Consider the following 121,713-nt stretch of genomic DNA (forward strand, 5'->3'; position numbering starts at 1 on the left):
CCTTTCAACCATTTCAGTAGCTTTACTGATTCTGCAAAAACATGCCGTTCTTTCTGCTTATTGAGCAGAAAGATACCAGCTCAGATATTTTTGTACACTGGCAGCCTCCTACTAATTGCTAGAAAAGCCTTGGTAAGACATGTTGCAGCTTTTCAGGCTACTGTATATCCATAGAGCAAAGGACAGGGCAGTCATTGCTCATTGGCTCCTGTTGTGGTAGTACTGTCCCCTTCTTCAGGCAGTAACTATCACAAAAGTCTAAGAAAGATTTCTCTATGCTTTGCCAAACATGCACCAAGTGTTTACAGTACTTTGTAATTGTTTTACACTCTTTGTATGATGCTTTACTTTATAGTTTTTAACTTTGCTGCACTGTGCTATGATTTATTGGTATTCTCCATGAACATTTTTAAGGGCAATGTTGGACTTCAGAAGAGAACAATCTGTCATTGCTCCATCAATGATGATGATGTTGCCAGCACCACACTGTCTTCCGATAGAACAAAACACCTTGACATGGGTTCCAAACGCCAGCAGCATGAACTCAGCATTGCTCAAATTCATTTCCATCTTGACAGGTCGTCCAAGACCAGGTAAAGAAAAAGCAGACCTGCCACCCAATATTTAATTTAATAAACCTGAGACCAGCTGAACAAACATTAGAAAAATGATGAAAGGAAAGAAAAGGGAGCAGAGCACACCTCTGATTCCCACATTCTTCTTCAGACAAGGAGACGTGAGTTATTTCTTCCCTGGTCTTGATGAAAGGGGGGTAGCAGTCTGGTTCCCCGCTTCTAAATTGAACATCTTTGAAAATTGAACATTCTTACTTTCAAGAGTACCTGAGTATTTGAGGTTGATTCATATGAATTTCTTTAACTTACTGAAAGGTTCTGACACAGAGTTAATATTTTGTTTTGTTGATACAGTCAGATAAGGTCAGTGTATTTGCAAGAATAATTTTGCCAAAATCAGTACAGTATATTGATTGCTTGCCCAGGATTTCATAGAGTACAACACAATTTGTGATGCTAACCTTAAAACGTGTTTCAAGTAAACAAACATTTCTACAGGGTCCCTACAGTTCGTTAAAAGGTCTAATAGTTTTATTTGTGTGCAAAAGTTAACAATTCAATTTTGGGGGCTTTGAGACATTCTCTTTTTACACTCACCCTCCACAAAACCGAGACCAGGAGTGCTTTAATGACGCTATCCTAACATGTGGCTATGTAATCACACTGTAAAGAAAAAACAAGGGCTGTATCTTACTTACATTCTGACTGCACAGTATTCTACTCCTGAGAGGTTTATCTTATTGCTGGTACTGGGGGGTGAAACATTTTGCTCAACTCTTCTTCCATACCTGTTTCTCCATGCAAAAACAAAGCTGTAGACTGTCATGTACTGTAATCCTACTACAAGTTCTTTTAAGGAATCCCTATGCTAAACCTGTTTTTGCTTTTAATGTATTGTGAAGGTACTGTACACAACCCTTCCAAAATAATAGTTTAATTGTATGCTACATACTGTAGGATGGAGTTAATCCTGTCAGGAGCAGTTGGAGTTGCCCAGCATGAAGTTGTTTCACTATTTCAAAGGACTGTAAAGTAATAGCTGTCATGACTGTCTTCTCACTGTGCTGATCTGTAGGGAAGAACACCGATGAAATTGCCTTCACAAAGGACATTTCTGTGCATATGTCTGGTGTATCATGCAAGGCAGGAACACATCTGTCTGATGATTTAACTGATCATTTTAACATGATTTCAATAACAATTTACGAGTTTCTTCAATTAAGAGGAGCCAAATATATTTTCCTATGTAGAATGCGCCTTGTTTGCGAGACTGCGCTACAAGGTGAGGAATGGGTTAAAATGAAGTGGGTTTTCTCAGAGCCAGGCTTCATTCAAGCGAAGTGACGTCGATCCTCGGGGCTGTTTGAGGGAGTTTTGGAAACTTCGTCCGGCACTGCGCACCATGTGAGGCTGACTGTAACCCGAAGCAACTCGGAAATCGACTCATGTCTCACAATAACAGAGCAGGCGTTCGCTGCTCAGAAAGTAAACAGAGCTGAAGGACTGCACCATGCCGTCTCCGGGAGTCTGGCAGGCATCACTGCGCACAGCGAGACGCAGGCTTGGGGTAACCGCGCCAGTCTCTCTTCTCTTCCTCGCTATCCAGGTGTCGGCTTTACCGTATGGTAAGAGTATTCATTTATTGCAGTCATTAATATATTTATATTCATTCATTTATTTGTGACACTCATGTTAGTATCTGCGGCACGCTTCTCCAAAAACACGTCACTAAGATGTCAACTCAGAAATAACACTGTAAACACTTCACAACAATATTAGTACTTCAAATACCGTCTCCAGTCCTGTATTAAACCATGTTCATGCTTGTGTTTAAACAAAGCCAGTGAACACAAAGTTAATTAAAAATATTATGAAAAAGGTACATTGTTTTTTTTGTGTCAATATCGGTCAGGTGCAGCACTAACTTACAACTCACGGTACTGACAGGGCTATACAGAAATAAGATTGTCTAGCATTCTTTAAAATCAATCTTATCATGTAATATAATTTCTAAAAAATATTGAAAGTTGCAGTTAATAAGCTCTAATAAAAGATAAAAATTGCACAATGCTATTATGGAAAGCCTGGGTACCCACTGTGAAACAAAGGAGATAATATGCCAGTGTCCGAAGCCTGGTAAAGAAATCCCACCCTTATTGTTTTTAAATGTCTTGTGAGACCTTGGAACTTCTCTGGAACGCTCTGAACTTCAAGCAACACTGCTCTCTCGTCATATGTGCTTTAGTAAACTACTCTATAGTGCACATTCAGACTCTCTCAACTCAACATGTTTCAAATTCTTAAAGAACACTGGATTTAAATCCTTTGGCTGATTATTTATTTTGCTGAAGAGGGATGTGTTTTTTGGGGTGGCACAGTGGCATAGTGGTTAGCTTTGCTGCCTTGGCGTTCTGGAGACCTGGGGTGCTGTTTGCGTGGAGTATGTCTGTTCTCCCCACATTTATATGCGTTTTCTTGGGGTGCTTTTGGTTTCGCGCCGTCCAAAGAGATTCCTGGTAGGTTAATTGGCTTGTGGGAAAATTGCCCCCGGTGTGAGTGTGTGCATATCTGTGTTTGTGTGTGCCCTGCAATAGACTGGCACCCCTCTAGGGTGTACCCCACCCCGTCTCTGCCACTTGCCTGGATAGGCTCGTCAACCCGACCCTGAATTGGATGAAGTGGTTAGAAAATGGATGGATGTGTTTTTCAAACTAACTCTTTGACTCTCTGCTCTACAACATACAGTATATTGCAATTCCTGCCTTGTGATGATGAACTGTAAAATATGCTGTATACTTTATATTATGTTTGCAAACTGAGGTCAGAGATGGGTGTTTTGCTGGTATTTTTAGCTTGGAAACATGCTTTGTCTGCACTTCGAGGTGCATTGCAAGCTTGCCAATATCACTCTAATGAGCTCAGCTGGTAGCTTTGAAATGATGAATAGTCTCAGAAGACGGCATTCCAGTTAACAGTGAGCTTCCAGAGTACAGGAGCCTCTGGGACAATGGGCTCAGAACTCTCAGTGCAGTTATTTAGTATGCAGTAAGGTAATAAATGTTAACAAGGAACTGAGTCTGGAAAATTAGTTTGCGTCAGCATATTTTGAAAATCTGGGCCAAAACCTTTCCAGAGAGCTGTTGGAGAGCCCAGAATAAGGTGTACTAGAACATACTGTAAATACACAAAACAAAGATTGCAAATAAGAGAGAGGAGGCCTTGAGGACTGGTAGCTGGTTTCAGCTAAATGATTCAAGGATCTCATGCAGCTGTTTCTTGAAAGAAACCAGGGCATCAGATGTATGTACAGTATAGTAGGGTACCTTGTTCCAGACTCCTACAAACTTTTGTATAAAAAAAACATCTCCTTTTCATAGTTTTACAGTAAATGCCCTTCCCAAACATTTCCACTTTTGTCCTCTGGTGCGTGTTTCACTCTTGATTATGAAGAAGCATATGGGGTTCAGCTTTGCCAATGGTCTTGAAGATTCTGACTGCTTGAAATAGATCCCCTCCAAGTTTTCTGTGTTCAAGACTAACTAAAAAGCTTGAGCTCTTTCAGCCTGTCAGTGTAGGGGGTTCCCTTACTTCCAGGGAGGTAGCCAGTTGCTCTTCTCTGAGCTCATTCCAGAACTGTAAGGAAGAGCTGCTGCTCATGTTCTGCAAATTTCTTGGAGTCTTCTTTACCTAGAATGTTCCCGACAGTACTGATCAGCTGTATTTAAATATGAATTTAAACTAAGAAAAATGTTGTGTTTTTTACTTTCAGTGTTCTTTCTCATTCTTATGTTTAGGTAAAATTATAATTAATAGTATGATTAACATTACATTATCACAATTACCCCTTTCAATTCTAACCTCAGACTAACAACATTTTTAGCTTGTTACCTCAGTTGTTGAAGCACAGTGTCTAAGTCTTAAATACTCAGTACAGCTGTTCTTTTGGAGCATCATCATTGAACACAGCTCATTTAAAAAGATGATAAAATCAGAACAATGAATCTTCTGTAAACATTGTAATTCCGATATTACAGTCCAGCTGTAAGTGTAACTAAGTTCATTGAACTATAACTGAGAGGTCTAGAGATGTGTCTTTGAATCTAAGTTTTGTGGTGTTCTGTGTTTGCAATTCACCTTTAATATAAATTATTGTGAAGTAAATCTTGTTTATGTTAAAGGGAAGATGTCCTTATCAACCTGGAGTTATCAACGTCCTTAATGTAGAGGACTGATCCCTGCATCAGGTTCATCCTGTACAGTACATACTTTTTTGTTCTCGAAACAATATTTGTCCATGTTCCACACAACTGGGTTCTTCATTGCTTTATTTAGTAAATAAAATAATGAAAGCACAGTAGCAAACTGCTGGTGTCAAAAATTGTCCATTTTATTCGATGAAGAGAAAATAATCTTCTGCTAGATGCTAACATGAGTCAGAATGTTGCCATGAATGCTCTTTGTGCTATAAACTCAGAGGTTTTATAGCAAGAAAATGAGTGTTTGACCATAATACTGTAAACCAGCTGCGGAGGCTTCCATTTTGATCCAGATCTCATTTTATTGAGTAAATTATTGGCTTAAGTCATTTTTCTTAGCCATTGATTAAAGCCTTAAAAGCTGAATGTTTAGACACCAGTTCTGTAAACTACACCACAAACCAAACTAAGTGCTGGAGTTAGAGCACAGAACTGTAGCATAAACTTCACTGAAAGACAACAAGATTGGGTATTATACAGATCTCTGTTATTGTGTGTTCATTCAGACAAGGCTGGCCATTGCAAAATGTTTGACTCATACACTTACACAGCACTTTTGTCTGAAAAATAAACAGACAAAGCCATAAAGTGGATATACTGTATGGAACACAGTAGAAAACAGATGTGGGTTTTGTGGGGTGTATTCCAGTTTATGCTGTCTTACATGTTGCATGCATGTCTCCCTTACCCTCAGTTGATTTAAAGACTTGTGCCATTTCATTCCTGCAACAATAAACAATCTTTGTGGTGAAAAATAACGCTAAGATTTATACACACGTCTTTGGGTAGTACAAATAAAAGTAACTTAAGAGGAATGATAGAGGAGGGCAATGCCCTGAATACTTACAGTACTACCCAATAGCTGTTATTACAGAGTACCAGTGAAGATTAGCCATAAAGGTAAAAGTAAATGACAAAGGAAAATACTGGAAAAGCCATGAAGGAGTACATGTATGAATACTGTATGTATACAGTATTGGTGTAATGGAATGTCCCTGATGGTTTTAGTGACCTGAATGTCACATTTCCTTCAGGGCTTGCTTAGAGTTCAAACCCAGAAGCAGTCAAATTAAGCACTGCAGAAATGTATTGTACTGTAATTATATTCAGAGGTATTCTGCTTACTTGGTTTTCTGTATCAAGTCTGCAGTGTGTTTACCTGTAAGTAGATTTGTTTCTTCCCTCTTTCAGAGTGGTACAATGCCTTCTGAAAGTATTAGTAGTCTGAAAGTATCTGGGATTTGTTTTATATAATTTAAAAGAAGACATTGAAATGTCTTGATTTGATAAGTATTAAACTCCTTTTTTGTTACACTCCACATTGAGCCCAGGTGTATCTAATTACCTTCTGAGATCACTTTAAATTTGAATGGAGTCCACTTATGGTCGGTTTTGTTGGTTGACATGATTTCAGAAGAAATACAGCTGTCTATAATACAAGGTCTCCATGTTGATGGTGCATGTTAGAGCAGAAACTCTACTGTGAAGCGCAAGCTGCTGTCTATACAACTGTGACAGACTTGAGAGGAGGCACAGGTATGGGGAGGGGTATTTAAACATATCTAGACTGTTGAAAGTTCTTAGAAGCACAATCTTTTAACCTTTGCTAAGAGCAGAATTGGACTCAACATTCTAGAACTGGTTCATCTGAACTTGGACTGTTTGCCAGCAGAGGTTTGTTTCTGGGTTCTGTCCTGTAAGCCTGCAGAGTTCTCATAGTCAGCCGCTTCAGTCCTCCAGCAGACAAAGCTATTGGGTTGACCTTTGGGCTTACGGCACTAAAAGGAATCAGATGCATAGCGGCAGTGCATACTGTATTGAAGGGGCCATGGGCAATGGAAATTCTCCCATGTTGGCGCAAAGTTGCAGGTGTCATCGATGCTGATTAATGATTTGAAATTCCAAAAACGTATTTGATATTTCCAAATTAATGGAAATGGAAACGATATACATTTTTCTTCAATCAATTTAGCCTTGCAGTTTGGGGATTCTCAGCTTGCCACATTTCTGTGTGTGCTGTAGACGGGAGGCAATAGTTGTGACCGAGCCACTTGACTCATCTAAGGAGGTGCCGAGTGAGGTACTGAGTTCAAGCAACAGCTCTTCAAGCCCTAAGTCATTGTCATTCCACCACCAATTCATCAGTCGGCACTGAAACCCTTTGAGAAGGTCAGCTACTAATAACATACAGTAGGTTATTCAGAGTGTGTCCTAGATTCTACCACTACGGCATTGTTTTAAGCTTGGCTGTCCCAAGTACAGAAAGCAATAAAACAGGAGTAGCTTGACTCTCATAATCATACATAGCAGATGGCTATTTTCTTACACAATAAACCAGAGAGCAAAGCAGCTATAAACAGACCACAAAAAATCAACAGAGCTCAACATGGATTGTCTGCCTCTGTGTAATGCATGTAATTGTAAAAGTCTAATTCATTATAATGTGAAGATTTAAGAGGAGAACCTGGCTCACTGAGAAATGTAAGTACATACTGATCAATGAACAGGTCTCAAGAGTCCAGTGACTGAACTGAAATTATCTTTGGTTTGGACCTAAGCCGAATAACAACATCAGGACTGTGGGCTTGAATAATCATCTGGAAATTTTCTTGACTTGAACTGTGGTCTGGGTTGACGTGGAGGTTAGTTACTTGAGAATCCTCTGTGAGTTTCCCTGGAATACTGTGACAATCTTCAAAGATGTGTGCTGTACTGCATGACAGCAGTGGCCTTGTGAGAACCACAAATGTTTAATTTAAATAAAATACACAATTTGTTTGGTCCACTTTAACCACTGAATTTCATGAACCACAGACTGTCCTAGTGAAACTGGAAAATAATTTTATAATTAAAACGTAATCTTAAAAGAAATGATAAAATTAACAATTACTTACAATAATGTGCAAAACACTAAAAATATTTGCAGTCATTTTGTAAATGAAAGAGTAAGGTAAGATTCCAATTTTGCCCTCTCTATAAGCCTTACAATGATATTTATACATTTTGTTGCCAGTGTGACAGTATTTTGCCACTTAAGTAGAGAGATAATTGTGTGTTTTAGGAATAACACTGCTGAGCACATTCAGGATAATGCAAAAGCATTCAGACCCATGCACAGTTTTCACATTTTCATGTCCACACAATTAGTTGAGTGACTTCTGTCTGTGTGGTTTATCTTAAATAGTGGTTTACATTACTTTAGAATAAATACACTTACTGTACATCTGTAAGGTATCTCATTCTGGTTTATGAATTTGAAGCAAAGATTAAGACCATGGAGCTTTCATAACATCTTGGAGATCAATTTGTCTAAAAATACAGATCAGAAGAAGTGGATAAAAACATTTTAAAGACCATTATATCTCTTTGAGCAGAGTGCAGTTCATTATTCAGAACTGGAAGGCACCCAGACACTGTCTAGATCAGGTTGAGCTTCTGGGCAAGGAGGAAGTTTATCATGGTTGCTAACATGGAGGCCAACTGTGACTTTGAAAAAGTTATTGGTTCAGCGGTTTAGAGTTCAGTGGCTGAGATGTGAAAAAATGTCTATTGGTCAACAATATCCTGGATACACAAGGAGCTTTTACAGAGCTGGAAAAAAAAAACATCTCACACACCACATGGGATTTGCAACAAAGTAAATAAGTGATACTGTAAATATGTAACAAAATGTTGTGTGGTCAGGCAAGATAATACAAAGAGTTACACCTAACGCAAATCCAGCATAGTGCATCACTCAGTTAACACCATTCCTGCTGTCAAGCATGGCGGTGGCAGCATTATGTTATTCAGCTGTTTCTCATCAGCAGAGACTGGGAAACTTGTCAAGACCAATGTGAATATAGATGGAGCAAAACTCTGGCAAATATTAGAGGAAAACCTGCTTCAGACTATAAAACTGGGGCAAAAATGCAATCAACATATTCCACTTTTTTCTCTTTAGGTTTTGCCGACATTAACTGTAACTTCGTTTTTTTTGTTATTTTGTAATTTCATAAAAGGTATTACATACGTTTGCAAAGCATTGTACAGTATATTCTGTATATTACAATTACAATTTGAAAACAGGAATTTATCTAAATGATTTGCCTAAATATGTATCTATATTAGCAAAAGTACAATACCCTTAGATTTTAGATGAAAGATAAAACCATGACATGTTTGAGTGATGAAGAATGCCTGGTTGCTGTCAGCATGATTGAAGGAGTGAAGTTACGTGGAGAATGAAAGGAGTTCTGCTTCAACTATCAACAGACTAGGAAACCAGGGAAACAAGGAAGTCTGCCCTGTGAGAGACAGCACAGTGACCCAGGACTGTCAGGACATCCATCTAACGCATCTGCATAATCATTTTCAGACTGTGTGGTTAAAGAATAAATTCCAGGAAGCAATAACCCAACATCAGCAGAATGACTGTAGTTTTGTCTCTGCATGAAAATTGCCTGCATTGCTAAGAGGCAATTTCAGAGATCATTCTGACAAATGAGACATGAAATTAACTTCTTCTGTAAGCCAGAGGACATCCAAAGCAGAGGTAGAGATGATTGGTGGATTGTTTTATTCACAAGACAAAGGAGAAGAGACGGTATCATTGTGAGTGTTATGCGGACCCTTGTGTTCAAGCCAGCTGGTGTAGTGCTGGAAATCTGATGATGTGGGGTGCAGTCTCCTTTAACACAAACATGCTTTTGGTTCCAATTGACGGTAGTCAGCTAATAGGCGGTACATTGACAAACCCTGAGCCAACAAGTTTGTTAATTCCTGGAGACTGGTCGGCAAATGTTTGATTACAATGGCACAGCTTCAAGAATACAATACCTGGTCTTGTTGTGGTCATGTTTTTCTCAAGACCTGATTCCAGAGGAAAAAGATTGGAACCAGCATCTTAAAGCCATCAACAGGAGACAGCTGCAACTAGAGTTGTCTACGCTTGTGTTAAAGTACACGGAGGTTATACTCAGTTCTAACTTTAATTAAAGTGTTTCAAGTTTTTGTTTAAAACTCTTTAAATATTTGATTAAATCCATTTGTTCGACATCTTCCTGTCAAATGTGATGCAATAGGATTCCAGGTCTCATTCTGGAATTAAGCCCTAGAGCACATGACATGCTGTAAGTCTCCCACTTCCAAGATGGCTCTGTTTTAGCTGGTGTGTCAGTTTGCTTCGAGGGTCACTGGGAGAGTGGCGGACCGGCTGCTTCTCAGAGCCTGTACACCGACATGTTAGACACATTGCAGATTATTTAGGATGGAAAGACAAACACCTTACAAATGTTACAAACACAGAGTCCATAGACATTTCCAACATTGCTCTGTCCCGCATGTCCGACAGGAAAAGAAAACGTTTTACAGCCTGTCTGGCGCAACTAGCTTTAAATTACTGTATTTCCAAATAATTCAAATGAACCATAGTATACAGGGAGTGCCTGACTCAGGATGAAAATATTCTATTGTGTGTTCTCATATTGCAGACTCTCATAGGACACCTTTATACAAGAGCAGGTTATACAGTACAAATGTAGTTTGCAATTACAAATGCTATTCAGACAATTAAAAAAAACATTCTACAAATGTAGCACTGTATACTTGAGTATAGTTAAGGTGCATTCAAAAAAGGGAAACAGCAGCTTGTGCATTATGTGTATGTTTATACTGTATATACAGTACAGTATGTATTGAAATGTAATGAATATAAATATCAGTGATCATTATACTACTTTGAAATCATGAAGCTCCTGCACACACACATTATTCTTAAAATGGTCTTTGAAAGGCTTTGACTTATTAATATTGCCAAAAGCCAGTTGAAAAATTGACAAATTGTTTATAGAGCCTTGGAAAACCCACCTGTTTATGTCATTAAGGCCAACTGGTCTCTTTTCACTTGTTAAAAATGTCTGTCCTTTGTCATTTATAACCCTTTTTAACCTTTATCTCTAAAATCACTGAAAGGCTTGTTATGGTTTCTGAAATCTTAATGGTAGAAGAGAACATAAAGGAGCAGCAATGGGCATAATTCCAGTTACCTACTTTGCATACTGTACATCCAGTAAAGACAACTGTCTGCTTGGCTCATATGCCGTCAAACAACATGTCAAAACACAATACATTATATACTGTACAGTATATTGGAATGTCATTTTGTAATTAAGCATACATTTCTCAGGGCTATGCGAGTAAGGCACCATCCCAACTAATTCGCGTTAGTAATAAACCTCCTAACATTCTTTGCTTCATTGCACACACAAGGCAACAAAATTATTGCAGGTACCAGGAAAACAGCTGCAATACGAGTTGTGTATCTTACAGCTGGAGAGGTTGAAGGTGTCCTCATAAATCGAGGCTCTCACTAGAATCCTCAGAAAGACTGAATTCCACTGGCCAATCCAGGAGCTTCAATTGGCAATCCGTTATCTAATTAAAACCAACCACATTGCACTCCGGGGACTGCAGTCCCCACGGTTGAGACAGGGCCTCCCATTCACAGGAGAAATGAAGTGCTTCATTTTTGTAGAACCTATTGACCACAATTTAAAAGAAACAAAAAGCAAAACCATCCATTTTTAAACCACATTACAGTAAAGAAAAAAAAACAATGCTTTACATTGGGGCACCTTTGCTAGGTGTTGTGCACCCTTGCTAGGATTGTAAAAATAATGTGGTTCCATTGCAAATTGTGACAGATACTGTCTCAAACCTCTGCATTTCTCCAGTTTTAAAAGTTGTAACTGGATTATATACAGGACTTGACCCAGGAGCAGCTTTTTTGGCACTCAGCCATATCACTGTCAGTTCCTTGCAACGGACTCAACAGAGAATCACTTAGTCTTCAGAAATTTCACTGCCACATTCATTAAAGACTCTTGACTCATGAACTCATGTCGAGAAACATTTTACATTTAAGTCATGGAACTCAACTGTTTCTTTGCAGTATGGTAACTATCATACTAATTGACAAGGAATGCTGTTCAGAGTGTAGAACAGTTCATCCTTTGTAAATGGCTGTAATTGACTCCCCAACAGTTTTGTCTAGTTTTGTCCACAACTAAGTGTGCGGACATTTAGCTTTCTTTACAAGTAAACGATGCTTGTTTTGATGCATCCACTGTGTACATTTCTGTGGCTCTCACAGTTATGTAGTGCCATTATTTCCCATGGAGGAAAGGAGGGAGAAACAGACCTCAGTTGATGTCTCAGAAATAAAAGAGAAATCTACACACAAATCTGGAAGGTATATCTGTGACTATAAAGAACCTGTAAGCAGCTACTGGAAGCTCCATTTTAGAGAGAACTCTGGTACACAGAAGAGAAGCTGATTAAGAGTGTCAAATATTTTATTTTGAAAACCAAATAGGAGCTCATTAGTTATTCTTTTTAAATGACTATGTTAGAGCAGATGCATAAACAGTACCTTTTCTTCCTTTTCCATACTGACATGATTTACCAGGAGTTACTATACACTGCCAACTGTGAACATACTGTATAAGGTGTTTTACCAATAGAAGTTATGTTCCTGCACACAAAGTTTTATTGTGATGAAATATTTTGCATCATAATCTCAGTGGAATTTCTTCGCAATAGTCTAAATATTTAATTCCCTTTCAAACCATCATCTGTTCCACCCATTTCCACTATGTCCAATCAATGTGTTTTTTAATCAAATCGATCAGATGAACCCTAAGTAGAAGAATAGAGTTTAAATATTGCTAATGTTACTATGGAAAAACAGGGGCCAAGTTAAAAAACGGTGGAAAGTCCCACTGCAGAGTATTCCAAGACCACATTTGAAAATATGTGTTTCAGGAATTTCAGCAGAGGGCTTAAAGAAAACAAAAGCTTCCTACTCATATTTAAATCACATTAAAGCACATTGAAGAGTTCAGTGTCATATGGAATCAATGACACTTTTAAAAGGAGTTTGTGAGTAGCAGTGATGAGATAAAAACATAAAAACGTACAAAGCTGAAGACTTTGTGAAATTCTTGTGCAAAGTTATTCCAAAGAGCATACAGTATGTCTTGTTGCATTTGACAGACTGTTCCACAACCATGTGAATTCTCTACATTTCTTAGAGAATGTACAGAGTATTGTGATTGATGTAGCTGTGTACTAATATTTTGTGTCTTTAATCATTTATCAATGTCTCAAATTCTAAGAATTGCAAATAGGAATACAGTGTTTAAAGTAGTTTTGTGATTTTATTTGAAGTGCCGACACTCCTGTAATCACAAAGCCTGAAATGGATAAAACTTTCAAACCTCTAAAAGTAATGCGCTGTCGACAAACATTCCTGTTGAAAACGCAAATGAATGCAAGCCAGTGAACTTGTCATAAAGAATTCTGTGGTGTACAACTTCTGAAAAGATGTTGCTTACTGGGCAATGAAACAGGCAGACTGAGATATGAGACGAAAATAAGGCTATGTAAGGACAAACAACTGACCTCAGTCAAAATACTCCCCCTCTGTGCTAGACAAAGCTTACTTCATATTTCTATTGTGCATGCTGTGTTTCAAACAGCGGCCATTGCCCCTTGAAAAGTTCATCCTGTTGAACTTCTGGGAAGATGTGTAATTTTATAAACTTCCTAATACTCTAAGACACTCAGCTTTGTTTTGCCATTTATGTTTAAACTGTGAAGCTTAAAAGCTAGGAGCAGATGTGAAAATTATTGCTGACATCTCAAGTGGTTCTCTTTGTAAAAATACCACTCAATAGACTGTACAGTAGCTTTAGATATTCTTTTTTTTTTTTTTTTTTTTTGCTTGTAGCCTGTGTGCTAAGACTTGATTGTTTGGGGTTTCAGAATACAAGTTCATCAATGACAACTGCCCGGGCGCCGAGTGGAACATCATGTGCCGGGGCTGCTGTGAGTATGACCAGATCCGCTGCAAGTGCCCCAGCCAGGGGGAGGTAGTGGGCTACGCCGTGCCGTGCTGCAGGAACGAGGACAACGAATGTGATCCCTGCATATTCCACCCAGGTAAAAGACTCAGCTGACCCTGTGAGTCCCTGTAAACCATTTTTATTCATCAAGTTACTGCACAAATGGCTTACTGGTCACTGTATGATTCAGTGAAATAGATGCATAGTAAAATATAGACAGGAGTCATGTCACAAAACTGTACAATGCAGTTCAAACCTAATGCAGTGGGTAACACAGTGAGGCACGTTACTATAGTGGCCACAACTGTTAAATAGTGAACAGTTCAGGATAAGTGCCAATGTTGAGCTGTATAATATTATGATCTATACTGATTTTTGCTCATTTTCCTAAGAGATCAAGTAGTTAATGCCTTTTAAAAAAGTCTCAGCAGACTTTTTTCCTGATATCTCATACACTTTATAAGAATCTATCCTGATAAATATGTTGAAATGTTTGGATTTTTTTCTGATGTATAGGCATTTATTTTAGTGTCAGATATTAAAATTTGAATGGAAATGTAAATGTGTTTATTTTTAAAAATACTTTTGACATGAATTCTAGTATTTGTGTTTTATATTTCAAAATAATGTTTGAAATTCTTTTTCTTTAGTGTCGAGGTAACATTAAGGAAGTATCATTGTTCAACTTTTGTAAACATGTAAACAGATGTCAGTGAGCTCTGAGCATTTAAGGTAGCATCGCTACCTCACAGTGCAACAGTACATGTACGTTCTTGTGTTCAATGGGTTTCCTCCAGGTGCTCTGGTTTCCTCCCACAGTTCAAAGACATACTGGTAGGCTAATTGGTTTTCGGGAAAATCGACCTTGGTGTGAGTATGTGTGTGTGTGTCTCTGTGTGCCCTGTGAAGGACTGACATCCCATCCAGGGTGTACCCTGGCTTGCCTGCTTGTCGGGTCGGGCTCTGGCACCCCCACAGCCCAGTATTGGATGAAGCGGTTAGAAAATGGGTGGGTGGAATTTGCTTTACCATGAATCCTAATGAGTGAACTAGAGGTCTTCAGCATCCATGCTTAGGAGTGAGCCTCAGACCTGAGAGCACACTGCCTTACAGTATTTCTGCAAACACAGCAAGCTCAGGGCTGACATACTACATCATTTAGCTCCTTACACCTTTCCAGAACGCCTGTTACTCTCCTCCCTTCTCTTCTCCAGGCTGCAGTATTTTTGAGAATTGTAAACGCTGCCACAATGGGACCTGGGGGGTGAGAGATGACTTCTTCATCAAAGGAAAGTACTGCACTGAGTGCCGGAGGGGCTGGTCTGGAGGCGATTGCATGAGTGAGTGTCTCTCACTCTGTTCAGACCCGGGAATATGCCCTGTATCTTCATCTTCAGTATCTTCCCAACTGAGAAATCTGAAAACTGAGAAATGATGTTATAGTAACTGCCAGTTTGTTATAAACATGACACTTTGATTCAAAAATGCTAATTTTTAAAGACAAAAGCTTTGTCAATTATAAAAAAATATATATTTCAGAGAAATAAATGACACAAACTGATATTAAGTGTCATAGCAAATCAAATCAACGTGTGTAAATAGTCTACTGAAATTCAGCACTTTGGACAGTTCTTAATACAAAAGCACAATGCCAGATTTTTTGTTTTTGTTTTGGCAATACATTTGCCTATTCGTTATGTTTTACATTGCAATTAAAAGAATAAGTTAGGATACAAAAATAATGCTAATTTATATTACCAAATGATTATTACTAATATTAGGGATATTAGCACTGTGTGACATATTGTCCACAAGATGTGGAGACTAATGCAACACATTAGAATTGCTGTTCCACCGCAGTAAAATAATTTAACTTTTGTTCGACCCTCAAAGTTTCTGTTGTATCTTGAACATAGAAACTGTTTTAAAGCTCTGTTCCTCTCCCTTCTCCTCTCGCAGAATGTGGAGGAGTTATCAATTTGCCAAGAGGTCACATCACCTTAGAAGGTTACCCCAACAATGCACACTGTGAGTGGACAATACAAGTCAGCCCGGACTTTAACATTGAATTAAGGTAAGCTTCAACTGTATCAGATTCCAGATTCCTGTAAGCATTATTTGAAAGGCAAAAGATGATTCATCAGTTTTAAGAACTTCTTAAAAGCTATAAATGAGAGCAGGCCATTTGATAAATCTAGCTGACATTGTTTCTGATAGATGATTGTTCAGGGGTCTGTCCAGCCTTCTCTCGATATATCCAGAGCAACAATCTTTTTGTAACCTGGTGCTCAAAATTGTATATACTATTCCTGGAAATAAGGAATATTTGTGCATTATTCATTTGAACGTATCATCTCTCTGTTTAGATTCTTCAATTCTAATTATGTATTCTAATACTCTGTTTAAACTTTTTATTGTTTCCCCACAGTGTCTGGGAAATTAAATTGATTAGTGTCTCTATAAACTCATCTTATTTCTAAGGTACAGCGTGTATAGAAATATCTATATTCCTATCAGTCCTGACAAGCTTCCCAGTCTCTTCTAATGAGAAGCGTTAAGACTGCAAACTTTAAAGCAACAAAATGTGAAAATTGTGCAAGGGTCTTGTTTAAATTGACTATCCCCTAGATTCCTATTCCCATAAAATTATTCATCCAGTTTGACTCTTAAATAGAATTTCCACAACGTTTCATTGGATAAGACTTTAATTATTGTAAGACTTGCTGGCCTTAAATTACTTGTTTCAGCTTTGTCCCATTTTATATATGAAGTGCTCCATTAACAATTTTCCAGTCAATATTGTATGCCTTTCTTGAGTGAGTGCTGGAAGAGATTAGTTAATGGACTGGAATAACAGTCCATGGGCAGAATACAAGCACACTCAGGCCCTGGTGTTTGGTTTCTATTTTTCTTAAGTGCTTCTTGACCCATAAAACATTGGTCTTCTCTGTGCTAATATTAATTAAAATAGCACTTAACACTGAAATGTTATGACAGCCTGAACGATGTTTCTTGTTTCTTCTTTGGTAAACTCCTGAATGAAATATTTTTAAATACATCAGTATCAGTCTTCTTCTAAACACTTCCCATTCATAATTCTGGGATACTATACTTAATTTTTTATTGTTTATCATTGTAGTACTGAACAATATTTGTTTTTTATCACACCCACACCCTGGATTAGGTTCCTTGAATTGTTATGTAACCCAAATCTTCCGTAAATCAGAAGCAAGCCATTCTTAGATGTTTCATGAATACATACAGTATAGAACATTGCCATTCATGAGAGTGCAGAGATCCTCGATTATTTTCCCTCGAGTGAGAAAGGAGTGACGGAAGGGCAGAACTGCAGGCCCACCAGGGTTTAATGTCCTTTAATGGTCAACAGGTGTGTGTGTTAATCTCTGAAGGAGGTAGACAGAAAGGGAGAGAAAGCACTGTAGCAGCAGCTCAGTGCATGATGTAGAGAGAAAACAAACGTTTTCTGATTATATACTGTACTGGAGGGGAGAGAAATTAAGTAACAAAAAGATGAAAGAAATGTTTTTAAATCCCTACGATTTAAAAATATTCAGTACAGTAAATACATTAGAATTACTTTTTGACAAATGAATAAAATACTGTATATTTCATTACCCTACACTGCACTGTTCAGTAATTAAAAACAAAATTAACTGGACAGTAAATGATAAAAATAAAAAAAAGTATGTTCTTCCTTGGCATGATTAAGATATGGTTTACTTGAGTTTTTCAATGATAAAGCTCAAGTGAATATGCAAAAGGTGCTGATTTCAATCAGCTGGTAGACCGCTGATTGTTTGGTTTGTGTGTTGAATTTCTAAAGCAGACCAACCTGTTTTCAATTTAAATCTCGGATCCAAAAAAACAAATACCTGTCATTTTTGTAGAGGGGGAAAAAAACTGTGCGGCTCTTTCTCTAGAGCTTATACACGTTGCCATCGTGGAAGCAGTTCACACCAGACCTGCCTCATGTGTTCTCCAGATTTATCACTGATGATCAGTATGCTAACTTTTAAGCAGAAAGTATGTCAATAAAGGGAAACAATTACAATCTCAACAATATGCTCTTAAACATATAAAATAAAAACCAGCAACTATTGCTTGGCTGCATGGTCAATTGGACTAAATTAACTAAACCTGAATGACAGTGGTTTTCACAAATTCCCCCTCTCACCCTTCTGCAGTTTCTGCGTCTTGGCATTGTTTTGCTTCATTATATTCTTCCAATTGGGTAAGTATGATACTTCCAGTGATTGACCAGTATTTCACAACAGGAGGAGAAAATTTAGTCCTGGAATAGAAAATACAACATGAAGCCTAGACAAAAGGCTTCAACCTTCACTCGCAAAAAAAAAACTGCTTATTTTTCTTGGTGCCAATTAGAAGATAACTTGTGGTGAAGGAGACTGTTCTTGAATGTGTCTCCTTTTGTGGTTTGTCTGGAATCTGCTATGGCTCATTTCTATGGCACGGAAGTCCTAGAGGCGCTAGTAGCTAATTCAATTCAGTTGCACATGTCTGAATGTGATTTCACATGTCTAAAGTACAGTAATAAGAGAGGCCATGGACAAGGCATGTCATACTGAAATAATTTCTGATAGGATCATATCAGGTACCTTAAGAAAAGCTGCCACTGAAATGGATATTTTTTTCAAGAACCTTTAATCTGGGCCAACAACCATAGGACTACAGTATGAACCACTTAAGACACTTATTGCTTAAGATAAGAGCTTTTACTACAAATCCCATTTGTAAGAGTTGGCAGGAAAAAAACTTTATTCCGGATTTGGTAGTAAATCGTGACAGGCTAGAATGCTATCTTTGGCGAAATGTCTGCTACCTGCAATGCTGCTTTGAGCTGAACTGTCTTTTTAACTTTTATGTGAAAAGTTTGATTGTAATGTGCACCAAATGCCTATAAACATGAGGATCATTCCCACTGACACATGGGCATCATACTGTATTTCACTCATTCAGCAGAATTAATATGCAGGTGTTTTATTCTTTCTCCTTAAAGTTTGCTGTTTGACCTTTTGATTATTGAAATCTAGTAAGTGCATTTTTTTTACTGAAGTTCAAATAAAATTATGGTTTTGAAACATTTTTTTTGCTTTGCTTTCACTTAGCCAAGGGAATGTTATGAATGTTGGTTATTATTTATGTTCAGCATTTTTTCCTGTCACTATTGGCAGCTTTTCCAAGCAAAAAAAGTCAACTGCAGATGCTGAGAGCTAATCCTAACCCCCAGTGCCAAACACTAACCCAGACGAAGCATTTGAGTAAAAAGAGACTTCTGTCTTATACTGCAATATGTACAAAGAATTCAAGAAGTAAAACTCTTTTACTTTATGTTCTACCATGGTTAGACAGAATATAAAGAATTTATAAAACTGTATTTTTAAGCCAAATTGTGCACTTTATATATTCCTGTAAAACCTCTGGAAAAATCTTTCTTTTAAAAATAGAAGTATTTTATTGTACATGCATTGTATCTAAAACAACTAAAAGCATTTACTAATGACATATTCTGGATGATACATGCTGTTTTCATCCTATCTCCAGGATCAATTTTGGTTTTTTGCTAAATAAAGAGGAAAAGAACAGTTAATTATAGCCCAACAGGGCCAATTTTTAGCTATTTTGCCACAGATTCAAGGGGTAGGGTTCCAAAATAGATTTTGTAATCCCATTTATTAGCTGAATATGTGTTTATTTAATTAGTAGCAGAGGTTTGTTTTCAGTTTCACTCAATCTAATTGCGCAGTACACTTGTAGGCATGTAACTAATTGTTTCAGTTGCTTGTTTGTTATTTAATTCTGTGTATCCAACTAGTACCCAGCACTCACGCATAACTGAAAAACAAAAAGGAGCTTGTATGAAATCAGCACTGTTCTAGTAGTTAGATGAAGTACATTTCACAAGGAACATGTTTTTTATTTCTAGATAAGTATCCAGACATTGCATACATCATAATTGTTATAGTTAAGCCAATGTTCTACATATTTAACTTACTGTATATGGAACATGGTCATGGAATATAGACCTGTTTTTGAAAAAATAGCCCATACTGATATAAAAAGCCAATAATATGCTTAATTGTGAAACACAAGAGGTGAAAAATATGACCATTGAACCTTACTTTTGTGAGATTTACAATAAGAATAACAGATATTAACATGAAAGTTTACAAGCAATAGGAGTGGAGAGCATTCATGCCAAACAGTATGAGAAAGAATCTCAGGCTAGCGAGTTCTTCTAGGGCACCGAAAGACCTGAAGACTACAGTACCTACAGATCCTAGAGAACAGGTGAGCGCCTTTAGTTGAATAAATATGTTTGGCAAAGCGTATGGTGTTTCCAAGGACTGCGATACCTGAGAACAGTGAAGGAGGAGAAAACCACTCATTTTCCTTATTGTGCTCTACTATGGGGAGGGTGATACAGTAAGTAACCTCAAGAGAGAAATGGTGGTGTACTGTACACACCCCTGCTGCCTCACTGAAGACGACAGCAGGACTTGATAACGTTTAGATCCCAGGAGCTCACAGTCCCCAGAGCACATGCAGGATGTTTCAGAGAACTCACCTCTTGTAACTTTCACTGCGACTCATACTGTGTCTCCTGGAGAGGTGGAGCAACTAGAATTGGATGAATGGTTCAATATCTTCATGAAGATTTTTGTTTTATTCTTGAAAATACAACAGCGGAAGAGAATTTCAGTGCAGCAATACCACCTTCCCGCAGGGCAGGACAGCAACCTTGTTTATAAATAAAAGTCAAGGAGAAGGAAGTTATATTTTCCCTATGCATTGTTAGTTAGGTAAAATGTCCTTTATCATTTCACATGTGCAGAACATTTCCTCATTAAAACTAATGAGTGCCATCTGTTCCTGTTTTTTTCACAGTATATGTGTATATCATTTCATAAAATGTATTTCAGCTGAGCTCAGATCTGCCTTATGTGCAATTATGGTATTTGTTTCACACAAACAACTGTAGCTTTGAGTGACTCTTGTGTGCTGGAAATGGTCATGATCTCACTGGAAACACTTACAGACTTAATGACATGAAATTCTACATTAATCGTTTTTGCAGGGAGCTGCAGATTTTGAAAGCTGATGATGGGGTTTAAAAACAAGCAGCCTAAGTACAGGAATCAAATATTTATAAGCATTTTGTTCCCACAAAAAGGAGGAAATTAAAATAAATGCTTCACACTTTTTTAATCAATAAATGAGTCATGAATTGTTATTTTTATTTTGAGATTATTGAACCAACTGTCTGGCTTAGTTAACATGAAAACAATACATCGCTGTAATAAATCATATTTATCACGACAAAGTGCTGAAGTTACTTAGCATTGGTTGCTAATTGGCAGAGTTAATAATCTTCTTTTGTGTTTCTTGATTTGTTTTTAAGGGGAATATTTAATGCTCTGTTGCCAGATCACTACAATATATTTTGAATGTTAGTAAATAGTACATGGATGTTGTTTGGATTTGTCTGAAATTTTATTTTTAACGGAAAAATGTTACTGTATCCAAAGAGTTACACATTTTTTTATTCTCTTTTTTGTTGTTTTTCTCAGCACACAATACAAACTTTTCTTTTGTGCTTCCTTAATGACACTGAAGTTATTGTTCTATGTTAAGTTATGATTTAAGAGTTAAGAGTGGAGCTCAGTAAAACCACCTACCCAAACGTTTTGTGTTGTGAAAGTTGCAATTTTCAGTTGTCAGCTAGGGGTTTTGCAACCTCCTGGCATGTGAACAACACAGATAAAACAACATGTATGAATCCTCCAAAATCTTACACAGTACACAGAAACAACCTCGTAGATCTTTGTGCCATTGCTACAGTTTTATGTTAAAATGACTACTTTTAAACATTTCCAAACTGTGAACTGGTTATCTTAATACAATACTGGATTCAGGTTGATCTCATGTATATAAAAACAGATACTGTTTTAATCTTTTCTTTGAGGAAGAACTCTAATGTTTTGGCCTATGTGCTTTGTCTGTGCAGGGATCTCTAAGTGAAAAAGGGTATAGTACATACTGCACCAGTGCACAGGGGCTCTTCAACATCAAGCTCATCCTGGGTACTATAGCATCTAGCAGACTGAGAGTAGAGAACTGCTCCTAGCAATGCCGGTCCCCACTATACAGCTAGGAGAACTGCAGAACTGGGGTAAAATACCTCACTCAGGAGTAGTGTCAGCAGGTGGGACCCGAACAGCATACCCACTACTCTATGATGTTCCCTGCTTTTAAGTGAACCACAATATAACAGTATAATATAACAGTTTAATAATGTATCACAATATAACACAATATATACATTTTCCAATATCTGAATTGCTTGATATAATATTCTTTTTCCTCTTCTAAAAGGACATCTGTTCTCTACAATTTAAGAAATTGTAGAAATGACCTTTTGTAACTTATGAATTCCACCAGCATATTTTGGATAGGGAATAGGCTTTCAGAGTAAATGCTGTGGTAACCCTAAGCATAACAGTGATGAAGAACAGCAGTTCTGAAGACAATTGTTAGAGAATGCCTTTCCAAGACCTATGCAGTTTTAAGGTATTTGCTTGCAGTAGCTCTTACAATCAATCTGTAGTGCTAATATTCTAGTGGTTTAAAATCTTAATTTCGTTTATCATAGTTATAGTTTCTACTGTGCAAAGCTCAGTCTTACTCTCCTTCCCTCAGGTTTCTAATGCTCAGCCTGGAGTTCGACTACAGCTGTCGCTATGACTATGTGGAAGTGCGGGATGGCGACAGTGTGGACTCGCGTGTGATTGGGCGGTTCTGTGGGAACGAGAGACCTGCTCCCATCAGGAGCTCTGGCAGCTCCCTTCACATTCTCTTCGTCTCAGATGGCTACAAAAGCTTTGATGGGTTTTTTGCCACTTTTGAAGAGAGCTCAGGTAACTGTAACAGGATTTTATATCAGTTTTAACCTGTGATCTTTCTGCGTCTTGTACTGTACTTCATCTTAGTCACCTGTCTTTTGGAAGAACAAATAATTCTACAATATTCCTGCTTTATTTATATTTTAAATTTACCCAAGATTCAGTTCAAGAGACTGCATTTTACAACAACAAAGAAGAGACAGGGCCTGTGATATTTCCCTTATTTTTGCACAGCTGTTTAATTTTACTTATTAAGAAGAATACTTTAGTTGTTTATATAATGTTAAATGTACAGTAAATAATACAGTAGATGGCAATAATTTTAGTCAGTATCTCAACAAACCTTTAATACTCTTCAACTGCTTTTATTCTCTAAAGTAATCTGTTAGTCCAGATCAGACCCAGTCCAGTCCTAACAGCCTTGACGTTCTCTGCAAGCCAGTCTTCCCAGTCCCAACCATCTTCCTATTTCCCATTTCCATCTGCAGCCTGCAGCTCCTCCCCTTGTCTCCATGATGGCACCTGCCTCCTGGACACAACTGACTCGTATCGATGTGCCTGTTTGGGTGGCTACACTGGCAGACACTGTGAAAACAGTGAGTGATACTCCTACCTTTTCTCATGTCTGCTTGTTACTGAATGAGAATATGAGCAGAACAACCCTTTCCCTCACCCACATGGAGTCTGTCTGTTCGACTCTGGGTGCTGTCTAGGCAGCTGGTCACACAGAAATGGAACAGGATTGCATAAACCATTGGTACTGTGCTATTCCTGCAAATTAGTTTTGGTAAAAAAAGTTTAAATTCTCAGGAGGCCTCTTAAAAGCACCTCTCAGCTTTTAAATGAATAGTTTCTTATATTTAAAATAAAACAATGGCAAAAAAGTTAAATTTTCCATCCCCTGTTCGGTTTTAACTAGTGGCCAACAAAGGACTCTTTGATTTATAGTTTTAGCCCCATGAATCTGCATCTGGTTACTGTCTGGTGTGTGTACCTCTCTACTGGAAGGATACACTTACCTGGATTTGGCAGGAGACAGCAGAGGAGGCTGTAACTGGATCCTGCTGGCTCTTACAATGACCCTTGTATACTGTACTTTATTCTCCATGTGGCAAGTGACAGCAAGTTATATGCATCATCTTTTAAAAGAATGAACAATACAGGTAGTTATTTAAACAGTTAAGTCTGTAATTATGGCCATTAGTGGAATAGAGTCACACTGTAGTGGTTATTTAATATGCTAAGGTTTAACATGGCTGGTCTGACACTTAATATACAGTTGTAGGATGTAAGAATTCCAAATTGGCTCCCTACCCAATTAGATTACCATAGTATATTTGTAGAAATTATATCTTTCCCATTGAGTTATGTTTTGCAATCATTTGGATTATACTGTATGAAACAAAGTAAATGTTTGATTCCTTCAAAAAGTATTAACCTCTGCCAATAATATCACATTTTGATTAATTAAATGTAAGGTGAATCTTTTTTTAAATGAACATTTCCATTCAAAACTGTAAGCATCAAACACTGAACACTGTTACAGTATATGTGAAGGCTGTTTAAGGTTCTCAAAACCTGAAAAGAAGAGATACCAAGTTACTGATTGCATAGGTACTAAGCCCCTTAGGTCAATACTGTTTAATGTGGTAACCCTTGGGGCTATGGTCTACTAAATCTCTTTATGAAGTTAAGTCTTACTTACCTTTCAGGCCTGTTATGAACATTACTGCCATAACAGTCTAGGGAATGCACAAGTTGTTTAAATGTGGTACCCACCAGTGACTTTTACCAGCACCTTTAAAGACACCAAAGCTGAGAAGCAGATGTCTTTCTGAGTGATGCCAGACTTGTTGCACTGTGGTGGGGTATCAATTCAGACCTGTGTCATTAGAAAGATTTTTAATAGGCTCTATGTTTTATTTCTCTTAATGAAGTGCTAAAACTCATTACATCTCTGTTTCCAAGCCCTGTCTGCCTCTCAAGCTCTCAAGAAATAAACTGTTTATTCTTTCCCTTTAACAAATACTTATCTGTAAAAGGTGAACCAAAATCTGTATGATATAAGCTGGTCTGTTCATAAATGCTGCATAACTGCAAAATAATTTACTGGCAATTTGGAAAGAGATTTTGCTGCTATTTGATTAATTCTAACTCTGTTAATGCTTCTAACTGTCCTCAAGCTCAAGTACTGAGCTAAGTTCCTGTGTGACTCATCATATATAATTCTGCACTTTCTTGTATGGATGTGTCCTGTATTCTTGAGATTGTTGGATTAAAACACCATTAAGCTACAGGTAATAATGTGTCAGAACCTCCCAGGGTGCAGTGCTTAATTGGCACAGTGAATTATTGGTGTTATCTGTTCTCTTTGAATTATGGGCTTGCAGTGCAACAGTCAGCTATGGACATCTACCCCAAATATGTCCATTCGTCGTGGTACCTTGCATCAAATCCATGAAGCACCAGAAACCTTTACTGTTCCTTACCAGTGAACCAGTGTTCAACTTGGCAAAGATAAATAAGTGAACCTATAGTTTAATAAGTTTTAATAAGCACCGCTTAGTAAACATCATTAGTTGCTTCATAAGCACAAGAACAGGATTGTTAAATGGATAAATCCATAAACAAGTCAGGCCAACTCACAGTCACTCACTAGATTTCCCTTTAGCTTCTACTTAAGCCCTGAACCAGGCCTATAGCAGGTCTATACTTCCCAAGATATTGCAAACATTTTAAGGGCACATCACTGCAGGTGGAAATTGTCCCTGGGTTCTGAGAAAACAAATATTGATCTTAGTTGGATTTAGGGGTTAAGTAAAATTCTGGGTACAAATCATTTCTAGCTGCTCTTAAAGAGAGGGAAAATATGGGTCTGTATCATTGCTTCACATGCAGTGGGCTGATTTACTTTCCTGGTTTTGTCACTTCACACACTGTTCTTCTCTCTGGGAAAGCTTCACCTTCGGTATTGCCTTAACAGCGCTGGGAGCACTACTGATTTTTACTAGCTCATTAAGTCTATTACCGGTCAGGGTGGCTGGAGAACCTCAACTAAGGTTGAGGCCACAATCACCTTGTAAAAACAGTTTTCTTCACCACAGGCAGTCACTTGTCTGTGATGTCACATTATTTCAAGTTACAAGATTTACATCATTGTGTGCAAAGAAAACAGCCTGTCTTACTGTGCCAGATTTGCCTTGCATCCATTTTTCTCACAGCTAAAACCTCATTCTCAATAATTAGAGACATATTGCAATCTCCTTGTGGCCATTTACTGTACCCTCAAACCTGAGAAGGTGATGTTTTATTCATATTTGACCATTATGGAAAACCTGTTTCAAGTGGCCTCTAGTGGAGCCTCTATGTTATAAAACCCTTCAAGGTCAAGTTCGCTACAGTACAAGTGGATTTGATACAATTTATTCAAAACTAAAAGTACAGCCACCTTGCACTGTAGACCTGTCAGAATCATATTGTGCAGTGATGCTGGTCTTGTGTGAGTAATAAAGTGGATTTTTTTGGAATATCTGAACTGTCAGTGGTGATGTGCAGGAGCCCCCTGGTGCCAGTCCATGGAGCGAGGGAGGGCGATGACCTTCGGTTTGGTGCGCACGTCACCTTTCGCTGTGACCCTGGCTTCACTTTAAAAGGCCCCCGCAAGGTCACCTGCCAGCTGGATGGCACCTGGAGTGCCCCCTCACCTCAGTGTGGTAAGAACAAGAGGCTGTTCAGAGAGGCGAGAGGAGAGCTTCAGGCTCAGGTAGAGCTCTGGAGCCCCAGTCTGGAGGATCTTCTGTCCAGGGGGGCTCTTAGAAGCTCAGGCTCACTTAGCCCTTAACTGGGATGTTTTATTCATTTAATTCTTCCAGTTTGGTGTTCGAGAATTTTTCAATGTCAACAACTGGATTTATGACTCATATAAAAGAGCTTATAAATAACCCACCAGTTAATTACAACTCTATTTTAAAACTGGGGTATTCATGACTCTTACAGATACCGTTACTTATTAAACACTAAAGGGGTGGCATTTATATTAAAAGAAGGTTTTGCAGCAAAATGTATTTTTTCTACAGTTCACCTGATTTATGCGTCTATAACTCAAGGAGAGGGAGCCTGACAGCAGTAGGAAGTAGTGTCAAGCAGCTGTCAGTAAAACGTCAGTAAAAGCATTCTTTTCTGATGCTACTGTAAAGGTGAAGAAGAGATATCTCTCAGTATTGGCTGGGCATATCTTTTTAATGATTCGTCAAAGATCTTTGAGATTCTGTGCATCATTTTAGTAGTCTTTTTTGAAAAAAAGTTTCATTCATACAGTATTGTTGCCAAGATGTACGAAATGATATTTAGTCTATCTACACAATATTTAATACATTTTCGCTCTTTATGAGATGTCTAAACAAATGTAATGTGCTACCAGTTAATGACATACAGACAGAAGTGGAAATATTCTCTTTCACACAATACCAATGTTCACATTCTTGGTTCTGGCATGAGCTTAGCTGCCTACATTCCACACAGAAATAATACACCTCAATTTGGGCTTCACTGAAATCCATTTCTTGGTAGTGGATTGATGTTCATTTCTAGTCTTGTCTAATTTCCTTATATACTGAAGACAATTAAAAGGGCTTTAGGAAACGAATAGTCAAAAAAGGGCTTCAGTTACCCTGAGTAATTAAAGCTCAGATAGAATGAAACCCGGAAGTCAAAGGGTGTCCCCAGGAGAATGACTGAGAAAAGTTTGATTCATAGAGAGAGACTGAAATTAATGCAAATAGCTGCTGGCACTAGTTTCCATCCTCTTGCAGGGAAGCTTGCACAGCTGGCAGCTTCCTGAAATTTACCACAGTTTATTAGAATGAACAGAAGCCAAAGTTCCCTGGAACAGGACTTTCTAAGAGTGCCTCTTAGCTTCTGTTGGTAAGCTTTTCTCATGATTTTCCAGGAACTACTCATGATCTCATGTTTGGCATTAACTGTTTTGCTGGAAGTTCCCAAGTAGATTTGTTACTGAGGCTGAGAGATCTTATTATCAATGGAATTCCAAATTGCTGTCTGTTTGATGTTTTTCACCCAGACAGCAGAATATGAGACGTTTGTGCTACACAGTGAACTCAAAGTTTCTCCACAACTTGTCTTCATTCCAGTGCCTGAGGAGAAGCAGTGTGCCGAACCAGGGAAGCCCTCAAATGGCAATTATCTGCTGGTCTACGGCCCAGGAGATGTGCTAATAGCTGTGCAATATTTCTGCAACAGTCGCTACACTCTGAGTGGCAACCCTCAACAAACATGCCAGCCAAATGGCACATGGAGTGGCACACAGCCCAAGTGTGTCAAAGGTAGGGTCTCTAGTGGCAGTACTGTATTATTACAGTGATAGTTATACAGCATATACTGTATGTGTGGTAAGAGTCTGTAAGCAATATCAAACCTTTGATGTACATGCTGTTCTATAACCAGGTGAGAACAGCACTAGAGGTACTAGTATATACCTAGTATGCAGTAGGCATGTAGTATAGGAGCAGTTAACTAGACACACAGGTACCCAGCAGGTGTGGCGGTGACTACCCCAGTAGAAACCCAGGCTACTGTATATTTTGGGTCTCCTTGAATTTCCAGTTTCCAGGAGTAAGGAACACTTTAAGTTTTACATTGGCAGAAATAGGGAGAATGGGGAACTTTGGAATGAAAGTATGAACACTCCTGCAGCCATCCTTGTCAAATACAAACCTGGTTGAATTTTATATGACACCTTTAACCCAAAGGAAACCCTCCACCACATACTTGGCTTGGAATCCGCATGACAGCTAACTTATTGATTTAGTGAAGGTCTTGGATAGAATAACGTCCACGGGACAAAAATACAGTTTAAACAATGAATTCATCCTTGTACAGTCTCTAGTGGAAATTAGGAGTCCTTGCATCTATCAGGACCAAGAACCAAGAACCAAGAACCAACATAAGATATTGATACAAAGGCCTTTTGCGAGTTTAGAACATCTAGAAGTAGGTGATTGTACAGCCCTTATTGCCTGTAAACACATTTAACCTATGCCACCTATCCATATTTTCCTTGGTAGGTTTGAACATTCTTTTGGCTATTTACAGGATTGGGACATCTTTCAAGGCTTTACCTAATTCAATTTCCATGGTCTTCTCTGTACAAATTTATAGTGACTTTGCCATGAAAGGTCTACTAATTAAAGTTCTTTTAATTAATTTTATTTTGTCTGCCTGCCTCTTTGTACTCAGTGCCTGAGAAGATACAGTGTGCTGAACCAGGAAGGCTCTACAATGGCTACTACATCCTAACATCAGGCTCAGGGGACACCCCTGACACTGTCAAGTTTTTCTGTAACAACTCCTATGCCTTGAGTGGTAGTGCCCAGCGGACTTGTCAGCCAGATGGCACATGGAGTGGCAAGCAGCCCCAGTGTGTCAAAGGTACAGTATCCCTCTGGTAGCTGATTAATGGTCAGATTTTCTACTCATTTGATTAGAACATGTTCCTGCAGTATGTTCATAAGAACACTCTTAAAAACTTTGGCCAGTGAAAATACATTCATAGATTTGGGCTGACTTGATGGTATAAAGAGTGTCCCTTATTAACTTATTAATGGTCTAAAGCCAATATAGCAGCTCACATTGGTATAGAGAGTAATGCCTCTGTTCATTAGTATGATGGAGGTTGGACTAAGTCAGTCACTGTCGCTCACTGACTGGAAGTTCACAATGAACAGTTCCTAACCTGCTCAGATTTGACAGCCAGTCACAGTCTGACAACATCTGTGAGACCTTGAGACACAATACTTCGTCAAAATACACTAAATAGGGAGAGATGGTCTGGGCAGGAGGGCAGGTGTGTGGCTGGCGATGTACTGACATCCTGCCCAGCGTGTCTCCTGCATTGCGCCTGTCGCTTGGAGGGACAGGACCTGACTCCCCCATGACGCTATGCTGGATAAAGCAGTTGGAAAATGGATGGGTGGATAAATAAAATTTTAAATAAACATTAGATTAAAAATAAATACACATACAGGAAAAAATGAGCAAAGTGTGTGTATTACATAGTAAGTATTAATTAAGGAACGTTGACCGTTTCTATGTGTCTTGTGTTCACAGCCTGTCGGGAGCCCAAGGTGTCTGACTTGGTGAGACAGAAGGTTCTGCCTCCTGCAACTCAATCCAGGTAAGTGTCACACCCTGTCTGTCAGTATCCCATTCAAGGTATCATGTTTCACAGGGCTAGACCTTTGATTAAATTGGGTTAATCTGAGGTTGTGATCAGAGTAATGGTGTGCAGGTTTGATCAGCATGTTCCACTGTTGCCCCTGGTTTTCAGTAGGGGATTGAACTGGCCAGTGAAGATTAAGTCTGTCCTATAATGCTAATTTCAGTCATTACCCACCACTGATTGAGGCCGTTCACTTCCTAGTTTTTTACCCATTGAATGATTATCAATCAAACTAGTCTTGAAGTGTATCTTTCAATAAAATCAAATCACTCAATTTGTTTTAAAGAAACATTTTTTTAGTTACTGCCATGATTATTTTAAAGACTAAGAAGACTAAGACTAAGAAGTGTGCTTAAACATAGTGCTATGCATCACTATGTTCTACTACAAGTATTTGACTATAGAACCTGTCCTTTTTATTGTTCATTAATCTGACATTTTTCACTCGGATGTAAACCATGCACACCTAAAGTAACATATTGCATTTCTGCATGACTTTGTCCTTGAGGCTGCTATTGGCATGATATAACTACAGAGGCACCCTTCTCCAAATCTCAGTACAATGTCAGAGCAGCTTAACATTTTTCAGCTGGGAGTGATGATCACTGCTGCACGAATACAGGATGACATTTTGAAAGAAATTGCATTGGATTTTAATTTTAATAAGATAAAACAAAAAGTTTTTGCAAACCCCTACATACTGTAAACAAGTCTTTCTTCTGTTCTCAGGACGACTCCAGTACACAGGCTATACTACTCTTCCTCTGCACTGGGGAAGCTCTACAATGTGGTCTCCCCCACCAAGCCCCCTCCTGCCCCTGTGGAGCTGCCCCCTGGCTATCACCACCTGCATTCCCAGTTGCAGTACGAGTGTGCCTCCCCATTCTACCAGCACACTGGCAGCGCCCGTCGCACATGTCTGAAGACTGGCAAGTGGAGTGGGCGCCACGTGACCTGCCTGCCAGGTAAGGACAGCATGCTGTCATGCTGTGAGTTTATTCAACGTTCATTAGACATGCTCATACACCAGAGAGAATCCGCTGTAGAAAATGGCCAGAAGTCAGTTCATTGCCTTTTTTATTTATCCATTCACCCATCTGCGGAGGAGCTGGAGCCTATCCCACCAAGCAACAGGTACAAGGCCGGATATGGCCTGGATGGGATGCCTGTCCATTACAGCAGATTGCACAAAAACACACACTCACACCAGGGCCAAGTGTGCACCAGAAGCCAGTGAACCTGCCAGGATGTCTTTGGACTGCGGAATGAAACAGGAGCACCTGGAGGAAAGGCACGTGAACACAGGGCAAATATACAGAAAGAACCACAGGACTTGAACCCAGAGCCCAGTGCTGCGAGGCAGCAATGCTAACCACTGTGCATGTTATTATCTTTAGCTGGGACCACAAAAATACAAATAAAGCTTAAATCATATCATACCCAGAGCCAAGTTAAGCATCTCAGAGAAATCCTACAAATATGCTTCAACCAATTTGTTTTAGAGGCACTTAAAGCACCATCAGAGCAAGTACACACAGTTATCCATTTGCGATGTTTACTAGATATATATATCACTTGTGAGCACTTTTATTTCTTCATACAATACAGTAATCTAACAGAAAGATTTTATGGACATCATAAAGTTGTGTATTCTGTAAGGTCTTTGCAAGTTTAACTGTATTTGTGTGTGTTTTTTCTAAGTGCACTGCTTTAATCCCACCTCCTTACAACATGTTGGCTATGAGCCATGGTCATTGGTGTGCCTGGACAGTCCCTGTGTGCGGTAGCATGCCCAACGATGGACTGGCATCCTGCCAAGGGTACAGTCCTCCCCTGTGTCCAGTGCTTCTGGAATAGGCTCCGGCTTGCCAAGCTGCCTACCAGGAATGAGTGTTTTTTTAATAAGAGATGGATAGGATCTGCTGGATCACTGGGTACATTGATACAGTCCTACAGTGATTAAAATCCAGTATATTGTAAACACAGATCAACTAAAAACCTACATTTTGAGTTAATAAAACATTAATATCAGTATCGTCTTAATGTCAGGATCTGTACACCCCAGCTCAGCCCTCTCTTCTCCCCTGCAGTTTGTGGCAAACTCCCGGCCTTCAATGAGAAGAAGCTCTCTGAAACGCGCTGGCCCTGGCATGTGGCTATTTACCGGCGCACCGACGAGGCCTCGAAGATCAAGCCAGAGAGCGAGGGCGCCTGGCAGCTCATCTGCAGCGGGGCGCTGGTTAACCAGCGCAGTGTGGTTGTGGCCGCACACTGTGTGACCGACCTGGGCAAAGTGCATGTGCTGAAGGCCGCCGACATCAAGGTGGTAGTGGGCAAACACTACCGCAATGATGCCAAAGAGCCGAAGAGCCAGCAGCACCTGAGAGTAAGTCTAACCGTTCCATAGTTACAGAGACAAGGCAAGTCGGTGTGTATTTGAGACCATCTCAGTTGCCTTTGGATTTACGTTTGTATCGCAAACCAATTGTCTCACAGCTTGCGGAGGCCAGATTCCCTTACATCTTAATCTTGGCAGGGATGCCACTATACTAGTAGGACAGTTCTAGAATTTCTTAGACATTTTATAGCCATTCCCCAGCTGGTGGAGCTCAGTGACTTTTTAACCTGATCTTTGACTTTACCCATGATGAAGAAGCTACTCCTGAATGTCTCCTTGTACCAACTCCATCAGAGGCCTCCATATTGATCCAAAAGGTTCCACTGCGTAGAAAGTTATTATAGATGCTTTTGTAGACTTTTATTATAAAGAACACTTAGAGGTGTAAATAAATATGACCTCTTTTTCCAGAATTCAGTTAACAATTAATGACAAATATGACTTTGCTCTGTGCAATGCTACAATGTAACATACTGTATTTACAATTTTTAGAAGAAATTATCCAGTCCAACTCATTGTGTAATATGTTTTATCTTTTTCTTCCATTATGAGTATGAATACATTTAATAGATACAGTAAATCTATAATTTTTTCATTTTATTTTTTGTTACCTCGACTTCCAGGTCTCTGCTATTCTTGTTCATCCCAATTACGATCCACTGGTCCTGGACTCAGACATGGCCATGCTCAAGCTGCTGGACAAGGCCCAGATCAACGAGAGGGTGCTGCCCATCTGCCTGCCCAGTGCCCAGGGAGGAGAGATCACAGCTCTGCAGGGCTACGTGATGGGCTGGCCCATCCTTCCTGAGCCCGGCACCCGTGACAACGAGACCACGCGTGTGGGGACCATGGAGCTGGCCGATGTGGTGTTGTGTGAAAGTCAGTACGCCCAAAATGGGCTGCTGGTCAGCATCACCGACAACATGTTCTGTGCTAGGGAGCACCCCCAGGGCTTCTCCAACATTTGCCCCTCTGAAACAGGTGGCATTGCAGTATTGCCTTCTTCCTCTTCCGGCCTTGAAGGCCAAGGGGACTTCAGGGTGGTGTGGCGCCTTCTGGGGCTGGTGAGCTGGGGCTACGACCAAGCCTGCAGCCCCAGTCTCTACACAGTCTACACTCGAGCAGCCAACTTCAAAGACTGGATAGAGAGGAACATGAAGTAGGTCTTTTCTTTGGGTTTCGGCAAAAAGAAAACACTGGATATCTGCCTCCATAGATCTTCAAGACCAGCAAGTTCTCTTGTTGGGTAGAAAGCCTGTCTGAAGACTTCCAATATGTTGTATATTTCCTGCTTTTATTTGAGTCAAAAGACTTCTTGTGTTATAACTGGGGAATGGGGGTTGGGTACCACAGCGAAAATCCCACTGTGTTGGACTGACAAACACTTCTGGGAAATTACATGTCAGTTTCAGGGAATTTTGTCTTCACTCTGTTCCTCTGTTTTACAAAAAATAAGAAATGAGAAAACATAAACAAACTGAATGCCTGTAAATTAAAACTGCATCCGGTACATTTTCAGAGGAAAATATTAGCTCTGGAAAGCTTCCACTAAAGTCTTGCTTAAGACTTCCACACACAGCGTAAGGGATCATTTTTAAGGATATAACCAGTCTAAGACTAATGACAAATGTGTTAGACTCCTCAGAGGGAGGGAAAGGACTCCCCAGGTTATGGATCTCTAGAGGGTAGTGGCTTCACTAAGGTTTAGCAAGAAAATAGTTACAAGGCCAAGGGTACGCATGCAATCTTACAAAAAAAGAGTTTCTTTGCAGTTTAATTGTCAGTGAATGTTGACACGGATACTCCTTTGTATGTTCCTTGATCTGTATCATCCCCGTAGGAGGGTGAATGCTTTCAACATTGGGTAACCTTAAGACAACAATGCCAATTAGATCACTTCTAAACACATTGTTTTCCACCAATATTTCATATTCAACTCAATTCTGTAAAATGTGCTGTAGTGTCATTGTTTTATGATTAAATACCTACTTGTACTATGTTAAGGGTTTTTACTTGGAAATTGTAAATACATTGTGATGTATTATTGTAATAAAATATCACTGATGTGCTACACTGTACAAAAAGCAGTCATTTATAAAATTTACTATTTGTCATTTATAAATATTACTATTTGAGGAACAGAAGGTCAACTCCATGTTGAAAAGTGAAAAGAAAGAAGCTTTGTTTCTGTTAAGAAGCCTCTTCATGTGTGCAGGGAAATGAGGTCACACTGGGGTGTGTGAAAACTGGTACCAGATTTGGAGCTCCAGTACGAGAGGCAGATTCTGGGTTAAATGTGGACACCAGCTTGAGCAGATTGTGTTCTGATCTGTTTGCTATCCCTTTGCTTGTTCCCTGGCATCTTCTCTTATTTGAGACTTATTTTGCTTGTATAACTCTCCATTACAAATCTCTGCCTACCACAACTCAGGAAAGTTTCTTCTGGTTCACATGGTCACGTTTCTAAATGTTCTTACAGTGTTTTTTGTCTTCCTTGCCGTCAGCTTCAGAAAAAACAAACATGACTTTGAACAAAACAAAATTAACTGGGAGCGCTATACTATAGAAATATTGCTGTAAGCCACGCAAATCGCCACTAGGCGTCAGCAGTGTATTGCTGAAACCCTTGAAAGACGTTGATGATATGTGTATGTGGTTTTTTAAAAGCTTAAAAACATTTTTTGAAAAAGAAATCGTGCTGACCTCAAATCTATCTGGGAACTCTGATAGGAAGATCTGAACAACATTATGTGTAACTAATCTGCGATATGACCTGGAATAAGAAGTTACTCGGTCAACTACAAAAAATAAAATCGGGAGCTGTGAAGCTCTTAGATCGACAATTACGACAAACCAAGAGCCCGTTTGACTGCAGCAACGCACAAAGACCACATCCATTCTTGCAGCCAATTAAACTAGACATTTCTACTGTGAGTCACGCTGTAAGTACAGTAATCCATTTTTGCATTCAAAAAGCAGTTTTGAGCTGCAAGAAAACCAAGATGAACAGGCTGTTTATTCCCTGTTCAATTTTATTTTTTCATTCCTGCTGCAAGAATACAAAATTGTTTTGAAGAGTGTATTGTATTTTTTTTCTTTAAAACCTCCTTATTGTAACTCGCGCTTTTAAACAATGCCAAAACCAAAGCGTACTGTAATACACCTAACGTCAATGAAACGTACGCAACTGCAGCAAATTCAAAAGCTTTTTTCACGAAATTCACATGGTTGTGTTTCAAGTGCATCGATATTTTGTTGAATAGACATGTCACAGGTACTGTGCATTTATCTGGTTGATGTTTTTAATCAGAAGACCAAAGGAAATTTGTACTTCTGTACGCAGTCATGCGGGAGGGTGTATACTGTATTTGTAAGTGTAACCTCGAGCACACATCAGCAGTACTTCACTCACACTTTGGGCTAACAATTCAGAGACTCCTTACCATGTCTCCACAATGCTGCAAACCAAAGCATTATGTTGATTAAAATCAGTGATCACAAGAGGGTTTACAATGACAACCATAGACTAATAGTGTGTACAGCTACCATTGGCAAAGCATTCGTAAGTATCCACTGAGCCTCTCTGATAAGTTTGTGTGGGAATATCTATGAATAGATCTGGATCATATGGGGCTGAGAACAGGTTATTACTATCCATCAGTCTACTAACCAGGTTTTCTAGTTCAGATTCATGGGGGAGCTGGAGCCTCTTACCAGCAAGCGACAGGTGCAATAGATGAGATCAGATCACTTTATTGGTCATATACAATATTTTGTATTGGGAATTTGTCTTTTTGCATACCCCAACTTGCTCTCCATGAGACACACAGACAGGGAGAGAAGCTGGGGGTCAGAGTGCAGGGTCAGCCATTTATACAGCACCCTTGGAGCAGCTGGGGTTAAGGGCCTTACTCAGGGGCCCAACGGAGTAGGATTCCTCTGCCGGCAGCAGGATACAAACCTTCCAGCCACAGGCGCAGATCCTTAGGCACGAAGCCACCACACCGCCCCAGGGTGCCCCAATAGCGGGGTACATTCTGGCAGACATACAGTATTGACACAAATACAGGCCCACACACACTCGCAGCTAGGCACAATTTTCCCAGAAGCTGAATTGTGGGAGAAAACTGGAGCACCCCGAGGAAACGCACATATAATCTGGGAGAACATACAGTACAAACTCCACAAGGTAGCAGTGCTAACCACCATGCTGCTTGAGGTGATATCAAAAGGGTAAAATTGAATGCACTAACATTTCATCTATGATGTTAACAGGGAACATACAGTATGTTCTTCCCGAGGTGTTTTTAGGGTCACTCATTAGGGATGCTCGTTTTCACTTCTTTGTTTGCCTTGTGTTTGCAACCTACAGTTCAGCTTGTTCATCATTGTGCTGCTTCTATACTGTACGTACTCTTGTCAGTAATGGTCAATATTATTATAACATTGTTTTATGCACATGATAGAGTATATTGTACTAGAAAATATTTCTCACTCTTCGCCTCATCTGCTAACTACTGTATGTTCAAAGTTTTTGGTGCTTTATCAAGATATAAAATGAATTGGTCTGTACTGCTGTCATTAAACTCTTCAGGAGAGAACATTTACCTGCTTGTAATCAAACACTTCAAATACTTTGTTTCAGAGATTTACCATCGCAGTACACAACTTCAAACAGGTGGATAAGGATTTGAGCAAATTGACTAATTTTCTTTTATTCTCTTCAGACTCACATCTCCTTAATAAAAATGAATGTTCTCCCTTGCTTAAGTATTTTTGATTTATGATTCCCCGTAGGCTACTGGGATAGATCAACAGACTGCATGCAGTGCTTTGAAATTCATATGGAAAACAAAGCGACCGCTTAATGAATTCCCCTCTTTACGACATGAAAGATTGGAAAGACATCTGGCTTAGACAAATATTCAGTTTTATTTGTATGCTATTTTGTGTGGTTGAACCCTGACATTCTTGTATCTTGGTGTCTACTTAATGAAAGTCTTGTCTCACTGATTTGCACTGGGGAGTTTCTTAAATATTATAATCTGCATTTTCTGCTATAATTACATTAATAAAATTTAGCATTCAGTAGAAAGACTCACTAGATCACAGATGACATGGCATGTCCGTTCTCCCATTTTTCACAATAACTAACAGCTTGTAGGCAGTTCTGCTTTCTCTTTTTAGCACTGCAGTAAGAGACAATTGTACATTTTTATAGATAATTTTACTGAGGATAGTCTTTGCTCATTCCAAGACAAGACAAGCACACCTAACAAGATTCCTAGATCTTCATTCATTTATATTTCCGTTCATCTTCATCCTTCGATGTGTGCCTGTGGCGCCCTCTTGGGGTTGATGTTGTGTGTATGCAACGCATTGTCCAATAAATAATCTGTTACAGATTCATGTAAACCATCAGTTGAAATAGGCACTTCAGTATGGCCGATTCGGCCATACTGTAGACAATATTTAGGATAGTAGTTCAGGTGGGTAGCTACGTCAGCATGCGTAGGCTGCAAAGGAACAAGTAATAGGTTTATTCCATGCTGAAAAAAAAGAAAAGAGAAAACAACGTTTCGGCCGTGGAGCCTTCTTCAGGTGTGAGAGAGACAGGGCAGTAGGCAAAGGTAAAGTAGCGGGAGAACAAAGGCTGGGAGGGAGGAGGAGTGAGAGGTGGGAGCAGGGGACAGAAAGAGAGGCCAGTCAAGAGGTGTGAAGTCAGAATGGGTGCAGAGAGGTGTGAAATGAAACTTCCAATGAATATTTAGGATAGTACACAGCTTCCATAAATGCTAACCATTAAATAATCCATGTAATTTTCCTTCAGAAAGTGTAGTTTAGCCCTTCTAGATATTATCTTCAAACACTAAATGTAACAGCTTCAGTACCATCAGGGGTGAGAGTGCAAAGTTCAGACAAGCACAATTTTGTATTTCACTGACTTTCCTTTGCCCGCAGTGCTGCTTGTATCTAACTGGGGCTTTCTCTGAGGTCATCTGCAATCATGCTGTCCCTTCTTAATAAGAAACAAATAATGACTGATGTCAAGATGTTCCTCACATGGCTGTTCACCATGTGATGTAAATTATAACCAGCAATAACCTTTTCTACCAGTGGGAAAACGCTGGGTAATGCTAGCCCTGGAGCACTGCAGAGTTAATTGGTTAGTATACCACAATACTGCTCATTGCACCAGCATCTTTCTAAGGTGAAGACAATGGTTTTCCAGTTTTGAGATAAGTAACAACTTACTGTATACAGATCAATGAAGTCTGAAACACTGCTCCCCTCCAGGACTAGATATCAAATCTAAAACAGAAGTGAACATGATTCAAAGCCTTGATTATTTTCAGCATGAGGTTGGAATACAGATTTAAAACTTTAATTCCAAGATGTTTTGTATTTGCAGCATTCACTTTGTCAAAGGTTAAACACATCATTTACAGAAAATCCACACTAAATTGACTCTTTGTTTTCAATTCAGGGACAGCTGCAAAAACCAAAATATTGCTCCTGACACAACAGGCAGTACTTCTCTTGTTATAAACTTTGCCATTTTTCAGTTTTTCACTCAAGACCATACCGTTTAGCCAATCCTTTGTCTCACTTAGGGACTTTGGAGTAGACAACCTCTGTCATGTGTAGACCTCTTTTAATAGAGAAAAATGAGCTTGCAGACTGTTGAATCCAATTTTTCTTATTACTTTGCAAGCTTACTCTGCCAGCTCTAATAGCCTGACCCAGTATTAACACTCCCAATCCTGCTACACCATTACACTGTGCCATGGTGGATATCCTATCACTGTGAATCACTTTGCACTGCGTAATAAAGAAGGTACAGGTACTGTATCTCTTTACGGCCTTATGGGTTTTACTAGCACCAAACTAGCGCAAATTGTGTAATTTCCACCTGTGTCTGGACATCATTAACTCCTATTAGGAGTGTTTTGGGCAGTCACAGGAAGCCAGCAATTTTGTAATTGGAATGAAGACAGATAAAACCATTTTGTTTTGATAGATTTCTTACCAATAATCTAAATTAGGGTATATTTGACACCAAAAAAGCAGACAACACAAAACATTTGTTTATTGAGAAGTTCAGTTATGGGTTCAACAATCTCACTATATAAAAATTGAAAATTGCATATAAAAACGGAGAGACACAGGGTTCCTCCAGGATGAGGTCAAATGGAACTGCTTCAGAGAGAATTTCCATGGACTTTCTAGAACTCTTGTTACTTTGACCTCAGATGTGTGTGGCTCCGGAGCTGCTGAACTCCTGTGGTTAACACACATGTGGACTGCTCCCTGACATGACCCACAGCAGGGGAACTAAACCTTGTCCTGAATTACTCCCACATGTATCCTGCACACTGCACATCAGGCCCTCCCAGCAGTGGTTCTGCTTTAGTGGCTATCAGATATGTCAGCAATCACTTTTCTGGAGGTAAAATTACACGTCTTTTCACACCACAGGTTTAAATTCTTATTATGTTGTAGTTAATTAATATTTTACTTCTAGGATAGTAGAATAGTACCTGTGTCTAGATTATTTTTTTGCAGTAGTCTCCCATAAAATGCTTAGCTGTAGTGCTTTAGTTTAAGGTTTATAAATGACATTTCATAAATGCTTAACAAAGAACATATACAGTTAGCATGCAACTGAGACTCTAAAAAATTTGTGTGTCTGAATAACATGAAATTTACCTCCGGCCAACCAAAAGGCTGTAAATAATAAATTGTAGCACCTTGTTGAAGTTCAGTTAATGGCATCAGTTTCAGAGATACTGTAAGTTTACAAAAAAACTAAATCGACTCCATGTTTTCCATTCAGGCACAACTGCAAGAACTTGTCCAGAGACACATTGCTATGCTATTATACAGTATATTTATATATAGACTACTAAGGACTGATAATTGCTGTGTGTACTAATAAAACTCCAGTTGGCGTTCCATACTGGTACTACTGTTAAACAATTTAATCTAAACTATGTGAAGTACATTACTATACATACTGTAACACTCACTAAAAAACAATATTAGACTCTCTCAATGTAATTTAATTTTAATAACACTCATCCTGAAGAGCACGCTACAAAATACAGTAAGTGCTTCACGTTTTTGTTCGCTTTGATTTTCCTTTCACTCTTTCCATTGCTCCATTCACACCTTTCCCCAGAGAACATCTCTCTGAAACATCTCAATGAATCCGCCCACCACATGACATGCAAAGCTATTCACAGCTATTCCTGACTACCTCCCTGTTCTGCAGAATGTTTAATGATCAGTTTGTGACATTCAGCTCATTGCTCACTTCTTCAGTTTTAGGCCTGTACAGGTACAGTATACAAAATCAGACATGCATCACTATTTCAGACAAAGTAGAAATGAATCCTGTGTATCAGTAAACCGATAAATTGGTGACCTTTAGATGATTTTGATCCACTGATTAACCATGATTTGATGCTGATCTGAGAAATATGAGATGAAAAAAGATTACAGATCAATCTTTGTCTCAATCACTAGAGTAAAAAGTTTGGTGTGCATTGCACACTATGAGATAATGCACACTGTTCGTATTCTGACAATACAGAGGGACGATACAGCTGTGAGCAACATTCCTGTGTAAAGCTTAAATTTCACAATAGCCTTGCTTAAAGTCGTTTAGTATACTGTGCACAGAAAATAAAGAAGACTGATTTGTGGTTTCAAGGAATTATCATAAACACACAGGTTTTTTTCTTCAGTAGAACAGGTTTTCTGACAACTTTTGATCTGATTCAGGTTTGGAATTGTAATTCCATGTAAATGGGGTTAAAGCTCTTCAAAGATCTAAGATTCAGACGAGATTTGATAAAGGTATGTAAAATCCCAAGGGGTGTAGTCAGAGTTAATTCATGGGACTATTTCATACTGCTGACACAAGGACACAAGGTCACACCTGGAAACTCAAAAGGAACTCATTTATAGCAAACACTTTTTTCTACAAAGATTTGTAGGTATCTTGAGCAGGCTTCCCAGACAGGTGTTTGAGGCCCAAACTCTTGGCCCTCTGAAGAAGGAACATGGGCCAAATAACTTCCTATCATTTGCAGCTTATATTTTTATTTTCTTATCTGGTCTCTGAAATACCTTCTGCAAAAATAGGGGTCACATCATGATTAATGTCATGTTTTTCAGAAACATTGCCAAATATATGTATTATATACCACTGTCAATCTGCCTGTCAGGTTAGTTCCATTCTGTTCCCTAACCCTTGTGATTGCTAAGTTTATCCGTATGTTTACATTTCACTGTCAGCTTTGACCCGATGTACTGTATGATGGTATTGCCCAGGAAAGCTGAGTATCATGCTACCGACTTGCAAAGTGAACAATTTAGTGTACAAATTGATTAAAACAATGAAGACTAAATGTTCTCAGTCTGGTACAGATGTAACCTTTGCATAACTTCTGAACATACTGTACTATGTGTAATTGGAAAGACATTGTTAGATTTCCACACGCTATAGACTATTCTTTCAGCCTACTGTACCATGTTATCACAGCCAATCCCTTGGTTTGTCTCATGAAATGGCTGGATGACACTCTTGGATAAATCAGCTGCTTAGTACGAAACTGACTAGAGGGGCTGAATGGCATCGCCTTGTTTGGAAGCTTTCCTATGTTCTTATTAAACTGGTCTATACTGTAAGTATATGTCTTAATCGTTCATTCATTTTCATTTGGCAAAAGGGTTTCATTATAATTTCTTTTGCCTGCACAAATTGGTTTATTTTTATTTGTCTTGCTTGTTTTTAAGTCACACCCGATACTACACATTCATTTACTGATTTATAACCCTGGAGAAGTTGACTCAAATTTAAAGACACATTATTCTATTGAGGATGATATGTTGGTAATGTCAGCGTCTTTCAGCTCAGTACAATTCACCAGTACTGGTGACAGGCTCATAGACAGTATGGTGGAGTTTTAAGGAAACATGTCTGCTTTAGTTCCTTCTTCAACTGCCTAGTTGCCTGACCCAAAAGCATTTGACTGTAGCCAGAGCATTCCAGAAGTCTGCATCCACGTCTTTCTAATTTCAGTCAAACGTATATCTGCCCTCATGGAAGCTGCGAATTTCCCAATATTTCTGGTTTGGCTGAGTTCTAGCATTAGAACAGTCATCCAGAATGCAAACTAATAAAAAACATGCACACTCCCAAGTCCTGGCTGAAAGACATTAGGATTCCAAACATACAATATGCAATGGAAAAGACACAGATAAATGTGCTTTTGCCTGTTAGTTTCCCCTTTTTTTGTATAAACAAATGTACAGTAACTGCTGAAGATTTCTGACTATAACAAAATAAAAAAAGGATTGGTTTCTGATATAAACATTTCATTTCCCGCTTAAATTCTTGACTCAGTGAAAAATAATAACCAATAATTATGTATATTGGATGTGTCATTTTAAAAAACTGCATGGAGTGTCTCAGTTATCATTATCCCCTTGCAGTGCTGGGGCACTAGTTTCAATTACTCTGGTGCGCTCTCTTAGCAGATTGTACATCCTTCCCTTGTTCACATGGGTTTCCTCTGGGTGCATCAGTAGGTTAATTGGCTTCTGGGAAAACTGGCCCTGATGAGTGTGTTTTTTTCTGTGTGTGTGCCCTGCTACAGACTAGCATTCCACCCAGAGTGTGTCCTGCCAGCGACCCTGTACTGGATAAAGCATGTAGAAAATGGATAGATGGATTTGAGAAAGGTATGAAGAGACATGAAAATAACAGAAATGAGCGCTGCAACTGTTCCAGCAAGTGGAATCATAAATTCTATTACCTTTGCTATTCTCATTTTAGTGCACCAGTAGATAGAAATTAGGACACGGTGTTGGGTAGGAGTAAAGTGTTGAAGCGAGAGAGAGGGAGTATCCCATAACCAAAAGCCAGATTGTAAGGCAGGTCCATAGTCAGAAGGAGGGCAAAGATCCGTTCTCCTAGAGTTCGAGAGATGCTGAGTAAACAAGCGACGAGAAGAGTAGAGCTCGGAGAGTGAACCTCAGTAGTGAGCATGGAGAGGTGTGGTTGAAAGACTTAAGAAGGGAGAAAAGAGGAAAGTGGTTGGATAATAGATTAATTGCGGTGAACAGTGCACAGTAGAATGTGGTGGCGAGTGCGTGGTTGCGTGGTGACTCTGACATATTCAAGGCCTTATTCAGACAGGTCTCATCTGAGGCGTTAGCCTACAGTAGCAGAGGTGGACTGAGCGACTGGTAAACAAGAATAGTTAATTAACGTCTTGTCAAATCATTAAATTTGAACACAGAAGCACAACATAAAAAGACAGAAAAGGACAAAGAGTAAAATGAAGAAGGTAAGAAGACAAAAGAAGACAAGATAGACAGAGAAGTTTAAATTCCATCACCCCCCTCTTCCTCAAAACCTGAGCCATGAGAAACAACCTTATTTTCAAGGTCTCCAAGATAGGAGAAGTCAGATTTGGGTTACGTTATTTGAACCTTGTTATACAGAACTTGCTGTCCTATTCATTTGAGAAAATTCTGACAGTCTTTATTGTGGAATCCTCAGGCTAAAAACTTTCTCTTCTGTTTTGGTGAAGCATGTCTAAAATAGAGAAATAAATTCCTATTTGCTTTTGGGCATCCACATTCAAGGAAGCGAATTTTAGTTTTGGGTTGTGTTATTTTATTTAGGCATGCAGGATATTTCTCTTCTTAGCTTGCCAAGCTATTGCATAATGTTTTGGGTTATATGGCTAGAATTATATGTCTTTTTCTCTGCAGGACATAGGCCTCAGAAATGCATACTGTATGTCATGACATTATATAACACATATATTTGTTTTATATATATATATAATGTTTTGTGTCATTTTATGTTATTTTATTGTTAAAAATATGTTAGTCTATCAAATTTTGACTGATTTTATTACTCTTCTGTCAGTTCTGTGTCAAGAATATAACATAATAATAACATAATATAATACTGTATGTCATTTTTACATGCCTCAAGTTGTTACCTAGTGCTCAAGAACATTTTTAAATTAGATTTCTGCTTTGTAGTTTTATTCCATTAAAGCTTGCAATAACTTTAGAAAACCTATTTGCTTCATCAAACTTTTTTTTTTAAATAGTACATAAAACATTGGCTGGGGAATAGAACACAGCCATAAAACCATTTGCCCACTGGGCCCAAGATGCAACCTAGCACTAAAATAATTTAGAGTTTGATCGAGTGTAATTTCCACCTGTGTCTGGGTGTTTTGGGCAGCTAACAATTTTGTAAACAGAATGAACACAGATAACCTAATCTGTATACTTCAGTTATTTCCAATAGTAAAGTATAAATTTGGGAACACGTGACATCAAATAATAACAGCACAAAACATTGGTTTGCTAAAAAGTTCCATTATTTGTTGTTGTAAAGAAATTAGGAATTACAGTAAGTATAAACACCAAGAGAACCAACAGACACAGGGTTCCTCCAGGATGAGGTCAAATGGAACTGCTTCAGAGAGAATTTCCATGGACTTTCTAGAACTCTTGTTACTTTGACCTCAGATGTGTGTGGCTCCGGAGCTGCTGAACTCCTGTGGTTAACACACATGTGGACTGCTCCCTGACATGACCCACAGCAGGGGAACTAAACCTTGTCCTGAATTACTCCCACATGTATCCTGCACACTGCACATCAGGCCCTCCCAGCAGTGGTTCTGCTTCAATGGCTATCAGGTGTATGACCCATTACTCCCCTAGAGGCAAAATTACAAATCTTTTCGCACCACAGGTTAGATGTATTGCTTTATTATGGTTATATATTACAGTATGTGTCTAGAATACTTTTGCTATAGTCTCCTTTATGTTGATTCAAATTATTATATTCAACAACAATAATAATAATGATGGTGATGATGATGATATTATTGTAAATGACTGAATGACTGCAAATGTTTTGATAACTATTATTGCTTTGGCAACATTTTAATTAAATGGTCATACTTTTAATCCTTAATTTCAATATGAGTATCAAAAGCTGCAGTTCAGAGAACCTGCAGAACACACATTTTAGCGTAAGGAAATATTTTATACTATACATTACAGTATGTTCTTTCTTTCCCAAATTCTTAAGCAAATCTCAAGTTTATTTGACTATAGCATTCTTGTTGTCTTATTTGGACTCCCAGAAGCACATCTGATTCAATTAAATACTAGACAAACATATTGTGTGTCACTTAGAGGTGACTGGCTAACTCCAGATGCTTTTAGCTGAAAACTATGATATGTAATATGTGAAGCACGTTTGGAGTGTAAAAGAATCAAATTAAATGCCAAAATCTGGATCTGGCATTGAACAGGGTAGGATTGTCTTGCATCTGTTCTTTGGTCTGCTTTGGAGCCTCAGCACTCAACCAGAAAAAGAACCACAAAAATTTAAGAATACTTGATTTCTTGCAAGGAGTGATTTGCAAGATCTCTTATTCTAACTGTCAAAAGGATACATCATGGGAAGACTAAAAATGTAAACATTTACAGAACTCCAGGCTAAAATTAGTTAAGTCAAACGAAATTGTAAATTGTGCACAGTCTCATCCCACCCTCTTCCCTTTTTAATTTGGTTTACTTTCAATTTAGGATATTTTTGTGCTTAGTTATTACACAAGCTCTTGAGGATAATGACTCATTGTCAACACTCTATCTCCTAAAGCCAAGTCTAAAAAAGTCCTAAAGCAGCTTCTTCTCCTGTTGGTCCCAGATGCAGACCCTACACTTCCTTGAGATGATTCCTAAGGGAAGAATGCTGTCTTTCTGATGCACAGCTCCTCTCACTGAGAGACTTCATTTTTTACCGGCTCAGGGACCCTGTCAAGACTGACCACTTAACTAACATAAAGGCTGTCTGCAGACAGCAGTAACAGACTCTCAGTAGAAGCTGAGAGGAAAGGAAAGAATGTCCTCCAGTTCTGTTTGGACAAAGGGGAGGACAGAACCTGCCAATCCAATCTACGTGTTGTTGATCTCCCAGAAGACATTGAAGGGGATTACCCTATGACCTAATATAGGGGAGGGTCATTAGGAGATTACCAACTTTTTGGAAACATTTCTACCAAAATTGCTGCTCCTGGCCATTGAAGATTTGAGAGGGTTATTTGATTTATTATAGCCCTTTGCTCCTTCATTATACTGACCGATAGACTGACCTTCCAGTCAAATGGGAAAATCAAGACATCCAAAAAGAAAAAGCAGGGTGCTGCTGTATGTGATGTTGAATTTCAGACCAATGTACCAATACTTGACCTTGTAGATGCTTTTCAGCAGGAGGGTCTGGGGCACTTGTCAGGACAGAGAAAACAGTGGGTGAAACCAAATACAAGCAAAACCTTGTATGGTCACTTACAAAACTGTAATGAGGGAATTGTGTTAAAGGGGACTGCATCTATTCATTCATATCTCCCTCAAAACAACATAAACAGTGTTATCTTTCCTTATACCTTATTTATAATTCCTTATTCTTAATGCATGAAAAAATAATATGAGTTTCTAAGCTTTGTTTGTAACCACTTAAAAACAACTGCAGAGCCACCCATAAACAGTAACATTTGTGGTCGATCGGATATGGTTCATAACTTGTTTTATATTATAAAATACAAAATGATGAATTTGAGTTCAATATCTTAACTGCTGGCGTACTGTACAATTAAGTCACAGTCGTTTTTTTTGTGAAGAATCAACGTCCATCAAATGTACCTACTCCCGTCCATTAATAAATAAGCTAAATTTGTGATAGGAAGACAATATTTTTTAAATCTTGCCTTTCTAATCCATAAATAGCGAAAGTGTTATTTTTCTGCACTGAAACATATAATACATATAGGAACTACTGTACGCATATTTGCAGAAATATTTATAGCTATTGATATATAATTGATATACTGGATTACTATTAAATAGTAACTTGAATTATTATATATGTGTATCTTTCACATTGTATCGCTAAAATAAAAAAGTTGTTCCAAGTAACAAAACTTCAATCTACAGTATATCCACTACTCTGTTCGGGCTCTTGAATGTGTTTACTTTGAGATGCATTTCGGTGCAGGCGGAGCAAATCGACGTTGCAGTCTTTCAGCACGACTTGTGTTATTTTTCTCTTAATTCACTTTCGAAGTAGTAGAATTCATTTCCTGCAAAGTGTCGACAGGTTGATATCTAACGGAGCTGCATTATCTGTGAAAATATGGTCAGTATGATATACTGTAGCCTACACTGTGGCCACAGGCTGTCTCTTCAGATGGGACTTAAAAGGGCACTTAACGGCCAGGTGATGTCACCGTGCTGGAAATAGCGAGAGTAAGAGCCTCTTAATCTTGCCTTTACCTTCGAGCTCCAACACGTGGAAAGTTCAGATTCATACAGTACCTGAACCCCAAACCAGCATCTAGCGAGTACGAGTGCGTAGTGTTCATGCGTGTGAATGTGACAGAAAAGCAGAGAGCATTGGGGACAGTGTCAAAAAATACAATTGAAAGAAAAAAAACCCAATGAGCAGATATGAATAAGGTCGAGGGAGGGCTTGAATTTCATCATTGACTGCAGTTGGGGAGGCATTCCTGAGCACGAGAGAGAGAGAGAGAAGGGGAGAGAGAGCACGAGCGAGAGAGGGAATTCGCTCAACGGGATCGCGTCGCGCGGAGCTGTGTGGATTATACAGAACACCCAGTATCGGTTTCTGCTTTATTTTGCTTTGGTTTTCAGTTGGACACATTGAAGGATCGCGGTTTCTGTGCAGAAGATCTTGTCTTCAGCTACAAGACACCACGGAACTTCGAGCAGAGAGGATCAGAAACTTTTGGTTTTCTCCCGAGAAATTTAAATGTGAGTGTTCGCACAGCACACAAAAAAAATGTTTATGTGTACCTTGGTCTTTAAATATTGAGAGGCCTCACGAAATGCTAATTTAAGTGTTAGAACGGTCTCATACGGAAACTTTCTAGGTGTAATATTTACATTTTCTTGTGACTTTAAGTGCAAGTTTTCTTATTAGGTGGCATTAGAGGTTGCTATACACATCTTAATTTAGTTATCCCTTCTAACTAAATATAAAACCTTGCATCTCTATATAATGTGGTGTATTTTATATGTTAATATATAAGATTGCTGGCGATCTGGTCGGGTGGTTACAACCTATGCTTGTTTTCATTAATATTAAAAGATCATGCCCAGTTATTAACTTAACGTATGCCGTGGTCGAATTTCAATTAAACGTCGGAAAAGGGTTACATCAATGGGAAATCAAATAGATCTAACCTCTTTACTTATAAGTAAAACACAAGATGGAACGGATTGTCGTTTTTTTTTATTTCGGATTAAATAAAGTGTTGAAGGTGGCGCACAAGATCTGTCTAGGAATGAGCACCGGGCAGGATTGTGCGATGCTTGATTCCCCGCCGTGATTTGGTTCGTCTGTAAACCTGCGGTAATCCTTATTATATCATACAGTATGTTCACCCCACTGACTCGCAGCAATTTGCGAGCTGCCGATGGGGTGGCCGGCGCGAGGGGAGCGGGCGACGCGACAGCACACGGCAGTCCCCCCAGACCGAGTCAGATGGCTAAATGATCTCCGTCCAGGAGATGCTCCTGCATCTCATCGTTGGTTAAATACCTTGCACGCTCGCAACAGCCCTCATAAAATCGACCAATGTTCTGTAGGAACCCATAAGCCATTAATGAAAACAGCAACGACAAAATGACTATAACGAATAAACAACAACAGGTCTGCAGGTAGTATCAATAATTTAAGATCATATAACTGTGATCCTAGAGGTAGTCCTGACGGATTTTAAACTATTTTACGACTTAATCCAATTTATCCATATACCAGTCCGTTCCTCCACGGCCGAAACGTTGTGTTTTCTTCTCTTTTCAGCATGGCATACTGTACACCTATTACTTGTTCCCTTACCAGACTGTGTTATACCACTAATTTATCCATCCTAAATAACACAGTCGGGTTTCCAATTGGAATTTCCTCTTCTGTACTGTTGTTCTGAGCTGTTTTAAATTTATGAAATTCAAAATGATCAGTTTAAATCGATATGAAACCATCTACCTATTTGGATTTCGTATGTAGGTCAAGCTCGTTATTTTTTGTGGGGGTGAGCTAGAGGGGCATTGAGAAACAAAGAGGCTGGAGTTTCCTTTCAGCGGCTGTAATAGTATACAGTAGGTGTTAACTGCAGGTTACAATGTATTAACACGGCCAGCAGGGCTATTCACAAAAAACACACAAGTCGATTCGAATCAGATCACTCCACATAATGGTTGTCGAGCGAATTCATGTATTTTATTACATATGTGGCAAGAGGACTGCAAAAAGAAAGCTACCTCTCGGCAATGTATCCTGACATTATATGTTTCTGCCACCGAGAAATTTACATTAATCTGCATCCGTGCTTTGGGGGGGAGATGCTTCTGTGAAAATAAAAATGGGCCACGACATCGATTTTTTTAAAAAAACCTGAAGCACCTAAACTGATTAATCTCACCCATGTGGTCCCACTCTTTCAAGGTGATGACAATCATTCATCAGTTTTTGATGTCTAATTTCTTGGACCGCACAAAGAGCATGAATGTGCTTTGAGAATTCGGAGGTGCGTGTGTCCAATGTCCCCGCCTGGAGGTGGAGTTCCCACACATGAGACAGATTCAAGACGTACACTATCAAAGGTCTTCTCTGATTCGCTTCAGCAGCTCCCGCTGGTCTGCTACACGGCCACTGGCTCGTCTTTATCATGCTGGGAGGCTTATGGTCAGGAAATATTACTGATACACTGTATTTTGAAATGAAAAACGAAGAGAAATTGCTCTACATCGACATGCGCTGATACTGTCCGTTTGATCGCCCAAGGGTGTAATTTGTTCACAACGGAAGCGTTTGAGGTGCATATTGTGTTTAGGAGACAAGACTCGGTTTCTGTTCAGAAGGTTAGATGGAGTTGTATTGCTGTTTTCAACAAATAATAATTGTGATTTTGTTTACTCTGTGACCGAGCCGGTCCAAACATCCGTTCTCCCTCCTTCTCTTGCATATTCGTTGTCAAAGTTATCGCCATTTCTGTTGTCCGGGGTTTCACCTATCAAAACCGCGGTATAAACACGAGTCCCACTATATATATTGACATATTTACGTAATGGTTTTACACTCGAGATCCAGATTTTACTCCAGATGTAAGAGGAGCGGTGCAGATTGCAGTATCCTCTGTAATAAGTACAGAACACGAACGATGTTCTTGGGTTTCCACCATTCTTTTGATCTAATGTGTCAAATACAATACCTCTTCCTCTTGACTGGGCGATGACCACGTCCCAACTTTGCAAAAAAAAAAAAACCCGTTGGGTGAGTCACAGCAAACTGGGATTTTAGAGCTGTAAGGAAATACGATCGCGCGTGCGGACTAGCTGACCCCGGAGATGTGGAGACTGACCGCTGCGCAGGGAGATGGAAGGGCTTGGTTCAAGCCACAGGCATCTTTCCCAACGAGTTCGGTGAAGGCTTTCATAACGCTCTGGGTTCATCACTGCGCTCTGAGCACAACTATTGTCAAGCATTCATGGTTGCCAGGATCATTACGAGACGTTCATCGTGGTTTAGTACACTCATCAGCAATGCCTTGGTAAATGGGCTTCCACCAGCAGCTGCGCTTTCTGTTCTCTAGGGCGTAATAGAACAATAATAGACTTCATATGATTGGTTGAAAATTTTACAAAATCCGACAGTGAAGGTTTTTACAGGAATGATTTATCACGTTATATTCTAATGAAGGAAAAAAATCGAATTCCTCACCGTATGTTTTCTGAGAACATGCTGTTATTTTTGCCCCAGCAATAGTATTAACACTGTTATGGCATAAAGCACGATTTGTAAACTCATCAACATGGGTTCATAATTCCCATCGGTTTCGGAAAGCCTTTCCGCAGCCGTTTTCTGCTGTAACTCTGGAGGACTGAATCTTGACAGATTAGGGTTCGTGTGAGTTTTTCTAATAGCTTTTTTGAGAGGAACTTAATTAAAAAGCAGAAATTTTCTTTTCTACAGCAGGGTGCTTTTCAGACAACTGAATTGAATCGTGGAGTTTGTTTCCAGCTAGATATGAAAACTGAGGGCAATTGCATTAAATTATTAAGAACACATTTCAGACACTGATATTAAAATAATCTGTTTTGCGCATCTGAGAGGTGCCTTTGGTGTATACAACAGTCTCAGGCCTACAGCTATAGGTATGCGATGTAATTTGAAGAGTAAAAAGAATATTATATAATTAATAATAAGAAAATTCTATAATGCATTCATTTCTGACTTAGTTATATACAGTACTGTACGGTAACATTTTATTCCATGACAATCAGGACAAACTGTTTACTTATACATTTTCCTGTGATATTGCACATAGTGTATTGACAAGAAGTATGAAAAAATGTAACTGCTAAAGTACAGATCAATTACAAAATATCTTGGATTAGACGTTAATCTATTTTCTACAAAACCAAATTAAGATGAATCCAACTGGATTTTTATATCATATAAATTTAGTATATCATATTTATTTCCTCATTCAGTGTTAAGCAGTTTATCCAAAGCAGTTCTTCTTTAATTTAGTAAAGATTTTATTTATACTTTGACTTCTCTAGAGTCCCTCTTATAAAATAAATAGACCATGCTGTCTGAAACATAATTAAAATCTTGGCCAGAAGAGATCCCTGCTGTCATCAGTTCTGGGTTCCTTTCAGCATGACAGATTTCCAGACAGCTTTTTCTGTTTGTTTTCCAGACACAGTCTGAAGTATGCTCCTTCTCCTCCATTGCTTCACAGCACTTTGTGCTGAGATTTGTGATGCTTTACGTTCCTCTTAGAAGAAGGAGAGCATTCCTGGGTACATGTAAGCTGTGAGAGGTATACAGGTTTGGTGGAGGATGGGTATCTTCCTCACCAGGTTTCTGCAACTTCATACAAATTGATTTGCAGTTGCTAGGTTGTTAAATTGTCCATCTAGAATGCTTGTGTTTTATTAACACTTAGCCTTGTAAAGACGTTTTCCATGTGGGGGCTGTGTAAACTAATAAAAACATCCCAATCTTCTGAGAAATGGAAAAGAGGATTTGTAGGGAAAAGGAGTAAATGAGTAAAACATTCCCTTAAGGATGGATGGCAACAATGCCTTGGTCAGTTAAAACAATTCTGAGCATGAGATATTCAAAAATCATGTATTAGTCCCACAAATACAGTACCTCAAAAGACTGATGCCAGTTCCTGTTGTTGAACACTCCTGGGATTGTAATGTGACCACAGCAGCAGGTCATTGACGTTCAAGGAATACTTTTGAATCAATATATTTTACATTTGTCTGGTTCTTAACTTGGACATTACTTCCTGAAGTGATATCTGCTTGTAAATACATTTGCTAGAAGATGAGAAAATTTCAGAGACATTGAGGCAGCTTGTACTGTATGCATTGTGTTCATGCTGTAAAAATCTGAAATCCTTTCATCTTTCTTTTTAGATTTTTAAATATGGCTAAATGGCTTATTTTTTAATAGCTTGCAATATTGCAGTTGCCAATTGAACTACATTCTAAACTGCAATTAATTGCTAATTATTATTAATGACAAGTATTGCATGCAGTCATTTCTAAGAGTAAAACCATCATTATTCTCTTTGGTGTAGTGCAGGTTGTTTCACAACAGTGTTTTGTACTTTACAAGCTGTACAGTTGACCATTTCAAAGGGAGTTTCTACTACTGGTGCTTCTACAACAGCAGCTGCTCTGTGTAGTATTACTGCTAATGCTGCTGTTACCACTACAACTATGCTAATACTCTTACTACTGCTGCTATGAAAGGTCTGGCTGCTAATACTCTTGTTGTCTCCTACCAGGATTGCCCTGCTTGTAGTACTATAACAACTGCTAGTATTACGCTTGGTACCGTTGTCAATATATTTCTGTCATGTATTTTGAAACCTAGAGATAAAGGGTCTAATGTTTAATGGCTTTTCAGCTCCAGTGTAAACATCTGCTGTCCTCTTGATCCTGCCAGGGCTGCAGTAATATCTGTGTTTACTGGTTAATCTGAAACACTGCAAATCAGTGGGACTCGTTCATTCTGAGTCCGGACTGGGATTATTCTGAGACCAGGCCCATGGAACCGGGTTGGCTAGTAAATGTGATGACAGAAAATGTGTGCTTGCCAATGAGTAGGTGAAATGGATTTGTGGGCATTTGTTGAAGGTCCTCACATGGCAGTGCCCGGCTCTGGAAGGTGAATCGCCACAGAAGCAACTGAATCCTCAGGTCTTGTGCTACCCCAGTGCTGGGCAAATGCATTCTGCCTGAAACGTTCTGAGAAGCACTTGGAAATCCTTTATCTTGATTAGGGTAGACATCAGTCAGAGCAAGGGATGTCAGTTTGGTTTGTGCCTTTCCTTCCTGGGGGAGCTGCTGGGGAGGGGGGTAAGGAGCTTGGGTGGAATTGGAGACACTGCAAGGATGCAGTGAAGGCTGGAAATAATACTGTTTTTCTAGATCTAGTATTTGTACTGTACAATGGTTATGCAGTGGCACAATTGTTTGTATCGGTACTTATTAACCCTTGGAAGCTGCCTTCGGATGTTTCAACTCTTGCACAGACAGAATAAATCCTGGGAAAGGCCTACTCAATCAAACATTTACATTATATATTATTACATTATGTTGATTGTTTTACAGTGCAGATGATGGTACTGGCGTGAGTGTCTTTGTTTGCATTTTTGTATCTGTGTTTGCCCTGTGATGGACTGGTGTCCCATCCAGGTAGTCTATGCTTGCCAGGAGAGACTCCTGCTCACCCGCGACCCTGTATAAGAAAACATGGTTAGATGGATAGAAAGAGTATTCAAATCAGAGCTTGGATCTGAAAGGAGGCTGTTTTGTCTGTGTTGCTATTAGTTCACTGAGCTATGAAGCTCACCAAACTTTTTGAATTTGAGTTTGAAATTGCTTGCAGTGTTGTATGTAGTACACACAATACATATCCATGTTTTCTGTTTTTCTACAAATTAAAGCAATAATGGCAGGGTCCTTGAAAAACATATAGAAATGTGGCAACCAGTGTCTTAGGATTTAGATTAAATATTGGCCTGAAGAATGGATATCAAACCAATTCAAGAGGTACACATCATTCTTTTTTTTTTGCCACGTGGAAGTACAGTATGTGCAAATTGCTGTGTTCTTCTCTGCATTTTTGGATGATCCAAATGATCCACCCAAATGTAGTGAAAATGCTTTTAGGGTTTATTTTAACAGTGTTTATAAATGGTTTTCAAAATAATTCTTAATAATATTATTGCAGTATAACATGACTGAAAGGACAGATGCGGAAAGAAGAGATTGAGGAACAAATTGTGTCAGAGATTCTACTCATCCAGAGGAAACCCAGAGAACAGCGATCTGCTGGATGTACTGTAACTCGTAGGCAGGAACAGCCATCTGCTTCTCTTCATTTCTGCCTTTTAGGAATATCAATCAGAAAGCAATGCAGTAGTCCTCTCTGATACAGCATATACTGCACTTCCAGGACAGAATGGACTGCAGTCTCTGAAACTGCCTGATCTCCCTAAGGCAGGGAGAGAGAGAGATGTCAACCCTTCTTAAGAGGACTTCCTCACTGCAGAGTCATTGGCAGTTTGCAGCAACTACTCCCTCGGTAATCTCCCTGGGAACATGCAGGCTGCCAAAATGCCGTCCAGTTCCTTTTGTAACTGAGATGAGGTTCTCTCTCTCTGACCTTACTCGGAAGGAAACCTGCAATTCTGTTCCATTCTAACAGCTGTAGGCTCTGAGTATTTAACCACAAGTTCAGAAAGCTGTAACCATCAGCTGAGATTGACAGGTTAACAAATGGGGGTCTGTCTAAGAAAGCGGAAAGACCAAAACAAAAGAAAAAGAGAGGTTTTGGAACATTCAACTGAACAGGAGACCCGATAAGGCAGAAAGCTCTGGTGTCAGTGAACTTAATGTTGAAAGGTACACATTACTCATTTTCAATGTTTTTATCAATAAGTAAACTGTTTGCAGTAGGCAAGCTACTTTTCAAATATTCCTGTCAATAGGGAAAGATTGAATGGAAATGTTATGTAGAAATAAAATTAAAATTGCTTTTACAATCATGAGAAACTTTTTTCTTACAATTTTTGCTTTTACTATTCTTTTTTAATCTACGAGGTTGTGGTGGTGTCCTGTGCCTAATTTAACGTTTGCCCAATCTGTAATTTAATTTTTTCTTCACTTTCCCTTCCTTCACACTGTTAATTCTTTTGTGCAATATCCTGCAGCATCTAAAATGTTGCTTCTTCATATTGCTAAATGAGTTGACAATATTGCGTTGGATATTTAACAATTTTGTATGCCAATGGAGTAGCATTGCTACCTTACTTCTGGGTCTCTGGCTTCAGTTCCTTGGGTGCTGCGTGCTTGTATTTTCTATGTCCTTTTCATGTTCCCATTAATTTCCCCCAGGTGATCCACTTTCCTCCTACAGTCCAGAGACATAGTGGTAGGTTAATTGGCTTCTGGGGAAACAGGCCCTGGTGTGAATGGTTTTGTCTGTGTGCTCTGTGAAGAACTGATGTCCCTTCCAGAGTGTATTCTGCTTTACATCTGTTGCTTGGATAAGTTCTGGCTCCCCACAGCCTGGTATTAGATAAAGGGGTTCGAAAATGGATGGATGAATAAAACCATTTTGCTAATTGGAAAACTTTGGCAAAGTATCAATATAATTAATCATCAAAAGGAAATCTCAGATGCAATTCATCTTCAGATACCTTAAAATTGAGTTACAGTTCTTTTGATTCAAAAACACAAAAAAACATGAATATTCATGTGGTGAAAGTTTGGTTTGCAGAAAATCCTTTATACAGTGCCATTTGCATCGGCTCCAGTGCAAATTGTAGTACACGACTGTAAGTCATTCTTTGAAAGTCCTGGTCTATTTTTTTGTTTTTCATGCTTATTTGCCTTGAAATAGTATATATTATACATACTGAATTTAAAAACTTATTTTTAATCATTAAAATCTAAAATAAAAGTATCTGTTTTCTAATTACTATTTGTACAGTAACAATTACTAGTAATTCTGTGTACTGCATGCAATTAAAAAATGAAAATAATCTGTTAGTGTTACTGCACAGTATTTTAAGTCAGGATAGCACTAATGGGTTTATAAACATTTAATTTGTATTTCTAAAATAATATTGGTTGTGATGTGTTGGCCACATGCAGCTGTGGTGCATTAAGGATTCACTGCGCCACCTGGCAGTTTTACAGAGTAGTGCAGTCCTGCACCACATTATTTGAATAAATAAAAACAGTATTACGCTGTGCTGTTCGCCATACAGCAACGTGTCGCGGTATACTGCCTGACCATCCTCATTTTACATTGAAGCAGGCGTATAGAATGAAAACTTATGGATACTTTTAGGAAAGGAGTTTTGACATGCTTAGAGGAGTTTTGACATGCTTGCTTTTTGTTATTTCATTATACTGTATAACTGATTTTGGAAACCCCCAAAGTCTGGCTGCTGCAGTCAATGAAGAGACATAATAGACAGAAAAGATGAGCATGAATATTAAGTAAAGTGCTACTGACTGTTAAAGAGTGTATTGCAGTGAAGACACCTTTTGGCTCTCTTCCCAATGACACACAGTTTGAGCCCATTAGCCAATTAAATAATTCTGGCTAGATTTATCTCATGGGCAAAGTACTTTGGAAAGGTACAGTGAGTTCCTGTGACATCCATACAATCTGCTAGAAGAACAGTCTATTGTCTTCTGCCATTGCCTGTAATTGGCTGAAGTAACGGATTGTCAAAACATCCATCAACCCATGCTAAAAATGGTAAGACTTCAACGAATTAATGAACTGAATGAATTCTATTAAGGGATCAGGTGGAATGAGAGCCAGAGAGCCCGTATCTCATAAGAGCCAGGAGGTGCTTTAGACTATGAAAGGCTCTTGAAAACATTTGTCTTTGGGAGGTCAAGATGTTTGGACTGTATGTTTTTGTACATACAGATCTTATCTCGCCACTGCTTTGGATGACCCTCATTTGCCTGCCAGCACTGATTCCCCTTTGCCAAGCGATATTCAGAGCAGGAAGAAGGCAGGAAGCAGGGACAGGAAATGTTCTACTGTGCAGCTGGCACTGATCCACCATGCCAGCCTCCAGGACTGAACCACAGCTAAGGCAGTGTTCAGCAAAATCCCAAACCCCCCAAAATTAAATAAACCTTTAAGGAAAATAAATCTGGTATATCATTTTGAGAACACTTTTGGATAAAACTGGAAGACTGTGGTCTCCGAAATGGATGACAGGCATTGTGACATTTGCTCTCTGAGACCCTTTAAGGCTGCAAAGGCTGCAAAAAAACAGCCTTTAAGGCTGTTGTGCGTTTCTGTGAATGGCCTTTTGCACACTGTGGCTCTTGGCACTTCATCGGATCTTCTCACTGTGTGCTCATCTGCAACCCTGAGTGAATTCCTGCTGTGCTTAGATCTTTTATTTTTTGTGTATTTTTCTCCCCACCCCCACAAGTCAACACTTCTCTGGAATCGATACAGCACAAATGAGAAAAGGGTGACTTTTACATGTTTAAGTGTGCTCACTCTCAATAACTATTAGAAATATATTGCCAGCTATGAGTGTTTCCAGTACAGCTTCCCATTCAATGGTAGATTAAGCATTTATTAATTGGGAATTGGAGTGATCTGGTTGGCTTTGAATTAATTTTAACAGGTAAAGCTGCTTTAGAGCACACAACTGTTTTTCAAAAACAACCCTGTCTTGTTTTTCTGAACGTGTCATGACAGATCAAAAATCAACAGTGATGACACCTTTGGGGAATATTGAAAAAATACACCGTTAGTTCCATGTACACACCATCTTCACGTTTTTTTTTACTGTTCTTAATTAAAATGAACTGCATCTTACCATATATTAGACAGAATTCAGAAGAGGTACAGTATCAGACTGCTACTACCAGTCTCTACTTCAACTGTGGACTCTGAATAAGGTTAGTTTTCACTAGCTTTGTTTGAAGCACTAGTGGATTTGATTTGTATTTTTGATTGCATTAACCTTGTAGGATTAATTCCCTCCTGGGTTTAAAGATGATCTGCTACTTGACCCCCACCAAGATTTCCCTGCTGCTTTGATAAATTTGGGTGTAGTACTATCTTGGCTGCTGGCTTCCTTCCTTTAGCATTTTCTGGGTGAACAAAGCAGATTGCAAAACGAACCCCAGAATGCTTTGAAATTTCTACCCGACTCTCTTAAAAACTCAGAGCGAATAAAATAACTAGTTCTTGCAGAATCCAGAATTTTGTTGGACATGTCACAAATTAATTGAATGCAGTGATGATTCCCGTCAATGGTATCTAAAATCTTAATTTAATTAATTTAGCACTAATAAAAATCAACAAATAGGATTCTGGACGAACACCCAAACTCCAACGCGTTCGAAGACTGTAATCTGTGACCTGCATTTTTGTGTTTTGCTCACATATTTCAAAGGGAAGACGTGGTAACGAATCGCTTACTGACTGTACAGACGCACGCAATGGCGTCCAAGTACTTTAGACTCGAAAACAGTTTTCCTTTCGATCTTTTATAATGTTTCCGAGTTAGGAACTGTCCCAGTGACTTCATACAGCTGCATGGGATTTGGCGTACTTTGTTATAAACGGGGATTACTACTAGCAAAGATATTCTGAGTGCCAAATCCAAAATCCCAAAATCTATTCTCAAGGTTTTATATTTTCAGAGGTCAAATTTGCAAAGCAGTTGTCAAGGGTTTGAATAATATTCACAAATGTTTACCTTCTAAGGAAGGATACTCGGGGACACTACAGATTCGACTAGAACTATTTTTCCCATTCTCGCTTCACCCCCTATGTTTAATAAGCGTATTTTCGGAAGCGACTCCGTATGCACTGTTGCGCTGTGAGGTTACAGTATTTCTTTCATTTGCACTCACCGTGGTTTCGCAGAACAGCAAAAAAAAAACTCTAACGTAAAGATATTAACAAACAAACTTTAGTTCGACCAGGAGTCGAAGAGGTTTAAGAGGTTTTTATTGGCTTAATAAAATTTAGAAAATAAAAAGTAAATGCAACCTGTTTCAAAAGCTGAGTGTTGACACCTAAACGTAAACATTCCGTATTTGTCAGTGACGTTGTTCCTATTCAGTTGCGATTTCTCTTTTCTGTTTGCGTAATAACTAGAAAAAATATATAAAAATCAAATACTTTAATCTGTTCAGCGATCCGCTAACAGTGGAAGTCAGCGGTGCCCTGGATAGTGGTCCTGAAGGGACAGCGGCCGTCAGGCAGAGGCCTGGAGGAGCGGCAGTGCGCTTAGTGTGGAAAGATACAGAGCTGTTGACGATCAGTGGCGGTCTTTCCAGAAAAATAAAACCTACAAAGCACCTTTGAATATAATGCGCCCTATTGTTTAATTTTTCTGAGACGCAAACAAGAAACGTAGTGTCCTTTATAAAGGATGGATTTATCGAACATCAGATGTAACGCTAGTCCTGCTGATTCGTGATAACCCATCACAGTTTTCAACTCTTTTTTCAGTTTTATTTGGTTTATTTAACATTATAACTGCTCAGTGCATCAGTTCACCGTACCTCACCAGGTTAACGTATAAACAGTAGATTGTCGCAATTCAAAGGTTGTTTGAATTTTACGTTAATCTTGTTGGATTTAGAGCATTAAATCTGTAAGCATTATAAACATGACTGCTCTAGTTTTCTAATATGAGGCATTTTAACAATCGTTATGATACATTTAGGATATGTGGGAGACTACTGTGGGAAGCAGAAAGATTGAGATCTGGAGATAACATTGAGGAAGGGAGACACAGGCTCCTGGTATTGCTAAAACAGAATTCCTGTCCTCAAGGGTCAGACAGCTGTTGAATTTATGGGCATGTGTAACTATTATAAACAGTAGATGCAGACTTCAAATAATCGTTATATAACTTATTGTCTAAATCATTAGCACAGTGATAGTACATGTAGAAAAATAATAATAAATTCTACTCCGGAGAACAGAGCTGTCTATCTCCGATTTATATGAATGCATGTATTAGTCTTCATTAGTACCTCAGAAGCTTAATATACAGTAGTTTCAAATTGTGTTCATGCTTATGAAAAAAGATGGAAACAGTAGTCTATTATTGATCTCTGAGCACGTAAATAATTGTAATTGAAATAAAATAAAGTGCATAGCTGTAACAAAATACAGAAGTTGATATCAGGTATCAAACATATTGTTACACCGGGCCCGTAGGTGGAAAAAAGGGCCCGGCAAAGTAATTGTTCTCAGAGTCCGATTAGCGGTGAAGATCACGGATTCTACTAGGTGAGTGGATGATAATAATGAAATAATTGGAAAGCAGAAAGAGGAATGGTAGGCAGCTGAGATGCACTGGGGAAACAGTTGGTCCTGGGATGGAGATCGGAGGGGATGATGGGTAATTAGCAGCTGCAGTCAGGAACTGGATGGCTGTGAACGGGAAAAAAAACGGGTAAGAAATTCCTTGTGTGGAATGCGCCGTGGTGATTGATGGTGCTGATGTAGGAGCACTGGAGCTCGTCAGCGCATCCCAGTGCCTCCCCCAAAGGGGTGGCCTCCTTCGGGAACCCTGGGTGGAATGTCTTTATCAGTTGGGGTACCGATAAGTCCCTCAGTGGGACCCAGGACCTGTTTTTGGGTCTAGTTGTCTTCAACCGCTGGGCTCCGATGTTTTGTGGTAATTGGAGGTGCTGATGTACAGTAGGAGCACTGGAGCTAGTCAGGACATCACACATACAGACTGAAAAGCCCTGCTTTAGACCTTTGTACAGTACACTCATTTAAAAATGCTTGATTATCCAGTAAGTTATAATACAAAGGTTTTATTTCACCAATCAAATCTTTAGTAATGGGATGAAAAGGTGGCTTCAGTGAAGTACAGCATAAATGGCCTTCAGTTTGTAATTGTGTTTGGGTACTTATTATTAAATACACAGGTCCTTGTATAGCCAGTGAATTTTTCATTGGATTGGCATGAATTCTGAATTGTTCTGTGGATTGAAAACATGAGTGTATAGAGTGTCTGTACAACATTGTACACCATTCCTATCTAGGAAAAGCCTGTCAGCTGGATAGAATATTAATGCTGAGGAGTTTCTAAAGCTCATTATTTGGAGGGGGTAAGTCACAGAAATGTCAACGGTGTATTGGGTTGTCATTCCCTTAGGTGGAGGCTCTGGGCTGGATAAAAAGATCCTTCTCCCTCCTCCTCCGAACTGTTTTCCCTAATCTTAGCCCAGTATATCTAATTATCGCTTATCCTTCATCGCTCACTGTGCAACTGTCCATATTATATGAGTGAAATTGTAAAATCTTGATCTCTTCTTCTTACAGAGCGTGTAAACCTCAAGATCAGAGCTTTCCAAAACTTCCCAAAAACTCCAGAAAAGGTATGTCATGGAATGCAACTCTTCCTTTTGCTTAAAGTTTTGCAATTTCAAGTTTGTCACAATGTAAGTTGTCATTTTCTGCATTTTCTTATTCTTTAACAGAGGTATAAAATACTAATTTGTAATGTAACAAAGTATTTTATACTGTAGCAGTGTGATCCCTGATCTGCTATTCATTGTTTTCAGCTCTATCATTTATTTTGGTGTAACAAATATACTGTTTTTTGAAGAATGTCTTGTCTAATCTATGCTTCAAGACGCATTTGTATTCTTGTGGGTTTTCACTTCTTTGGGAGCAATTCAAACCAAAAAACATTGTTGCACTAACCAGGTAGGCTGTGTGAAGTTCTGCTTTTAATTTCTGCAGCAGGTTGTGATATGCTTAAGTGTGCATTTTTACCACACCTAAATTCACAGCTTTATTTACAGTAGCTGATCTGTGATTTAGCACAGATTTTACAGTCCACCTTCCTAATTTTATTTACAATGAAAGTACTTTTAATTTAATACTTAATCTATTTTTAAGCTTCAGCTTATTTAAAAGGCTATTTATAAACAGAAATAGCAGTATGAGTTTATTTGCAGTCTGTAGTTTATGGAATGTGTCTTTTTGAACGGAGACACCAGATAGACTTTATCTGTTAATGCTGCTGGATGGGTTGATGGAGCAACATGGGTTTAGAATATGTAGCAGATTTTGGTGGAACTAGTTAGCACACTGTATTACTGGTGACCACTGCTGCACTCACAGGAGTGGCCCACTCACACAAGAGAGGCTTTTACCAGGCCTAACTGGAGACAGATCTGGCCTCTGGCAGTCTGGAATTAAAGAAAGGTGCCGGTTTCCCCCAGTAAAATGACTGTAGTATTGGGCATGTTAGCTGTTGGAGGTACTGTATAAACAACATAGTGTGCAGGAGCAATTCAGAGCCTAATGCAGGTCTCCCTGTTCAGGTCGACACATCCTGACAACTGGCTCTACCACAGCTCTCTCCAGTAGTCTAGGGTAAAACAAATGACATAGGCTGACATTTCTGTAAGACCAATGAAAGGATTTAGCTGGCAAATGTTGTAGCACAATGTCTACAGTGGCCTTCGCAGGAATTGCATTGGTGCATATTTACTCCTAGGAAGTGGGAGGAAATCGGTAGACTTAAGAAAGAAAGGTTACAAAGGAGAGGAGGCATTGCTAAAGGACTGAATAGCCTTTTCAGATTTAGTACATAAATGAAGGATTTATACGGGAAAAAAGGGCTTACAGTAGGTGTGTAGAACTTTAGGGGTCTTTTTGGAAAGGCCTGTACAAATTAGACTTGAACCAGAGGGTCACCAGTTTATCAAGGGAAAGGTATTGTGGCATTAATTGTGCTGTCCTGGCTGAGGAGGCTTTCCTCTGGGCAGTACTGGCTCAGTAGGACCTTGTGGTAGTAGCAGTTTTGGCCACTGTTTCTCAGGTGTAACATTTTATTTTCTTTCTTCTGTAAATTGATTAGCAGTAGGTACTGGCCTGATTCTGTCCTTCATGCACTATTTGGTGCTTTTCTTTGCACTTGGTTCTGTTTCTCCTTTCAGTGTAGTCTTAGACCAGGTGTTGACAACCTCTCAGAAGTGTTGAGCCAAGAGTTAGCTCATGTACATATTTTTATGGATTTGTGTGACATCGATACCTTTTAAATCTCAATAATAACCATCCTTACAATTTTATTAATACAAGTTTAATATATAATAATATCTAACATGAATATATCAGTATGCATGTCTAACCATGTGGAGTGATCCTTGCCTTTGTTTCCTTTGCTGAATTTGCAAATCACAGGCTTGTAGCCTGACACTTCAGGCAGCTAGCATCCAACCCTCTGAGTGCTCAGTTGTTAACTGGCTGTGGGAGGGTAACAAAAACTGACTTTGTGTGAAAATACCTGTTCACAGAAGTATGTTAATCTAAATGCTGAAAAAAATCCAACATCTAAATCTTTTAAACATCATTGGTTTTAAATCTGTGTATTTGCCTTGCAAAGATATTGACATCTGAAACATTGTATCTCAAAAATAAATTAAAACATTTAAATGACAAAGTGACAGTTGTGAAAATTCTCAAATCATCTTCAATAATGGAAGAATTTTGACACTCTCTAGGTGATTCTGTTAAGATGCTATTTAAGTTTCCAAAAATAAAAATTAGGCAAATATCGAACCGCAAGTTAACTTTACTGCAGTGCATTTAAAAGTTTGTGACTACATCAAGACAGTCCATAAAGTGTTCCAAAACCTTCCCATGACTTTACAATCTTTTTCTTTATACTTATGTGTGAAAAATATTATCAGTGTTAATGATTGTGAGCTTTACTGTGAAAAAACTAGTCTAGCCCTTCTAAAAATAATGCAGTAAGTAAACCAAGCAATTTGTTTTTTCTACACCAAAGAGCTTTCATTGGGTAGCATGCTGTAAAGAATTGCTTAACAATCGTGCATAGTTTTTATCGTTCTTTAACTTAGTGTCTTTGTAGCTTATTAGACTTTTACTGTACATGCAATTAAAAATAACTTTTGTGTGACAATAATGGCACATGTGCCGCAGGTCACCTGTCACGATTCTAATCCCTCCCCCTTAAGGGTGCTCTGGCTCTTTCACATTTTATCTGATCTCCTGCACCTGCCTCCTATTCCAGTCTCCCCTTTAAAAGCCAGTGTTCCGGGCTCAGAATTGGAAGATGGAAGCCACAAGGCATGCCTATTTTCCGGGTTGTCCAAAAGCCAAGATTTTTCCCCGGTGTCCTGACCATCTGTGTCCAGGGCTGGGAGTGCCTGGCCCCGTTACCCTTTTTTATTCCCCCAACCCTTCGCCTGATCCCGTTCCTGCTTTTAACTTCGTTTGTCTTTGTCTTGGATTGATCACCCGGCTTTGGACATTTGCAGATTTCCCTACGAACACCCTTTGGACTAGTTTGCCTGGACTACGCCCCCCGAGCACCTTTAACACGTCCCCCTGTTCGTCTACCAGCCCAGTTCCTTGTCTCCTCCCCATATCTGTTCACTCCCTTCCAGATCGTGCTGTCTGCAATGGGTCCTGAAACACTACGTGACATCACTGAGCCCTGTCCTAGTCTGTGATTGAACTGTACATTTCACTACCATATAAAACAATGAGTTAGATGAGACTTTCAAATATTCACAGTGTTGGTGGAGTCTTGCACTATAGGGAGACTCTTCAATATCCATCCCCTCCTATAAAAATCCTCAGTCTTGCACTATGGTGTAGACAAGGTCTGAAAGGTAAAACTTCAATTAAAAGGCAGGGGGATCTGCTGATTTCCAGTCTATGAAAACAAAATTAGCTTTAGCCCAGATTGCCTTCCAACCAGAAAGTAGCAGCTTAATTGTAGCTCTCTTGCTGTCATGCCTGCTGGAGAGAAATGTATCATTAGCAGCAACAATGCAGCTGTCTGCATGAGTGACTAGAAGCAGCAGAGATCCTGCTTCAGAAGTCTCCACCAGCTGGTGTTTGATCGCCTCCTTCCTGACCCAAAGGGGCTCATTAAAAGAGCCAGCACCCCCCACATTGTAGTGGCAGCAATGGTTGTTAGGTGGAAGCAAAGGTTTAATACAGCTATGCTCTACCACGTAGCAGTTTCATTGCTAATCTGGCACAATTTTGTATTCTTTTTTGATAACTGAAAGATTAAACAAATTCTGACGATAGTTTAACCCCCTGTGCCAAGCTGCTGTGTACACTCTCAGAAATCCTATGCATCACCATTCTGTTTTATCTGGGCTCACAAATAAACTACGGATTGACTGAATCTTACCTTTAAAAAAAGATTTCAGTTCCACTTTACAGTTTAAATGAATTTTAGGTCATTTTAAAATGGCAGCAACAAATTAAAATCTGTTTTTAAATAAGATCACCTAAATTGAATTAAAATCCTAATGTACCATCAATATGGATGTAGAAAAGGTTTTGCCTAGCTAGCCAACAAGTCAGACGTCTTTGAAGATTCAATAAGTTTCAGATTTTTAGAATGTTCTTGATGGGAACAAAGATCATTTAAAACGTATTTTTTCATATTAGGCATTCAAGGAAATTTGTTTTTTTGCCTTGAGGATTGGTTAATAAATACCAAACAGTAAAGATGGGGTGAAAGCTCAAACCTGGTGTAGTTAGTGGAGTACTAGAGGGATTTGCATCAGGACAACTGTTCTCTCTAATTTCTATCGATCATGTAGGTTGTAGTCCAGTAGAGTCTATAAACTAGTCACGTTTGCAGATACCAAAATGGAAGGGTTAGCAAACTTCTTAGTGAATCAAGACCGTGCAAATATTTGGCAGTCGGCACTGAAGTTTTTTATAAAGATAGCAAAACCATAAACTAAAAATCCAAATTAAGAAATGCTGAGCTAAAAAAGGCTGTTTATGAAAAATACTTGGGTGGTTATTTGACACATAGCTTGCATCTTTCAGATGTGGGCAAGTGCTAACAAAGGCAAACAAACAAAGGCTATTTTGTCAAATTCAAACCCAAAGAAGTTATGTTACAATTGTATAATATACTAGTTAACATATTTCCACTGTGAAGTCTGGAGAAGAGTAACTAGATGTATTGTGAAAGGTCATCTCCTGCACTCACAGGCTGATAGAGCTGATAGAACTAGTGAACCTTTTTAGTCTTTAATAGAGACGACCATGAGGGAATCTTATCATATAAGTATTTGAAATCTTCAAGGGCACTGACAAGTAATAAGCCAGTGGACTTCAGGGTAAAAAATAAAACATGAAGCATAGGATATAAATGAAAACTATGTAGAAGTGCACTTCAAACTTAGAATAAGAGGCACCAGATGGTTGTGGGAGGAGATGGCCTCCTCTTCTTTGTAATCTTACTTATGTTCTTGCATGATTGTACATTTATTTTTACTAATAGGTGAACAATACATCCTAAAATCATTGTTTTCAATGTGGGACAAATGTATCTAATGTACCATAATCACGGCTATTGTAACAATGCAGGAGTGGGTGGAGCCTGTCTGAGGGGGCGGAGACAACGGTGTGAGGTCAGCAAAAACTAGAAAAAAAAAACAAAAAGGCAGCCTTAACACTCACCTCACAGTTCCCTGTGGGACTGTTGGTGGAAGGCCCTCCCCTGGCAGGGAGGAGCTCAGTGTGTCTTAAAGGGCCAGCTGTCCTGGCTGATTAAGGACGAGCCACAGCTGTGGTTGCTAAGGCAATGTGTAGCCCTCAATCCAGGGCTCCGCCTCCACTGGACAGCAGTGTCCCCAGGTAATTCCACACTATGGTATTTCAAATTACAGTTAGTAATGCTCAGCCAATCCCCACATCTTTAAATAAATAATTAAAGTTTAAATGACTGCTTATTGCATTTTAAATGTATGTTGAAAAAAATACCAAAGAACATGAAACGCTTCCAATAATACAATGTGATGATTTTGATAATGTAAGGCTTGCTTGAACTATCTTTAAATCACAACATTTCACCCACAATAGCAAATGAATTTGACACCTTTTGTTTCAAATAAATGTGGGGTACACTGGAAAAGACTAACAAGGATAGTAAGTAGTTATAATACAGTATATACTGGCTTCCAGAAAGCTTTTGATGAGGTCCCTTATCAAAGGTTGATTCTCAAATGAATAGTAAGCAGTGGTGTACTGCAGGGATCCATTTAAGACTGCCATCATTCTGATATAGATTAATGATTTAGTTTCTAACATAGTTAGAAAACAAGTTTTAAAATTTGCTAATGACATAAAATAGAGGAATCAGCAAAAACAGAAACAGGAAAAGCAACAAGTGTCCCTGCCACTATACTGGGGCATTAGGACCCACCCTGCTGGTCCCACTAACACCACTTCCAGCAGCAACCATAGCTGCCCAGGAGGTCTCCCATCCAGGTCCTGACCAGGCTCAACCCTGCTGAGCTTCAGTGGGCTGCCAGCTGAGAGCTGCAGGGTTATATGGCTGCTGTGTCAGAGTTGAAATATGTATCTGAAATTCTCATTATTTTCTGTATGCAGTTATCCTCCTCTATAAATTATGTGTGCAAAAATAGAATTTGAGCTCTAAAGGTATCAGTGCAGGAGAAGAGTAAACAGCCATGAGAGGAGTCTTTGAGGCATCAGTGTGATGGTTTTTAAACCAGAGTGCTGCCTTTTGATTTTGTTGGGTGGGCATGATAAAAAGCCTAGAAGCGAAGAGACAAAGATGCAGTAATCCAGCAACCTGTGCAGTAATGTCTTGTGTACCCATGGCACTTCCAAGTGTATGCTTTCTGTGGATTAGTGCAGATCAACAGAGATTACTCTGATAATTATAGACAATGGCTGTAATCAGTCAGGTGGGGTTAGCTAGTGAAGTCGTATGTTTTGGTCTCTGCAGACGAACGTGAGTGTGGCTGCCTAAGAACATGAGCGGATGGAAGTACATGTGGCTGTGCAATGAGACACTGGGGGGATTACAGTGTATCAGAGAGGGCTCCTACACCACTGCAGAGCCAGACGAACTGGGATCCTTTCAGACAGCTTGGAGGTCACATGTGCTGGCTTATATGGGTGATCTGTTCATTCAGCTGTCCAACAGACTGTAAAATTGATGCCCTCTGGTTCTTCACGTGATTCCCATATGAAAGAGAAACATAAAGAAAAAGTGATTGAAAAATGTACTGAAATGCATGCTATTTTTAACTTACAATTATCGCCAGCAGATTTTATGGATACTCCAAATCAAGCAATTCTGGATACTGCCGAATTCTGTCAATGTGCCATAAATTTCCACCTGTAAAAAGGCAGAGCATACAGTACATGTTTAGAATATTAAATTGTCTCTGAAGCAGCAGTACCTGTCTTGGGTACTTCCTTTAATACTTATTTAAATTTCCATAGAGAGATCTGATAATGAAGGTATAGTATTGCTTTGAGAGCTGTCAAAGTTTGTGTGTCTGTTAATAATAAATCTGTGTTTAAGTTCTAGAACCTTTAACACACTTTATTCCAGGAATCCCTGCTATCTATTTGACTGAATTCAAAGTAGCAGCCAAAGATTCATAACCTTGAGTTGAGGTCATGCTTACCAGACACATTTTAACCTTTGAATACAAGTTAGTTACAGTTTTTTTTCCAATGTGCCCCAGTTTCTATGTACCAAACATCACAGAAACAAACTGAAGGTTGACAAAGTTATTGGGAAGCAGGTTTCCTGATTTTTAGCAGGGTTACTGATTTGCAGGTTTACTGATTTACAGGTTTATCTTACTGAATTGAAGGTAGAATCATTACACTGATCTAACATTTATCATTTAGGATTTGATCAGCCTTCTGCTGTTAAAGTGCTAGTTAAATAATGTGAATTGTTTTTACCTGTGATACATCTTTTGCAATATCACATGCATGTTGCAGAAGCTGTATCCTGTTCCTTGTGTACAGTCTGGAAAAAGGTGTGCTGGTTCACTGGTCTCCGAGCCCTACAGTAGGTGCCACATGTTGTCCCAGAGCGTCCCACAGATGCTCAGTGAAACTCAAACCTGGCAGGTAGAGCACCCGTGCCAAAACGTTTGCATCCCGATCTAGCAAGAAAGCTATTATTACTCAAGCAGTGGGAGGGTGTGTAAAGTCCTGCTGGTATGTAGTCATGGCAGGATGGGCAAATAAGTGCCACAGCACAGGCAGCAGGTGCAAACCCAAGAATGGATTCATGCTCCGCGCAGGTGTTCTGTATCGACAAGGCACTCCAGCTAAGAACATGATGCTTAGATCTCCCCGTTGCCTGCTTTGTTATACACAATAGTTACATAATTTAATATGTGCCACACTTGTGCCTGTCTATTAGCATGATCTACACAAAGCATTGAGTTATTGTTAAAGAGGAGTTAGCCCTACTGTTTACTAGTCTATCTGAGGGGCTGCCCCAGAATGGCAGCAAGGCTCTATTGACAGCACATGGCTCTAAAGCTGCTGCAGAATGAGCTAAAAGCAGCTCAAGACTTACTGTATGGTAAATATGATACATAGATATGACAAATGGTAAAGTGCACAAAAATATTGGCATGTTAAATGTATTAATTTATTGAGCAGAAATTGAAAGAGTCACATTAGTAGACCAATCACTTATCAGGATACAATGACATTATGTTAGTCATTAAAAAAGAAATCAGAAGATTAATGATTATAAGATTAATTTGCTTTGAACCATGATAAAACTTCAGTTTTAAATGTTATAAACTGTTATGAATAATTGTCGAATTCTAGATGGTATTGTACTCTAGAAGCCTATGATTAACTGAAAATGCTGACTTGCCATATTCAGTGGCTGTTATACCCAAAGCTGAGCTTCACATCTATGGCTAAAATATGATATTAAAAACAATCACAAACGTGACTTTGACCATTTTAAGTTTTCACTCCATTTACTTCTTACGTTTGAATGACAAGCTACAGGCATTGTTTTTGTGTTCTTATTACTGTATCTTCACTTAAATATTAGGAATATGACTTTCCTGAAATATTGATGCGGTCTGGGAAAGTTCAGTATAAATCTTTTGTTCTTCACCCAGTTAAGATAAAATGTTTTGAATTAATCAATCGAAATTCATATTCCATGGGACAATGTCATTATTTATACAAAAAGGTTTGTCCTTTAAAGACACCTCAGAGTCTTTCACCATTGCACCCTGGCTGTAAATGGAGCTCAGAACGATTTCCATCTGGTCCCATACCTCCCCATCACTTAGGGACAGGTCAGGCATTCCACTGCGATCAGATGTTAATAGGCTTTGAAACCCAGAATCTGTCTCAGTTAATTAATTCATGAAAAACAGTGGCTTTCATTCATGAGAAATTCTTTATCAGAATGGGTTGCCCTGTGTCTTTGTAGTATAAAACTTAACCTGGAAGAGTTTTGTGCAATCTGTATAGCTGCTAAAAGAATCTGATGAAGTATTTAGAAGAGTTTCAAGTGCTTTTCACTTTTTGTCTACGTCTCCTATTCTGAGTGGAGAAGTGACAGCTCTTTTATTCCAGAGGAGTCTACTGACATGATGTCTTTTGTGGCTGAAAGAGTTTATAGCCTCCCAGAACAGACACCACTGAACGTAGCTGCAATATTATGAGTACTGAACACACCTGTACTGAATATACGGATATTATTCATACTTTCATCTTTTATAAGAAATTCATTAATTCTTTGCCTTGCAATGTACCTCTGCAAATGCGGAAGTCCTACAGTCTGAAAAGAAGTGCATTGCACTCGGTGTCAGACACTGCCATCTTTACTCAGCTCTGATGTCCAACACGCTTTTCATGTTTGCAACTAAAGGCTTCCTCTTTTCCCCTTCATGTGCATTCCCCTGAGATGGATTCTGCAGTGTCAGTCAGTCTAAACCCTTCCTGTGTTCCTTCTGCTCTTCAGTAAGATGCCGTGTTGCTACGACAACCCCCTTGAGCTCCCACTGCACTCCAACCTTCTCAAAGCTGCTGCACAGCCATCCCTGAGCATAAAATTGGTATAATCCAGCTCAATGATGAAGCACAATGGGCTATCATCTGAAAGGTTTATTCATCCCTGAGGTGGCCGGAAAGAGTGTGGAGAGCACCCTGAGCCCCTCTCTCACGGTGGGCAGGCATGACATCACTGGCACCTCTGAGGGTCATTGCGCTTGAATGTCTGGGCACACAGAGCTCCTTGGTCCTGCCAAGACTGGAGGCAGAGCTGGCTGGGCAGCAGTGGATACAGAGCTGCTCTTTGCAGCACAAAGAGCTCTTAGAGGAAATGGAGAAGTGGACCGGGGCTTCACAACAGCCAACAACACCGAGAGGAGGGTGGCCCTTTAAGAGGCTGTTTTTGACTGTCTGGGGCTCTTAACCATAGAGCCTTCCACACTGAGGAGAAATATAAAGAAATATTGGTACTGTATTTGCCTAACAACGTAGTTACCAATTATACATCATGGCTTATTATACACACTTGGATAAATGGAGAAATGTCTAGTCTAATTCTAATTTAGTCACATATGTGGAAACCTCAAACGAAGAGCTGGATTGCAAGGATATACTGTACATTTAACAGCAACATTGTGCCCAATTAAAAGAGTTCAATAAAAGATGCTTGTGATCTTCTTATAGAAGGACTATTGCTAGCAGTGTTAATACTTTAGTGATGTAATGGTAGACACAGTTTTTAGGCACACTGACTATTTATTCATGTTAAAATGAGGCTGTAATGTACTGGGCTCTGTATTTAAATTTTAATAAATGTGTAAACATTAATTCAGATTAATTTCAATGTAATTGGTCTATTTTTAAAAACTACTTGTTACATTGCAACTACTTTCAGAATGTGTTTATCTTAAACATTTGGAAGAACATCACTAAACCTCAGACTTTTACTCTGTGAAAACTTATTTGATATCTTTTTTCATATCTTTTTATTTGATTACCTCATGGAAGAATTATCATGGAATCATTATACTGTACATATATTGACTATAAAGGTCTCCAGTAGGGATAATGTTATATTACTTTATTTGTTTGGATGTTTTTATCCAAAGTGGCTTATACCCATTTATACAGCTAGGCAGAGCAGTGTTGAGGCTTTTGGCACTTAACTCAGATTGCTTCAGTAAAATACTCAGCTGTATAAATTAGTACAGCTAAATCTTTTTGGATAAAATCATTAGCCAAATAAATGGTAATAATTAATGTTCACGTGTTAAGCATTGAAAAAATACATACTGAGCTTTTGAACTGCTGTTTTTGTAAAAGGTAGTAATTGTAGAAAGTGATGGTCAGGCCTGTTGTTCTCAAGCGCTCAAGTAAAACCATATCAGTTTAAAGAATTAAGGATAGAAAGAAGCTTTGGAGTAAAGAAGCTTTGGAGTAGAGCAGCGGTTTTAATTTATGTAGAATCATTAACAGCTGCATATCAACTTGTAGAAATTTTTGAAATAATTAACTGAGGAGAAACAAATCTTCCTGGCATTTGTCAGCAGGAGTTTGTTGTAATTGAGAAAGTTTTTAATATGTTCCCATTGGCAAGGTTGTGCATCTTGGTGTGTTGTAACTGTGGGACTAATTAACTAATTGGCATACTAGTGTAGTTTAGTCATAAAGCACAAACCAGTAGGCTGTATTAAAAAAAAAAGTGGTGTTTGTCTCTCAATGGCAGAGTCACATTAATTACATCTTATATCTCATGAGTCATATACTGTGTATCTAAATGTTGTCTGTCCCGGGACAACGCATACTGTACAGTATGAGAGTAGATGCCTGTCACACCCCGAGTATCTCGAACAGTATACACCTGTAACCAAGTGTGGTGTTGTGAGAGGCTAAAGCCCTGTACCATGATGTCGCAACGTTACAAAGGGTTTGCAATGTCTAAAGTACATACAAGTATGTACAAGTACAGTAAGATATGAAATAAGAAAATCCATGTTACTTGTAATAGTCTCTTGAAAAATGCACAAGCTAACTGTCTCTGAGAGAATGAATGTTTCTTGTTGACCGCTGACTTTTCCTAGTATTTTTTTCTTTTATCGCGAGACCAAGCCACCTTAAATTGTTTACCAACCTGAAATAACCTTATGTACAGTACCTCCTAACGTATTGCGAGAGCAGGCTTATGTGACTGTAAGCCAGGCTGTTTGCTCCTCTCATCCAATGGCTCTCACTGGGCTTTTTTCGTACAGCCCAAATGCAGTTTAAAGCATGCTTTTTTAAATGGAGGGATTAAAAGGAAAACAAAGTAGGGATTTTTGCTGGCCGCTTACACTGTCTTCTATCATTCTCCCTGTGTGTGTGCCTGTTGCAAAACTCAATGACCAAGATGCTTTGCTGTTCTAGCACATTGCATATTCTGGACAGCTTGCTCAGAAAGTATTCTTCTGTGTGCCCCTGGCTGGGCTAAATTCTCTAGATAAAAAGGTAGCACTTAAAAACACTTCAGCTAGTCTGCAATCTCTAGCAATCCACTGCACGTGTGCACTGTGGCCAAATCTTTCGAGGATCCCGTCTAAAATAGCAGATGGATAAACCAATTAAACTGTGATCTTCCTAGTCTCCCCCAGCTCCTTACAGCTCACGGCTGGAGTGTAACCCTGTTACCGTAACCTTCACTGGAAGGCTGTGGTGAGTGCAGTTCCAGAGGGTTTTCTTTTACATTTTGTTTTCAAAAGTGGATGTTTTGTTTGTGCTCAGATTCACATGCAGGAAGCAATAAGCAATGTGTAATTTTGTTTAAATATTTTGATCATAAGTAGAGCTCTAGTTTTTGGGGCCTCAAGCTTTCATGTGAAAATAATTGCAGTAATTCAGACTTTAACGGTTCGATTATTTCAGATAATGCGAAAGATTTCCATGTAGTGAAAATGTGTTGTTCAGTCACTTTAAAGATGTGCACTGCATGTTCTATACACTGTAGATAAAGAGATACTGTACTGTATGCACGCACAGTATATTTATTACATTAATCAAACAACATTTATTTTGCCTCTGGTGTAATTTGAGCATGGTGTGTGCTAGGTTTGTCATCAAATTATAGCTACTACAGTAACAGAGCAATGTAAAAGTAAAAATTCTTCTTTGGTCCTTGTCATTATTATTCAGAAAAATGCTGGCTGATTATTTGTTCTAGCTGTTTTTTTTCAAGCTTTATGTGACTAAAAGTGCCTCAAGATGCTTTTAATTACATTAGGGTTCAGTTTTAATGTACTGTAGATGTGATGTTAATGTACGTGACATTAAAGTGTGCTTTGAACTTTTGTGCTCCCTGACCTTTGAGTGTAAGAGAAATGTCACCTAAAGCTGGATATAGAAACAGCATTGTCTTGTGTCTGTTGACCTCAGATCATTCTCCTGCCTGTGTTGCCTGTAGCATCAACGTCCACCCAGCATGTCCTGCATAACAATTCATCTTTGGTCTATATATGTGAATACCATGATGTTTAGGGAATGAAAGTGACCTCTTTAGAACTTAGCATAAAATGGAGTATTACATTTTATTACCTATAATTATCCTGCCTTATAAGCATATAGAGTAAAATAATGGTGCCTATCTTAGTTATCGCCAGCCAAATACATTATTTAAATAAACTTATATTATGATTCTGGCTATAATAGCTACAGATATTACTGCTATTCCTGATGCAGCCATATGTTATGAAAGTATGTAAGAGCAGCCATTCCATTAGAGCCTCTGGAGTTGACCGTTGTCATTATTTTTTAGCGACACGGATGGCCTGCCAGCACACGATTCAGAGGGTGGATACACAGTCTTGTTTTCCCAGAGCTGGTATGAATGTTCTGGATATTAGAAGACTTGATTACACTAAATTTGGAATATTTATTGGGAAGCTGTTTTTTTGGTGTAGATAGTTTTTTTTTAAGAAAAGTAAAAAGGGAGTATCTAAACATGATTTTGCTAGTCAGTCAGTAAGAGCCGGCGTACCAGAGCGGGTGACGTCACCGCCCTTCCCTGTGATAGCAGGACCACAGCTACTGGGCTGTAGAGAGATCTCTCTTTAGCTCACGGGGCTAGGTCGCTGCAGAGAGACGCGGAAGTCCCGGGTTCGAGCCCCGGACGGTGAAGGGGCCGACCTAATGCGGCAAGGGCGCCCGCCTGAGCCCCCGTTGTGTTACAGTATGCAGGTTTTCTGAGAAAATATTCTAGGAGGGAAAATAGCAGTCCTGTGCAGGATCTACAGGTTGCCTCTGTGATTTTCATTGTATAAAGATCCAAGGTTTTGTGTTAGCAGGGTTCATAGAACCCAAGCCATCAGATCCCAGTACCAAATGTGTATGTTTATGAATCATTGTATATAAGACACACAGTCAGGTTCACATGTTAAAGTGGCAGAGCCCAATTCTGAACCTCTAGGGCTACTGTCCAGCAGATTTTATTATTGTTAACTCTCCAGCTTCTATAGAACAAGAAAAGGCTTCATACTGATGATTTGGTAATTAGGGGTTCAGGTGAAGGGAACCAGAGCCTTCTGGCCCTCCAGTCCTGGAGCACCACTGATTTAAAGCTCTATCAAAGACCCGCATGTCTCCTAATAAACCCCAAGACATGTCTGTCACTATACAGTACATTTTCTCTGTGTGTTTAAAATGTTCCATTTCCATGCTTCTTGATTAATCAAGACACCTTAATGACACACAATGTCTGAATTAAAGAGGATCAGTACAAGGGGCTAACTTGAGAGCACAGAACCTGGTCCTAGCCTGGGCCCTGCAATTCCATGGACCGGGAATTAACCTCAGAACTGACCCCCAGTAGTCCTGACCTCAGGGGCCCTGTAATCCTAGCTGAACAGCTCACTAATCCTACAGTACCTCCTAATGACACTTTGACATTTCCTGAGAGTCCTTTGTTGTGCAACACCATTAGTGGTTCTGCCTGAAGTGCTGATTTCAACTAATTTGTGTTGCAAAATCTCATCAGCATTGGCCCTGTCAGATGGTGGTAATTTGACAGTACTTTATTGTCAATGGGAAATTACCTCTTATGAATTGATCTCCAACTTCAGTACGTAAAATGCTAATTGTATATAAGGTTTAATTTTTACCTGTTGTGAGTTATTTTTACGTGTTGTTTGTTCCCCTGTTCTGTCAGGGTTTATTTTTGTTGTTCATGCTTTTTACATGTTTTGTCTGGTTTTTGTCTCGCTCCCCCAGAGCCCTGCACGGCCCACCCTTCCTCTACTCAATAAAGGTTTTTATCCTGGAGGAGGGGGTAGCTTTCAGCTGTGGAATCCCGGAGGTTTCCTTTCAGTTAAATTAGGTTTTTCCTTCCCCCAGTGCTGTGCAGCTCATTTACATTTTTGGGCCTCAGGAGCCGCCCTTGAAGGGGGGGGGGGGTACTATACATCTAGAGGGCGCTCCTTCTCTGTCCTGTTCCTAGTTTCCCTGTGCTTTACTTGTTCTTCCGGTGTGTCTTGTTGTCAACCGGGATCGGTTGTTGAGAAGCTCGCCTCACCAGGTCCCCCCACGTCCGCTACCTGAGGGCTTATGCCTCATCCCCGACTCCGCCCATTACCTTGAGCTGGAGTGAGTCCCGTGTTTGCGCTGTTCCTGCCGCTTCGCATAGGGTCTTCCTGTTCTGCCAGTCTCTCCACAGCTAGCCTCTGGCTTCCGTGATAGGTCTGGGATGATACCTCTTTTATTTTGATGGATGGTTTGAATATCACTTTATCCAAATATAGTCTTAGGAAGGCTGAGGAAGAACTATTTTGTTTGGTAATGAATAAGAGCAAAGATTGATGGTTTGAATAAGCTGGACAAACTATGGGAGAGTAGACTTTTTGATATGTTAGGAGAGGAATGGAGGTGAGAAATGATCAAGTCTACTTTAACATTAATATACATTAACTTCAGAGTGAATTAATAAACTGAGGTGCCAGTGCTACAAGAAAACAGCCTTTATTTAAAAAAAAAAAACATTTCTTCTGAGAGCAATAAGCCACAACCACTACCAGGCAGCCTTTCAGAATTTTCCATATTCCATATTTGCTCAGAGTTCAGAATTTGCTCTTCTGTAGTGTTATGCCACACCCCCGGAGGACTCGTTATTCCACCTCGCATTCCAGCACAGTTCCAAATTAGTCAATTTACCCCAGACTATTTCATGCTGCTTCACACTCTCCCCTGTGCTCAGTAATTAGGGTTTTTCCTGGCTTCAGTTTTTGCCATAACTTACTACTTGGTTTTTGGCTTCTTGACCCCGGTTTGTTCTCCGACTACGTCTCCTGGTTTATGTTTTGGTACTTTGGTTCTTGTTCTGGTTTTGACTCTTGGCTTCCTCACTGCTGTGCTTCTGTTTTTTCTACTTTTGCACCAGCTTGTTTACCTTCAACTTCCAGACCTCGGATTGTTATATCAACTACACCTCTGGAGATCGCCCTGGTTTTTTGCATAGGGCCCTCACTATTATTTCCTAACATGTAGATTTTCAAAAAGAAAAAGGCTTTTAATTAGTGCAATTGCTTTAGCTTTTTCTTACATTTTAATAGGCTGGGTTATGTCACGAAATAGATTTTCATATCATGCATCTCACAGTTGTATTGCAGTACTGCAAAATCACAGACGTTAAGTTTCATAGCCTACAGTATGTGTCAACATCAAATTGGTTAGTGTTCAGCATGTAAAGTGAAGGCTAGACTCCACTTCTAAAGATTTCAGCTGCTTGACAGTTGAGCACAAAAGTCATTTAGGTAAATAATTATTGCCTCGTGAATAGATGTCCATTAAGAAATTGAAGTTTTTTTTCCCTTGTGCAGCATATTGTCTATTTTTTTGCGTTTTATGTGTTACAACAGAGGGCATTAATTACTGTTATAGTTACTCTCTGGTTTATAACAACAGCAATGAACTCACAATCAGAGTGTTGCTGCTCTCTCAGACAGTAGGTAGAAGTAATAATGACAAAAGGTAATGTTCAGACAATGGAGATAAAGCAAGTGAGTGTTGACAATTAAATTTTTTTTATTTGTCCTATTCAAGTGGCATTATTTATGAATTAAGTTACTTTGACAACTGATAGAGTTTTTATTCAGATGATATTGGTCTATAATGCCTTTCAATACAGAGCATTCTCAAGAAATAAATACTAAATTACTTGTGGAGGAATTACAGTATGTCTAGAGAATATTCTGGTAATATTCATTTTCAGAGCTAAATATGTCAGAGTATATATAGGCTGATGTAACATCTAAAGATGTTGGCAGCCCTGACAATTTTTTTTTTCCCAAACTGAAGGTGTGATTAGTTAATTCCCTGTAAAACTGACAAATGTTTTTTTTTATCTGAAATCAGGTTAGAAAATTAAGCTCTTACAATGAGAAAGCTTTGTTTTGGATTGGCTCTCCCTTGAAGGAATATATTAAGTCACCTGCTCTGTGTTTTTAATTATTTCAACCTTTGAGTGTTTCTCATGTGATTCTTAGCTGCTGCTTCTGCTTAGATTAAGTGACAAGTCAGCGATAATTCCAGCAGACACAGCTGCTGCAAACCAATCTTCACAGTGACATGGAGCACTATTCCACTATCAATGATAAAATCCTGGATTAGTTATATTTACCTGTTTAGATAGTTATTTATGATTATGTAACAGGATCATTGTTTATAATAGGGTTATGCTGAATGCAGATGTTCCCAGATAGTGTACAGCTCTGCACTCCAATGTCACAGTTAGTTGCTGGTGTCATCTCCTGACCCATTTTGAAGTAAAAATCTTTTGAATTGCCCTTTAATACTGAAGTATAGCTTTTTACTTCAATCTGATTTCATACAGATCTTTGAAATCCCCAGTGTGTGAATGCATTTTGATGGTGAGAGGACACTTTTCTTGTTTGATTTCAGTAGGAGATTGTTAAAGTAAGAAAGCATCCATCCATTTTCTAACCATTTCTTCCAATTCAGGGTCATAGTCCAGTCAAGCAACTGGGGCAAGTAAGCGCACACCCTAGACAAGACAGCAGTCCATCGCAGACACAAACACAGACATGTCCACACGCACACGTATGGCTAATTTTTGCAGAAGCCAGTTAACCTACCTGTAAGTTGCACTGTGTCCAAACCAGTGCTCTGCTAGGAAGCCCACAGGTACTGTACATGGAGAGAACATACTCCACGCAGACAGCACTCCAGGTCTGGAATTTAACCCAGAGCCCCAGCACTGAGAGGCAGCAATGCTAGCCACTGCATCACTCTGCTGCCTTGAAAACTTAAAAACAATTATTCCGAAGTAATGCTACTCTACTCAAATACTGTATGCAAACATTTAGCTTATAAAGAGTCAGATAAACTGTATATATTCAAAGGTGTAAATAATATTTAAATACCTGTGCCACATAACAGGCACTTACCATGAAACAAAGAGGAAACCAATCCCTTTGTTTGACCCCTGAAATCCAGAAGGTTATGCAGTGTGTGTGGAGACAGACTCTCTCCACAGTGGGTGGTTTAGGCACTCATTGCAACATGGAAATGTAAATAAAAAAACAAAGAGGAGCCTGGAAACTTGTATTTTTTTTTGTAATTCCTCAATAAGCATTCCTGCTATAATGCAGAACTACCTGTAAGTTTCTAAATTTGAAAACAGGAGAAGGGAATGCTATGACTTTTGAGAGGTCATAAATCTTTGTTCAAAATATTAAATTAAATTTTCAGGTCTAGGAGAGACCAAACACTCTTTAAATGGATACCAATATATAGGCACCTTTAGGATTTACCCGAACAGACTTATTGCTGGGGGAAATTAAATCTAAAAAAAATTTAACAGATAAAGGCAGAATTGCAATGTGCAATGTGTCAGAGAACTTCCTCCCGATTTAATTATGGTATCAGACCTGAGCCTTATTAATCATGACTGTCGTCTGGGGTAATGCCTGAATATTAGCATTCCTCAATTAGTCATTTTTGTTCTTTACATATGGAAAAGAAAGTTAAATAATAATTAATTTTTTGAATTAAAAGAAAAAGGAAGTTGACGGTCTTCAAAACTAACATTAGTTTTTATACCACAGTTCACAAACAACCCAGGGTATCCACTGCTGGGCTGGTCCATGAGTGGTTGTAACACTCCTGGCCTGAAAAGCTTATACTGTGAACACAGAAAGAAACTGATAATTAATTTTGGTTGTGTATTAATTCTCTAAACAACTGTGTATAAAAATATATGGAGCATCCAATGGCTCAGCATTGAGGGTTCGGATGTCTTGAGACCTGCCTAGCACCTAGTCTCCTCCACATTACCCACATTTTGCCACCATACATAGGGTCTTTATTGCTCTCCTGGCCATTCCACGGCCTGCCCCTCCGACATCTTTGACAGAATGCTGACCCATACCTTGACCCCGCGAGCGGCGCCTTTTGTTTTCCCGCATCGCATTGAGCCTTTTTTTTTCAGTTCTCCTATTCTAATCGCAGGATGCCACTCCCGACATCCACGCCTGTGAGAGGGTCCATCAGTGGTATGCCTTTCCGAATACCTGGCTTTCCTCGGGGTTGTCACTCTCGACGTCCGTGATTGAATGTTGGGCTGGCTCTTCCTTCTTGTTGCGGGATGCAATTTCCGATATCTGTGCCTGTGAGCAGGTCATTCAGCTGTATGCCTTCTCGACATCCGCATATGCATACCTGGCTTTCCTCGGGTTATCGCCCTCGGCATCCGTGACAGAATGTTGAGCTTTTTTCTGTTCTTCTAATCTCGTTGCGGGATGCCATCTCTGACTTCCGTGCCTGTGAGCGGGTGATTCAGCGGTATCCGTGACAGAATGTTGAACTTATTTTGTGCCCTGTGTGCGGTGTTTTTCTATTTTGTTGTTCCCAGGATTTTTGTTCTTACTTTTTTTATAACTCTTGGTGTTTGGTTTTCTCACTTCTTGGTTTCTGTGTTATCTGCCCCCCCGTCCCCTGTTTCCCTGTACTCTTGGTTCCTTTCTGTTGTGAGTTTTTCTCGAGTGGTTTGTTGCCCTGGTTTACCAGGTTTATTTTTGTTGTGTGTGCTTTTGTACGTTTTTTTTGTCTCGCTCCCGGGGGGGTATTGTCATGCCCTCTACAGCTAGAGGGTGCTCCTACTCTGTCCTGTTCCTAGTTTCCCTGTGCTTTGCTTGTCCTTCCGGTTTGTCTTTGTTTGGGGCTATATATTTCTGGGTCACCCTTTCCTCCTCGCTTAGCATTGAGTTTTCAGATGTCTTGAGACCCGCCTAGCACCAGGAGGTTGTCTCCTCCACAGCCTGACACTCATATATCTAATTGTTGTAAGGAATACAGAATGTCTAAATATGTTTTTCTGCAGTTTGATTAGCTTCCGGGGGCAAAGCCTTTCACCCGAGTGGTGTGTTCAGAGAAAACTACCATAGAACGTGTATAGTTCAGGAAAGATTTCTTTGTAATCATTTGAATTTCCCAGAGAATAAACTATATAGCCCATGCTGATGGCAGGTCTTGATGAAAAGACTGAATTGTTCCACTAAGAAGTTGCATAATTCAGTATCAAAATTGTCCTGACTTGCTATTTAAGCAAATAAGTTAATTACAGTACAAACCCCTATAGTCAAGGAATACCAAGTGGTAACATGATTAATATATTTCACCACTACAGTAACCAGCAGGCAAAACATAATAAGGATAATATTTACAATAGATCTTTACAGTAGAGGAAGTTCTGCCTTTTACAGGCATGGTAACATATTCTAAGTGACAGCTAAGGCACATGTCTTGTACAGGGAAAATAGGGAGCCTGTGTCTTATCCAATTAAAGAACCTCCTCAGGACTGAATTACTCTCTGAGCAGATGTTAAACAAATGGGAACCTTTCCCCTGTTCGAAATTCCACATCACTGAACAACATTTTTTTTTTTCAGGTGGTAGATACAACAAATAGAAAATCAGTATTTCCACAAATACAGAACAATAGTCACTCACTTCAGACCAGGTGATATTCAGATTACCTGGAAGTCTTGTAGTCGTGGTCTATGAAGAAGGAAACTCTCTCTTCAAAGAAAGAAAGTATTATCAAATATATGAAAATAAACACATCTAACATTAGTCCACTTGGTATTACCTCACATCCTCTGTGGTGCAGTTGAAGGTCCACATGAATTACAGGGAGTTCCCTGGTGTTCCTGTGTGGTGTTTCCCTTAGTTCCAGTTCGGTGTTCATTTCCAAGACAATTATATACAGTACACAAGTTGAAGGATTAGAATTCTCCAGGTGTAATCTTGCACATTTAGAGAAATTTTTCAAATTACAATGAGGGCAAATAAATCATGTTCATGTTAATATGTTAGAAAATTTATCAAACACAACACAGCCAAGGTTTAGAAACTCTTGTCATCCATGTATTGCAACATTTTTGTCTTAAAAAAAGAGAAAGAGACTTTTGCTAAACTGCTACACTGACAAGGTGATCAGGCTTGAGACAATGTATGTTTTGGATGTAGGGTAAGGAATTCCATGAGCAAGAGAAGAAAGGCTCTCCTGAGAAAATCATTTATTTAATAACTAAGTAGATAGAACAGACATCCAGTTTAAAAATTAACATAATGATCATTTAAAATGTGTGAGTGTATTTTGAGTGTATTTGGTCAAGAGAAAGATCAAAACCGATGAAGTTTTTAGGCTTCAGAGGTACATGCCATTAAAGATTAACAAGGAATACTTTGTGTGTGTGAAAGAGAGAAGTAATGATTTGTATTAAAACAAAGGAAAAAATAGGCTACAGTCAAAGTGTCTTACAATAATGCCCCCAGAGGACAGAGCAGTTCTTCCTGCAGCAGCATCTGTTCCATTTGAATTGGTTGAATTTATACTACACCTTCCAAGTTAATTAAGTTTCAATCCATCTATGTGTCTAGTGTGAGTTGTCCTGTCATAATTCATCACTTAGTTCCAAATCCTTTGCAGTCTTCTCCATCTGTTCTGCTCAATTGTTGTTATAATCTCTTAGTGTTTTGCAGTCATATCACATTGTAAAAAGTTATCTTGGCTCCTTTTTAATTTCTGTATATCACATACTTTTGCTGCATTAAAATAATGTATGTGACTGCTGGCTGTGTTCAGATGCAAATCTATATGTTAGGGTTTTTTAGAATTGGCTTTTTAGAATTGCCTTTCACAATAGGAAATAATTCTGTGCTTCCTAATATCTACTGAGCGGGGCAAGGTGCCAATCTTAAAAATAAAGAAGGGCCTTTATAAAGATCATTAGATTATATTTTTTGCATTTTTGTTATTTATATTCAAATTATCTGTTCTTTGGGAAATTTTGGCATGTCATTTTTTTAAGAATGAAACAATAAGATGTGGCAAATAATTTGTATGCAACAGAAAACTGAGTGAAACTTTCGCTCAGCTTTTGCTTCCTTAATGGTTCAGTTTACAGAATTGTCTGCTTTGAAAAAAGTTAATCTGTTAAATGTCCAACTCCTATTTTTAAAAAAGGGTACTGTTTGTAAGTTGAGAACAGTAAATATTAGCATCAGTTTATTGCACAGTTTGAAAGGGATCTCTAATACTGTACATACTGTAACCATCTTTCTTTCTCTTCGGTTTTCCTCAGTGCCAACATCATGCCTAAGCAAGTGGAGGTGAGGATGCATGAGAGCCATCTTGAACCCATTGAACCTGAAGCCACACCACCACGCTGTGGGGGCATCTGTGGGAAAATGGCCAGGAACATGCTGCTCACTCTCACAGTGCTGGGTGAGTGATCGTTTCACACAGTCAGGCAGCAACAAAAGAAACCTGCTTACTGACAGGAATGGGAAGAAACTCCTGTTGTATTGCTTAAGTGTTTAAGTGCACAAGAAAGCTTTACATGCTGTAATCCAGCCATGCCTGCTGGGTATTTCAGCCTATTAAAGCACTTGACTATCAGCCTTTTTTAGCATGTAATTGTGAACAAAATAAAAAATATTTAGTGCAACGCCTTTTCAGAGAATTTGCGGTTTTGCTCTATACTATGCATGTGCAAAATTGAATGATAAAATTCCTGTTGCTGGGTGGATTTATATATTGAGAGACCCCTAATGTCTCCATTCCAGATTGACTCTCTAAAATGAGGACAAAGTGTTCTTGTTCAATTTGAAGGAGGCAGTTGCCACTAGCCACCGAGAGGTTTGAGTTTAAGACCAGGGTTTTAAATCTGTCTGTGGAATGAACGCTCTTGTGAATTAAGTGTTAGAATTCAGAACAAAACTGGTTTTGTTCAATTACCTTACATAGCAAGTACATAATATTGATTTGAAGGTCACAGCTGATGCCACCAAGCCTAGTGAGTGAAACATTGATCAATATGACTGTGAGGTGGCTGCAGTTACTCAGTGATGCAATGCTGTGTTATTTAATAGAAGATCCATGGCAGCTTTATCAGTCTGGATAACTGCTGGTCTTAAAAATACAGAAGGGCTCCCACAAAATGGCAATAATAGAGATTAACCCCTGTATATTGACAAAAACTTGATTACCTGTAATGATATATGTTGAAGTAGTTCAACTAGGTACAGTAGCTCTGTCAGCATGCGCAGGTTTATAACTGCTAAATTGACAAGAAAAGAAACACAACATTTCACAACATTTTGGCTGTGGAGCCTTCTTCCTGTCAGGGTGCCACAGGACTGTGGTAGTGCTAATGTGCTTTAACTATTAAAGTCACCTGAGTGTTTCCTAGTCTGTCGTAATTGTTCAAAATGACTCCCAAACATGCAATCAGTGTCCAAAATCTGCATATTTTAATTTAAATAAATTGCTCAGTTTCTTTTGATGACCAGTATAGAAAGTTTATATATATATATTTCATTTACTAGAATTAAGCTAATTAAAAATGTATTTGAACAAGCAACAAGGACAGTTAATGAAACTAAAACATTTGACTCCATGAATTTTCAGAAAGTTTTTAATAAGATCAGGTTATTTCCCAGACTCAATGGTAATGTAGGCTCACAGATGGAGTCCTAGGAAAACTTGGTAGAACAAGTCCCAAGGAGACCTACTCTCTAATTGGGCTGCAATTAACCTTGCTGTGATCTAATTGAGCTGTGATTAAATTTGCAAAATTATGCAAAAATAGGGAGAGTGTGAAAATGAAACTGTAGCTAGAGAATTATAAAAATACTTAAACAAAAGTTTATGACAGACACATGATCACTGATGTTTTATAGTGTTGATATGTGCAAAGTGGTAATCACTTGCAGGAACATTTGGCTAATTCTGGGCTGCAGGAACCTACACATGAATAGAAATTGGGTTTTCATATTCTGTGTTCCTAAACCAATGGGAAGAAGAAATAATACAGCAAACAATAATTGAGCATTTACAAAAAAAAAGTGTGAAGTTTAAATCAAGCAGTTATTTATGCTTAAGGTTTACAGCACTCTGGTAAGACTACATTTAGATTATTGTTTAACTTTGGTCACAGATGTTTAGAAAATTTCAAAGAAGAGCAACACAAATGATTCCTGATCAGTCCCAAACAGAGAAAATTAAGAGGAGATTTGGTTCACGTGTAAAAAATCCTAAGTAGAGAGAGGATCAAGCCAAATCGCATATGGTGTTGAAACAAAACCACATGGTCAAAAGAGAAATCCATTTAGGACTGAGTAGGAGCCTTCTCATTTCCTGCTTCCTTGCACAAAGAGTGTTGAGTGTCTAAAACAAATTTCCTAGCTCAGTGTTTGTGGCCTAAACTCTTGTCTCTTTCAAGAAATGGCTGAACAAAACTTAGAGTCACTAAAAGAGCAAGACTGGCCAAATGGCTTTCTCTCATTTACAACCATTTGTATTTTCTGAGCGACAGTCATTGAGCAACAGTTTAAATTTCAAGAAAGATATTCTACTTGATTTTGTGTTTTTTTAAGTTTATATCATGTGCTGTTGTTTAGGGAACCACATGTTCACACTAGGTTTGACAGGCCTGCTCCGGATTTATAAGGACATGATTGTTTTGAGGGACTTTTAACGTATTACAGTCAGGTGACAGTACTAAAGATGAGCAAAAAGCACCGTGAGCTTTTCCTACCGAGCTGCAGTGTGGAAGCTGTTTTCAGTGTCTTCAGATTTTCACATCCACAACAGCGGATCATCTGTTCCTGGTGAGATTATGTAAGAGGCACAAACATATTACGCTGCTCTGCTGCACATGAAAACAAATTTTCATCTGGGTATCCAGATGCCAGGGCTGAAATGGCTTTAATTACAAAAGGAATTATTAAACAGCTCAGAGGGTTTAATCCCTGGCACCACTTAAATGGAGGAAGAGGGCTTTCAAAGCAGCGAGGCATTGTCTGAGATACCAGCTTCCGGCATTATCAACCCTGAGAAACACCAACCAGACTAAGAGGGACTTCAGACCTGGCTTGTAGCGAAAGCCAGATGTACAAGGGTCAGCTGTCCCTCAGGGGCACTGTGTCTCTGAAAGACATGTGGCAGCCATGGTGGGAATACACCAACTTCCAGTTACTTTGTCTCTTCACACAGCATCAACTGCATTGCTATGAAAAGCTCTTGTAGCGCACAAGCAGAAAAGGATTCTGAGAGTGCATTTAATTGCTGTGACCGGTCAGCAGGTCACTTCAGGAAACTTTTATTTTCCTGTGAAATTTGTGAAGGATAGACCATGAGGACACATGAGGGAATTTGTTTCTCAACCAGGCTATGAATCCCCTTTCTTGTGTCTTAAACAAAGCACCAATGGGTTATAATTGAAAAAGCAGTTCAAGGGGGTTTAACAGTCTGTGTTTTTAGTATTGTTTTTGTATTTTGTTCCCAGATTGTTGGGCTAGTTGCAGAATTCTTCTGCAATAAGCTGTTAATACAGAAAAAGGGTCCAAATACAAAAGCAGTCTTAATTATTTGAATAAAGGACAGATCAGCAGTGAAATAATTAAAGCTACAATCATTTTGTCCTGCACAGATTTAGCAGCTGGGTATCTCATTTAAGCTCCTTGTTTTTAATTAGAAATTGCTTAGTTCAAAGTATATTAAAAGTCAGACCCGTTTTCATTCAAATGGCAATGACAATGTCTCGTGTCCCACAGATAAAAATGAAAATGTATGAAATAACAAAATAAAACTTGAATAAAAATTGTTGTCCTGTAGTTTATATCCTGGGCCCTTGCTTATGTGGTTTTATCTTAGCATGCAGGGGTGAGTGTTGCTTGATACTCACTTTCTGGCTCGTCTTTTACTTTTCCAGGTGTGATTCTGGGGGCTGTGGCTGGAGCCCTGCTGCGCTTTGCCTCTCCCATCCCATCAGACATCATCATGGTTATCGCTTTTCCTGGAGATATCCTCATGAGGATGTTGAAAATGCTCATATTGCCACTCATCATCTCCAGTTTAATCACAGGTAATAGTTCCGAGCCTGGTCAAGCTTATATTTTTTCACATGCCTAAGGAGTTGAGAGGACCAGAGCTTGTTAGATTTTAAGTAACCTTAAACTGACTTAGAACACAAGATTCTCTCTGGATCGGATTCAAGGATACAACAGAAGTGTCTGCACTGGAAACCTGAAATTCTAGCAGTGGGTCAGGATTTAACCACAGGTCAGATCTCCGTTAGTACTCATTGGGAATAGCTCTTATTTTTTGCAGCGCATCATTTTTTTAATTGCTACATTTCACAGACAAAAGCAGATCTGTCCTAAATGGGAGAAACAGGCCAAAAACAAATAATGAACAAATAAATAATTTCAATGACTTGCTTAGAAAGGAGTTAAAAAGCTGTTCTGCTCTAACAGCAACTAACATCTCTTTCCACGTTGAGCTGTCCTGACTTTTATTGCTTCTTTTTTTTGTTTTTCAGACGTTTTATCATTAAATGATAGAATTGTTACGTGTATCACCTCAAAAGGATTGTATTGGTATAAAAAACATCTAAACATTTTTAAGTAGGAATTGCAAATGATAACACAACCAGGATTTATATATATCTTCTTTGATGCAACAAGATCAAAAAGAAAATGCTTAGGGGTGCTCTCTCTTAACAGATATTCTTTCAATGTGAAGTGTTTTTTTCCACTAGATTTCGTTGAACCTTACAGCAGAACTGAGCTCCTAATGCCCTGCCACACATCGTTAGAAAGCATCATCAAATTTAAGACCTTTAGCAAAGTAAGATCTTGGTAAGGAAATAGATGGAGGCTACGTACAGTGTGCTCTGTGACAATGTTGCCAGTTGGAAATATTTATTATTTTGTTGGTCTGTGGCTTCAGAACCCTTGGTGACCGAGGGGACTGCAGTGGGCTATGAGCATTTGCCACATAAATGGATTGCTACTCACATTGCTGCAAACACTTATTCCACTGGGACCTTGTCAATAAAGGAAGCAATGAAAGAACACAGATGCTATGGTACATTTTTATGCTGTCTGCACTAAGTGGCTTTACAGACAGGATTTGTTGGGCGTCAAGCACGAAAAAGAAGTGTGTCTTAGGAACAGAAGGAATTTCTGTGAGGATTTAGTTTCAAAATCTCCCCCTTTGAATTATGCACTCGATCAATGACCTGTTTGATATACCTTCTGAATCTATATTAAAAGAGAGTTTGAAAAAAGTTTGAAAGTTGTCAAAATTGAATAATAATTTCTTTAAAAACACAAAAAGTCCTCCATGGAAGAACAAAAGATGATTGTATAAAATATTTTGTGTCCAACTATAAGATTTTGTTCTCAGCAAAAATATCAATGCTGACTTGTACAAATCCAACTTATAGCTCAACAGGAACAGCTCACACACTATATGGAATCATTAGCATTACCTCTTTGGCCTTTGGAAATAGCTTGCATTTTGTGTGGCACCATTTCTTACATATAGAAACTACTGTATATACAGTACATGCAAAAACATATATACTGTATGTGGAATGAAGTGCTGGCACCCTCACAGGAACACCCTCAGTATCAGTGGTACCAGTCTGAGGAATATCTGTGTTCAGGGAAAGTCTTGACACACACTTCCAATAGGTGTAAGAAAGCTGAAAGTTCTGGTGTTTGACCAAGCTTTATGGGAACCTTTGAGATCCAAAGACAAATATCCAGTGTGAGGTCTGTAATAGAGCTGTCCCACCAATCTTGCTTCAAGCTATGGAATTCTCAACATTTTTTTTCAACACATTGCAGGAATATATGTATTTGACAGAAACCTTCAGACATGATAACTATACACAACTGTAGCACTTTAGCTGTGCTCCCAGTGGTACAGACGGAGTATGGACAGCAATGATTCACCATCCATTTTCCTTCTCAGGCCTGGCAGGACTGGATGCCAAGGCCAGTGGCCGGCTGGGCACCAGAGCCATGGTTTACTACATGTCAACAACCATCATTGCAGCCGTTCTGGGTGTCATCCTGGTGCTGCTCATCCACCCTGGAAACCCCAAACTTAAGGCTCGGTTGGGAGAGGGCAACAAAAACGATGAGGTCTCCAGTCTGGATGCCTTCTTCGACCTCATCAGAAACCTCTTTCCAGAGAATCTAGTGCAGGCGTGCTTCCAGCAGGTATGTATTCAAGGCCGTTTTATCTCTCTCCATTATTTACCTGAATACTGTAAAATTTTAAACCTTCAAATAGAAATATTCTCCCTAAAGCATGTCTGTCACATTAGGTAATATTGTAAGGTAATACACATTTTTCTGGATTTAGGTTAATTAAATGAAGCCATTCAGAAATGTCATCCAGCAGTGAGTTTGTCTTTAAAACTTGTGTTCTGCGCCTGTGGCTGGAAGGTTGCCAGTTCGTATCCTGCAGCCGGCAGAGGAATCCTACTCCGTTGGGCCCCTGAGCAAGGCCCTTAACCCCAGCTGCTCCAGGGGCGCCGTATAAATGGCTGAACCTGCACTCTGACCCCAAGCTTCCCTTCCTGTCTGTGTGTCTCATGGAGAGCAAGTTGGGGTATGCAAAAAGACAAATTCCCAATACAAGAAGTTGTATATGGCTAATAAAGTGATCTTATCTTAAAGTATTACTTTATCTTTTTTGATCAAGCTAAAGCTAAAATGTGTTTAGCCAGCTACAGCTAGGAATCCCCAAGTAATGGCATAAAAGTGTCTGTCTCTACTGGGTTTGGATCATAGATGACGGTTTGATAAACAACTGGCAGGTTCAGAATGGTAGGTATTGAATAGAAAATACAATACAAAATTTAGAAAAAAACTGCCTTTTTCGTCACCATTTTAAATTTCAGCCCTCAGGGGATTAGGTGGGCCAAGAAAGTTTTATTTCAACAACTGAAGACCTTTGAAAAATGACAGTTGTTCAATTAAAGTAACCATTAGTGTAGTAAAAAATTGAGTGCAGAGCTACATGAGATTCCAGTGGTTACAAAGGAACAGGTAAAGTTTCTGTGTGGAATAACAAGAGAAAAGTGAAACAAAGTTTCAGTTGTAGAGACTTCTTCCAGTATAATAGGACATTAGACCTTGAGGTGCACAGAGAAACTCCAAAGACTGACTGTTTTGGACATCAATGTGCTGTTGTCTGACACTCACTCTGCTCTCCACACCAGATCCAGACGGTTGCTAAGAAGGTCCCAGTTGTCCCTGATTACTCTGATGAGGAGAACACCAACTCCACCATGGATGACTTATTGGTGAATGCAACTGTGGCACCTGAGACAGTCTACATGACCAAAAAAGCTCTGGAGTTCAAGGGTGGGATGAATGTGTTAGGTAAGGAGAGAAGATCCCTGATAACTAATTTCCTACTTTAAAAGTTTGAATAGCACTGTGCAAAAATTAATAACCATTACATAAAAAAATGTTATTTTGTGTACTGACGGATAAGACAAACTACACTTCTATGTACTGTATATTTACATTGTGAAAAATGTTTTTAACATCTGTAGTTTTACAATAAACGCTGCTCACTAAGGTTTACTCAGAGTACTGTAGTTTACAAATTACTTCAATGAGCAATTGTAGAGATTAATATTTTTAAATGCAGCCTTCTTAATAGAAGGATGTTAAAGAATGTGCTCCAGTCATTGCACTTTCATTATATGATGTCTTAGTCATATCTAAAGGATATGACTCAGCAGTCAACATACTTTAATGGTTTTGAAAAACATTGCTATTTCTTGTCATTTATGAAGAAAAAAAAGCTTAGATCCAAAGTGTGATAGTTCAACCTAATTTACAAAATGTATTGAGTGTGAAACTCTACTGCTTCCACAGGTCTGATTGGCTTTTTCATTGCTTTTGGAATTTGCATGGGAAAAATGGGGGAGAAAGCCAAGCTGATGCTGGAGTTCTTCAACATCCTCAATGAGATCGTCATGAGGCTGGTCATCATTGTCATGTGGTCAGTGAGATGCTGGCAAGCACACCTAAAAATGCCTGTGCCCAGTTGAATACAACACATTAAGTTAAATTTCCCTGTATAAAACATATACAGTATATATGTATTTAAACATAATGTAAATGTATATATTCTAAGTTTGTCTAGATAAAGGTTTTTAGTAAAATAATGCTTGTGATTTGAAACAGGGTAGTATAAATGAAATTTTATTGGTAGTATTTGTTAATAAAAATACATGTTGGGACCACTGTAAATACCTGTAGCTTCCACCTTCTATCGGTTTAAACATAATTAGCCTGAATTCATATCATCATCAATTTGATTTCGTATCTAGTTTATCACATGTGCATTAATATGGCATAGTGCTTAGTCTTCTAGTCTCTGGACCAAAAGGTTGTGAATCCAGATCATGTATGTTGGTATTGTAAATTTCAGTCAGATTGTCCCTCTAAATGCCTTGATGTAAATAGAGTAGGGTCTCGACATCTATGAATTTAACATTCAGTATCTATTGATGTTCCATTTTTGTAAATGCCTGTTTAAATAAATAAAAAACAATAAATTATACACAAAAGTAGGAGATACGTCTTGAAATGCCTTTTCAGAATCCATAACTTTCTGTGACTTTGGTTGATCAACAATTGAGCAGTTTGTCCCGGTCCTGAGTGTCTCTATCTCCTCAGGTACTCTCCTCTGGGAATCGCGTGCCTGATCTGTGGGAAGATCATCTCCATTAAGGATCTGGAGGTGGTGGCTCGCCAGCTGGGCATGTACATGGTAACTGTCATCATCGGGCTCATCATCCATGGTGCCATCTTCTTGCCTCTGCTCTACTTCATCATCGTGCGGAAGAACCCCTTCACCTTCTTCATAGGTATCTTTCAGGCCTGGATCACTGCCTTGGGCACAGCATCCAGGTAACAGCTGCTGCTTTCCTTGAAAACTTCTTATAATTCTAATCTTCTGCTAATGGTGTTTCTCATTGTTGAATTTCTAATGGGGCTTTTTGTCTCTGAATTGTCCCTTTGTGCGTATTATCTGCAGGTGACTGTTATCCTGTTATCCTGAGATTTGCTCCCATGACCTTTGCCAGGAATTGTGGCTTTCTGATTAAGGATGAACAGGTTTTTTTTAATGCTCATTGGTAGTGAAGTAATCTGTTTCTCTCCTGGATCACCCACCTTAAGTGAAAAGCTGACCAGAGATCCCTTATACCATTATAAAGGAATTCTATGAACAAGTGTGAATTTCCCTTCCTGAACCCACTAAAATCTCTCTGATAAATGTATGGTCACCAATAAGGCGCTGCTTCTAAATTATTTTATTTTTGGAAACAACATTGACATGCTCTTTAGTACTGAAATGTGGTACAATAATGGACAATACTATATTTTAAGTTAAGTAAAGCCCTTGACCAATGTTTATATGGCGAAAAGCCCAAATGTCAGGTAGCAGTGGTGGTTTGACTGTTTTGTTTGACACTATCTACTACTATATCTGAGCTTATTTTTAATCAGGGATTTTTCACAATCAGTACATTTGTCTCCCATTTCAAGATGAAGGATATTGTTGTGCCAAGGAACTTATAGGTATCTACTTGCTCCACCATGTGACCACCAATCACAAGAAGTTCTAATTCCTTCCTCTCACAATTTAAATCAAAGATTACCTCCTTAGTTCTATACCTATATTAAGATGGAGATTGTTTTGACTGCACCAGCTCACCAAAGCAGTGACCTCCTTCCTGTACAGAGATTAATCTTATTTATTAGCCCTGCCAGGGTGGTATCATCTGAAAACTTAATTTCACAGAATGTCCATTGATTTTTAGGGCTAGTGGATTCATGCCACTCTACTCTCTATCGGCTGAGTGCTGCCCTTTGGATAATCTCGGTCACACTCGGCCAGTAACATAGTAATTCCTTACATTTACATAGTGCTTTTCTGGAAACTCCACTCAAAGTGCTTTACAGGCAATGGGGACTACCCTCCACCACCACCTGCATGGTGTGACTGCAGCCATAGTGCGCCAGAACACTCACCACACATCAGTTCTCAGTGGGGAGGAGAACAAAGGGATGAAGTGAAATCATAGGTGGGGATTATTAGGAGACCATGATAGGTAAGGGCCAATGGGTAATTTGGCCAGGATGCTGGGGTAACACCCTTACTCTTTACGAGAAACACACTGGGATTTTTAATGACCACAGAGAGTTAGGACCTCGTTTCTTCGTCTCACCTGAAGGATAGCGCCTTTTTACAGTTTAGTGTCCCCATTACTATACTGGGGCTTTAGAACCCACACAGACCACAGGGTGAGCACCCCCAACTATCCCCTCTAGTACCTCTTCCAGCAGCAACCTTAGTTTTTTTCCAGGAGGTCTCCCATCTGGATACTGACCAGACTCACACCTGCTGAGCTTATGTGGGTTATCAGTTGTGAGCTGCAGGGTGATATGGCTGCTAGCATGACCCAGGTTCAGACCTGCAATCACACAACTCATCATGAACTAGGGTCAGAGTATCTTTCCACTTGCCTGTTTGATATCCAAAAAGAATCACATCTTTTAATATTTTTCACAAGTAATCTTACATCCTTAAACTCAGTTTTGAATGATTTATAACTATGGAAAAATGTCTGGCCCACTTCACTGTGGCAAAGTGTTGTAGCATTAATGTGGCCTTTAGCTCAGCCATTACTTCACAAACTGTTGAGAGAGACACATTCCCATGTTTGTCTGGGCTCAGTCCTCCCTGCTTTCTCATCCTGCAGTGCTGGCACACTGCCTGTCACTTTCCGCTGCCTGGAAGAGAACCTAGGCATTGACAAGAGAGTGACGAGGTTCGTTCTGCCTGTGGGAGCAACCATCAACATGGATGGCACTGCGCTGTACGAGGCTGTGGCCGCCATCTTCATTGCACAGATGAATGGAATCAACTTGGATGGGGGACAGATAGTAACTGTCAGGTGAGGCTCTTCACATTACAACAGTAAGGAAATACCTAATCAAGCATCTGTAGATATAAAATACATTCACAGAACCTGTATTTTAACAGTTGTGCAGTAAGTTTGCTTAGTCACAGTTTCCCTATGTTGTTTCACCAGCTGTGCCTGCACTCAGTTCTGTCTTTGCTATGGTATACCAGATATAGTAAAATCCCAGTATTTGCAATTTCAATATTTGTGATCTTGCCCATTCACAAAATTTTTTAGTAACCACTTTTTTCACATGCTCAGACCAAATTTGCCTATTCGTGGGTGGCGCTTTAGGAGGATAAATGTGGGCACCAACTTTCACAACATTTTGTTGTGCTGTTAAATAAAAGAGTAAAAAATCAAATAAAAAAACACAGTTATCACAGTCTCAGCTCTTATGTGTCTGGAAGAAAAGGATAAGAAAATAAATTATAAGAAACAGAATTAGACAAATTGCAAGAAGAGGAGGTAGTTGATTGAGTAGAAAGGGAGTGAGGAAACTTTCTTGTCAGTTATTACTAATGTTGTAATATTACTGTTATAATTACTGTTATTACCGTGTTGTAATAAACGTTATTAAGTAGGGCTACATTTATAATAGTCATAAAACCAAGGCATAAAAATAAAGAAAATGCACTGTACAAGAAATAAAAAAAAACTCTAAGAGTAAGCTATAATATCACAACAATGATCTAATGTTTTTGCAATAACTAGAATTATAGTGGGAAAACAAATTCTTTATTCTTTATTTTCAGTACTTGTTTTAAGTAACAATACTACCAATGATTACTAACACTATTTCTGCAAAAGTTAAGAGTCATAACATAAAAAAAATCAGTTTTGTAGTTCCATATTCATGACTTCTCCATTAGAGGCCACTTCAAGGTTCAGTACCTAACCCTCGCGAGTTCTATGTTATACTGTATATGTGGTTTAAAGGATGAGCATTTCTGCCAAAGTGTTTGAGTGAACAGTAAACCAAGAACTCTTTTTCCTTCCTGTAGTCTGACCGCCACCCTAGCCAGTGTGGGAGCGGCCAGCATTCCGAGCGCTGGACTGGTCACGATGCTGCTGATCCTGACCGCTGTGGGGCTGCCCACACAGGATATCAGTCTACTGGTGGCTGTGGACTGGCTCCTGTGAGTTGCATCACACCGACTTCATGTACCCATCAACTCCTCTGTCAATTTTTACATTTCAACACATCTGAAACATGTTTGAGAGTCACTAGACCATGAATCCAGTTAATGTTCTTTAAAAATATGAATAAAGAAGCTAACTAGATTAATTAAGTTAATTAAAAAGCTTAGATTGTAATTGCCACAAGAAAAACCTGGAGCACTCCTTAAAATTAGTATGATACTTCTACTTTAATGTTATGGCCTGTACACTGACTTGTACGCAGTGATTTCCAACAACAGTCCTGAAGAAATATGTCACCTCTGTTTTTAGCTGCAGTTTGGTTCTTAATCACAGGCTTATTGATTTCACTTTTCTCTTTGGGGCATGTTTGTAAATTTGCTTTCTGCTCTTAAAAGAAGGTCAAATGGAATTTTAATTGCTTTCAAACCTGTACCATTTTCTGAGTGTTATAACAGCCCTCATTCAGGCATTTCCTGAAACATACCTGTAGTTAGTTGAATCTCTGCAGAGGAAAAATCACTCACTGTGGGAGTACAGGTGTCTGGGTCAGGATTATTCATCAAAAATAGATCAGATAATAAGAGTAGTTAAGACAGAATGAGTGGCAAGCAAGTTGATGAGAGGTAGTGTAAAGTACTACGTTCTGAAGTTGTTGAAAATGTTGAGAATCATAACCTAGGAAGAAGACATTTTTGACTATCAGGATTAACCTAAGCAATGAGTTAAATAAAGATCTAAAAAGAAAGTACATCAATAAAGTCATTGAATTAACAGAGGAAAATCTGTGTGAACCACTGGATTAGACAAATACATTCGGCTGTTAATGGCAGCATTTTGTTAGGAAGTGTTTAAACTGCTTACACATGCAAATTCTGCAAACTGTAGGATGTGCAACTCAATTAAAGCAGCACCCCAGTAAGGTTGCAGCAGGTCTCCTAACACTTTTACACCATTCTTTGGCAAGTTCTGAATTGAGAAATGATTAAATTAAAGAGCAAAGCTCCCACAGTCTGGCGACTATTAACAGATGGTAGCAAATGACATTGAAGAGACTGATTCATCCTATGGGAAGTCCTAGAATATTGCACATACTATTGTGTTTTCTGGGCTATAATAAAAATAAGGGTTACTGCTGTAGAACCATATGTACTGTGTAGAAGTCTGAACTGAGTTCCTTCTGAAATATTTTTCCACATATACTGTATTGCTTAAAAATCTTCTATAGTAGCCTATAGTACAACAACTGTCAATATATATTTTTCTTACTAATTTAAATTGATAGAAAATTATGATAGCTAATAAACAAAATATTATACAGCATATAAGTTCTTATTCACATTTACAATTACAATTTTAGAATGTTTTATAAGTATGCAACTACTGTAGGTCAATTTTACCCAGTACACCATAACATGTACATGCAGCATAGATCTGATCTGCTTATGGTTTTTGACATCCACCATTGAGCAAAAGCAAAAAACTCATGTCCCTGTGTCTGTATGTGAACTGTATGTGAACTAAGAACAAAAATCATAAAATATTATAATGTAATAGCTTAGTGGCGAAGAGCAAAGCTACAGTATACTGTATTTGTCATAAATGAATTTAGGGCTAGAAAACCCAGTTGTCACATTTATTCCTGCTCCTGTAGACAGGTTGTGTAAACCCTACTCTGGTGTGGATAACATCAGGATTAGATCAGATGCCTTCTTGAGTGTGACATGGGTTTCTGTCACCCCTGAGGGGGGACTGTTGACCATTCCTCCAGGAAGAATTGCTTTAGGTCCTTTAGACACTTTGGTCTCTATTTGTGAACTAGAGTACCTTCTCCAGTTTGAACCAGTAATGTTTGATTGGATATACAGGAAGTCTGAAGACAGAGATGACCGATGATGAAGAACATTGATTTTATGTTCCATTAACCATTTCCAAATAGAAATGCACAGTTGTTAACTGCATGTACTTCTTAGCTGAGAAAACCATAGTTTTGGATAAAATATCCTTATAAACACAAGAATCCGTATATTCCTCATTTGTAACAAGGGCATCAGGACCTGAAGATGCAACAACCTCAAACCAAAACAGAAGTACCTCCATACAGTACTTCACTGAAGGGTTGATATATACCTCTTTGTATAAATCATACTACTGGTGAGACTACTCAAAAAGCTCAATTTGTGATTCACCCAGCTATATCATTTGCTCGCATTTAACCTAGGAATCAATTAGTTTCTATTTAACACATTTTTTAGCTTGTTTTTGTCTTTTTATTTCCATGGAAACCTTCAGAAATGTAGTTCCAGAGGTTTTTATTGCACTTTCATAGAGCCATAGAGCAGAATGTAGTTATAGTTTTTTGTTGGAGTTTATTTAAAGGAAGTGTATTTAGAGGTGTGAGTAAAGTCTGCCCTTTGATTTCTGTACAAAAGGACAAATTTGACACCGCTATGTGCAGTGCTATCAAGATCACACCAAGACAGTTGTGGATTTGTCTTACAGGGTACATTATCTTACCTGTAAATATTTCTGAATACTTGATGTTTTTATTCCTATTTCATTGTGTGATTAATAAATCTGGAGAACACTGCAAAAAACCTTAAAAGCTGCTTCTTGTTTAGCTTTTAAGTCAGATGCAGCTGCAGGACCATACTGTAAATCCTCCCAAATACTACAGTACATTAAGCAGTCTTTGCTTAGCAAAATAATTAATTTCAGAAGAGTTTTGAAATGGGAATTGTGGTGGGATCTGTGATCCGGTTTCAGGATGCTGCAGGATTTTCAAAGAATGTTTCTAAAATAGCAAGAGACCTTCAATGAAATGGAAAGGCCATGTTGCAGAAATCACTTCCTTTGACATTTTGTTTCTTGTCTGGCCAGATTTATATACTGATAATCCAATCAGAAGGTATTGTTGAGCTCCCCAGTGCAGCGCCCATCACCGTCCTCCATTCTAGGCCTGTAGTCTCTTGCCCTGATGGGAGCAGGGATCCCTGACAAGAGAACATGGATTACAGTATACAGTGCAGTCTGCATCTCCACTTGTGTTTATCCTCTAGGGACCGCTTCAGAACCTCAGTCAACGTGGTGGGCGACTCATTTGGTGCTGGGATCGTCTACCACCTGTCCAAAGCGGAGCTGGACAATCTGGATGCCCAGCATGGTCACCATGATGACATTGAGCTCACCAAAACACAGTCCCTCTATGATGACCTGAACCATCGGGAAAACAACTCCAACCAGTGTGTTTATGCTGCTCACAACTCTGTCCTAGTAGATGAGTGCAAGGTACATTTCACACTTATGGATATAGAAACTTGTATATAGCAATGCACGCCTGCTCCACTCCTTTTTTTGCATGATTGTATATATCTATAGAAATTTCTATACAGGTACTTTGAAAAGAAAAAAAATGGAAAAACAAGAAATGGAATAGCAGTCGTTATGCCATCTGGATATACACACTTCTGCAAACTCATGCAGATAAATATACTGTATAAGATTATTGATCATGGTGTATATTAAAATGTGTATACAGTATGTACACACAGCTTTTTTTAAGTATTCAGTATTTGAGGTTTAAAACAAAACAGTGTTTATATATTTCATACATTTCAAAGCATTGTATTCTACATAATACAAGATTTTTTCTCCACTTCAACATTGTAAATAATAAATACATAGCCAAAGTTTAACCCAGCTTTGGCCATTGTTTGTTATTTTTCAACATTTTCTAGACATCTTCTCAGACTGTACCGTCACAGATCAGCGATACAGACTTTGATCACAATGCTTTCAAAAAGCAACAACAGCAAACAATTTGTACTCAAACTACTGTAATAAATAAATCCTATCCACTTACACAAATGGGCCAGTGACCCATTATATGATTGAAAAAGCTAGGACCAGGTTACATAGTCTGTCCAAGGGAGGTCTGCTGGGATTAACACAGATTACTCAAGGACTAGTGAATTTACTTTGGGATATAAAGAAAATATGGGTGCATCTGTCGTTTCACCAGTGTGTTCTTTAGATTCAAATGTTCTGGATTTGCCTTCTGCAAATTGGTTGTTTTTCACTTTACTTCTACAAACAAGATTCAAGCAATTTATAGACAACATGAAAACATAAACACTTTGAAATGCACAATGTAATTTAAAAATGTAATGTGAAAATGCTTAATCTTTGTAAATTAGAATACCATGTAATTACATTTTCAGAACTCAAAGTATTGTAATAAATAAATGCACCATCGCCTCACACCTGTAATACAGGTGATATTGACAATCACAAGCCTGACAGATTACAGCAAAAGGTTTATCTAAGTATATTATTTTATCTTCTATGTCTTAAAGCAGAGTCAATGATAAAATGTTCATTGTCCTTAAAACACAAAGGTCACTATGACCCCAGTCCCTTCTGTTTCTTAAAAGACTTTCAGCACAGAATGACAGATGTGCTTAGGTGGAGAGCACTGCAAGTTCTGTCCATCCATCTGTCCATAGTTTTCTGGGCCTGGTCATTCTCTTTTGGGATTGATGATCTGATGGAGAAAACTACAAGCCATCCAGCAGAGTAATTTCCTTGGGGATTATCAGATAAACCCCTATCCAGGTTGCACCATGGGATTTCACAAATCAAATCCCATTTCCAATTATGAGGCTTTGGCACTTAGCTTATCTAATATATTTAATAAATTCCATTTCTGCTTACAAAAACATCACACTTTCATTTGAGTTTGTGAAGGAATTTTGCTCCAATCTTAACAGAATTCAGATAGAAAAAGACGTCAGGATGCAACAGTATTTCCTGAATCTAATTATAAGGCATGCATTTTGCATCATGGAGCTTCACAACAGACTCAGCTGTAATTATTTCTTGATGGATTAATTGCACTGCATCTTGTCCACAATCCCAGCAAGCCAGGATGCACAACCCCAGTTCTGGAGGTCCATAGAATGTTCTAGTTTTCATTTCATCTAAGCTAATAATTATCCAGTCAAATTAGTTATTATCTTATTTCCACAAAGTTCACAGCTTTCCCAGTTGTAGTCAGTAACTGTCACACTAAAGAAAAACTCAATTATTTGGTGTGCGCAATACCATGCGACTTGGAGTAGCAGGTCTCTGCTGTCTGGGTCTCCTTCCAGTTCATTACCTGGGTTTATTGAAGATCTGACTGAAGGATGGGAGAAGGTTTAATTTAATCCAGGCCTTAGTGTTGGATTTCCTTAGGTTTCAGACACTTCATTACTGATGCAGTATGTCTCGGTTTGAGGGGCTCTAAATCCCAGCGCTACACACTGGACTGGAAAGTGATTTCTAACTCGTCTGGGTGTGTTTAGATATGAAAATAATCCAGGGTCTGCTCATACAACCTGTTAAATTACAGGGATAAGGAAGCCTTTTTCACTGAGAACAATATCAAAAGTAAGGTACTTCTGGGAAAGTGTTAAATATGTTAAGTACAGGCTTAATGAACTGATTGTTGCTGTTTAAAGGGAATCTGTGAGCTGTAATTTGTCTGTTCAGTCTGACTGTGACAGAAGACTCAGTATATTCAGGCACCACTTTTACACTTCTGATCGAAATAGAGGGAGAGTCTTTCCTGTTTTCTTGCAACCAAATTCTTATTATTCTCTATAAAGGAACTATTTCTAATACAGGTTTTATAATATATTATTAACAGGAGGCACAAAGGCTGCAATTCCATCTTCTCTTCCTGCATGTTTATATTCACTGTGTATATACATATATTTTGATTTGTGTCTTTTTTATCTATATATTGTATAAAATCTTGCAAAAAAATCTGACATTCAGATGTCTTGTAAAATGTGCATGGCTCATCAAATGTTTTCTATTTTTAGAAACAAAGGGAAAGACTCAAAATATTACTATTTTTTTCTTATTTTGATGCTTTTGTATTTTCTGTGCTGTTTTATTGTCTCTTTAATTGCATGAAATACCTGAAGTATCTTTTTTTCTTTTCAATCTTCCATCAGAAGGATGCCAGTGCCAGTTTTTATAATACCTGGGCAACAGCAAGCATGTGTGATGTTTTAACAATAGATTTTAAGTGTCATCAGGCTGTTGTGCAGGTAATTGTACCTGTGTACACTGGAGCAGAGAAACTGATTTCTAAAGAACTATGTAGTCAAACTACTGTGAACATTTATTTAAATCACTGGTATTGTCACACAGTTCATGTCTGTGGTATTTGGCTTTTCCTCTGCTTTCCTTAAAAGTTAATGGTCAGTAGAATTAGCCCATCATCGTCATTTTCATGTCAGTTTATGGTGACGAGATATTTTAATAACGCAGCCATTCTAATGGGTCTCATCCTGAAGGCCTCACATGACTGTGGAGACGCCACAGTGCAATAGTGCAAAGAGATATTCTCTTGTATCGTCACATTCACACTTCTGTTTAATAATGCTTGAGGAATAATGCACATACACAATATAAGTACAAGCACAATACATATTTTGTAAATATATTTTATATTTAGTTCATGTAAATCCATGCATAGGTCACCAGGGTGAGATTAAGTTGACATCTATAGTTAGTTGTTGGTATAGACTGTTATTACTATTGACTGGTATCCTCTTTACCATTTTCTCTCAGAGAGGGAAATGCACAAATGTTGCAATACAATGGAATAATTTCAAGGACACTTACTCAGTTGTGGCTAGAACGTTCTGTATACATGGGAGTGAACATTGTACCAAATACATTGATGGCTTTGATGTGTTGTTCACGTAGATATACAGTACAAATATTAAAATATCACTTCAAATTGCAAAAGAAAAAAACAACAAATTGTAAACAAATTAGGAAATTGCACACTCCTAATAGTTTTCCATTATCTTCACACACCTAGATATTTGACAATAAATAAAGGAGAACACTGATCCACTGGCACAGTAGTAAGGGACACTTGGCTGTTGTGGAGTAATACAGCAGTTTTCCGTTTTTCTCTTGTTATGCAAATCCAAGAGTTAACATTTGTGTGCATGAGCTAACAGAGGATCCCAGCTGTTTGCCTCTGAAACACAAAAATACAGTCTCTCTGCTCCAAACCATTAAGAAAAAAAGTGTTTGTTAGTGCCTTGGTCCTTGAGTTAGTTGTTCCTGATAATTGCTTTCAGGTCACCTTGGCCACAAATGGCTCCACTGCTGAATACACACTTGTTGAGGAGGAACCTTGGAAACGTGAAAAATAAAGAACAGAGATCCCAGCTGCGCCTTATCCAGAGCCTCCACAAGCTTTCCACCTGGTGAAAAAAACAAACAAAAATTAAAAATAATTTTCAAATAAAAAAACTAAAACAAATAATCATTCAAAACTAATAATTGGTTTCATGATTTAGTTTTGATGACAAAATCTATTAATCTATTAATTCTCACAAAAACATGACTGACCAACTGATTGAATGACGTAGTTCAATAACCTACTAACTCCCTAAAGCATGTTTGTTTGTGATTTTATAGTGCGATTTTCACTATAGAGTCTACTTTCTAAAAAGAGAAACCCCTTTGCTCTCCAGTGACACCAAATGTGATATCTGGGCTCAGGCAGTTCACTAGTCTGTGCAAAAGGAAAAATAATGAGACTGACAAACTGCCTGTCCCGAGCTTGAGCATGTGCGACGATTTGGGATTTTCATTAAGGTCAAATGGAATAAATGATTTTTGTGCTCAAGGCTGGGGCAGGGAAACTCATTTCTCTCTGTCCTTGTTCAACCACCATCATTTGTCATGCAAACCTTTAGGCCTCTACTTCTGAATTAGAGCAGATTTATTTTCATGCTCTGCTCAAGTTCTTGCACAGAAAAACTTACAAAGTGGCAAGGCCATCATTTATCATCATTTCTTGTCTTTCCTCGTGGTGGTAGTGGAGGGTTACAGACAGGGGGCCCTATTTTACCTGTGCCAGTCTGATTAATTCCAGTCGGGGCAAGTATTTTTCCTACTGGAAAAATCAGGCCCAGCCTGCTGGATGTTCAGCAGCATCAGGCCTACCTCACAGTGTACTGACAACCTCCTTCTGCGCTGCTCATTTTCATTCTTACATTTGGACAGCAGCCCAATGAGAATCTTTTTTTCAAACAAAAATAAATGTTATGGAACTCCCCATTCAGCTTATACTCTATATTTAAAATGATTAGTTAAGGGATTAAATTAAGGGAAAAGAGGCACTACACTGCCAGAGACAGGGAGGTCTGTCTCATGATTGAATGGAGTGAATCAAATGATTGGACAGGTCCAATGGTGTCCCTACAATGTCTTCACCTGCCATCCGATCTTCAAACTTTGTCTAGTGGGATTTTCTTTTTCACGATAGAAAAACCTTGCTTCATCGTACCCCTTTCACAGTTATCTTTTCTGGTGGCAAAAATATGACGGCAATATTTAGCAAGGTATTTTTTGTGGGGGGCAGACAGTATTATACTGGGATACATTCCACAAAGTACACTATGGTCTGTAGGTAAACCTACAGAAAAATTTTAAATATTTAGGCATGCATTAGCATATATTTGTATGACAAAAATATATTTAAATCAGTAATACAAACCACATAGTCTTGTCATGACTAAATAGTAAGAACAATTGGATTTGGCATGTCTTCACAATCTACCAGGAGAATCCAATGAGTCATGCATACTGATTGGTGAGGATGGATTCACCTGTTGATTCTGACAGATTTCTTCTCTCTAGTTGACATAACATTCTCATTTAGCTCTGAGACTGCCAGTCCTCAAGTTTGGTCCTTTGAAAGTTAAGATATTATTACAGTTCTTCCTTCAAGGCCTTATATCATAATAATAATAATACAACCCAAAAAAGCACCTCTTACCTCTTTCTTTGAGAAAAGGAGCTTTGTGTCTTAATTCTTTTGGGGGCCATCAAATACAGTAGTAAATTTCTTTGTATCAACAGACCAAAAACTGTCATCATTCTACTGTGACAAAATAACTTTTAATGAACACTCTTCTCAGCTTTGGTGGTATAAGTTGTTCTGTGCTGCATCTGTGATCTGGTATCTCTATGAAATTACTATAATGTATTGGTTAGTGTATTGATTGTTGGAAGTATATAATTAAATTTGTATTGATTGTGTAGTGGTTATATTTGCTGTAGTAAGAAAAAATGTGAAAATACTGAGAATAGATCCTCTGAGACCCAATTCTAGAGGAGATCGATAAGATTAATAACAGTGGGGGAAATTAACTTCAGAGAGACTGGTTTTATTAGAAAAGCTTGCATGCATGCTAAGTGCAGTAATTTAATAGAAATTAAATGGACATAGATGAATTGTAAATTATTAGGGTTCTTTGAATTCGTAATGACTTAAATGTAATGCCAATGTCTTAGAGCAAGAGCATCAGTTCTACCTAGTCTGCTTTTCCTCAGTCTGATATAAAAGAAATATGTAAGCCTTATTTGGAATCAATCTTGCATTTAAATTAAAATTATGACATTACACATCATTTTAACAAATTGTACTGCCTTGTTCTAGCATGTTTTAGAGTTGCCAATATGTCTCATTTTGTTGTTGCAGGATAATTTAAGTACAGAATCCACGGTTCTAGTATTGGGTTGTTTTGGGTTGGGCTCATCTACAGATGACTACAGAAGGATCAGGCACATACTTATCAGACAATTTGTTGTGAAATGTGTAGACCACGTGAGTGAAGCAAACACCTAGCCACTGAAAAGTATTCAGAAAGACACTCTGAATTATTTTATCACTTATTCATTCCTGGAATAAAAGACTATAAATGTTGAGAGAAAGTATTTGGAAGAAAAGCCTTCGTACTTTGAAATAAAAAGATGCTAAGGCTGAGAAGCTAAGAAAAGTGTTCTTGAAAATCTATAATTCCATAATGCTGAAATACAACTTCCAATTAAAGTTTAAAACACCCTGAACCCTTCCACCTCTTCAAACAAATTTCACCCAAAACATTTCAACATACCGTAGGTTTTTTAGCTACCCCACTTTATCCTGGTCTTTTAGGAAATAACCTATGTGTCCTGCCCAAGAAAGCGTTATTGACACTTCACACAGAGAATTAAACAAACTTCCCCAAAACACTTTTTGGATTCCAATGAAAACCAAATACTAGTCAAATATTCCATCTATCCATTTTCTAATCCACTTAACCAACTCAGGGCTGTGAGAAAGGGATAGACCCTGGATCGGATGGTAGTCCATTGCTGGACATAAAGTCAAATATCACACTTTCAAAATAATATGAAAATAGTTTGGATATATGTTTAAAGAACAAAATCAGAAACAATAGTGAAATATATCTGAACATGTATAAATACAGTTAAAATAAAATGTATTCAATTATTTTATGTACTTTGAGCACATTGAAATTTGTCAATGGGGAACTAAAATGGAATTTTAAATTAGTACATTTATAGACTTTCTAAAATTGATTTCTGTATATTTCTAGCATTTTATATTGCAACGTAAAACTATGCTTTCAGGATGTTTTTTTATATTTCTTGCTTGGAAAGACTAGAGCATACAATCTAATGTTCTGGGAACACCTCTGTTTATCTTTCTTTGAAAATATCCATTCTATTTAAAATGATCAAAAATTATATCACAAGAAAGCACATTTTCATGCTGTGTTGTTTTTGTCTAGCCCATCCCTTTAATCTGAAGATTATCCCCGAGTGCAGGAACACGTGTTCAGCCTATTACCACAAAGGTCATGACTGTTCTTAGCGCCTCTGACAAGGAGGAGGGTGTCCTGTTTCCAAACATCACGGTGTAGTTTAAGGTATAGAAAATGCATGAAAACCATGATGATTCAGAAGCACAGAGGTGAATATGAAACCTTGCACTTGCATTTCAGAAGATAGAAGCATAATTGATATACTGTAGTGTAGTACAGTATAAGAGCTACTGTAGCACAAGGAAAGTGAATTATTTCCTCTCAAGCAGAGACCACTGGGACATTTGCTTGTAATTCTTTGTATGTTCACGTGTGTGCAAGAGGTGGGTGGGTGGTGTGTTTTTTTATTGATGATTGTTTCATTCTCCTTTTTTCCTTTTTTTTTTCACTTGATGACAGCTTTGCCTTGAAAATGTGAACTACAAACAGAGCAGCCTGTATTAGGAGTTTGATGATGATCACTGATAAAAGCATGATAATCTTACTAATATTACTTACTAAACATTCATATTATAGCACCCAATCCCTTCAGGCGATAGCCTGAGGTGTGCACTTCAGGCTAATGAAAGCTACTGTACATGATAGTTTGGATTTCTACATTATATATGGTTGTATCTTTCTGTTCGGTACATAATTTAATTCTGCCTAAGGTGTTGTTGTTTTACCAACACAAGTCTTTCATTTTAGCAAATCTTTTTTTTTAATTTACAGCTGAAAGTTGGAAAGTAGCATACCTCTACTCATCTTAAATCTATACAGACTGGGTTCAGCATTTATTTTGAATGAAGTATGTCTATATATAGTAGGTTTGTCTTGTTTTCAGGTAGTTTCTTTGACGATAACAGTTGTGGCTGACCAGGCAACCACCTAAGGGGACTGAGTGTCAGACCAGCGAACCCTGTTTTAACCTACTGGATGGAACATCATTTTGTATCACTATCTTAAAGCATGATTTAAAGTGCCTCTTTGCACTTTGTGTATATATTGTAGGTAGGAAATGTCTAATTTCTGTGAAATGATGTTTAAGGGTAGTGTTTACTTGGTGTGACTATTCTGTAATTTGCTAGAGGATACCTGCCTATGTGCTCTGTAAAAGAAATAGCTAAGAAAAAAAATTAAAAGAGGAACTAAAAAGTTGCTTGTCCTTGCATTTTGGTTAGCGGTTTGAAATAGTCTTACATAAATGTTAGACATCCATTATATAAATCTATATATATATTTTTGGGAATCTAATGTAAACATTTCAAATGTCTATCACATGAAATTAAAAGTCATGCGTGAATTATGTTCAGTGTACATATCCTAAATGTGAAATAGCAACTCAGAATGTTCCAGAGATTTAATGATGCTCCCTTGAACACTCTCCACAGGTGGAAGAGGAAGAAAAAACTGTTGGCTTAACCTTTCTTACTGTGAAGCTGTGTTTTTAAGTGGAGTTGTGTTACTTGGTTTGTGGAGTGTGGGTACTATTGTCATGTGTAACTAGGTTTACAGCGCACAGAGAAAAAGTCAAATTTATTAAAGACAGTCAGAAGCCTACAAAGCCTTTCCCACAGCCAAAAAAATCTCTTGACAAGCACAAAAAACTTGAATAGCACAAAAATGGTATCTTTTTAAAACGGGAGAAAAACAAACTTTGTTCTAGTTTCCTCTTTTTGAGGACCTTTCTCCTGTCGTAGACCTCCATGGCAGTGCCTGTTAGAAAAAAAAAGTATTCCTCAGGTTAACAAACAGTGCTTTTGGCAGCATCAAGGAATTGTTAAAAAATAATTAATAAAATGTTTACTCTGTATACATTCCTGTATGATATTTGCTGGGCTAGAGGCTCACGTTGAACTGCCAGTAATGATGCCACCCATATCCCCCTCACGTTCTGTATTAATTCTTTATTTGACTGGATGTATTCCAGACTCCCTTCACCAGCATAAACAACACTGGAGTAATCCACACCAAACATATTGAATGTAGCTCTATAGAAAACATTATATAAACTATTATATACAGTATTAATTAATTGTAATTAACCGGTCAACTTATACACAGTGTCAGTTTTATTTGCAAATAATTCATTTTAAATTTGGCTTTTTCCTGTCCATGTTTTTATAAGCAAAATCTCTGCGCACATTAAAAAAGAAAATGGTAGGCACAATATTTCTATGACAGTTAATGTACGTTTCTTTTCTACTGATAATTTTTCTCTTTTGATGAAATCTCCTAGATTAGAGCCAACAACCGTCATGGTCTTTTCCTGTTTCCCTTTCTTTTTCACTTGCACTTTAGTTTTACTTTTAGAATTTCCTACTTTGTGAATTTGTAGGTGTACTTTTAATGGAAAAATGGTTTTTAAACTTAAAACTTATATGAAATCCTTTCTGTACCAAACCAGTGAAATAAATTAAAAGGCTATTAAAATCTAAGTATTGTACCTTTCATGTACATAAAATGGAAACTAATAAATGTTGGTTCATAACTACAAAAATCTGACCTGTGACTTTTTTATTCCATAAGGTTAGGGACATAAGACCAGTTAAAAAGAGAGGCCATCTGGCCCATCTAGCCTGGATGGTGTTTAGTAGCTACTGTTTATGAACCAAGGACCGTACAGTATCAGGCTGTTTCTTGAAACAAGACAGGGTATTGCTGGATAGTTTGTTCCATTATCCCACTTCCCTTTGCATAAAGAGGAGCCGCCTGTTCTCCTTTGTAAATGCACTTCTAAGTAGCTTTTACTTGTGTCCTCTGGTTGGGGAGTAGCACTCGGGATTCTGGTCTTGAAACTGGAAGGTTGTGAGTTCAACTCCCAGCCGAGATGCTGTGGTTGTACCCTTGAGCAAACTGCCCCAGCTGAACTGTTACCTGTAAAGTGCCTTGCTGTGAATAGATGTGTAGGTGCAAATGCAAATCACCCTCAATAAAAGCATCAGCCAAATAAAATGTATACTACTAAGTATTGTTTTAAGTGAAATCAAGAACTTTGCTGCTAGTAGTAATAACTTTAACAAAAACCCTTCTTAAAATCTAAATAAACCACACACTGTAATTTGGTATGTGTATAACCATTACTGTTGTTGCTTCTCCAAAGAACTCTAACAGATTTGGTAGGTACTGTATGACCTACCTTTCATGAGTCCATGTTAAAAAAATTTCTAGAAAAGCTCATTGTAATTTGAGCACAGTAGGTAATAATATACAGTATAACCCATGAATTGTTAAGTGTTCTCTAGTCCTAACCTAAATTTTAAAGCTACCCTTAAAGTTGTGCACATATGTTCTGATGTGCATGGTTTGTATTCCTGGGAAGACAGTGGTAATTTGACCACTTCGTACTACCTTTTAAATAGTGAATTAATCTTGACAAATGTTTTGGAAAGTTTATGACTTCAGTTATGAGTTTGTATGATTGGTACAGTACATTAAACTACTTTTCAACAACAAATATCTTCAATTTTTCTTTTCCTTATCTCACCTTAATTTATCCAAAAGAGTGAACATTGTTCAGCCTTTGTTTATGTTCACAAACAGGTCTATTGTTAATGTGGTTAATTATTTGGAATGCCACTTGCTTCAGTTCTTAGAGACCTCTTGGTAATACTCCATTTAGACAACTCTAATTAATGCCCTTTATGTTATTATCTGCTGCATACAGGAATCTAGATACTATGTGTTCTAATCCTAATCTTCCATAAATTCTCTGGTAAGGATGAAAATTGATTGAGTCCAGAAACTCCCAGGTATTATACACAGTGGGAGATTAATCTACTATCCATTTTCCTCTCATCCAGGTCTAAGATCAGACTACACCCTGGACAGGATGCCAGTCCATGGTAGAGCACACACACATTTATTCAAACATACACCTACAGTTACCCTGGACCAGCACCAGAAATCAGTACTGTATATCTAAAGAAGACTCACCTAGACAAGACCAGGAAAACTCCATACAGAAAGCTCCCCCAGGCCAGTAGTATCAAAGCTGTTAGAATACATCACTTACGACCATGCAGCCCTGAATCTTTATTGTAACAAATAGAAGTACATACAGCACTTTCTGCTTGTTCTGGAATCTAAACATTAAGACCCATACAAAACACTGATTGTGTTAATGTTTAGCTGTTAATGTCACGGATGTTGGAAAGGTAAAGCTGTGAGACAATGGGAGAGCAGTAAAGACCCAATGTGTAGCGGCGAAAGGGGCAACATGGAGGTTAGCCCGGGCTCAAGGGGTCAGACGAGGTCGGGGAGAAACCTGTGCCCTCAGGCTGCAGAGGAGACGGCCTGGTGCTGGGTGGGTCTCAAGACACACGAACCCTCAATGCTGAGTGAGGAGCAAAGGGAGACCCTGAAACATATAGCCCCACACAAGGACCCACTGGAAGGACAAGAAAAGCACAGGGAAACTAGGAACAGGACAGAGAAGCAGCGCCCTCTAGATGTAGAGGGTGTGACAGTTAAGTCCAAACCTCATAGACCTCTCTTAAGAATCATTAAGTCAACTTTAGTCAAATCAAGAACTTAGTAAAGAAAACACATTTTATACCAAGTTAAAAATGGTTCAATTAAGGGTTCAATTAGCTTAATTGATTAATTTAGCTTTTAAGGGAAAGAAAAAAAAGTCCCAGATGAGAACTCTCCTTTATACCCTTGTACATGTATGTGTTAGATTAAAGAGCATGTATATCTTTCCTTGGGATGTGGTATTTATCTGTTACAATACTGCAGCACATAGAACTCTTAATTAAAATGATATTTTCATTTTAATTCTGATTGAAATTCGTTTGACATCTCCAGTATGATTTCCCTGGTTTTACAGTGTATTTCCACCCGCTGCAGTGTCGTTTTGTGGGCAGTTTTCGGGCTCTGTGCTCCCGTCCTGCCCTGAAGGCTGGGAGATGTGGCGCTGGCGGCGCACGCGTAGGTTTCCAAAGCGGGGCATCCGGGCCCGGATCCCCAGGAGCGATCGATTTTGGATCAGCGTGAGGTAGATCGTGAGGATGACGAGCTCCCGGCGCACTGTCTGCCAGTTCCGGTCTCTCTTGGTCTCCCAGGCCCAGCGGCGCCAGAGCAGCAGGACCCGGGTGAGAAGCCTGTTCCGATCCAATTGCCTCCTTGTAGAAACGCCCCGCCACCAGGCCTGGATCTGCACGGCCGCCTGTGTCCGCAGTTCCGCCTGCCGGGTTTTCTTGGGAAAGAAGGCAAATGGATCTGCCAGCACTGTTTTTCTTTGATCTTTTTTCCCCTTTGCTTTTTTTTGCTTTTTTGTTTTAGCAGTAACAAAATACACAGTATATGAAGATTGTATTGGAATACATATAAATATCTGCAGTATATGGAGACACTGCACTGCATACAGAGGTCCTTATATTTTTCGGCCATGATTTATCAGTTTCCTGCAATGTCATTAACTTAATGACAGTGAATAGATTTTACCCGCCAAGGATACAAGATATATGATATATACACAGTATAAGAAAATAATTACTGGAATATACTTATGGATGTTTATAGATGTGTATGCCTGTCACCTGATTTCCCCAAACCACACTCTTATAGATGAGCTCTAAACATGGGCTGTAGCCAACACTTTCCCTACTGTAGAAGTAAAGAGATAAATTGGTTATGCTGGATATTTAAAATAACATGTTTGCTAGAAAAACAAAGTAGGCCTGAGCATTAACTTTAAATATATAAACAGAGGTGGTCATATATTTGGTTTATGTATCCTCCTAATTTTGTTAAGTGAACAGAGAAATAACAAATTAAACACTTAACTGAAGTAATTATTTTTAGATTCTAAGTGTATGAAATGCTAAAGAATATACACTAGGCTCAGATCACATAAATTTAAATGCCATTAGATGTCGAATTTTTTTATTTAAATGCAACATGGCTTTTCTTCTCTTATTATTATCCACTATAATATAATCCTCATTAAATATTTTCTTCTGTAGTTTCTCTACAGAAACGGGCTTCACTGTGTTAAAAATAGCATCAGGTGCATTCATATGAGTCTCTTCTTTCAAGCTTTACCTACCCTCTATCTTTTGATCTCTGCTTAAAAAGATAAAGGGAGTAAGTAAACCTAGAATACTAATACATCCTTCTTACAATCCTCTAAAGTAAACCAGTCTTACCTTTAATTTGGAAACACTACAGCCCATCCCTTGCTGCTTTATCAAACTTTCATATTTCTCCAGGAATTGTTGCACCTAACAGTAAAATGATGCTGCGATGATCTGGAGATGATAACATTCTAGAACTGAGGTCATATCTGTGTCACAATTGGGTCTGTGTGACATTGCAGTGGACACTGGTGTGGCAGCATCTAATGTCCTTAATAATGTCTCAAATGCTTAACAGACGCAGTAAGAAGATCTCTTTCCACTATAACTGTCTGTTTACTCCATTTAAATGGTAATTGACAATAGCAGTCGGAATGAACAATGTGCTGTCAACATTACTCCTGTATGTTTCACTGCCCATACCGAATTCGACCAATTCCCAGATATATGAACAGGACTCACCGACCATCAAAATGCTGTATAGTATCAGGATTACAGATTTCAGGTTTAGGTAACATTTTTCTTTAAAAGTGATCAGTTACATTATTTAAATTAAATTAAAATTTTAAAACCTAAAATTGAATAATCTTTCACCCTGGCATTTGACCACGAGAAATGTCTTTGAAGTGGTTCTGCAGACTAAATATTAATATTAATTTAGGTAGCTGTCAAAAGATGTGAAATTGCCTCCTTAGTTATATTTAAGAGCATGACAATGAACTCCATCATAAGATATAATTTACGAAATATTTAGACACTTGGCAAATTTAGGCTAAGACCATTAATACAGCCGACACAAAGCAAGCCATACAAGGCAATGTGTAATAAAATAACGTGCTGCGGAAAATTACATTGCTTGAGGGTCAAAAACAAATAGTTGGGATAAATATGTGTTGACGTTTTATATTATTAAAAATGCTGTTTCATTCTCTCCAAATTTCTGCATCTAACCTGTTAACTGATTTTTTTTATTATTTTTTTTTTGTTCATGAACCTTGGCACTTTCTGACAAGAGAAACTTTCGTTTTGATACGGTAAACTTCGCAACGAGAAACGCTTCAGCGTCTACAGAGCAATGAAACGTCTTTAAAGTATAATTACGGTTGTTGTCGTTGTTGTTCTGTTAGCAAATACGTACAAAGAAACAACAGTTTAAGAAGAAGGTGTACTGTAGATTCTAAGCGGATCTGGTAACAGAAGTGAAGATGTCTTCCAACTTCCTCATTAAAGATCTGAGTGGAGAGAAATCTCTAAGAGTCGCTCAAGCCTGCTGATGAACAGATCCTGCAGGACACGCTGAATAAGGGTACTGTCTGTACTGTACTGTCTGTACTGTGTGGAAATCCCGTCAGTCTGAGATATTCTCGCTCAGAACCCGTGGATCCTTACTAGTTCTGCTGCTGCATCCTAACTGAACAGGTGCTGTCACACAGGATATCTATTATGGAAAAGGTGAAGTGCAAAGAAGACGAAAACTCGGGAGCAGAGCGAACCGTTTGCCCTACAGTACCGTACAGTATGTTTATCCCAGCGATGACAGCTGTTCTGTGCCGTATACTTGTGCAAACTGTTCGGGGAAGCCGCGGAGCACTTCCGAGGGGACTGGAAACCTCATTCAGAAAGAGGTCTCCCGCTGTCCGGGAACAGGAGACATCACGCCCGACACGCTGGAAGGGGACGTGTACTGTATGAAGACACGAAGGGTACAACACACTCTCGGGGAGGCGAGTGCGAGGGGGGACAGGTGGAGCGAGGTGGAGGAGCTGGGGCGCATCAATGCCAGCGGGCCTGGAACTGGGAGCTGGAGGCCGTGATCAGTTACAGGTGCGAATACACCTGCTGCGAGGAAACCGAGATGAACTCGGTCTGCGGACCGCGGGACAGGGGACGCTATTACTTGCAAGAAGTGTCTCAGCCAGGTTTGCTTTCTAGTAAGAGGTGCACGGTAATGCAGAGACCCGAGCGGATTGTACTTTTGCCATGCTGTACACTTTAAAATTCACATCAGTTACAGTACAAAAAGCTTTGGGCTAGTCGTGGTGAATGTTTAACTTGAGGTTCTGCCAGGCATTTTTAAATACAGTGAGTTAAATGATATTGTTTGACTGCATATGCAAATAATGATACAATCCGACAGGGTGCAGTGTAGTGTATGTTTGCGTGTGTGTAGGGAGGGGGGTCATTTAAGTGTAAACTTATGCGAATAAACACAAACGGTGTGAAAGTGCATGTCTCCAGAAGACTGGATATACACTGAGCAGCAGAACTTTATTAACAGAGTACGTTTTTCACCAGCCGAGTGCAACAAATCTGGGTCTCTGCAAAGTCCGCTTTAGTATTCGTCCAAAACTTGCCTTTTTCCCCCAGATGCCATTTCTAAAACCTTTACAGTAATTTAAGTGCTTTCGGGTCTCTCTCGTACTCCAAACCTTATTTTCGCTTTTAGAGGACACGGGACTTCTCGTTGGCTGACAATACATGCAGTACAGTAAAAAGGGTGCTCACATTTTAATTGTTGAGATTTAACTATTAAGCTTATTTCAGAAAAAAAATCACAGTATTCAGCTGAAGACTGTAAAATCGGGAGAAATACCAACTCCCTTAAAACATCGTGTTTCTGCAGTACGTTGTTGTGCTGCAAGTCAGGTGAAACTCGCTGCTCCGCTTTTTCACGGGTCTTTGGTAGCACGATATGGCAGCACGAATAAAACAGCGCCACCAGCTGGAAGAAGGGAAACTCCCCTCACCCGGCTGGCAGCCTGTTGGTGAAGTACAGTACACCAAACTGAGAAACAGTGCCTGTAAGAAAACACACATTACTCCTCTGTAGTCGGAAACAAAAAAGCTTTGGTGAACAGAGCGCAACCAGACTGCAAGTGGACTTGACTCAAGTATTCAAACTCCTCAGAAGTCACATGACAAAGCTACTCAGATGGACTTCTTCAGGCTCAACAGTAAATTACAAGACACAGGATTGAGGACAGAAGGCACATCTTTACACAGACGTTCCTCCAACAAGCTCCCTGACCCTGTTATTGAAACCTGAACCTTTGGCTCTATTAAGAAATGATCCTGCAATTTGCCATTCAAAATACACCTAATAATAATAAAAATAATAATAATAATTGCTTACACTTATATAGCGCTTTTCTGGACACTCCACTCAAAGCACTTTACAGGTAGTGGGGACTCCCTTTCACCACCACCATCAAATAAATCAATACACATCAAATAACTGTGCAATTAAACATGCGTTCTAAAATCCAGGCATATTGTAGTTATAATGACAAAAAAATAGTAGAATCCAGATGTGCTCCAGAGAAATTTAAGATTCCATTTAAACAATTATGGTTTAATTGTCTAAATGAACTACAATGAAAATATATAAAAGTATAGACTGATGTTATTAACTACATTGAAGGGCACTGTCAAAGAGCAAATCCTGCTATACAGGGTAACAGTAGTTATTCTGCTTTCACTTATTTGAAGTGTATCACAGAAGCATGTACAGGTATAGTCCAGAATATTGTGCTTTTGATTGCTTTAATGTATTAAAAGAAAAAAAAAACTTTGTTTGAAAAATATCACAAAGGTCATGGCCAAGTTTATTGTAAAGAGTTTGTGTTGCCAGTAGTTTTAGACAACACATTGTAGCATTGTTATGTGCATTAATGGTATCCAGACGCCCTAATCTATGAAATAGTAAATTAGATTAAAAAATAATACATACAATGACTGTACTGTATATGGAAATCAGATACTAGGGAATCGTCAACATGAATTTAGAAAAGGCTGGTCTTGTTAAGCATCTGGAACAAAAGTAATACAGAATTAGCATATGACAAAGTCAATTTAGATTTTCAGAATACTTTTGATAAAGATCCTCATAAAACATTAAATCTCAAATTACCAGTGATAGGAATTAAGGGAAACAGGTGCTTGGATTAAGAACATGTTAATTTATATAAAAAAATAAGAGTATAGACAGTATAAGAGGTGGATTCCCATTTGGGGAAATGTACTGTAGTTAGTGGTCTAACACAGGGATCTGCATTATGATCACTGTTTCTCCTAATTAAAATTAATTATCAAGATTTTGGTTCAGTTAGTAAATTTGAAAATGCTACTAAAATAGAAGTATTAGGTTACAAAATAATGGTAACAAATTACATTTTAAAATATTTAAATTCAATTCAAAACTGGGCAAACACCTTTATCATTTAATGTGCACTCACTCCTCAGGTAATGTACTGCACAAGTCCTTTGCTCATGCCTGTATATAACCTGAACCTTCAGTAGGTGTGAAGTGACTCTTCCTTAGCCATTGCATGAATACACAAAGAAAATGGCAATTCATGACACAGCAGCAATCCTGCTTTATTTGTCCAGGAGTGAAGAAGAAGGGACAGAGGACAGAAGAGGATAGCCTCAGGCTCTGCAGGGTTTATTGTCCTTTAATGTTTAACAGGTGTGTGTGCTAATTACAGAGAGGACTAGAGAGAATGTAGCACCAAATATTAGTCCTTGAGGTAGAGAAAGAAAAGAAACTTCCCATGTTTATTTAGGAGGAGAGAAATGGAATAATGATGAATGTAAAAAAAATAAAACCCAGATATTAAAATAACTAAAAAACCCAAAACAGACTACAGTTACAAATGCAGTGCCTTGCAAAAGTATTCAGATCCTTTAAAAGTGTTCAGATGTTGCTGGATTACAATAGACACACATCTTTTTAAAATCAGTATTTTTACTCACATACTCAAACAGAATTTTTTTAAAGACAACATTTATTTATCAGCAGATATCTTAGAAAAAGTAAAAAACTAAAACTATGCTGCTTGGATAAGTATTCAAACCCCCCTCATCTGGGAGTTCTAGGTTTACACAGGTGGAAGTAATAGCTCTAACGAGGATATCATTGCCTTAGCATTGGCCTCAGCCTGTTTACATTTACTGGATAAAAACCCCAGTGTGGGTGTGGAACATTGGTCAGGCAGTGAATCTAAAGGAGAGGTACAAAAATGAAGGTTATAGAGTATTCTGAGTTAGAGATCAAGTGATTAAAAATGTATGGATTAGGAAAAAAGTACAAAAATATCAATGTGTTTGGATAATCAAGAAGTGGAAGCTGTATCACACCACTCAGACACTGCCTAGAAAAGTCTGATGCTCAAAACAAGGAGGGGACTGTTTAGGGAAGGCACTGAGAGGCCAGTGATTGCTTTGAAAAACTTACAAAATTCAGTGGCTGAGAGTGGATTAAAGGAGCAGCAGTCTGCTACTATCCATCAAGAAGTCTGAGCTGTATGAGAAGGTGAAAAAACAAGCTGTTATTCCAAAGAAAAACCCAGACATCTTAAAACTTGTCTGGAGTTTGTCAGGCAGCGCAAGAGTGATTCAGCCAAGATTTCAGAAAAGGCTTTTTGGCAAGATGAGACCGAGATAGCTTTTGGGCCAACAGTCAAAGTACTATGTGTTGCACTAACACTACAAATGCCCTAAGAAACACTATCTCTATAGTGAAGTACTGTATGGTGGTAGCAGTATCATGCTGTGGGGATGCTTCTCCTTAGCAGTTTTCTTTTGACCTTATTCAGTTTTTGAATGTGATTCCTGAATGCTGCAATATACTGTACAGCAAAGGCAGCCAAAAGTCTCTGGGGGTGGAATTCAGACAGGAGCAAATTATCACTTGTCCTAAAGTTCCCGTAGGACCCAGAATCCAGCACTGAGTGTAAAAAAAAATAAAAATAAAAAAAAGTCTAAGCAGTGTGAATATGCTAACAATCGTGCCATCTGTCTCTGAAGCCCTATAGGTATGAGATTTGAAGCTGTTCCTCAAACCAAAATGTATGAGTCTAAAAACAATCAACACCATTAATAAAAGCTCTTGGAAATGTATGGGCTTCAGTAGAACAGGTTTTCTCACAACTTTTGATCTGACTCCATTTTGGAATTTAATTCCTGAACGCTGCAATATATAAGTAAGGCATCCGAAAGTCTCCGGGGAAAAAAAATTTCAGATAGGAGCAAATTATCATTCGTCCTAAAGTACCCTTGTGACTCAAAATCCAGCACTGAGTGTAAAAACTGTCTAAGTAGTCTACCACTAAACCTAGCTGGGGTTTCAACAGTGCGATCCTGCAATGTGTCTCTGAACCGCTCCAGTCATCTGATTTAAAAATGTTCCTCAAACCAAAAAGCATGAGTCTAAAACAATCACAACCACTGGAAAGAACCTCTCAGAATTTGATTTAAATGTGTCTCCTTTAAGCAACTTTTCAGTCAGCTGAGAAATGGTGACAAAATGCTATTGAAATGAGAGTGCATTTCAGGCCAGTGTAGGGTTTGGGTTATAAGAAACATTAAAGGATTACTCTAGTTATATGTGTATTGTATTAAACCCTCCCTTGGAATAAGAAGATACAATTTTGATTAATTATACCAGACATGGTTCCATATGGGAATGAAAAGACCCTTAATGTTAAATGATTTAATTTTAGTTGCAATACAGCTTTTGTCTGCAATAAAACAACTGTTTATGAATTAACCAAGACAAGAACATTCATGAATCCTTCTGAATTAGTCTTACATACTGTTTAGCCATAATTCATGTTAATCTTACAAAATGTCTTACGAATATCTCACATACTGTATGACATTGGGTAGGTTCCGATAAAGTCTGAAAGATGTACTGTACAGTGCCTATAGAAATTCTGCACACCCTCTCCAAAATAACACCTTTTGTGGTCTAACAGCCTTAAATCGAGACACATTAAATAAATGTATTTTATCTTTACACATTGTAACATACAACCTCCAAGTGAAAAACTAATGGTCAAACATTATATTAAAATAAATTAAAAATGAAACCTAGAAAAGTAAGTTGGATAAGTGTACCTTAGTAACTGCAGTTGTAAATGAGATCTGATGTAACCAGTTGTAATTCAGATGATAGCAGAAGAGAAATGCTAATTTTATTCTGATATGTAGTGCATCTCAAGTCAACTATGGGTAAAAAAGAGGTCATGAAAGACCTCCAGGATAAAGAAAGGAAAGGGACATGGAAAGAGATGGATATACAAATATTCTAAGGGCCTTAAATATCCTTTGGAACAGTCAAAACCACCATCAATAAGTGGAAGGCCTTGCCTAGATCAGGTCATCCCTCTAAAATAAATGACAGAGCAAAAAGCAGACTGATCAGAGAGTCCACCTATGATCCAGTGGTCACTTTGAAAGACTTGAAGGCCTTTATGTCAAAAGCTGGTCAGTGTACATGTCACAACAATATCCTCAGCCCTCCACAAGTCTGGGCTGTATGGGAGAGCGGCAAGCCCACAGTCCCACAGCCCAAATGACACTGGGAATTCTGAACCCATGTGATAATTTTGTTTTTTGGTCTGAAGAAACCAGGATAGAAGTTTTTGGTCTGAATGTAAAGTGTTACATTTGGCAAAAACCCAATAGGACACATCACCCACCTACTGCAAAGCATGGTGGAGACAACATGGGGAAAACATTGCCAAATCTAGTTGTGCCAAGTTCATACAGACTTATCCAATTAGCTATGGCTGTTATTCAAAATGGTTGTAAAGCATAAAGTGGTTCAGTATTAACTGGGTGTTTACACTTGGCCAACCCATTTCTCAAGGGTTTGATTTCTAATTAATTTTCAGAATGCTTGAGCAGTTGTTTTTGATTTGGATGTTGGGTGTTACAGTGTATAAACAAAGGGAAAATAGATTCTGATTTGATATGTCTTGATTTCAGGCTGTAAGACTACAAAATGTTTTACTTTTGGAAAGTGTGTATAGACTTTCTGTAGGCGCTGTACTCATCAGATTTTCAGCACACCCTAGTGGACAAAAAAGAGACCAAGAAACAGCCATTGAAAAATGTGAAATATTGTGTTAACTCTGTATTGTGATACAGAGTTTAAGTAAAATTTCTAGGTGTCACATGAAGCCATGATGATTTGTTTGAGAAAAAGTAGACTTCAACAAATAACAGGTGATTTGTGAAAATGTGATAAGCGTATCAGTTATTTTTTGTATCTTCACTTTTATTTTGTCTTGCTTTTTTAGTTTATACAACCATTCAGCACTGCTCAGACCCCTGTGCAAAAAGATTTCAACATTATTTGGTGAAAATAAATGTCTGAAGTATGCATGTATCACTTTATTAGAATGGTTCGTGTGCAGTGGTATGACGCCAAAAAGACTTGCAAAATAAAATGAGGAAGAATAATGAACTAGAAAAAATGTTTTTTATAATCCTTGATCGTTAACAGGTTAATGTACGATATCATAGAATGTGTTAGTCCCCTGAAGCACTTTAAACATTGCTTTTATTTGCATGCATGCTGGAAATATTTTGTTTTATCTTTGAGATGTGAGATTTAACATTTTCACTGCAGGACTATTTGTTTTTTCATATTTTGAAACAAGCATGCAATTCAAGTGCAGTACTGGTGGGTTTGGCTCCCTTGCTGGTACATAATGGTTTATGGCCACATGTCAGCTGGATGAAATGGGTCCTGTTCCCTATACTATAAATAAAATAATTAACTAGTTTTAAAGTATTCCTAAAGTTATTTGTCAAGTATTGATGATAATTATTATAGTGATAATTTATAAGCATACTGAAATTACTCCCAGCTAATATAAAGTGCTGTAAAAACATTTCCAAATTTTGCTTGGTGTGCTATGCTTTTTATGTTAGACAAATATTTTACAGATTGGTTATTTGTAGTATGGATATAATGTTGTAGCTACAGTAAGACTTTTATGTTCTGCCTGTTTCCAGACAAAATTATTAGGGGATGTTTTGTACACGTTATGAAGATGTCAGAATGATAAAAATCCCAGGCTGATGTGAACATTCAACAAGCACTGTGTTAAAGGTGTATTTTGGCTGCAGCAACATTTTAAGCAATGTTTTGACAGCATCCCGCTGAGTTTACTCGCTTACATTACCTCTTTGTTTCTTATACTAAGCTGCAACTTGAAGTGTGCCTTTTCCTTTTTTTTTAACAGTACTTGCAAAACATACATATTTAATTTTAGGAAGATGTTGAGCCCACATAAGGAAATTGTAAGACAAGGAAAATTTCTGGTAGTCTCCCTGCTGTTAATTTCCCCTGTTTTATTACTTTATTTCATGGTGCTTATATGCATGCAGC

The 121,713-nt window shown here is 38.6% G+C and overlaps 2 protein-coding genes across 6 annotated transcripts; both read left to right on the top strand.

Moving 5' to 3' along the window:
* Nucleotides 1-1,925: 1,925 nt before the first annotated feature.
* pamr1a (peptidase domain containing associated with muscle regeneration 1a) lies at nt 1,926-34,369 on the top strand. The gene is made up of 13 exons (XM_015338484.2): nt 1,926-2,200; nt 13,637-13,813; nt 14,931-15,056; nt 15,676-15,790; nt 22,456-22,673; nt 23,147-23,254; nt 26,201-26,371; nt 27,809-28,000; nt 28,914-29,105; nt 29,784-29,850; nt 30,625-30,860; nt 31,986-32,281; nt 32,917-34,369. Exons 1-13 carry the CDS (start codon nt 2,086-2,088, stop codon nt 33,454-33,456), a joined length of 2,553 nt encoding a protein of 850 aa, XP_015193970.2. The 5' UTR covers nt 1,926-2,085; the 3' UTR covers nt 33,457-34,369.
* A 13,332-nt stretch (nt 34,370-47,701) lies between these two features.
* Nucleotides 47,702-108,949, top strand: LOC102682813 (excitatory amino acid transporter 2). Of its 5 annotated transcripts, XR_001477325.2 has the most exons (13): nt 47,702-48,172; nt 61,806-61,861; nt 83,930-84,072; nt 87,563-87,715; nt 89,614-89,864; nt 90,872-91,034; nt 91,539-91,665; nt 92,346-92,579; nt 94,436-94,630; nt 95,644-95,778; nt 98,839-99,067; nt 102,928-103,056; nt 107,294-108,949. XR_001477325.2 is itself a non-coding variant. In XM_015338339.2 (12 exons), exons 3-12 carry the CDS (start codon nt 83,940-83,942, stop codon nt 103,000-103,002), a joined length of 1,695 nt encoding a protein of 564 aa, XP_015193825.1. In that variant the 5' UTR covers nt 47,702-48,172; nt 61,806-61,861; nt 83,930-83,939; the 3' UTR covers nt 103,003-108,949. The 5 variants fall into 5 exon arrangements, 4 of the variants coding, with proteins under 4 accessions (XP_015193825.1, XP_015193827.1, XP_006642510.1 ...); XM_015338339.2 differs by having other exon boundaries at nt 102,928-108,949; XM_015338341.2 differs by lacking the exon at nt 47,702-48,172 and adding an exon at nt 55,272-55,357 and having other exon boundaries at nt 102,928-108,949.
* Nucleotides 108,950-121,713: the final 12,764 nt, after the last annotated feature.

Source organism: Lepisosteus oculatus, chromosome 21 (assembly GCF_040954835.1).
Source record: "Lepisosteus oculatus isolate fLepOcu1 chromosome 21, fLepOcu1.hap2, whole genome shotgun sequence".
Classification (NCBI taxonomy): domain Eukaryota; kingdom Metazoa; phylum Chordata; class Actinopteri; order Semionotiformes; family Lepisosteidae; genus Lepisosteus; species Lepisosteus oculatus.

Coding starts and splice junctions, on each gene's coding strand:
- LOC102682813 (XM_015338339.2), top strand. CDS start 83,940: ATGCCTAAGCAAGTGGAGGTGAGGATGCATGAGAGCCATCTTGAACCC. Junction 87,716..89,613: donor CATCTCCAGTTTAATCACAG/GTAATAGTTCCG, acceptor TTTCCTTCTCAG/GCCTGGCAGGACTGGATGCC. Junction 91,035..91,538: donor GGGTGGGATGAATGTGTTAG/GTAAGGAGAGAA, acceptor CTGCTTCCACAG/GTCTGATTGGCTTTTTCATT.
- pamr1a (XM_015338484.2), top strand. CDS start 2,086: ATGCCGTCTCCGGGAGTCTGGCAGGCATCACTGCGCACAGCGAGACGC. Junction 15,791..22,455: donor GACTTTAACATTGAATTAAG/GTAAGCTTCAAC, acceptor TCCTTCCCTCAG/GTTTCTAATGCTCAGCCTGG. Junction 29,106..29,783: donor GCAGCCCCAGTGTGTCAAAG/GTACAGTATCCC, acceptor TTGTGTTCACAG/CCTGTCGGGAGCCCAAGGTG.